The sequence below is a fragment of the Schistocerca nitens genome, chromosome 7, assembly GCF_023898315.1.
Source record: "Schistocerca nitens isolate TAMUIC-IGC-003100 chromosome 7, iqSchNite1.1, whole genome shotgun sequence".
Lineage (NCBI taxonomy): Eukaryota > Metazoa > Arthropoda > Insecta > Orthoptera > Acrididae > Schistocerca > Schistocerca nitens.
In genome coordinates, this window is record NC_064620.1 from 626,043,719 (window position 1) to 626,165,614 (window position 121,896).

Here is a 121,896-nt window from a genome sequence, read left to right on the forward strand (position 1 = left end):
TACCACGTACTTATACGTTTGTGACTATTACAGCGCCATCTATCACAAAGCGAAGAAAGGGGCCCAACTAAAACAGTCATATTTCTTTACGTACTACACGAGTATGTAACAAAAAATGGGGGTTCCTATTTTAAAAAAACTCAGTCGATATCTGTTTGACCTATGGCAGCGCCATCTATCGGGCCAACCATAGCGCCATCTGGTTTCCCCCTTCAAGCTAGACGAGTTTCGTTCTTTGTAGTTTTTTCGTTTGATGCTTATTTCGTGAGATATTTGGCCCGGTCACTATCAATAGACCACCCTGCATACACGTGCGCACGCGCAACGCATGGCACCACTCTAGCGGTCGACGTCGAAGCCAGTGTCTATACCCTCGCCATCAGCGACGTACTGCTTCCCGCGGAGTGTGTCCTTCATTGGACCAAACAGACGGCACTGGGAAGGTGAGAGACCGGGGCTGTGGGGTGGACTAGGAGGAACAGTCCAGTGGACAGCTCTCGGGTGCGAAGACCTGTGTGACGCCTTCCGTTGTCATGGGGAAGGAGAAGTTCGTTTGCGTTTTTGTGGCGACCAACATGCTGAAGACGTTCCTTCAATTTCCTAAGGGTAGCATAATACATGAGGGAGGACATAATACAGAATAACCCCATCAGAGTCCCACGAAATCGCCGCCATGACTTTGCGGGCGAAAAGTGCGGCTTTGAACTTTTCCTTCGGAGGAGAGGTGTTGAGGCGTCATTCCGTGGACTGCCGTTTCCGGTTTGAAGTGATGAACCCGTGTTTCATCTGCTGTGACGATCTTCGACAAAAAATAGTCACGATCGGCCCTGTGATTCCTCGCAGACGATCCTTCCTCGCTCGTTACGGTCTCGCGTTAGGCGGCGAGGAATGCAGCGGGCACGCGCGTTCGAGTACCCCAACTGGTGGACGAGTGTGTGAGCACTGACCAACACAGACCTCCAGTTGAGAAGCAACATGTTTGATGGTGACCCGTCGATCACATCGAATGAGAGGTTCTACACGTTCCAGCATTGGAAGAGTCACAGCGGTGTGCAATCGGTCGGCACGCAGTAGATGGGACAGGTTTGCGCAACCTTGTTTCGATGATGGCAGACCCCTCGCCCAACGACTCGCCGTGCTTTTGTTCACTGTCAGGTATCCGTAGACGTTCTGCAAGTACCTACGGATATCTGCGGTGCTCTGGTTTTCCGCCAAAAGAAACTCGACGACAGCTCTCTGCTTGGAACACACCTCCATCACAGTCGCCATTTTGAAGGCTGAGTATAACGCCGCCACGTATCGGAACTTCGTGATACTATAGCGGGAATATTTCCCAATGTTCCACAACAAATCCGTTCGTAGGTGCTTGGTAGCATTCATGCTTTTCAGTCGTTGGAACTGGGTTCCATTACAGGTCACAGCACTAATTTAACTTGAAGTGGTGCTAGATGAAAATATTTACACCAAGCAGTGAACCATACTACATTTTAATAAATGTAGCTATAAACATTATAACAAAAGTTGTGTTACTATACATACGGCGTGGATATAAGAGAAACTACCAAGTGTGAAAGTCTACAGTAAAAGAACCAAAACCGTTCCAGGGAACCTGGGTTCTCAAATGAGACTTTGTGAGTTAAGTGCATAATATATGACTGTAATCCGTCACTAGTTTCATCTACATCTACATCGATACTCTGCAAATCACACCTAAGTGCATAGTAGAGGGTCGGTAGATAGTAATAGTCATTCTATTGTTCCAATCTCGAACAGTGCGCGGAAAAAACGAACACCTATATCTTTCCGCGCGAGCTCTGATTTCCCTTATTTTATCGTGGTGATTGTTTTTCCCTATGTAGGGATATTTTCGCATTAGGAGGAGAAAGATGTGACTGAAATTTCGTGAGAAGATTTCACTGCTACGAAAAACGCCTTTGGCTTCATGATGTCCATCACAAACCCCGTATCATGTCAGTGACACTCTCACCCATATTTCGTGATAATACAAAACGAGCTGCCCATCTTTGAACTCTTTCGATGTACTCCATCAGTCCTATGTGGTTAGCATCCCACACCGCGCAGCAGTATTCTAGAAGAGGACGGAAAAGCGTAGTGTAGGCAGTCTCCTTAGTGCATCTGCTACATTTTCTAAGTGTCCTGGCAATAAAATGCAGTCTTTCGTTAGCCTTCCCCACAACATTTTCTATGTGTTCGTTCAAATTTAAGTTGTTCGTAATTGTAATACCTAGGTATTTAGTTGAATTTGCGGTTTTTAGATTTGACTGATTTATCGTGTAACCGAAGTTTAACAGATTCCTTTTAGCACCCATGCGGATGACCTTACACTTTTCGTTATTTAATTGCCAATTTTTCAACCATACAGATATCATTTCTAAGTCGTTTTGCGATTTGATCTTCTAATAACTTTACTAGACGATAAACAACAGCATGATCTGCAGACAACCTAAAACGGCTGCTCACATTGTTTCCCAAATTTTTTTATAGATGAGTGCCTACCTTGGCGAATGCCAGAAATCGCTTTTGTTTCACTCTATGTGTTTCCGTGAATTACTACGAACTGTGACCTACCTGACAGGAAATCACGAATCCAGTCACACAACTGAGACGATATTCCGTGAGCAAGCAATTTCACTACAAGCCGCTTGTGTGGTACAGTGTCAAAAATCTAGGAATATGGAACCAATTTAAAATCGCTTGGCCATAGCACAACACTTCGTGTGTCTAAAGACCTGGTTGTGTTCCACAAGAACGATGTATTCTAAATCCATGTTGGTTGTGCGCTAATAGACCGTTTTCTTAAAGGTGGTTCATATTGTTCGAACACAATATATGTTCCAAAATCCTGCTGCTTATCAACATTAATGATATGGGCCTGTAATTTAGTGGATTACTCCCACTTCCTTTCATGAATATTGGTCTGACCTGAGCAACTTTCCAATATTTGGATGTGGATCTTTCGTGAAGCGAACTCTTGTATATGATTGTTAAGTAGGAAGCATACTCCGAAAGGAACCTAATTGGTATACAGTCTGGGCCAGAAGACTTGCTTTTATAATGTGATTTATGGTGCTTCATTACACCGAGGATATCTACTTTTAAGATACTCTTGTTGGCAGCTGTTCTTGATTTGAATTCTGGAATGTTTACTTCGTCTTCTGCGGCGATGGAATTTCGGAAGGCTGTTTTTGGTAACACTGCTTTGGCAGCACTGTCGTCGATAATATTTCCATTGCTATCGCGCAGAGAAGGCATTGATTGTGTCTTGCCGCTAGTATACTTTACGTACGACGAGAATCTCTTTGGATTTTCCACCAGGTTTCGAAACAGAGCTTCGTTGTGGAAACTATTATAACCCTGTCGCATTGATGTCCTCGCTAGATTTCGAGCTTCTGTAAAAGATGTCCAGTTTTGTAGATTTTGCGGTGCTTTTTCGTTGTTTCTGGGCCAGTGTTCTGACCCGTTTTGTGTACCAATGGGGGTCAGCTACATCATTTGTTAATTTATTTGGTATGAATCTATTAATTGCCATCGATACTATTTCTTTGAACTGAAGCCACATCTGGCCTACACTTAACATGTTAATTTGGAAGGAGTGGAGATTATCTCTCAGGAATGCACCAGGTGAATTCTGTCTGCTTTTTTGAATAGGTGTATTTTTCGTTCGTTTTTTGGAGGATTTGTGGGTTACAAAATTCAATCTCGCTACGAATCTCAGTATGGAATATTGTCATAGTTGGAACAAATATGTTTAAAATCTAAACTTTTCTATTAAGTCTCCACCTAATTGGGCGCAAAGCCACCCTCTGCCTGTCTCATCGCGTACAACATTGGGGTGTGTGTTATATTCACGGTGGGGCACGGGCACATTCTGCTGGCTCTGTTAGACGACGGCTAACGTTCCGATATGTTTCCAGCATGGACAGTTTGACCACAGGCTTTACCTTGGCCTCGAGGGTCACCTGATCATAAGCCTCTGGATCCCTCTGTCTGGGCTAATCTCAAAAAGTGTACAGCCCTCCCTTTGATGACGTTGAAGATCTGGAGCAGCGAATTCCACAGCCTTTTTAATATTTCCGAGATGATCCGGAGTTGTCTGAAAGAATTCGTAAGTCACTGCAGAAACGAGAGCAGTGTTGCCTCCAAATGTGATGACGACGCGTTCTTCAGAAGATGCGATTCTACACCAAACTGTAATGTCATGAAGTAGCAGTGTATGTAAGCCTTGGGTTGCATTTAATCCCAGTCGCACGGCGACTGAATCGAAAAGTTTACCTTTCAAATACCTCCATGTTACTAAATGGCTAACTCGGTTCATAGTTCGTGGGTCACAGTGCACGATCCCAGGTGGGGGTAGCCTATTTAACGTCTTCCATGCTTAGAAAAAAAAAATAATATCAGTAGTTCATATAATTACTGAGCGGACTTAAAAATTTAAAATGCTGTCATGGTCTTCTCATTAAGGGCTGTACTCCTACGTTCAACGCCGAAGACAATAGTGCAGGTTCTATAGTTAGAAACTGTGCATATGCCACGAGACAGAGTAACATCGGCGCGCGCATTTTACCCAGATTATGGACATCCAGCGTTTGAGAATGGGAGCACGTAGTGACATGCAACAAACTTTATACCTAATTTCAAACCTTTACGAAACTTTTTATAAGTAACAAACCCACAAAATGATGAAAGGAAAAAAGTTTATGGCTTCCTACATTTTCGCTGTTCGTGCAGTAATACTGCATGGCGCTTTAATTTAATATTTCTTTACTAGTAACTTTATTCGCCACATATTTTGCAGACAGTATTCCACATATACCACTGAAGGTACTTCCAAAACTATATCATTGTAAGACACACAGCTCAGGAGATATGGCGTTATAAACGTAAGATGCGGGAAAAGCTAGCATTTGCTTTAAATGAAGCTCAAGTTACCCACACTACACCCATCAGGTGTTTGGCGAAACACCGGATGGGCACTTAGCGACGTCAGCAAACTTTAAACACGATTTCAAACTTTCCCGAAACACACAGGCACCTGATGTCAAACCTTTTGTAAACTTGTGCTCGCTTTCATGTTTAATGCCAAATATTTAACATATTAGTGCATTTGTAAAGTAATCATCTACATCTACATAAATATTCCACGAGCCACCGTATGGTGGGTGGAGGAGGGTATCTTGTATTACTGCTAGTCATTTCGTTTTTTGCTCCACTCGCAGAAAGAGCGAGAGAAGAACGACCGTCTATACGCCTCGGTACGAGCCCCGATCCCTCTTACTTTCGTGGTCCTTGCTTGAAATGTACATTGGCGGCAGTAGAATCGTTCTACAGTCAGTTTCAAATGCCGGTTCTCTACATTTTTTCCCAATAGTGTTCCGTGAAGAAAACGTCGTCCCCCTTGATTTCACGAAGCATATCAGTAATGCTAGCGTGTCGATCGAACGTTCCGATAACGGATCTAGCAGCACGCCTCTGAATTACTTCGTTGTCTTGCTTCAATCCGACCAAATGGGGCTTCCACACAGCGACCAAAAGTCAAGAATGGTTCGGGCTAATGTTCTATAGTTGGTATCCATTACACATGAACCACACTATCCCGAAACTCTCTTAATAAACCGAAGTCGATCATTTGCTTTCCCTTCTACCGTCCCCACGTCAGCGTTCGACTTCATATCCGTTTGGAGAGTCACCCCTAGACACTTGATCGACGTGACTACGTCAAATAAACAAAATGACTCTGAGCACTGTGGGACGTAACAACTGAGGACTTAGAACTACTTAAACCTAACTAACCTAAGGACATCACACACATCCATGCCCGAGGCAGGATTCGAACCTGCGACCGTAGTAGCGGCGCGGTTCCAGACTGAAGCGCCTAGAACCGCTCGGCCACAGCGGCCAGCGTGACTGTGTCAAGCAGTATACTAATAATGATGTATTAGAAAAAAAATGATTCAAATGGCTCTGAGCACTATGGGACTCAACTGCTGAGGTCATTAGTCCCCTAGAACTTAGAACTAGTTAAACCTAACTAACCTAAGGACATCACAAACATCCATGCCCGAGGCAGGATTCGAACCTGCGACCGTAGTGGTCTTGCGGTTCCAGACTGCAGCGCCTTTAACCGCACGGCCACTTCGGCCGGCTGATGTATTAGACCATTACAGGTTTGTTTCAGGTGTCCGTCTGCGTTAGGTCACACTTTTCTAAATGTAGAGCAACCTGCCATTCACCACAAGGACCGTAAATTTTGTCTCAGTCACCGTCTGTCCTCCTACAGGGACAAAACGACTACACGTCCCAGCAGTACACCACAGCAAACAGCCGCAGACTGCTGCTAACCCTGTCCGTGACATCATTTACAAGTGGGAATCTGTTTTATACATGGCAATTTGATTCTTTGTACAATGTGGGATTTACTGGTTTATACAAGGAGAGCTTTTTTCTTTTAACCTACAACTGTCGTGAAGTGGAAACCACAGTCAAAATCAAAAGTGAAGTGTTTTATTTGCCAAATTTAGCTATTTCTCTAAACAGTCGGAGCGGCGACTTAGGAAGATGTGTCGTAGCGTGGTCACCAACTTTGCAATACCCTCGTCACAGAAGGCCCTCGCCTGTGCTTTCCGCCACCTCTACGCTGGCCTGCAGCTCGCTGTCTGTGCCAGGACGCTACGCCCATTGCCCGCGGTTCGTGTGAGCGAAGAGGTGGAAACCGGAGGGAGCAGAGTCCGGTGTGTGTGGTGGGTGGTCAGACACTTCCCACCGAAAACGCTGCACGAGCGTCTCTGTTGCATCTGCAGAGCGCGGCCGAGGATTGCCACGGCGGAGGAACCGAACGTCAGTTACGTGGCGTGGGGGGCACGGAATCGGGTGCAACCCTGCCGCGCGAAGAAATGGAATGACGGCACTTGGCGCGGGACGCTCGCTGTGCGCTCAGAGCGGGAAAGGGCGACGTGGCGCGACGGACGGGCATACCGGAGGCACTGCGCAACACGTCTGACAGAAGCTGCACCGCAGTTTTGCTGTGCTTTTTAATTTCGCGACCGATCGGAAGTCGAAAGAAAAAAAAAATAGCGCTCGTAACTGGGAGAATAGTTGCGAGTTCGCACCGATTTCAGCGTGACAGAGACAGTCACAGAAAATTGCTCACGGGCTTCCCTGGCGCCCCTATCAGCTTGCCCCGCCAACGGTCACTATGTCGCCCAGGGCTCAAACAGAGTTTTGCAGCCGTGTGTGGGAAACGTGCTGCTATTGAGAGCCGAGTCGGCCGCTCTGCTGCGGACACAGGGGAGCAGCCGACGCGCGCGTAGGGCGATCCCCCCCTCCCCCAGACCTTTCACTGCTGGGGCGAGCACACCGCCACTTTCGCCGCTCGCGCGTTGCGCCACGTCACACGTCGGCCAGCCGACAGAGTGCGGCGCAACGGAGGCCCCTGTCGCAGCGCTCGGCCTAGGAGCGAACTCCCGCCTGGCAGCGCCCGGTCCAGGGTGCTTTTGACACCCTATAACGGAGTGTGCGCTGGCAGACTAAAACTGTGTGGTACTCGAACAGGGGACCCGTACCCTTCGCGGGCAACAGCTACCGACTGACCTACCCCAGCACGACTCCCGACCCACCAGCACAGCTTTACTTCCACCAGTACCAGTACCTCGTCTGCTACATTCCAAACTTCAGAGAAGTTATTCTACGAAACTTGCGGGAGTAGCACTTCGCAGATTCACCTGCATATCTTGTCGGTACATCGGTTGGTTGATACGGGGGAGGAAACCGAACAGCGAGACCGTCGGTACCTTCGGATTACGGAGGGAAGTCGGCTGTGCCCTTTCAAAGGAACCTTCCCGGTATTTCCTTGAGGCCATTTAGGGAAATCGCGGGAAACGTAAATCAGGATGGCCGGATGCGAGTCCAGTGTTTTAGTACGTTGCTTTGCGACATTTTAAACGAGCACCTCGACTCCGCAGCTGTCTTCACGCACGGCTCGAAACAGGGTCGGTTCAAATGGCTCTGAGCACTATGGGACTTAACATCTATGGTCATCAGTCCCCTAGAACTTAGAACTACTTAAACCTAACTAACCTAAGGACATCACACACATCCATGCCCGAGGCAGGATTCGAACCTGTGACCGTAGCAGTGGCGCGGCTCCGGACTGAAGCGCCTAGAACCGCTCGGCCACAACGGCCGGCATAGGGCATACTGCTGTGACGGACAGCTTGTTGCTCCGGCGAGGGGATCCTCCAGTATGTGGTGCTTATGACATACAGATCACTGCGCGCCACGTTTTAGTAGACTCTGTTTTCTAGCCAGATTTGTCGACAGATCTGCCCTCTCTTTTACTGAAACGAATGTGTTTAGCGTTTTAAGATTTTGTGATGTGTTCATAGGTCGCTGGTTCACTCATGTTTCTTTTAAGGTGTCAGTCAGTGACATTTTCCTGTGCTTTTCTTTTAGCTCTTCCATGGTTTTACTTCTCTTTTAATCCCAGTCTTTCATGCTTCTCCTGTGAGGTAGAGTGATTCTGTGGATCAGACTGAGTGGTGTGGTAGTGAGTGAGTAACTGTCATTTTACAGATTTCCTTCTCACTGTGTCGCAGAAATTTTACACGATTTTCCCACATTCGTCTCTTTCAGTACATGTAAGGGTGCTGATAACCTCGTGGTTGGCCGGCCGCGGTGGTCTCGCGGTTAAGGCGCTCTGTCCGGAACCGCGCGACCGCTACGGTCGCAGGTTCGAATCCTGCCTCGGGCACGGATGTGTGTGATGTCCTTAGGTTAGTTAGGTTTAAGTAGTTCTAAGTTCTAGGGGACTGATGACCACAGATGTTAAGTCCCATAGTGCTCAGAGCCATTTTTGAACCTCGTGGTTGGGCGCCCGTAAGCTCCTCACACACACACACACACACACACACACACACACACACACACACACACACGCCAGAATGATTCTTTCACTCTGCAGCTTAGTGTCCGCCAACAATAATCTTCCTTCACCTTACTGTTTGCGAAAAACATTCACGGTGTGTTTATCACGTCAAACCTGGGTACATTGTCGAGCTTTCGGCGAAACCCTCTGGCGTCTTCGTCAGTGAGAACCGAGCGTCGTGCCGCCGTTCCGGTGACCGTTCACTGCCCGAGCCACACTGCCAGCACTCTCCGCCGCCGCCGGCGCCTGCGTCCCACGCACCGCTGACACCGCACCGCTGTCCCAGTTACAGGTATTCTCGCACATTCTAATTTCCGTTGCATATTTAGCGTTCCGCACCTCAGGCTCGTATAAATGGTACCTTCAAAGGATTACTTTGTTGTCCGTCCGCATGTCCGTCTCTTAAGGCCCCTTTTCCTCAAGAGCGGGTACACGTATCGAGATGAAACGTGCGTCAAATACTCAGCTCTACGGTCCCTTCGCGTTGTAAAAAATTTAAGCTCCTATGTCAACGCAGTCAAAAGATATGGCCATTTACGTCACATGTTTTCATACTCGCGAACACACCCATCAAAACCCTCAGATGAACTACCCATATACATTAGAAACTTTGTACGCAACTCTGAGAGAGTGAGTCCTATTCGCATTTGTCCGGTTTTTTTACTAACGGAATCCCAGTGTGAAGAGGTGTGGGACAAGATCTTAGTTTCATGAGACATTTTTTGGCATTATGTATTTAAAATAAGCAGCAGCAATTAGTATGTGCTAGCAGAACATAAACCGGGACAGCGGCTGCAGTCTCAGCACTGCGTGGAAGCGGGCCCCGAGCTGACGACACACAGCGAGAGGCGCCGGGACGTCCACGTTGCTAGGAGACCATGGTGGCCTCAAGCCGGTCAGCCACATCTGGCCTCTAAGGCCTCACCGTAACTGCAGCCACAACAGTCGCTTGTTCCTGGCGAACGTGACGGAGCATTCGGTGGGAAGCTCCAAACTGTACTCACATTTGGCGGAACCAGTAGAGCGAGAATAATTTACACGAAGATGTCGTCCCGAGAAACTTCCATCTCTTACTGACATCATTCCAGTGGCCCACTACGCCCTTTCATGCTATTTCGTTTTCTCAGAGCCCACACAGCAAATCAGTATCCTAAACATCGGTTTGCTGCATAATTCTTGAACATATTTTTAGTTCGAAAATAATAGTGTTCCCAAGGACCGAAAAGCTTATGTCCACTAATGAGCACAGTTTTAGAAAGCTTCACTGGTGCGAAACTCAGCTTGCCCTTTCCTCACATGTTACACTGCGAACTACAGATCGAGGCCAACAGACACATTCCATATTTTCTGATTTCCAGAAAGCGTTTGAGACATCGCCCAGTTGCATGCTGCGAACGACAATACGAGCAAACGGAAGAAGGAGGGAAAGAAGATGGGGTTTAACGTCCAATCGACGTAGAGGACATTAGAAACGGAGCACAAGCTCTGATGATGTCAAGGATGGGGAACGAAAGTGGCCGCGCCCTTCCAAAGGAACCATCCCGGCATTTCTCTGGAGCGATTTAGGGAAATCACGGAAAACCTGAATGTGGATGGCCGGTCGCGGGTTCGAACCGTCGTCCTCCCGAAGGCTAGTCCCGTGTGCTAACCACTGCGCCACCTCGCTCGGTCCTGAGCGTGCAGTGTATTGACGACGCGTGTTCGTCCGACAGAATATTATCGTCAGGAATGCTCCAGGGAAGCCTCACGGGACCGCCGTTATTTTCTTTATACAAGAATGATCTGGTGCACAGCGTGGGCGGCAGTATGCCGGTGTTTGCTGATGATGCTGTGGTGCATCGGAAGGTGTCGTCGTCGAGTGACTGCAGAAAAATACGAGCTGAATTGCTTAAAATTTCTAGCCGGTGTGATGAATGGCAGCTGTCTCTAAATGCAGAAAAATGTAAGAATATGCGAATGAGTAGCGGAAACAAAGCAGTAATATTCGGATTCAGCATCAGTAGTGTCCTGGTTGATACAGTCACGTGGGCGTGACCTTACATGTGAGCACTGTGGTAGGGAAGGAGAATGGTCGACTTCGGTTAATTAGGAGAACTGTGGGGAAAGTGTGGTTTATCTGCAAAGGAGACCTCATATATGGCGCCGGTGCAACATATTCTTGAGTACTGTTCGAGTATTTGGGGCCCCCTCTTGGTCTGAACAACACACAACTATCACGGAGATGCTTCGGAAACTCAAATGGAAGTCCCTCGAGGGAAGGCGACGTTCTTTTGGAGAAGCGCTGTTGAGAGAACTGAAAGCGGCATCTGCCTGTCTCGGCCCCGATCGGCACGTGTCGGTTCTGCTCGGCCCTTCTCGGTACATCGCGACGTCGCTCTTTAACAGTGCGGTGCAGCACTTTCCGGTCGGAACGACATTACTCAGTTCGGCGCAGTCGATACATCAGCGCTGTGTATTTATTATTTTTGCTCTGCTACTTCGAGCTCTTCGAGGTGGAGCCTCTTTAATCTCAAACTAACAAACGGAATTACATACAGATGGTGTTTCCGTGCCTCTCTCTCTCTGCTGCCGTCTTCTGCCTGCTGAAGCCTGCGACTTTCTCCGTTTCTTTATTCCGGAGGTCCGGTGTTCGGCCTCCGGGTCTTCGCCTTTCTCCGGGACTCCATTCGGGTACTTTCGTTCTCGTTCGTGGTATAAAAAAAGTTCACAAGTCAGGTGGCTGTTTGCACGAAGGGAAGCAGTGTAGCGATCTACCGTCACAAGCCTTTAAGGGGACACGCTCGTGAACGGGCTGTATTTTTAGCATTATCTTCACCCTCATAGTGCAACTGATCTGTGGATGAGAGGTAGCTCGAAATTCTTACACACAATTAGGGTCATTAGTCAAAGCATTTCCCAAAAAAATCATCGAGATATTTATTATATTTTGGTACTGCCAACAAAATTTATAATTATATAAAAAACGGAACACTACTTCACTCCGGTGCCATTTTCTTTGGAACCACTGAGTGCACAGCTTGGAAAATGAGTCCGAGTACAGACAGCATTCACATACGTGTTTTATGCCTCCACTTTTCTTCCCTGATGCTGATCTGTGAAAAAGACAAGTAATCTATTGTACTACATTAGAAATATTTAAAAATGTAGCTCAAATATCACTGGCATCATCATCATATTAGATATATTTTTTTCAGAAAATAGTAGGTAAGGGTGGTAGAGGAGGTCATTCCAAATATCTGTACCAATTTTTGTGAGTTTAACTTCAGTCATTTAGTAGAAAGGCGTACCTGAAAGATGAAAATTCAAGTTTTCGGTAAATCGCAAAAGATGATTTACAGGTTTATTAACTTACCACTATGCTCGTTTAGATCATTCCAGCTGCATACTCCACTTGTCCTCCTGTTTCCTTATCCTCCATACTCTTTCCCTTTATTCTTTTCTTTATCCTTGACTCCCTGGTAGCAGCTTCTGCAGCTGTCTCTGCTTCGGCTACCCGCCGCTTATCAGTAGCAATTAGACCTGAAGCCATATTCCTTCCCGTCCGGATGTTCAGTTTCTTCATGACATTGGTGTAATGGATGCAAAATAACATTCAATGTTGGTGCAATTTCAAGGATCAATCTTCAGTAATGTCAACCCAACAAATACAATTTTGGGTATTCTCTCCCATATACAGCTGCTGAAGCTTTCATTTGCATTCTGAGAGAGACCATGCATACATTTCCTAAGTAGATTTTTATTTGCAGATCCCTATATATAGGCCTAATTGCCTCCATTACAGCAAGTGGTAAGGAATGCTTGTGGGTACATGGTATGCCTGTGGCGTTCTTCAACCAGTACTTGCACCATGAATCTTCCTCTTTTCGACACAAACCATGCTGAGGGGTTTCATCTGTTGACACTTTGTGAAACCATGTTGCCCAAACAGCTCTCTCACGTTCTCTAAATCTTCTTCATTTCTCTTTATTGCCAGTCCATAACATTACATAAAAGAATCAATTTCACTTTTTGTAAGACGACCTGGACCACCTATGTGTTTTCCGTCTGACAGTTTTCTTCCACTGAAGTCTTTACATAATTTTCTCAGCCGAGCTCCCATTCTTTTTTGTACATGCCCAACACATTCAAGTTTTCTATCAGTGTGTCCCTATATGGTCTGTCATTAACAGCAGTAGCGTGTCCTTTACAGTCTCCATCCCTAAGGTAACCTACATACCTCACACCACGACTGACCTCTGATCTTCTAAAAACGTTTAGAACTCCTTTCGTTTCCATGTTTACACTTGGGCCATCAAAGTTCTTTACACAAACATGGGTGCCAATATATTTATTTGAACAACCCTGGCAGTGGTTTGTTAGACATTCATAATCTAGTATCTTCCCAGTTTCAATAAATGTGGCAATTACAGCCCCATTCAGGGAAGTATGACCTCTCTTATGCCAAGATCCATCAAATGTTGCTACAATGTCTGTATTCTCAGACAAGGCTACTGCTTTTTCTGCTGCTCTTTTCATTGAATGTTCACTTACATCACATAAAGCATTATGTATTAATTTATTCTATCTCTCAAAGCTCAGTGGAGGTGGAGGCAAATCCATCACTGCGCAAAAATCTGGGCAGTTCTCCTTCCCCTTCGAATATATCGCATTGCAAAAGCAAGCTGAATATTTACACTATAATGTCGACTATCAGTTACTGGCGATGTCATAGTTTGGCTGTGCATCTTATATGACATACAGGCAATCACTAACCGACTTGAAAGACCCTTCCTGACTGAAATGTCATCAGAAACGTCAATACTACCTTCACAACTGCAGTACTTATATTTCACAGCACTCTTCAAAAGTCTTGACAGCATATTTAGGTTCACAATGACATTTCCGTCGTTATTGCTCCTCACAATGCTACTAGGTTTGTTCTTATTACATTCAGAAAGCGAATGTTTACGTCTGTAGACACAGTTTCCGCGGACGACTTTTGAAGCAATTAATGTGTATTATTCGGTTGTGTTTGGAACTGGTTGCCGCGAAATTTTCTTTTGGGGCTAAATTTGTTTACTCTCGGTATTTGTAGCACAGGAAACACACACACAGAAACAAAACAACGCACAATAACTACAAAACCAGACGTGTATGAAATTCCGAAATCATATATTCTCATATCTTTGTTTACATTCGAACCATAGCCTTCTAGACATGCCAGTACATTGGTTCCGGGAGTCAGTGTCTTCTAGAATACGTGTTAACGATCCGTAACTAAGTGAGGAAGAACAAAATAATGCATCACGTATTCTGACGCACTTCAAACTGATAGATGGGCCTGGCCCCTGTGCAACATTACATTCAACCTCAATTTTAGAGCGAATGGAAAATGATAATGCCCATAAAGTACACATTTTTGAAATCAGCATGAAATGCTATTTTCTATAGAGCAAGACAATTTTTTCAAATTTTAGATCATTTTCACGAGCATGTCCCCTTAAACATGAATGTGAATGACAGTAGAGAAGGAGGAAAATTACCAGTACCAATTATGCAGCCGCGTAACCGACGGGTATCGCAAATTTTGCAACAGCACGACATTACAACACCATGCAGAAAGAGTTTAAAGATACAGTTGACAATGAAAGAGCAAAAAATTACAACGATCGACAGACGATACGTACCGAATTCATTGTTGTGTACATCAAGAAGCACCTTGTGGCAAAATCGCTGGCATGGAGCACCTGATGAAATTTTATTGCATTTAGAGGCAGAGACAAACTAAAACATCATTGTATACATTACTGCATTACATTACTACATACATTATGGTTTATAAATTAAACCAGTCAAAGAATAAAATAGGTATATTAACAAACATTGCTAATTTTTGGGCACCCATTGCACAGTTAAATTACCAGCGTCCAGTGCACTTTGTGTAGCATTTACTAGATCTTCCATAGTACACACAGCTGGAGGTAATGTGCATTGTAGCAGATGTGACGATGTCTGCACAGCAGCTACAGTCACACTTGAGAGAGTCCTCCTGGAAGCTTCGATCTTGTGACACAGAAACGCAGGCGATTAAATGATTTCCGTGTGGACCATTTCTCTGTATGGCCTGGGGGAAGAGCTTCTTGTGGATTTAGCCACTCCTCCAGATGCTGGCATCTGACCTGCCATCTCTTCTCCCTGTGTCGGTGTGGAGTGTCAGCGAGTGCGTGTGTGCTGCGAAGAAAGCTCTTTCTAGACAGAGGTCTTTGCTGTGCCGTTTGATGGCCATGTAGTGGGTGGGCTTTGGATGTTAATGCCTTTTTCATTTCATTTTGTGCTGCTGAATCCCGTCGGATGTCCGGAGTGGCTATGCCGTACAAGAAGAACGGTACTTTCACGCGTATGGCTGTCAGACAGCCCGTGACGATACGACATAAGAGCAACATCAGCTTTCCTGGTATGTGTGGATCTGCACTATACTGGGCAAGCGTACTCAGCTGCAGAGTAGCAAAGGGCTAATGCGGATGTCCGCACTGTATTTGGGTGTGCTCCCCATGTTGTTCCTGTCAGCTTCCCAACAACATTGTTCCTGGCAGCCGCTTTTTGCTTTGTTTTTAAACAGTGCTCCTTGTAAGTGAGAACACGGTCCAGAGTGCCCTGAGGTATTTTGGTGTCTTGCACAGTTCTAGAGATATTCCTGCCCAATGTATCTGTAAGGTTCTGCTAGCCTGTTTGTTTCTAAGGTGAAAAGCACAGGTCTGAGTTTTACATGGATTTGGTTTCAGCTGATTGTCCCTGTAATAGACACACAATTTTTTCAAAGCATTCTGCTGCGTACTCTCAATGGTATGTCCTTGAGCTGGGATTACACGTCATCTGCATATGTGAAGCTTTGTGTTCCTTCTGGTAACGGCTGGTCGTTAGTGTATATATTGAACAGAGTGGGTGCCTGATGAAATTGGTGGAATGAATAGTAAATTTTCGGAAGTCGCACGCGTTAGTACTCCGTCAGTTGCAACTGTTTTCGATGGGATTGAACGACGAGTGTGAAGACTTTATGTACTGCTGTAAAGTACGCTGCTTAAGTCAAGGGGCATGCCTGGAACGAATTTTCGATTTAAAAATCCTTCTATTGAATTTCTGAACGAAAACCGAAAGCAGGACCAAAAAGCAGAACACGCGGAATGGATTACAGACCTCGCTAAGTACAGTTGGCTGCACACTGCCGGCTTCAGACGTTGCAAGATGAGAAACAACTCATTTCTGATTTGATGACGATGCATTTAAAAGGAAAATTGCTTTGTGGAAGGGACGAATTCTGACACAAAACGTCATCCGTTTCCTTGCACTCACCAGCGTTAAGGAAAAGGCGAATGTTGGCGAATTCTTTGCGGCCTTGAAAGAATTACAAGGATTGATTTCTAAACGTTTTGAGGACACAGACAGTCCTATAACTGTTCTTGAGTTGTCCATAAAATTCTTCTGGGTTTGAGGCCGCATTGTCAACTATAAAATTCGGACGTTTCGGTGACTGTTGCAAGACGCTTCCTCAGGGAAGGCTAACAGCAGTTAGCAGTACACCATGAAGAAGGCGTATTGCAACAGCCGCCGAAACGTCGGAATTTTATAGTTGACAATGCGGCCTCAAACGCAGAAGAATTTTATTGATTGTGAAAACGGCCGCGGAAGCTTACATTTACAGGTTTCCGAGCTGTTTCCGAGATCATTTGCCGTTTCAGCTGAAAGCGCACCTGTACATGTGCTGATGGAACTGAATGATCCGCAGTGTACCTCCCACAGTTGTTCTGCGGTAAAACTGTACAGGAATTCTACAGTGTTCTCCGGAGAAACAGTTCCCATATCTCCATAATGAGGTTGCAAACGCGATGCAATATTTCGACCTGCGTGAAAGGTTTTTTCGAGTGTTCAAATGGTTCAAATGGCTCTGAGCACTATGGGACTTAACTTCCGAGGTCATCAGTCCCCTAGAACTTAGAAATACTTAAACTTAACTAACCTAAGGACATCACACACATCTATGCCCTAGGCAGGATTCGAACCTGCGACCGTAGCGGTCGCGCGGTTCCAGTCTGTAGCGCCTAGAACCGCTCGGCCACTCCGGCCGGCCTTTTCGAGTGTGAAAGTAAGTCAGTCGCGATTACGTGGCAACGTTAATGACGAAAATGCCGCGCGGGATTAGCCGTGCGGTCTCGGTCGCTGCAGTCATGGACTGTGCGGCTGTTCCCGGCGGAGGTTCGCGTCCTCCCTCGGGTATGGGTGTGTGTGTCTGTCCTGAGGATAATTTAGGTTAAGTAGTGTGTAAGCTTAGGGACTGATGAGCTTAGCAGTTAAGTCCCATAGGATTTCACACACATTTGAACATTTTTTGAATGACGAAAATGAGCGAATTTTGTCCTCATCTACATTTACATCTACATCTACATTTATACTCCGCAAGCCACCCAACGGTGTGTGGCGGAGGGCACTTTACGTGCCACTGTCATTACCTCCCTTTTCTGTTCCAGTCGCGTATGGTTTGCGGGAAGAACGACTGTCTGAAAGCCTCCGTGCGCGCTCGAATCTCTCTAATTTTACATTCGTGATCTCCTCGGGAGGTATAAGTAGGGGGAAGCAATATATTCGATACCTCATCCAGAAACGCACCCTCTCGAAACCTGGACAGCAAGCTACACCGCGATGCAGAGCGCCTTTCTTGCAGAGTCTGCAACTCGAGTTTGCTAAACATCTCCGTAACGCTATCACGCTTACCAAATAACCCTGTGACCTGTCCATATGCCGACGGTTTGTACAAGATAAACATTTTATTATGTCTTCAGCGTGTCAGAAATAATTAAATAATACTAAAAATTTGTTTTGTTTTTGATGTGTGTTGTTAGTTAGTTAGTTAGCTGTTCCATCGATTAATTCCACTGTAACCGTTACGATGTAGAACGTGTCGGGAGCGTAAGAAGTGCGCACATGGATCAAGTATTTTTTCTTTTTTTAAGCTTAAAAATTTTTATTACCTACCTCATCCCTTAAAAGGCATAAAATGCATGTATTATACCTACAGATTTATTTATTCCTATTCAAGAGTTCACCTATGATATAGAAGGAGCTGTCAAGGAGATATGAGTTCAGTTTATTTTTGAAACTATTACTGCTGCCTGTCGGACATTTTATTTCAGCTGATAATTTATCGAAAAGTTTTATAGCAGCACATTTTACCCTTTCTGTGCCAAGATAGGTTAAGTAGAGGATAGTGTAAGTCTTTCTTTCTTCTTGTATTATAATGATGAACGTCACTGTTATTTTTAAACTGGTCCATGTTGTCGAGAACAAATATCATTACTGAGTAAATGTGCTCGTTGTAAGAATCCTTAACCTTCTACACAGATGCCTACAAGATGTGCGACTATGAGCCCTACCACTTTCTTGTGAGCAGTGGATACTTTTTTGCCTAAGTGTTGAGGTACCCCAAAATATTATTCCGTATGACATCAGAGTGTGAAATTATACAAAGTATATTAGCATACTAATTCTCAAAATTGGCAATTATTCTGGTTGCGCAAGTTGCATAACCTAGTCGCTTTAAGAGATCCAAAATATGAAGTTTGCAATTAAGATTCTCATCTACACGTACACACAAAAACTTTGTATGCTCTACCCTGGCTACTGACTTCTATTGACGTGTTATATTTATTGAAGGACCCTACTCCTGAACTTTAAGAAAACAATACATCCCGAGCAAGCCCACACCCAGAAAACCAATTAACTTTTCCAAAGACATTAATTGTATTATTTTGCACAGAGCATAACTTAATCATAGCTAACACTTGGTTCAAGAATCATGAAAGAAGGTTGTATACATGGAAGAACCCTGGAGATACTGACAGGTTTCAGATAGATTACATAATGGTAAGACAGAGATTTAGGAACCAGCTTTTAAACTGTAAGACATTTCCAGGGGCAGAAGTTGACTCTGACCACAATCTATTGGTTATGAACTATAGATTAAAACTGAAGAAACTGAAAAAAGGTGAGAGTTTCAGGGAGAACATAAGGGACCAATTGACAGGAATGGGGGAAAGAAATACAGTAGAAGAAGAATGGGTAGCTTTGAGGAAGGAAATAGTGAAAGCAGCAGAGGATCAAGTAGGTAAAAAGACGAGGGCTAGTAGAAATCCTTGGGTAACATAAGAGATACTGAATTTAATTGATGAAAGGAGAAAATACAAAAATGCAGTAAGTGAAGCAGGCGAAAAGGAATACAAACGTCTCAAAAATAAGACCGACAGGAAGTGCAAAACAGCTAAGCAGGGATGGCTAGAGGACAAATGTAAGGATGTAGAGGCTTATCTCACGAAGGGTAAGATAGATACTGCCTACAGGAAAATTAAAGAGACCTTTGGAGAAAAGAGAACCACTTGCATGAATATCAAGAGCTCAGATGGAAACCCAGTTATAAACAAAGAAGGGAAAGCAGAAAGGTGGAAGAGGTATATAGAGGGTCTATACAAGGGTGATGTACTTGAGGACAATATTATGGAAATGGAAGAAGATGTAGATGAAGATGAAATGGGAGATACGATACTGCGTGAATAGTTTGACAGAGCACTGAAAGACGTTGAGTCGAAACAAGGCCCCGGGAGTAGACAACATTCCATTAGAACTACTGACAGCCTTGGGAGAGCCAGTCCTGACAAAACTCTGCCATCTGGTGAGCAAGATGTATGAGACAGGCGAAATTCCCTCAGACTTCAAGAAAGCAGGTGTTGACAGATGTGAAAATTACCAAACTATCAGTTTAATAAGTCATAGCTGCAAAACACTAACGCAAATTCTTTACAGACGAATGGAAAAACTGGTAGAAGCCGACCTCGGGGAAGATCAGTTTGGATTCCGTAGAGATGTTGGAACACGTAAGGCAATACTGAACGTACGACTTATCTTAGAAGCTAGATTAAGGAAAGGCAAACCTACGTTTCTAGCATTTGTAGACTTAGAGAAAGCTTTTGACAATGTTAACTGGAAATCTCTCTTCCAAATTCTGAAGGGGTCAGGGGTAAAATACAGGGACATGAAAGGGAAGCAGTGGTTGGGAAGGGAGTGAGACAGGGTTGTAGCCTCTCCCCGATGCTATTCAATCTGTATATTGAGCAAGCAGTAAAGGAAACAAAAGAAAAGTTCGGAGTAGGTATTAAAATCCATGGAGAAGAAATAAAAACTTTGAGGTTCGCCGATGACATTGTAATTCTGTCAGAGACAGCAAAGGACTTGGAAGAGCAGTTGAACGGAATGGACAGTGTCTTAAAAGGAGGCTATAAGATGAACATCAACAAAAGCAAAACGAGAATAATGCAATGTAGTCGAATTAAGTCGGGTGATGCTGAGGGAATTACATTAGGAAATGAGACACTTAAAGTAGTAAAGGAGTTTTGCTATTTGGGGAGCAAAATAACTGATGATTGTCGAAGTAGAGAGGATATAAAATGTAGACTGGCAATGGCAAGGAAAGCGTTTCTGAAGAAGAGAAATTTGTTAACATCGAGTATAGATTTAAGTGTGAGGAAGTCATTTCTGAAGTATTTGTATGGAGTGAAGCCATGTATGGAAGTGAAACGTGGACGATAAATACACTCCTGGAAATTGAAATAAGAACACCGTGAATTCATTGTCCCAGGAAGGGGAAACTTTATTGACACATTCCTGGGGTCAGATACATCACATGATCACACTGACAGAACCACAGGCACATAGACACAGGCAACAGAGCATGCACAATGTCGGCACTAGTACAGTGTATATCCACCTTTCGCAGCAATGCAGGCTGCTATTCTCCCATGGAGACGATCGTAGAGATGCTGGATGTAGTCCTGTGGAACGGCTTGCCATGCCATTTCCACCTGGCGCCTCAGTTGGACCAGCGTTCGTGCTGGACGTGCAGACCGCGTGAGACGACGCTTCATCCAGTCCCAAACATGCTCAATGGGGGACAGATCCGGAGATCTTGCTGGCCAGGGTAGTTGACTTACACCTTCTAGAGCACGTTGGGTGGCACGGGATACATGCGGACGTGCATTGTCCTGTTGGAACAGCAAGTTCCCTTGCCGGTCTAGGAATGGTAGAACGATGGGTTCGATGACAGTTTGGATGTACCGTGCACTATTCAGTGTCCCCTCGACGATCACCAGTGGTGTACGGCCAGTGTAGGAGATCGCTCCCCACACCATGATGCCGGGTGTTGGCCCTGTGTGCCTCGGTCGTATGCAGTCCTGATCGTGGCGCTCACCTGCACGGCGCCAAACACGCATACGACCATCATTGGCACCAAGGCAGAAGCGACTCTCATCGCGGAAGACGACACGTCTCCATTCGTCCCTCTATTCACGCCTGTCGCGACACCACTGGAGGCGGGCTGCACGATGTTGGGGCGTGAGCGGAAGACGGCCTAACGGTGTGCGGGACCGTAGCCCAGCTTCATGGAGACGGTTGCGAATGGTCCTCGCCGATACCCCAGGAGCAACAGTGTGCCTAATTTGCTGGGAAGTGGCGGTGCGGTCCCCTACGGCACTGCGTAGGATCCTACGGTCTTGGCGTGCATCCGTGCGTCGCTGCGGTCCGGTCCCAGGTCGACGAGCACGTGCACCTTCCGCCGACCACTGGCGACAACATCGATGTACTGTGGAGACCTCACGCCCCACGTGTTGAGCAATTCGGCGGTACGTCCACCCGGCCTCCCGCATGCCCACTATACGCCCTCGCTCAAAGTCCGTCAACTGCACACACGGTTCACGTCCACGCTGTCGCGGCATGCTACCAGTGTTAAAGACTGCGATGGAGCTCCGTATGCCACGGCAAACTGGCTGACACTGACGGCGGCGGTGCACAAATGCTGCACAGCTAGCGCCACTCGACGGCCAACACCGCGGTTCCTGGTGTGTCCGCTGTGCCGTGAGTGTGATCATTGCTTGTACAGCCCTCTCGCAGGGTCCGGAGCAAGTATGGTGGGTCTGACACACCGGTGTCAATGTGTTCTTTTTTCCATTTCCAGGAGTGTAGTTTGGACAAGAAGAGAATAGAAGCTTTTGAGATGTGGTGCTACAGAAGAATGCTGAAGATTAGATGGGTGGGTCACATAACTAATGAGGAGGTATTGAGTAGAATTGGGGAGAAGAGGAGCTTGTGGCTCAACTTGACTAGAAGAAGGGATCAGTTGGTAGGACATGTTCTGAGGCATCAAGGGATCACCAATTTAGTATTGGAGGGCAGCGTGGAGGGTAAAAATCGTAGAGGGAGACCAAGAGATGAATACACTCAGCAGATTCAGAAGGATGTAGGTTGCGGTAGGTACTGGGAGATGAAGCAGCTTGCACAGGAAAGAGTAGCATGGAGAGCTGCATCAAACCAGTCTCAGGACTGAAGACCACAACAACAACAATTTAGAAATATGAAATACGAAACCAAGCCACATGCAGGCCGTTCATTGCTCCTTGTGCGACAGCACTGCGATACGTTTTAAGCCGCCCCCCCTCCCCCCCTTACGTCTCCGGCTCAGACGGCTCATCGTGGTAGTGGGGTGGACAGAGCTCTAAAATTACGCCAGCGAGGCTACCGCAACCTGTCGTCCTAAGTACGCGCGCGCTACGGTAGTTTTCCTTGTGGTCTGGATCATTTCAGATCGCAACCGCTTTAGCTGTTTGTTAGGTGTCTCGCATTCCTATCAGGCGTTACCTCGTAACGATCGCTCTCTTTGCGTATACGATCAGTGTCTTCCTAGATTTTCCAAGAAACCGGAAGTGGTGGACCATCTACAAAGTGATTGAGGATAAAGAAGGGCCATGTAACCTACGGAACATTTTTGTTCCACATAGTTATCCTCCTGTCTTTTGCTTAAAAATAACACGATTTATAGCAAAATTGAAATTGTCAATATTTACGTTATGTTTTACTTGAAACTTGATTTGTAACTTGAACGAGAGGGATGTTGTAATAAGAATGAAAGAAAATATACAGATTTATTATATAGAGCTAGAAAACGCAATTTCCTCAAAAAAGGTAAAATTAGATACGGACGCAAAACAAAAACATATCAAACATCGCTTCAACAGGAACCTCTGTGGAATGGTCCACATTTTGCATTTCAATCAAGTCGTGGCAGGCATCCGTGCATCTTTATATTTGTTCGGAAGTGAAGAAGTGCGGCCAACTTTGCACTCATTTTTCACGTATTCAAACCAGTCTTCAACACTCGATTCAGAGATGGTGCTCCACTGCGATTTGTGATAGACATCTTTGACAAAAATTCCCCCCCCTCCCCCCTTTTTCGACAAGCGGTTTCAGTTTTTTCAGTGTAAGTTGACAAAAAACGACGCCGTTGAACAAATATATTTACTAACGTGCCAATAAATCAAATCCACTTATATTTTCGCTAAAACGACAGTATTCTAACTTTTAATGAATTTTGTTGTTATGACTGCGCGTGACGAAGCAGTGGTGCAAATAAACAGATAAGCTCGAATCTACTTGGTTTATAACCAGCGGCAGTAGACGCTTCCTGCCTGGTACGGTACGACTGCTGCACACGTGCCAGCATGTCAGCGGAGATGTCACAGCGTGCTGCAGTAATGCGGCGTTGCATATTATCGGGTGTAGTTGGTTTGCCCTTGTACACAGCGTCTTTGATTTTTCCCCACAGAAAAAAAGTCTACAAGTGTCAAATTCGGAGAACGAGCCGGCCAAGGTACATGTCCTCTGCGTCCGGTCGAACGATTTGGAAACAATTCGTGAAGATCGGCTGTAGTTCTTTGTGCACTGTGAGCTGGGTAGCCATCATGTTGGTACCACAGGTTCCTCCTAGTGTGCAGAGGAACGTCTTGTAGCACCCGTGGTAGATGGTCTGTCAGGAGGCTGCACTGTTCCGTCTATGAAAAACGGGCCTGTAAGCTGATGGTACAATCTCACGCCACACGTTTACACTTCGTGGACGCTGACGTTCCACCTCGTGAAGCCTGTGGGGTTCGTCAACATACCAATAGTGCATGTTCCGGACCTTACCTCCACTGTTGGTAAATGTGGCTTCATCACTAAACAAGATACGTGACACATCTGGAGTAGCCTGTCTTAATTCACATGCACAAAAGTTAACACGATTCTCATAAACGTTTCCATGCAGCTCGTCGTGGAGACCGATGGGACAGGGATGTAACCTGTGTCGACGGACAATGCGTAGGACACTTGGGCCTGTTCTTTCTACACCCTCCATACACCATGAGCATGTGGGCTTTCTCTGCGTTGGTAAATCCCATCATCTACTCACGACCTACGGCTTGGACTGTCATAGCAAGTCATAATGTACTCAAGGAACACGCAAGCACGCTGTAAGCAAACGTAACAACATCGTACCTAGCAATTACGCTGGATGAGCGGCTCAAACAAGTATCGGTGTGGAAGCTTTGGACAATACGATACCTTGTAAATGACTCGCACTCAACTCCTGCAACAACAACCACTGACATTCTAATTTACCCTATTTTTAGTTTGTTAATGTCAATAGGCCATGTTTCATTTAGAAAAGAGAAGGTGAATTTTCTGTGCAAACGTACAAAGTATTATTACAATCTGTTTAATGGTTAAAAACAGGAGCCCCTGACTACCAATCCACACTGAAATTCGCACTCAATAGCATTCTTCATTTCCGCTTTATTTGCGGTGCAAGTTATAGGTGATTCATCTTGTATGTAGTTTTTCCTTGATTCTTACCTAAAGAAAGGTCTAGGACATAATACATATATAATATTAATATTTAAGTTTATCGACAGTATGATTATTAACTTTTTACACACGCTAATCGGAAAATACGTTTTGATCCAGGCTGAAATTGGTACGCTTTATGATTTTCAAGTACCATGGAAATCTACGGACTGAGGAATCCACAATGTTCCATAAGTAGTTTAAGGTCGTAATTTTTTCACCTTTTTTCAAGGGGTCTCCTATTTAGATTAGATTAGTACTTGTTCCATAGATCATGAATACGACATCTCGTAATGACGTGGAAAGTGTCAGGCTAATAAAAGGTGTCTATACAAGATATAACATGACACAAAATATTACATGACACTTAATATTTTTAATTTTTTTTGGGTGGGGGGTGGAGAAATTACCCACTTACTATATCCAAAAATGCATCTAATGAGTAGAAGGAGTTGCCATTCAGAAATTCTTTTAATTTCCTTTTAAATGCTATATGGCTATCTGTCAGACTTTTGATGCTATTAGGTAAGTGACCAAAGACCGAAGCTGTCGAGTGTGAATTCTCACGAAGTCCAGTCTCGCTGTTGCCTGCGTTATATCAGTGCGACATGCTTGTGGCTAACATACCCCAGATAGTGGGATGATGGGATTCCGAGCGGATTTCTGATGTCAAATTGACGTCAAATTAATTATCGGAATTAATTAATTCATCAAGTAATTACTCCATCCCCGTATTACATCACGGGTTTTCCCGAGCCAGCACGCGTCCCTTCCCCCATCACCTTCTCTCCGCCCCTGGAAATGGCGGCAAATTGAAATTTTGGCGGGAAATTCAAATTTTTTGACGGGGAATGTCAAATCTTGTGTGTTCACCTTGAGGTTCGGAGACGCATCTGGTCTAGTTCACAACACCACCACGAGAGGGCGCTGTTGGCCCTCTTCCTCCCCCACTCCCCACTCGCCACTCCCACTCCACTTCCTTGTAAGATGTCACTGGTTCTTTGTATGCATTTTCGGCTGCCGACGATCGTTATATAGGACTGGTGAACATATCATAATTTCTGAACCATAATGAGGCTTGAACTTCATAAACAGGCTGGAGTCATACACCTCCAGAAATCTATGTAGCGTTTGTGTTGCGAAGAATCGATGATTTCTTTGCTGTGCGAGGTAATTGTTTTATCACCTTAGAGTTTGTCACCATAGTTTACAAGCGAGAAACATGGAGTGAGGATGTATGTCATGCACTGAAAATATATTTGTTACATTGGAATATTAACAACTCCCATTCCAGCACCTAATAGGTTGGAAACCGCACAGCTCAAGCATCACTGTACGTTTAACTGCAGAGCTGTGCAGCCATTGGAATGCGTTTATGTTCCACGATCACTTCTCTCTTTCATTTATCTTCTTGGTCCAGAAGCCAGACACCAGAACAATGCTTCAGAATTGTTTGCACAAGTGTTTTACATAAAAATGTCTCAAACTCCTTTTCTAAGTCACTGACACAGGTTTTTGAGGTTCCCTGTGTGTGCACATTTACTTGACAGTTGTCCTGTATACAGAGTTAGTGCAGCATAGTGTGTTATTTTCACGTGTCGAACACCACTGCTATGCATTTGTCTGCTTCCTCATAAGATGCATTTTCCATTCCCAGCGATCATTTTATAGGACTGTTGCGACACAGCATAATTTATGAACCGTAATCCGATGCCAGCACTGGGCACTATACACCTCTGGAAAGTATATTGTACATGTATGACAATGATACCGTTTTTTTTCTTTGGCGCAGAAAGAAGTACTTTTATCATCTTAAAGTTTTTCACCGTAGTGAGAGAGATGGAAAACTTGCAGGATAGGTATATGTCAGATGTTGGAAATACATATGCTGCATTAGAGTATTAAGAGGCTTGCACTCCAAATGACTAATATTTCTGTTCCGGTGTAACATCAAATGCCGGCACGTCGGCCCGGAACGTTGCAGCAGAGAAGGCTGTGAGACGACATCGGCCAATAGAACACTGAGTAGGACGTCACCGCGACAGGAGCGGCACCTGTATGAAGAGAACAGAAGCCACGCTCCAGCTGGCCTCAGCGGACTAGAAGAGTCGCACCAGAAGACGAGCTCTGATATAAACTCTATAGCAGTGACTTATCCACTTGAGTGATCTGCTTGCAGGGACATTGTATACATCAAAGGACATTTATTATTTGCATGTCGGCAATGGCTTGCGACCTCTCTTTGTATAAAGGCAAAGTTAAGTATTGTCAATTTAACTTATTGTAATAAACTCCAGTAATATGACTTCCTTGAATATTGCCTAGCTGTCAGAGAAAATAGCTTCCTAGGCACCCTAAATAGACGAGTCGGCAGGATCCCACAATTTCAGAAACCACAGGGCTTGGACATTGTGGCATGTTTAAGTGCAGAACCGAGTAGCCTTAGAAATGTGTGTGTTTATGTTTTACGGTCATTTCTCTCTTGCCAATACCTCCTTGCTTCTGACTCCATACACTAGAACAATACTTCAGAATTGATAGCACAGTTGATTTACATAAAATGCTTCAAACGCAATTCACCCTTCTAGTCAGTTGCAAATTAAATTGATGATAGTGTTACAGGGAGGGTTGGTCAAAGACAATGCGTGGAGATATTCCAGTATCCAGCTTTATCCTATGAATGCGAGATTGCTCTGTGATTTCCATCTACATGGGAAAAGACGATAATTGTAAACGTAAATTATGCTCTATGATCGAAGTGCTAGAAATGTGCAGCTAACATAAGTGCATCAGTATAGACGCTGTCTGATATACTTTGGTGTATATATTCCAGAATTAATCATGAATCTAAGTACTGCACAGTCAGGTATCTCTACATTTGCAGTCTAGTATACGGTACACTCAGAGTAGTGGGGGCATGGTTTAACGATGATACAGAAATTGGGAAGCATGCTGACATGTCATTGGCCGGCGTTCAAATTACAGAAAAAATTGTAAAATTGATTGAACTATCAACTGTGGTGCTTACGACAGTACATCGTCACATACCAACGATGTGTTTTCCATACCATCCGTCCACTGGTACACTGTTGATTACCACGTAAAGATGAGTGACACCACTTGTTTGAGATGAAGGGAGTCTTGGCCAGCAGTGAAGCAGTGACTGTGTAAGTGGGTGCAGTATAAAGTATCAATGTTGTTGGTCTATTCAAAATGTAACACATCGCCGCGTAGAGTGGCTGCGCGGTTTGAGGCGTCATGTCGCGGACTGCGTGGCCCCTCCAGCCGGAGGTTCGGGTCCTCCCTAGGGCATGGGTCTGTGTGCTGTTGTTAGCATAGGTTAGGTTAAGTAGTGTGTAAGTCTAGGGACACACACGTTTTGTAACACATCACTGTGAAAGATGAGATTAAATGTAGACGTCATCACTTTCGGGGGGCTGTTTGAAAATGCTCCACAATATCGTAAACTCTTCCAGTTTCCATATGTTGTGGTGTCTTCCACAAATTTTTGCAATAAGAAACACCACCTCTTTCTTTTATTTGAACCACCCGGTGTGTTGTGGGAGCAACAAAGAAAGCGGGATATCGCATGTTGTCAACTAACAGAGCCAATAGATCAAAACATGTTAATGATGGTTGAGCACTTGAAGTCGTGGTGGTATAAAAAAAATTTTAAAAAAGGTACTGTACAGGGCTGCAGTCATACACTGTTTTTCTGCTCTAACACATCCGAAGCAGTGTATCAAACTACTTATGAAACAACACAAGAACCATCTCTTGTGACTGATAGTCTATGGAGTATGTGCGGACTGACATCTTAATAGATAGACTACATTTACATTATATACTTACTTCACAAGCCATTGTACGATGTGTGGTGGACACATAGAGCGACGGGAAAAGACTATGTATATGTCTTCCTATGAGTGCTAATTTCTCGTATCTTATCTTCGTGATCCTTACGTGAAAAGAATGCTGGCAGTAGTCAGCTTCAAATGTCAGTTCTCAAAAGAGTTCCATGAAAAGAATGTTGTCTTTCCTCCAGGGATTCCCATTCGAGTTCTCGAATCATCCAACCACTAATTTGGCGGTAGCCAGTAGGAATGCTTCTATAGGGAAGTATTCAGAGGGAAACCTAGGTTTGCAGACTCGTACACTTTTGGGACGTGGTGGTCAGTAGACATATTTTATTATTGCCCACTGTGTCAGCCTTTCCAGGATATTTCGAAAACAAACAATATGCTTCCCCTCGTTCCCTGAGTTTTAACATCCTGGTTTTTACCCCCAGCGTCATTTACGTGCCCAGTCCTTCTGAGGAGATATGTGACAACTATTCCGACTCTGGAATCATTAACAGCTGTCGAGCAAGGCGAGCAGTGGGCTGTTGGCCGGGAGCTGTGATGCACGGGTGGAGGTTCACAGCCCGGCGACAGCTGTTCACATGCGGTCCGGTGGCGAAGTTGTCACGAGAGTGGGGAGTTGGGCAACACGAAGTTGTGGATTAGCCTTGCCTCCGGCGACCGGCGGGTTGTCCGTTGCCTGGCTCTTCAGGTACACAATACACTCGGTAGATGGCATTGGACTAGAGTTGGCTGGTGAGTTTTCTTTTTCGTCTCGAGACATCATGTTTGTGGTGTCACAGCCAGACACCACACGTGCTAGGTGGTAGCTTAAATCGGCCGCGGTCCTGTAGTACATGTCGGACCCGCGTGTCGCCACTGTGTGATCGCAAACCTAGCGCCACCACAAGGCAGGTCTCGAGAGACTGACTCGAACTCAGCCCAGTTGTACGGACGACAGAGCTAGCGACTAGACGTACGAAGCCTTTCTCTCTCATTAGCCGAGAGACCGAATAGCCTTCAGCTAAGTTAATGGCTACGAACTAGCAAGGCGCCATTAGCCTTACAGTGATTGTAATTAAAGTCTCCTTTGTGCGATGTACCACAATGATTGATTAAAGATAAGTATTATACCAGCTACGTACTTTTCTTCATAGCATTAATTACGTATCCTGTTCCAGTACTTCACGCCCGTCTGCGTTAGTCTAGCGTGCCTTTTAAGCCACCTCTATCTACAAGGTGTTGGCCCAGCTGCCGACACATCAATGTTCATGTAAGATAATGAACACTACATTTGTAAAAAATATTGTACTATATATTTCTCTTGTTTCTGTTGTCTAGGATGCGACTTGTGACTCATAAACAGGTATAAGTGTGTTATGTTCTCAAATGATGTTGTGTAACTGGGTAACCTCTTTTGATGCAAGTCAATTGTCAGGATGAGCATTACTGAAAAGGGCATTTGATTCTAAAGCATTATGTCAGGGTGAAAAACACTAAATAAATTACTTTTTCTCTCTTAACAACAAGTGGGCAAGGTGGGTTCTTCCTTGGCTCAGGTATGAGGTAGAATGAAACAGCATTTTTACATAAGATAACTTTTATTGAAAGATTTATCGAAAGATTTGTACAATGGTTTCCTTACTGGATTGTTCTGGCTGTGAGAGCGGCAGCTGTGTCGTTTGCAAAGCCTTCTGCCTGCGTGAGCGGCGGCGTCTGATTACGTGTGGCGGTGTTTATCTCGTGTCACTGTTTCGCCCACTTGACTGGAGACGCGCATCGTGAGGTGGCCCATTTAATTATTGAGAACGAAGTCGTGGAACGGATGGTGATACCTTGGATGTGGCGTCCCAGTGTTTCTCTTCCCTATGGGGCCGCGTGTGTCAGTGTTGTGCGTCGGCCAGCGGAGCGGCACGACGGGGGAAGGCCAGTGTCCCGGACTCGAACAACGGACTCCAGCTTGCCACTCTTCAGCTGTCAGATCTTCATCACCAGCTCACAGGTGACTGATTTTTACGTACCCGGGTGACTCGTGAGGACGGGAAGGAGACGGCCTCACATCAGCAGTCTTCAAATATCTTCTAACTTCTGTCTTCTGGCGGCGAGGCTGCTGCTTGCTATTCCATTACAACGGCGGACTTGGTGCTACTGTGTACGATGTAGTCCCTTCCTGCATGACGGTCTTCAGCACCGACTGAACTCGAACCGAAACTGAACTGAAAACTACTGTCGGGCCCACTGCGTCTTGCATATTTATTCAGTTCAGTTCACTGGAGGTGAACGACTTCACGGTCATTGCCTCTTCTGTCATGTTGAAAAGCTTCTCGAAGAATCTTCTTAACGTCGGTCATTGGCTCTTGGAATGTAGACGAGGGCCTTTGCTCACATGTGACAACTGAGAAACACGTGGGCCGGTCGGGCGATGCCCTGACGGCTGAATCGACAGCTTCCGCTTATGTGGGGAGCACGATGGCTTCTCCTGAATGTGCCGACTTCACGGTCGTTGCCTGTGCTGTTCTGCCCGCTGTTTGCCAGTGTGTAACTCTTCTAAACTAAACTAAGTTTTTCATTTATTTTCTAATTTCTACTTCACTTCACATTGATTTCACTAATTTATTTAGCTATCTTAAGTACCACTCAACAGTTGCTACAGGCCCAGCAGCCCACGACAGACTGAGTGCTTTTCCCACAAATTTCCAGATGGGTGAGGAGGAGGGGGAGAGGGAGGGGAGGGGAGGGGAGAGGGAGGGGAAGATTAGGGGAGGGGAACAGAAGTGGGGAGTGAGATGGAGGGGAGGTGTGGTTTGGGAAGGGACACGTGCCGGCTGTGGAAAAGTCATGACATTGTCAGGGGTGCGGGTAATTAATTGATCAGTTAATTAATTTCATATAAAAAAGAGCTCTGAATCCCATCATTCCACTACTACTCGAGTTAACCAAGTGAAGGTGTAATCCAAACCACATGTTGCTTCTACGGACTCCAAGAGTGCTGGGTCGAAATGGAGACAGAAAAATGCGTGCCACGACCGAGATGCGACACCGCAACTTGACGATTTCCAGGCACGCACTTTGCCACTAGACCAGCAGGCCTGGCAGGTGTTTATGTAGTACATCACAAGTTTTCATGAGCGAGTTTGCGAGTATCAAAATATGTGACATATATGGCCATATCTTTTGACTGCAACGACTTTGAAGCTTAAATTGTTTGCAGTGCCAAGAGACCAAGGACCTTAGTATCTGGGATCAATTTCAACTTGGTACCGCTACCCATTCCCGGGAGAAAGGGATCTTGGCAGACGAACAGACAGACTGACCAACAACAAATGGGAAAAAAATTGATGACATAATTGAAAATTAACAGTTTTCAGACTTTTTTCCTTGCCTTGTACTGTGTGATCTTTCGGACACGTCCGAGAGAAGAGACACCACGCCGTCATATAACTGATTGCATTGACTTAGAAGCTTAAATTTTTCTCACTGGCAGGGGACTTTGGACAGTATGAGGCATAACTCTCAACTTAAGACCCCTTGTTCGCAGGAGAGAGGAAAAAGTATCACCACACGCCGCTTGTAAGCTGCCCATGCTCGCCGGTCAGCTGGGCAGACAGGCAGCCGCGCTGCACCTCAGCAGAGCGGGCAGGCTGCTCTACTGCCGCCCAGGCCAGGCTGTGCCACGGGAGTCTCTCTCGCCCGCCCATCCTCCCACTGTGCAGTCCATTCCGTATGCTTTCACTGTAGTGTTTACGCCTTGCAACGTGCTGTTCAGAAGAGATCTCCATCCCAGATTCCCCAGACATGAATATTATTGAGCATATCTGGGATGCCTTGCAACGTGCTGTTCAGAAGAGATCTCCATCCCAGATTCCCCAGACATGAACATTATTGAGCATATCTGGGATGCCTTGCAACGTGCTGTTCAGAAGAGATCTCCATCCCAGATTCCCCAGACATGAACATTATTGAGCATATCTGGGATGCCTTGCAACGTGCTGTTCAGAAGAGATCTCCATCCCAGATTCCCCAGACATGAACATTATTGAGCATATCTGGGATGCCTTGCAACGTGCTGTTCAGAAGAGATCTCCATCCCAGATTCCCCAGACATGAACATTATTGAGCATATCTGGGATGCCTTGCAACGTGCTGTTCAGAAGAGATCTCCATCCCAGATTCCCCAGACATGAACATTATTGAGCATATCTGGGATGCCTTGCAACGTGCTGTTCAGAAGAGATCTCCATCCCAGATTCCCCAGACATGAACATTATTGAGCATATCTGGGATGCCTTGCAACGTGCTGTTCAGAAGAGATCTCCATCCCAGATTCCCCAGACATGAACATTATTGAGCATATCTGGGATGCCTTGCAACGTGCTGTTCAGAAGAGATCTCCATCCCAGATTCCCCAGACATGAACATTATTGAGCATATCTGGGATGCCTTGCAACGTGCTGTTCAGAAGAGATCTCCATCCCAGATTCCCCAGACATGAACATTATTGAGCATATCTGGGATGCCTTGCAACGTGCTGTTCAGAAGAGATCTCCATCCCAGATTCCCCAGACATGAACATTATTGAGCATATCTGGGATGCCTTGCAACGTGCTGTTCAGAAGAGATCTCCATCCCAGATTCCCCAGACATGAACATTATTGAGCATATCTGGGATGCCTTGCAACGTGCTGTTCAGAAGAGATCTCCATCCCAGATTCCCCAGACATGAACATTATTGAGCATATCTGGGATGCCTTGCAACGTGCTGTTCAGAAGAGATCTCCATCCCAGATTCCCCAGACATGAATATTATTGAGCATATCTGGGATGCCTTGCAACGTGCTGTTCAGAAGAGATCTCCATCCCAGATTCCCCAGACATGAACATTATTGAGCATATCTGGGATGCCTTGCAACGTGCTGTTCAGAAGAGATCTCCATCCCAGATTCCCCAGACATGAACATTATTGAGCATATCTGGGATGCCTTGCAATGTGCTGTTCAGAAGAGATCTCCATCCCAGATTCCCCAGACATGAACATTATTGAGCATATCTGGGATGCCTTGCAACGTGCTGTTCAGAAGAGATCTCCATCCCAGATTCCCCAGACATGAACATTATTGAGCATATCTGGGATGCCTTGCAACGTGCTGTTCAGAAGAGATCTCCATCCCAGATTCCCCAGACATGAACATTATTGAGCATATCTGGGATGCCTTGCAACGTGCTGTTCAGAAGAGATCTCCATCCCAGATTCCCCAGACATGAACATTATTGAGCATATCTGGGATGCCTTGCAACGTGCTGTTCAGAAGAGATCTCCATCCCAGATTCCCCAGACATGAACATTATTGAGCATATCTGGGATGCCTTGCAACGTGCTGTTCAGAAGAGATCTCCATCCCAGATTCCCCAGACATGAACATTATTGAGCATATCTGGGATGCCTTGCAACGTGCTGTTCAGAAGAGATCTCCATCCCAGATTCCCCAGACATGAACATTATTGAGCATATCTGGGATGCCTTGCAACGTGCTGTTCAGAAGAGATCTCCATCCCAGATTCCCCAGACATGAACATTATTGAGCATATCTGGGATGCCTTGCAACGTGCTGTTCAGAAGAGATGTCCATCCCAGATTCCCCAGACATGAACATTATTGAGCATATCTGGGATGCCTTGCAACGTGCTGTTCAGAAGAGATCTCCATCCCAGATTCCCCAGACATGAACATTATTGAGCATATCTGGGATGCCTTGCAACGTGCTGTTCAGAAGAGATCTCCATCCCAGATTCCCCAGACATGAACATTATTGAGCATATCTGGGATGCCTTGCAACGTGCTGTTCAGAAGAGATCTCCATCCCAGATTCCCCAGACATGAACATTATTGAGCATATCTGGGATGCCTTGCAACGTGCTGTTCAGAAGAGATCTCCATCCCAGATTCCCCAGACATGAACATTATTGAGCATATCTGGGATGCCTTGCAACGTGCTGTTCAGAAGAGATCTCCATCCTCTCGCAGTCTTACGGATTTATCGAGAGCCCTGGGCGAATCGTGGTGTCAGTTCCCTCCAGCTCTACTCCAGACATTATTCGGATTCGTGGCACGTCGTGTTGCAGCACTTCTACGTCTTCGCGGGGGCCCTACACGGTATTAGGCAGCTGTACCAGGTTCTTTGGTTCATCAGTGTACAGCAATATGAACCTAAATGGGTTCCGTTTATTGCTTTATGCGCAGCGTCGTCCGCGCCATAGGCGACGAGTGAAACCCGCGGTCGCGTGACGGCCAGGGCAGCGAGCAGCCGGGGTGGGGGTAGCGCCGTGTCGCGTGTCGCGTGACGTAGGCCGTGTCGCGTTGGCGGGGAGAGCGGCGCGCCGCTCTGCCAGCGGAGAAAGTGGTGGCGCGGCGCGACTTTCTCCGGCGGCCGGCCGCTCGCTCGCTGTCCATTTCGAGTTGGGCGGCAGGCGCGTCTGAGCGCTAGCCGGGAGAGGTGTGTCGCCGTCGCCGCCGCCGCCGCCACGGTGAGTCCGCCTCGCACGCTCCTCTGCTTCGGCCGCGCTTTGATATCGACACCTCGGTAAGTACCGCCAGCACACCTTCTCCGCTCGGTACTTTGTCGGTCCGTTCCATTTCTGGCCCATAGACAGCCAGAAAAACTTAAAAATATATGTATTGCTTACTCCTACACAGAGATTTGGTTATACCGCAGTCGTTGGACTGTTAAATGTTCTTCACTGCAGTCTCTTTTTGAGTCATCAGTCTTTTGTCTTGCTTGATGCGGCCCAGCCCGAATTCCTCTCTTGCACCAACCTCTTCATCTCGGAGTAGCTCTCGCAGCCCGAGTCTTCACTTACTCGTTTGATGTATTCAGATCTCAGTCTTGGCCCACAGTTTTTGTCCTGTACAGGTCCCTCTAGTATCAACGCAGTTATTCCCTGATGTCTTAACAAATCTCCTATCGTTCTGTCCCTTTCTTCGCCTTTTCTGAGAAGAACCAACCCCCTAATTTCTTTTCGTATCAGCCCAAGTAGTTTCAGCGTCCTTCTACTGTGTCCGTCCCAGGAGGAATGGTCAATATTCAGGAATGTGATACAAACGATCGTTCAGTGCTTACCACAAGAGGAATGAGCAGTTCTTCATCTTCGGTACCGTGAAAGAAATCTTTCCATTTGGAAGTTCTTTGCTTTGCATGTTTTGACGGGTGGTAGTATGCATCAAAATAAGTAGTTCAGTAGAAAAAAGTGTTTCACAGTAGCACTATATGCAGTATAGAGCACATGTTTTCTGCATTTTTTCCTTGTTTTGGTCCATATTACCTCCTCCAAAAACATGGAAAGCAAAGAGCTTGCAGTAGAAGAGACACTTTTCACAGTATCGAAGATGAGCAAGAGCTCATAGCTCTTAAAGGTATGCGTTTTAGAGCCCATGTTTACTGGACGTTTTGCTTCCTGACATGTCCCTGAAAACTGACCACTCCTCCTCGGAGACGCTGTACAACAACTCTTCGATTCTCTCCATGTTTTATTTTAACACTATATTGTCCTCCAGGCGGATTTTATCAGAAATTTATTCCTTATACGAAGATCTCTGTTTGATAGTAGTAGCCAGGAAAGGCCTTTTTGTTTGTGGTAGTCTTTTTTTCTATTGTATTATTTTCCTTCTAAGGTACCACAATTAGTTCACTTCGTCTACTTCCTGGTAGTTAATTTCGGTGATAAGATTATCGGTAATCTCATTTCTGCACCTCCTCATCGTTTTCGTTTTCTTTCGAATTACTTTCAATCCTGCACTTCTTCCCCACTTTCACTGAAGATAGGAGTGTCGTCAGAGAATCTTATCACTGACATCCATTCACCCTGGATTTTAATCGCTCACTGCGTATTCTCTGTATAGATATTTTAACAGTAAGGTCGGAAGAGTGTAGCCCTGTCTTACACCGTTTACAATCCGAACAGTTGTTGGTCTTGCATTCTTATTATTCCCTCTCGGTTCTTGTACATAATGTACATTACCCGTCTTTACCTACAGCTTCCTCCTATTTTTCACATACTTTCGGACATCATTTTACATGCTCGAACGCTTTTTTTATGTTGACGAAATGAACGGGTCTTGATTTTTCTTGTCTCGCTTCCACGATCAATCGCAACGTCTGTAGCGCCTGTCTCATGGCTTTACCTTTCGCAGAGCAAAGCTGATCCTCATTTGATCGATGTTCAACTTTATTTTAGAGGTCTGTCTGGCAGAAATGTAATGTAAATTCTTACCAGAACTCCGCTGACATTTGTTTCACTTTCTGTAAGGTATGTAGATCTACAAAATGTAGAATTACAAGTCTCAGTTAATTTTCTGACCAGAATCGTTGCCATTGTGCCATCTAATCTCGCTGACGTATCTAATAACACAAACATCGCTCTTCTGTCAGATTTAATCAGAGAAGATGGCGTACAGTTACTTCGTGGGCTCCTCACGGTGGCAGCATGTTATCGAAACGCGTCGTGCGAAAAAAAATATTATCAAACCGTAACCGAAGCAGCGCAGGGTGCTGTTTATAAAATTCGTAATACTGTCGCCACCTCATCCACTCGGATATAACCGAGATATATGTAAGTATAGTGCGAAGTTGTCTGAGTAAACTATGCAGCGGACAGCCTAGCGATAGACACGTCTCTGTCTGCAGTGGAGTCGAAACGGAAGTTTCTCTTCCACCTGGAAGTCTCCCCACACGTGTTAATTAGTTATTCTGCGGGCGTAGACAGGTTGCTGTGCAGCCACTAGGCACAATACTGTCCCCTAGTAAGGTCGATACCGTGTGTGCTCACGTTGCGTGCCCTGTACGGGTAATGTTCACAGAGGGCAGCCGAGAGCTTTAGGTCTCAGAGAGAAGCCAGAGCTGACGAGTCTAAGATAAGGAGTTAAGCAGTGTTCGGATGCGAGTATTTGTGGCGGCACGGCGTCCTGATTGCGCACGCATGCGAGGCACGAGCCGTGTTGTGTCTGTAAACTGCTTCTCGCATCGACGCTCACGGCGCCAGCTTGAAAAGCTGACGTTCTGGCAGTGGATTTGCTCCCGGACGGTCGCGGCAAGTCGCTGGCGTGCGATGCCTCGACAGAAAGCCGAGAGGTGCTGGTCTGTGCGCGCTGCCACGTTCCTAGCTGTGGCTGCCGCTGCGCGCGCGTCACGCGGGCAACAGCACAGAGGGCTACAGTGGCGTGTAAAGATACGAGCTTTAGTTGTTCAGGTCAACAACAAACTAAAAGCCGCTTTCGAACATTAGCTCGTTATGTAGAGGAAATTAGTTCTGTCGACCTAGACTGTCTTATACAGCATATTCTGACGTAACGTCTTACCTCCCAGAGGTTCTAAAAGTGCTTTTCTGCACCACATACAAGGTACGTTCAAACACCAACCGCGTTTTTTTTATGAGACGAGAAACATTGCTACAAGACTGCAGATAGTAGTACCGAATCCGCTACAGCCTCCCAGGATAAGTCACAGTTATTGTTGTGTGGGTGAAAGGTGGAACACTGACGGTGTCGGTCTGATTTGAGGCCACAGACTCTACGTGCAAGTGCGGAAAGCTTTTAGGTGGCGTATGAAACTAGCGAGCTTACGAAGGCGACGGTCTGGGTTCGGCGCAGGAATGGCTTCCTTCCAGTTCGAAAGTAAACCGAAGAAGACACGCGACCAGAAGGGCGGCTTATGTCGCCAGTTGGCTCCGACGCTCACGTTCAGCAGGGGCAGCACCTGGCACGCGCCAACTCCGTGTCTCTGCCGATCCGTGTTTTATGAGTGCCTCAAAAGGAAAACTGCGCGTACACTGATTGTCGCTCTTTTCTTGACTGATGGGAAGAGAGATCAGCCGGTCACGATGACAAAACATTCGCTCCACGCAACATCACCGAGGGTTCTGTGCCACAAAACAGGAGAGCGCAGCATCCCCCCCCCCACCCAAAAAAAAAAAAAATCCCGTCGGTCCCTACCCGCCTGCACAGCCTGCCCTCAACCCGACAGACAGACATCCCTCTCTGCCATCACTTCTTGTTTGCAATCAGCAGCGCTGTAAGAATGCCGTTCCATTGCCGTTCGCGAGATTAAGAAGAATTCGTCACAGCATTTGCAGAACATTCCAAAAGAAGTAACGGATAAGACTGAATAGGATTAAATGGGATAGATCCCAGTACAGATTTTGTCGCAAACTGGTCAAAAGCTATCTCTGAATCTCAGCCCAGACAGAGTGCGAATTCATAAATATTGGTCCGCTCTACAACTTCGTTTACGAATTACTAACCGTACATTTCGCGATACCACTTCAAAAGGCAGCACCTCTGTCTCCTTCACTGAAATGTAACATTTTGTTTGCACTTGGTGGTATTTCCACATAACGTCCTAAGAAGAGGAGTCGGATAACTCTACAGTTTGTTTTCTATTACCTTTCTTGTGAAGCATTGTCCCAGTTTCTACCATTTGGTTTGTTCCTCAAATATTTTGTGATTAGTTTTGCAAGTTACTTTTGCGCAACTATTCCTCAAACTTTAACCATTTCTATTAAAGCCGGCCGGAGTGGCCGTGCGGTTCTAGGCGCTACAGTCTGGAACCGAGTGACCGCTACGGTCGGAGGTTCGAATCCTGCCTCGGGCATGGATGTGTGTGATGTCCTTAGGTTAGTTAGGTTTAAGTAGTTCTAAGTTCTAGGGGACTGGTGACCTTCAGAAGTTAAGTCCCACAGTGCTCAGAGCCATTTGTACCAAAAAAGGGCAGAATTCAGTGGAAGTACTGCAGGCTGTCCTGTAGAGTATAAACCAATTGAACAAATTCACTTCCCACAGGCAGCGCACCTATATTTATATAACTTCGGATATTATGTACTATATAATTACATTAAACTAATAAGAGAGTATCGGAACCTATTGAAAACGAAGGGTTAGAAAAAATTAATGGGATTTGAATCACCAACACATCTTACGTTTCCTACGAAACTGTGACGCTACTCATTACCTTGAAAAGACCGCGCTTATGTCGTGCTCATACCTATCCTCTTACCATCCCTTGAAAGCCTTCATGGTAGCAACGTTACTAACTAAAATTTAATTATAAGAAATTGTACCAACAACAACGCATTTTTGATGGATCCTCAGTGTGCCGCTTCCTTCAAAAGGCATACTCTCATAACACCAAGTTACAATAATTCTTTCATCACGAATATCAGGTTTCTCGTCATTTCATTACAACGAATCACGCAATTAACGACGGGTTTTCGAGAGATCCTCAATTTGCTGGTGCTCAGGAACGGCACATATATCGGGGTGATCAAAAAGTCAGTATAAATTTGAAAACTGAATAAATCACGGAACAGTGTAGATGGAGACGTACAAATTGACACACATGCTTGGAATGACATGGGGTTTTATTAGAACCAAAAAAATACAAAAGTTCCAAAATGTCCTACAGATGGCGCTTCATCTGATCAAAATAGCAATAATCAGCATAACAAAGTAAGACAAAGCAAAGATGATGTTCTTTACAGTAAATGCTCAATATGTCCACCATCATTCCTCAACAATAGCTGTAGTCGAGGAATAACGTTGTGAACAGCACTGTAAAGCATGTCCGGAGTTATGGTGAGGCACTGAGGCCGGATGTTGTGTTTCAGCATCCCTAGAGATGTCGGTCGATCACGATACACTTGCGACTTCAGGTAACCCCGAAGCCAATAATCGCACGGACTGAGGTCTGGGGGGACCTGGGAGGCCAAGCATGACGAAATTGGCGGCTGAGCACACGATCATCACCAAACGACGCGCGCAAGAGATCTTTCACGCGTCTAGCAATATGGGGTGGAGCGCCATCCTGCATAAACATCGTACGTTCCAGCAGGTGTTTATCAGCCAGGCTGTGGATGGTGCGATACTGTAACATATCGGCGTACCTCCCACCCGTCACGGCAGCAGTTACTGACGTTTTGCTGTCCAGCGCCATCTGTCGGACATTTTGTGAACTTTGTTTCTTTTTGGTTCTAATAAAACCCCATGTCATTCCAAGCATGTGTGTCAATTTTTACCTCTATATCTACATTATTCCGTAGTTTATTAAGTTTTCAAATTTGTACTGACTTTTTGATCACCCTGTACATACGGGCTTCAACTGAAAGCCGACGGGGCGCCTCGCGGGACTCTGCAGTGAAGGGCTAATGGCGTGCTTGTGACGTAGGTGGCGTTCTGCCATCTCATTGGTCAACGCTCAAACGCACGTTCAGAACACCTGACACGCTAGATATAGCTCTGCACGCCCGGAAAGACTCCGCAGCATCCGTTTTCCACTCTGTGACGTCAGCAACTCGGCACGCTCAACGCCCGGACGCCCGGTCGGTGTGGCAGCGGCAGGGCTGCCAGTCGCCGCCGTTGTGTCGAACCGAGCCGACACTTTCCCACTCGCCAATACTTCCTCATAGTTCCACACACCGTTCCCGCTCGGAAAGCCAGTTTCGAGTGTGTTTCGGAACGAGGTGCTATGCGCGTGGAAATGGCAGGGAATTCATGCCCTGGTTTACAAACCGTACCGTCGGTGTTGGATTGGCCGACAGCCGGAGCACAAAGCGCCACGAAGAAACCACTTCCCGCCACATGATTGCCGTTCTTGTGCACAATTAGATCTGGCAAAAAATAACTTAACTCTAATAAATAACCTGTTACTGAGCATTCAAAGTTAGCGAAATAACCGGTTATCGATTCAGCGCACTGTTTCAGTAACTGACAATACTGCGTGTCATCTGTTTACCAATGAATGTGCTTACAAATCGTTTAGGAACAGTGAATGTGTTCAGTAATTATTTGTATCTTTCTGCTACCAGTCACAGTTACCTATTTTATATTTACTTTAACGCACTGCAACGCATTTCTAGTATGTTTTTCTCATCATCAGGCATTTATCCCTGCAGCTGTTACTTAAAGATAAGATGTTTAAGTCTAAATTAAACTAGAACTGTTGTGATCACTACTGGCGGAGTGGCTATTGAGTCCCAGAAGTTTTTAAGCAGACACTGGTTGTGAAGTTCAGAGGAAATCATAAAAACTGGGACACAATAGCCATTCCAGGAGCAGAACAAGCGATCGATCCAGCTCTACGTTAATTTAGACTCAGACATTTTATCTTTAAGTAACATCTGTATGCATAAACGCCTGACGATGGGCAACACATCGTCGAAACGTGACGCAATGTGATACATTAAACATAGAATAATCATTTGTATTTTCTATTGCCTGTCACAATTATTTATTTTAATTCGGTCTCGCACTATCTGGCCATGGATATTCGTATTCCCACAGAAATAACTAATGGCATAACTGGTATTTTCAAAGACGCAGATATAGCACACGCTACTGATAACCGGAATTCCGGATAACTGGAGTCCATTCCTCTTTCGTTTCTCAAAGACACTACAAGGATGCTTTTCGTTTTCTTTTGCTACCGACGGTGTGCCGAGATTCCAGAATGCCAAACAGCAGAACTTAAGATCCCAATTTTGCCTGCATAACCTATGCTTGAAAGAACGCTTTCACTTTCAATAGTGCACAGAAGTTTTCCGTAGAATCTACTTTTAAAACCAATTTTCTGAAGTTGCTGAGACAACTATATTTCATATCAGTTCGTGAGCCCCACCTTGTATGAAATACTGATAACCTCTAAAACACTACTCAAAGGTTCTCTAGACCTAGTCACCTCACGATTGATACATATATTCAGCTCAGATTGGCAGTATGGCACACTTCAGCAGACATTGGTGGCAGTTACTAATAACCGCAGTGACCGCAACATGTTCTGTGACTGTTACACCGATAAAAAAAAGAAAGTACCCGCATTCGGAATAACTTATACTGCTGGCGCATTTGGCAGTACAAGAAGTTATTTCAATTTCTTACGTCGAATATCTTTTATACCGATGTATTGTAACATTCTGTCAAGAATTTTGTTCAGAATTATGTGCACTGAAATGTACATACAAGGATGTATAATAAATTCATGATTATTATTTCACGTCGTTCATATTTGAATATGTTTCTCTCGATCCCCAAAACTATCCTCATCGCAACGATTATACATATTCCAAGTACTGTCATTATTTAAAACTATGAAAGTGCGGAAGTTTCGGGCAGGACCCCTCATTCAAAGATAATAACTAAACTAATGTCGGCGCGATCACGATCGTCCGCAGCACATTACAAAAGGCGAGACGTGGTTCTCTGTCCGGTGCGGCGGACAGGGCAGCCTAATCACCGAATATCCGCTCGTCGGAAGAGCTCGTCGATCTGCTTTCTTCGATACGATCACGGATATTCATGTATAAAAAAATGAGGTAAGGGCCGAACGCACCACTGTAAAGGCGCACACTGGTAAGGAGCACAGTGCCCCAATAAAGCTGACCGTTGAGTGTTCCCAGATGGGGGGGGGGGGGGTTGTCAGGTGCTGTTCTCGCTACTCAGATGAGGGCAGATTCACTCTGCGTAGTGATTCTGGGGGTGCGCTCATGTGGCGAGACCTGGGAACATGTAATGAGCCCAGTAACATTGTCGTCAATGATCGTTTTGATGGTCCAGGTGTTACGGCGTGGGGAGGCACAATGTTACACGGTAGTACTGAATTACAAAGCTTTGAACACAGTACACTGGACGGTCAACGTTATTGCGACCCTGTAACCCTACCCCGTGCGCGTCTTTTTAGGGGGTTGCTCGCAGTCTAGAGTCCGCAGCTATTTGTGGGAATGGGCGACCGCATCCAACAGCGTAGTTGAAGGAACTCTCGGAACTACAGTAAAGGATATTCGGCAAATGGACCGTCCTGCTCGTCTTTGTCCCGAATTCAGTTCCACGGAGCACGTGCGGGGCGCGGTGGGGAGACGAATGCAGCAGATTCCCGTGCGCCGACCGCCGACCGCGGCAACTGCTCGCGGCCAGTGTAGGAGCTCTGTCGTCCGTCGTGATGAGATACGCTATTCGTGTCCCGCCTTTTTTAATATCCAGGGGACCATCATAAATCACACGGTTCCGTTTTATCGGAGGATTACGAAACTGAAACTGGAATCTGCCTAGCCAAAGCATCTTGAAAGTTGTCGATCTTTTAATAAAATTAGTAGTAATTAAAAAGTAATATTGTATATCAGAATCGTTTGACTTCCTGCCTTAAAAATAATATCAAAAGTATGATATATCTCTCATATCAGGTATTGCAGGATTAATTGACGGAGTGGCCGAGCGGTTCTAGGCGCTACAGTCTGAAACCGTGAGACCACTACGGTCGCAGGTTCGAATCCTGCCTCGGGCACGGACGTGTGTGATGTCCTTGGGTTAGTTAGGTTTAAGTACTTCTAGGTTCTAGAGGACTGATGACCTCAGAAGTTAAGTCCCATAGTGCTCAGAGCCATTTGAGCCAATTGACGGAATCGGTCAACGACAAGACCTTTCACGTCATTGCGTATGAGTTAGGAGTTAAAGGATATTGGTGCCAGTTACTAACAACCGCAGTAACCGCTACATGTTCTGTGGCTGTTACACCGATAAAAAAAAAGAAAGTACCCGCATTCGGAATATGTGCTGCGAATACATAGAAAGAAAGATCCTTTATAATTTAGCTACAATATAGCACGTCAGCAACTGGAAGCAGTTAATTCTATAAATTATCTGGAAGTACGCATTAGGAGTGATTTAAAATGGAATGATCATGTAAAGTTGATCGTCGGTAAAGCAGGTGCCAGACTGAGATTCCTTGGAAGAATCATAAGGAAATGCAATCCGAAAACAAAGGAAGTAGGTTACAGTACACTTGTTCGTCCACTGCTTGACTATTGCTCACCAGTGTGGGAGGTTCTAGGCGCTCAGTCAGGAACCGCGCGACTGCTACGGTCGCAGGTTCGAATCCTGCCTCGGGCATGGATGTGTGTGATGTCCTTAGGTTAGTTAGGTTTAAGTAGTTCTAAGTTCTAGGGGACTTATGACCACAAATGTTGAGTCCCATAGTGCTCAGAGCCATTTTTGAACCAGTGTGGGATGCGTACCAGAAAGGGTTGATAGAAGAGATTGCGAAGATTCAACGGAGAGCAGTGCGCTTCGTTACAGGATCATTTAGTAATCGCGAAAGCGTCACGGAGATGATAGATAAACTCCAGTGGAAGACTCTACAAGAGAGACGCTCAGTAGGTCGGTCCGGATTTTTGTTGAAGTTTCGAGAACGTACCTTCACCGAGGAGTCAAGCAGTATATTGCTCCCTGCTACGTATATCTCTCGAAAAGACCATGGGGATAAAATCAGAGAGATTAGAGCCCACACAGAGGCATACCGACAATCTCTCTTTCCACGAACAATACGAGACTGGAATAGAAGGGAGGACCGATAGAGGTACTCAGGGTAACCTCCGCCACACACCGTGAGGTGCCGTGCGGAGCATGGATGTAATTTAGATGTAGACTGGTTCTCACTTCCAGCACATGTCAATGAAGCGGTGGTCATTTCTGTATAGGGGTCAGATACGCAAAAGTGGGTAAAAGGTTCGATATCGAACAGGGACGGCTGGTTGCGAGCAGTTTTACGTGTCGGCGGAAATGTGGGTTTAGATTATGACCGAACGAGGCAGAGTCCGTGGCTTCGAGTCGTGGCAGCGATCCGATCTGTAGAATTTATCGGCACCACAGTTACAGGGGACACTGCTGTACGAGCGGGTGGGTGACGGGAAGGTTGTTCTCCAGCGCATCAGTCAGTCGGATAGGACGGTCGAATACTGTCGTAGATACGGAGGAGGAATATGTTTTCCGGCGGTGTGTACGCTCTCCATAACGGGAGAGCCCTCGGGCAAATTACCGCCCTTGCCGTCGCCAGTAAAGCGCCTCCAGAAGGCCGGTGGACCTGCTCAGTATGCCGGAGGCGAGGCGCGTGGGCGGCGCGTGCCCGGCCTCTGAGCAGCTGGTGGCTGCCGGCGCCCGCGTCCTCCAGCCGGCCGCCAGGCGGGGGCGGGCCGGGGGGCGCCAGCGCCGGCATGATGCCTTGCGAACCGTGGGTGGAGGGTATCAGACGGATGCCGTATTCCTTGACTTCCGGAAAGCGTGTGACTCGGTGCCCCACTGCAGACTCCTAACTAAGGTACGAGCGTGTGGGAGTGGTTCCCAAGTATGTGAGTGGCTCGAAGACTTCTTAAGCAATAGAACCCAGTACGTTGTCCTCGATGGTGACTGTTCATCGGAGGTGAGGGTATCATCTGCAGTGCCCCAGGGAACTGTGGTAGGTCCGCTGTTGTTTTCTATCTACATAAATGATCTTTTGGATAGGGTGGATAGCAATGAGCGGCTGTTTGCTGATGATGCTGTGGTGAACCGGAAGGTGTCCTTGGACAGGATTTGTGATTGGTGTACAGAATGGCAGCTATCTCTAAATATAGATAAATTTAAATTAATGCAGATGAGTAGGAAAAGGAGTCCCGTAATGTTTGAATACTCCATTAGTAGTGTAGCGCTTGACACAGTCACGTCGATTAAATATTTGGGCGTAGCATTGCAGAGCGATATGAAGTGGGACAAGCATGTAATGGCAGTTGTGGGAAAGGCGGATAGTCGTCTTCGCTTCGTTGGTAGAATTTTAGGAAGATGTGGTTCATCTGTAAAGGACACCGCTTATAAAACACTAATACGACCTATTCTTGAGTACTGCTCGAGTGTTTGGGATCCCTGTCAGGTCGGATTGAGGGACGACATAGAAGCAATTCAGAGGCGGGCTGCTAGATTTGTTACTGGTAGGTTTGACAATCACGCGAGTGTTACGGAAATGCTTCAGGAACTCGGGTGGGAGTCTCTAGAGGAAAGGACGCGTTCTTTTCGTGAATCGCTACTGAGGAAATTTAGAGAACCAGCATTTGAGGCTGACTGCAGTACAATTTTACTGCCGCCAACTTACATTTCGCGGAAAGACGACAAAGATAAGATAAGACAGATTAGGGCTCGTACAGAGGCATATTGGCAGTCATTTTTCCCTCGTTCTGTTTGGGAGTGGAGCAGGGAGAGAAGGTGGTAGTTGTGGTACGAGTTACCCTCCGCCATGCACCGTGGATTGCGGAGTATGTATGTAGATGCAGATGTAGCACATTAGCACGGCGGCGGCTGCCGGTGCACGCTGGTCAGCGACAACACTACGACCACCTACCTAACGCATAACAGCGGCGAATTGAAACAATGAGCCCTCGGTAGGTCGCCGGAGCAAACTGGCACACACCTGCACACACAAGTCGAATTCTGGGGAAGGGGGCGAGAAGCTCTCACGCCACGTTCGGTCAATTCCCATATGTGCTCGATTGGGTTCAGATCCGGCGAGTTGGGGGACCGGCGCTTCAGCTGGAACTCTCCACTTTGTCCCTCGAGCCACTCCGTCACACTCCTGGCCTTCTCACACGGTGCATTATCTTGTTCAAAAATACCACTGCCGTCGGCAAACCTGATCCTCACGAACGGCACGTACGTGGTCTGCAACCGGTGTACGATACACCTTGGCCGTCGTGGTGTCTTGCACGAGTCCGCTCGTCCCACGGATGGCCACGTAAATGTTCCCCAGAGCGTAGCGCAGCCGCCGACATCTCGACTCCGTCCTGCAGTACAGGTGTCAAGCAGTGGTTCCCCCGCAAGGCGACGGATTCGCACCCTCCCATCGACACGATGAGGAAGGTATCGGGATTCCTCAGGCTCTGCGACTGCGGCGATGGTCACGTGCCCGCTTCAATCGTAGTTGCCGATGTCGTGGTGTTAACGTGGGCGCGTGCGTGGGTCGTCGGGTGCGGAGGCCCATCGGTAGCAGTGCTCGCTGCACTGTGTCTTCAGGTACGCGTGCACTCTGCCCACCATTACATTCTGATAACGCAGTTCGCCGCGTGTCGTGTTTTGCCAGCCTGCGTCTCGACGTGGTTTCACCTGGGTTTCGCCACATATTGAAGACACTCACCACAGCTCTCCTCCAACACCCGACAAGTCGTGCAGTTTCCGAAATGCTCGGTGCCGAGCCTGCGTGCCATCACTACCCGCCTTCCCTGCTCTGCAGGCGCACAGCTCGCTCGCTGATGCTACGTGCACCGTGCGCGTGTCTGGCTAGCAGGCATTCCTCGCCAGCTGAAGCTGCTGTTGCCCGGACGGCTTCATATCGATAGTAGGTCGGTGGTCGTAGCTTCCTGGCTGATCAGTCTCTCTGTAGGAAGACCTACCTACTTTAACAGCTGCTCAGTTAAATACGACTTCTTACTATATGAATGTCAGATTTGAGTCCTATGACGGGCAAACTATGCGCTTCTCTCTAGCGGAGAATTTTCCGCGATTTTTGCGACAGATTTCAGATATCCGCACCTTTCATTATCTGTGGAGTACATAGTGGTATCCGTTTCGAAAAAGTCTGGATTTCTTCATAAGGAAGAATCTTCCGTGAAGCAGACGGCAGTTCACGGATAACTGCCGCCTCTCACGTACGGTCGCGACATTCACAGCTGTCGACGAGGTTTTCGTCTGACATCCGGAACGGTTCAAATGGCTCTGACCACTATGGGACTTAACATCTGAGGTCATCACTCCCCTAGACTTAGAACTACTTAAACCTAACTAAGCCGGCCGAAGTGGCCGTGCGGTTAAAGGCGCTGCAGTCTGGAACCGCAAGACCGCTACGGTCGCAGGTTCGAATCCTGCCTCGGGCATGGATGTTTGTAATGTCCTTAGGTTAGTTAGGTTTAACTAGGTCTAAGTTCTAGGGGACTAATGACCTCAAAAGTTGAGTTCCATAGTGCTCAGAGCCATTTGAACCATTTGAACCAAACCTAACTAACCTAAGGACAGCACACACATCCGTGCCCAACGCAGGATTCGAACCTGCGACCGTAGCAGCAGCGCGGTTCCGGACTGAAGCGCCTAGAACCGCTCGGCCACAGCGGCCGGCCAGCCGGAACGACTCTTTCCCCAACCTCCACTGGTTTGCAGGAGTAATACACTACTGGCCACTAAAATTGCTACACCAAGAAGAAATGCAGATGATAAACGGGTATTCATTGGACAAATATATTATACTAGAACTGACATGTGATTACATTTTGACGCAATTTGGGTGCATACCTCCTGAGAAATCAGTACCCAGAACAACCACCTCTGGCCGTAATAACGGCCTTGATACGCCTGGGCATTCAGTCAAACAGAGCTTGGATGGCGTGTACAGGTACAGCTGCCCATGAGCTTCAACACGATACCACAGTTCATCGAGAGTAGTGACTGGCGTATTGTGACGAGCCAGTTGCTCGGCCACCATTGACCAGATGTTTTCAATTGGTGATAGATCTGGAGAATGTACTGGCCAGGGCCCGTACAGGACCCGCAACATGCGATCGTGCATTATGCTGCTGAAATGTAGGGTTTCGCATGGATCGAATGAAGGGTAGAGCCACGGGTCGTAACACATCTGAAATTTAACGTCCAAAGTGCCGTCAATGCGATCAAGAGACGTCTAACCAATGGCACCCCATACCATCACGCTGTGTGATACGCCAGTATGGCGATGACGAATACACGCTTCCAATGGGCGTTCACCGCGATTTCGCCAAGCACGGATGCGACCATCATGATGCTGTAAATGGAACCTGGATTCATCCGCAAAAATGACGTTTTGCCATTCATGCACCAAGGTTCGTCGTTGAGTACTCAATCACAGGCGCTCCTGTCTGTGACGCAGCGTCAAGGGTAACCGCAGCCATGGTCTCCGAGCTGATGGTCCATGCTGCTGCAAACGTCGGTGAACTGTTCGTGCAGATGGTTGTTGTCTTGCAAACGTCCCCATCTCTTGACTCAAGGATCGAAACGTGGTTGCACGATCCGTTACAGCCATGCGGATAAGATGCCTGTCATCTCGACTGCTAGTGATACGAGGCCGTTGGGATCCAGCACGGCGTTCCGTATTACCCTCCTGAACCCACCGCTTTCATATTCTGCTAACAGTCATTGCATCTCAACCAACGCGAGCAGCAATGTCGGGATACGATAAATCGCAATCGCGATAGGCTACAATCCGACCTTTATCAAAGTCGGAAACGTGATGGTACGCATTTCTCCTCCTTACACGAGGCATCACAACAACGTTTCACCAGGCAACGCCGGTCAACTGCTGTTTGTGTATGAGAAATCGGTTGGAAACTTTCCCCATGTCAGCACGTTGTTCCTGTCGATCAAATTTCGCGTCTGTAGCACGTCATCTTACTGGTGTAGGAATGTTAATGGCCATAGTGTATATTTGTGGTACACAAAAATTAGCTTTCAGTATTTGTCTTTAAAGTTTACGTTGAAATTTTTGATGTATGTTTAATGCTAATTAATTTGTTTTGGGAGTGGATAACATATCATCTCCACGGCCTACTGTTCTAAACTAGGTCATTGTGATGCAGAAAATAAATAAATAAACAGGCTGCAACGACACTAGCATCCTTATCGGAGAGAATGTCAGCCATAAGATTAATGTTTCGTTTTAATCATTTCCTTCTTAATTTACGAAATAGTTTTTTTACATCTGTTTTTTACATCAAGAGTCGTAAATGATCCTGAAATAAATGTAAAAGGTGTCGAATCGCACTGACTGAAACAAATTAGCTACAGCTTTCCCTATTTATGAGTAAATAATTTCGAATTTTCCGTATACTTGCTCGAACATTACTCCGCATGAGAGCAAGAATATAGAAAGACTATGTTTCCTGCATGAGAATGATATACACGGTTGCCCAATTAAACTTTTCGCCGCAAATATCTATGGAACAATAAGAGGTATTGGAAAACAACTTTAAGGGTATGAATGTGTGGGAGGGGCTCATAAAAGTACGTTTTAGAAGATCTCATAGTATTTAACACGAACTCATGCTTTTTTTAAATAGACGTCCCGTGTTATTTCTAACGCAGCCAATAAACATGAAAAATCACGAAAATTAAGGCTCTGAATGCATCCCGAGAAATAGCAAAGGGAAGTTGACATTTGAAATAAACGAAACGCGGCACTATTGCACATCCCAAGATGCTCGTATTCGCGATGTGATTGACGTACGCAGTTTTACTGTCACTGTTATCATGAGGGCCGAAAGTAATAATACGGTGTCCTGCCACAAACAGTACATAACGGTTTCCCTCTTGCGTGTTTTATTTATGTACGCACACACTACGGAACAATACCGGTCAGTATACGACGACCCGTTGCAATACGACCCATGATGGAACGGACAGCAGTCGGCGATGTGTGCGGCATGACGCCACTACGAAGCGTGCTGATCTGTGTTGACGTACGTACAGGTAAATGGCGCTGGTGTACTGCAGACTGTGTTGTAAACGTGATGTTAATTGACCCATCCGTCCTAGACGTTCGTCACGGTTTTCACAAGTGAATGAGCGGCTGATATGTTAGTCGCCGGCCGTGGTGGCCAAGCGGTTAAAGGCGCTACAGTCTGGAACCGCGCGGCCGCTACGGTCGCAGGTTCGAATCCTGCCTTGGGCATGGATGTGTGTGATGTTCTTAGGTTAGTTAGGTTTAAGTAGTTCTAAGTTCTAGGGGACTGATGACCTTAGAAGTTAAGTCCCATAGTGCTCAGAGCCATTTGAACCATTTTGTTATTAGTCTACGGAGGATGTCACCAGAACGGCACGCGAGCGGCGCCAGTGCGAGCCCAGCGTTCCGCAGAACATCGACCGACCCGCCTCCACGAATACTCGTAGAAGGTCTCGCGCGACAGAACGCATCTCTGCACGAACGCGGATTCGGAGCAAAAGAGTAACACATGAGGCAGCAGAAGTACCTTTTCTGGCGGCCGCTGCAATAAACCCACATGCGAGTTCTCGTGAAATGGAGACACTGGTGGGAATCCTTCGAACAACCGTGCTGCCCATTCTTCACAGGCGTAAATACCGCCCGTGCCAAGCGTCGTTACATCGAGGGCCTCGTGGTAAAGACTTTCAGATTCGCCTGGAACATTGTCTGTGGATCCTGCGAGGAAGCTAAGATTCTATGCGTACGATACTGGCTCTGAGCACTATGGGACTTAACTTCTGAGGTCATCAGCCCCTAGAACTTAGAACTACTTCAACCTAACTAACCTAAGGAGATCACTCACATCCATGCCCGAGACAGAATTCGAACCTGCGACCGTAGTGGTCACGCGGTTCCAAACTGAAGTGCCTAGAACCGCACGGCCACACCAGCCGCCTGCGTACGGTACTGTTTATCGATGAAGCCACGTTTGCAAACCGTGGGATCGCCATCTTACACAACATGCACTACAGATCGCCGTTAAGACCCACATTGGTTTTGCCAAGTATAACATCAACGTCAGTGCAGTATGAATGTATGGTGTGGATTTGTACTACACCACATCACTGGCCTGTACTTCATTGGTGGCGAGAGTACATGCCCGAGGCAGGATTCGAACCTGCGGCCGTAGCAGGAGCCCGGTTCCGGACTAAAGCGCCTGCAACCGCTCGGCCACAGCGGCTGGCTCATTTGGACAGTTTCAGAAAAATTGTACGATTCATTCGAGAGAAGAGCTTCACAAGCAAGCAGTTATTCGCTTTCGCGTTGATCGATAGAGTTGTTGGGTCCTCCGGATGGATATCGTGCCAAATTACGTCCAGTTGGCGTGTTTGGAGCGTTACGCGCAGGGTCCTCCAGTTCTACCGACCAAACATTCTCAGTTGTGGAGAGATCCGGCGACCTAGCCGGCCGAGGTAGGGTTTGGCAAGCTCGGAGACAAGCACTAGGAACTCGCTGTATGCGGGTGGGCATTATCTTGTTGAAATGTAAGCTCGGGGTGGCCTGCCATCGAGGGCAAGAAAACGGGACGTAGAACACCGTCGACGTACCGCCGTGCTGTAAGGGTGCCGTAGATGACAACCAAAGGGGTCCCGCTATGAAATGAAGTGGCACTCCGGACCAGCAGTCCTGGTTGTATGGCGGGCGACAGTCGGCGTCTCCAGAGGCGTCTTCGGCGTGAAATCTCACCGACTGGAGTAGAGGTGTCTTCAGTGATGAGTCCCCGCTTCGCATTGAGCCCCGGTGACACTGAGAGACGTGGTGGTGTGATCCCAGCCTGACAGCCACGCACTGTACGGGCCGACAGCCAGCAGTGGTGGCTGCGGCGCCGTAGTGGGGTCGCTCAGGTTGTCACCCGCGGCAGCCTTACAGCACAGCCGTACGTCGACGATATTGCACGCCCCGTTTTGTTGCCCTGTATGACAAGCCACCTGGGCTTATATTTCAGCAAGGTAATGCCCGCCTGCACACGACGAGAGTTTGTACTGCTCGTGTTCGTGCTCGCTAAACTCTAACTTGGTCAGCAAAGTCGCCGTTTCTCTCCCCAGTTGAGAATATCTGGAGCAGTATGTGCAACGCACTCCGATTTCGACCGTCTATCACGCCAGTCGGACACTGTTTGTGACGATGCCCCCCAGGAAGACATCCAACGGGTCTGTCAATCAATGCGAAGCGGAATAACTGGTTGTATGAGGGCCACAGGTGGACCTAAGCGCCACTGCTTCAATTGTGAAGCACTTTCTCTTGACTAAAGCATCCAATTTTCCTGAGACTGTACTCATTTGGTTGCCTGCATATGTACATCACATCTATCGATTTCCCTCACTTTCGGATAATTCCTTCGTGGTGCGTAGTTTTTTTTTTGTCTCAGACTGTATTTGGTAGATTAAATAATTTACGTATTGCAGTCCATACAAGTTTGCTACTTTCCACAGACAGTGCTTTGGTTGGAAATGTAGCGAATGAAACTTCACGTTACGTGTAGATCTACGATGTCTTTCAGCAAAAGATCGAGTGTTGTACTGTTTAATAAACTTTTTTTACTTAAAGGAAAACGTAATTCTGCAATAAATGATTGCGGATTAGAAGAAAATCGTAAATAAACAGCTGTATATTGTACCCTTGCATACGTAGAAGGCTCCTTTGTTATTCCCGCTATTTGCTGGACTACATACGCTCTGTTTTGTAAAAACTATGTTACAAGTCAATATAAATGACACTCTTCCCACTGAACCGGTTTTGTGTACAAAAGTGTAGCTTGTATGTATGTTGTATGGTAACCGGGGAGCTAGAAACGACGGAGAGGCTCCGTCCCCGCCGCAGCCGCAGCCGCAGTGGTCCGCAACCCCACGACGACTACCGCAGTCCATTTCAGCCCTCCGCCGCCCCACACTGAACCCAGGGTTATTGTGCGGTTCGGCCCCCGGTAGACTGCCCCCCCCCCCCCCCTGAATCTGCTCTGTAGGAATCAACATGGATTCCGGAAACAGCGATCGTGTGAGACCCAACTCGCTTTATTTGTTCATGAGACCCAGAAAATATTAGATACAGGCTCCCAGGTAGATGCTATTTTCCTTGACTTCCAGAAGGCGTTCGATACAGCTCCGCACTGTCGCCTGATAAACAAAGTAAGAGCCTACGGAATATCAGACCAGCTGTGTGGCTGGATTGAAGAGTGTTTAGCAAACAGAACACAGCATGTTGTTATCAATGGAGAGACGTCTACAGACGTTAAAGTAACATCTGGCGTGCCACAGGGGAGTGTTATGGGACCATTGCTTTTCACAATATATATAAATGACCTAGTAGATAGTGTCAGAAGTTCCATGCGGCTTTTCGCGGATGATGCTGTAGTATACAGAGAAGTTGTAGCATTAGAAAATTGCAGCGAAATGCAGAAATATAGGTACTTGTTGCAGGGAGTGGCAACTGACCCTTAACATAGACAAATGTAATGTATTGCGAATACATAGAACGAAGGATCCTTTATTGTATGATTATATGATAGCGGAACAAACAATGGTAGCAGTTACTTCTGTAAAATATCTGTGAGTATGCGTACGGAATGATTTGAAGTGGAGTGATCATATGAAATTAATTGTTGGTAAGGCGGGTACCAGGTTGAGATTCATTGGGAGAGAGCTTAGAAAATGTAGTCCATCAACAAAGGAGGTGGCTTACAAAACACTCGTTCGACCTATACTTGAGTATTGCTCATCAGTGTGGGATCCGTACCAGATCGGGTTGACGGAGGAGATAGAGAAGATCCAAAGAAGAGCGGCGCGTTTCGTCACAGGGTTATTTGGTAAGCGTGATAGCGTTACGGAGATGTTTAGCAAACTCAAGTGGCAGACTCTGCAAGAGAGGCGCTCTGCATCGTTGTGTAGCTTGCTGTCCAGGTTTCGAGAGGGTGCGTTCTGGATGAGGTATCGAATATATTGCTGCCCCCTACTTATACCTCCCGAGGAGATCACGAATGTAAAATTAGAGAGATTCGAGCGCGCACAGAGGCTTTAGACAGTCGTAGTTCCCGCGAACCATACGCGACCGGAACAGGAAAGGGAGGTAATAACAGTGGCACGTTAAGTGCCCTCCGCCACACACCGATGGGTGGCTTGCGGAGTATAAATGTAGATGTAGATGTAGATGTAGATGTAGATGTAGATGTAGATGTAGGTAACGTCTCACTCCAGAGGAGTGTAACCCCTATGTGTGCATAGTAGAGTAATGGTAGTGTACGCGTACGTGGAAAACTTGTTTGCGCAGCAATCGCCGACATAGCGTAGCTGAGGAGGAATAAGTGGAACCAACCTGCATTCGCCGAGGCAGATGGAAAACCGCCTAAAAGCCATCCACAGACTGGCCGGTTCAGCGGACCTCGACATAAGACCGCCATGCAGATTCGTGCCCGGAACCAGGCGCTCCTTCCCGCTCCGGAAAGCCGTGCGTCAGACCGCTCGGGCTAAAGTGTAGCTTACTGTCCACTTGGAATGCTGGTGCCGCTGTGTATAACAAAAAGAAGGAGCAATGTCGTGACTGTATGTGTTACACTCTGGCATTACTGACCTCAATACGAAGCTATAGGGGGGACGCAGAAGCGCGCGCGCTCGGGTTTCACATTACTTTGGGTAACTACGAATCATTTCGCTATTGTTGCCATTGAGATATCGTAGGCGATCCCTGCGAGATGGCGTGAAGCTGCTCGGAACACGGCCAGTAACTGCTGGCGCTCCACCTGAGAACCCGCAGTGTCGCGGCGAGCAACGCGAGAGAGGTGGCATGGGTCGCCCTGGACTGCGACGGCGCCAGAGACCTTGTCGCAGTACTCTCTGGTGTCGCTCCGGTCAAACAGGGGCACCCCACATGCGCGCGCACATCTGAGGAGGAAGCACACAAGGATGTTTTTTATTTATTCGTTCTACTTCGCCGGAGTGCGTAACACACACGCTCTCTCGTGTGCAAAAATTGCTTGCAAACTATTAAATACGGAAGCGTCTACTCGTTTGACTGCTTTAATGTTTACATGTGTTGCAATGTGTTTTTTTTTTCTGTGGCAGTATAGCGCACATACAACAAACATGTTTTACAGGACGCTGAGCATTCGTCGTAAATAAAAGAACAGGATTCATCAAATGTATTGTAAATTGCGAATCTGGTCAGTCATCGGCTGTAGAATGGAATGACGCCAACGAAGGTTTGTGCGCGACCGGGACTCGAACCCGGATTCCCCGCTTACCGCGAGCGGCCGCCTCACCACTCGGCCCACCCGGCCCAACACCACTCACCGCCAGACACAGGCTTCCGTGTGTATTCGCACGTCCATTATGTACATTCCCGTTCTGGAGAGACATTTTACTTGGAAGTCGCTTGCCCATTGTCGGCGGATAAATGCCAGGGTGGCCGAGCGGTTCTAGGCGCTACAGTCAGGTACCGCACGACCGCCACAGGTTCGAATCCTGCCTCGGGCATGGATGTGTGTGATGTCCTTAGGTTAGTTAGGTTTAAGTAGTTCTAAGTTCCAGGGGACTGATGACCTCACAAGTTAAGGCCCATAGTGATCAGAGCCATCTGAACCATTTAGTAGTGCCCGTGTTATTCTGAATTACGATGCAGACTAATTCCGAATAGCACAGGCACTACAGTGATGGCAGCCGACATGGGGCGGTTAAATACGACGCTGCAATGCACATCTGTGTGTGTGTGTTTTTTTGATTGTTTGTGCGCCCGCCTTCGCGCTATGAACAGCCCACCGCCGTTTGGGTAGAACACTAATGCCCGCAGCTACTGCACTGGGAAGAAAAACGACGACCCGTTTTACTCTTTAGTACAGCTGGGCTACATCACATACCAGCGTGACTACGGTGTTTTAGGCGGTCTGCCACGCTCGTTGAGGCAAATGCTGCCCTAGTCCCCAATTTCCGCTTCGGGATACGCGATACACAAACAGTTAAAACTACGACCACAGAGAACGAAGTTTACACGATTCGCTGGCAGCCGTGAGTAACGGACACATGTTGCTTCCGTGGGGAAATTGGTAGAGCGTTAGATCTTCATACTTAGGGTTCTGCGTTCAAACCCCAATGATGGTAATTTTTTTACTGCATTATGCGTGAACGTGTCAGTGGGACAAGGTATTCATGACATTGAAGAGGGCTGTTCGCAGTTAACGGCAGTGTTCTCTTGCAAGTCTGCTTTCGGTTCGTTTGTTTGAAAGTAGTGAACCTATAGATTACATTTGTAGTTTCACAGAATATACAATCAGAACGCAAGAATAAAGCAACAACTGCATCATACATGAGGAAATAATAGTAATAATAATAGTAGTGAACAAAATGATAAGGTCAATAATAAGTACATAACTTTAAATTAAGGAAGCGAAAGCGGACTGGGAAGACAACATTTTATAAACTCCGAAAAGTACTTGTAGATGTCTGAAAACGTTCTCCCACATACAGTTTCACGCGTAAACAGTTTAAAGAAATTGTCACCAGTGGGTTTCGAAAACGCTCTACCTCGTCACCCAAGCGAGATCAACAATACGATCAGAAACAGATACGCTTTTCCTGTGCTCCGTAGCTCTGGTGCTGCTTTTAATTGCCGTTTGCGTATGCTCTACCGGACGACAGCGCACAGTACGAACCAAGTCGGTGTTTCGGTTGATACTCTATCAACATAGAACGTTTGGTACCGATCTGAGTGTGTGGCATCTGGGTGTTTGTGTCTGGGTGCAGCGGATCCAGGACTAGACGGGATTAACGCTCAGTGAAGGAAGACGCACGGACTTCAGGTAACTGCAGAATCAGGCCACAAAGTTTTCACTGTTGACGTTTGATGGAAATCGACGTCTATGTCTACAGAAGCTCACCCGACAAAATGTAGTCAGTCCCTCGCAAGAACATGCCAGTCGCGTTGCAGCGCTGCTGGCCATGTAGAGCAGCTGTAAAATACTGGTCCGGCGCGTTGCCCTCCACCGATGAGGCGGCTCACCTCTCTTCGTGTGTGTGTGTGTGTGTGTGTGTGTGTGTGTGTGTGTGTGTGTGTGTGTGCTGGTCGGCTTATGGAGGGGACGCAGTAAGACGGTAAGACGGGTGGAAGAAGAGGCGTCGGCAGAAAGCAGCTGTCGTGTTTAGGCGTTCACGTGAACCCACCGTCAATTAATTTACCTGATGTGTTTGTGTATCGGCGTGGGCTGTCCACGATCCCTGCAAGGAATAGTGCAGCACTCGCAGCCGTGCTAACCAGCATCTCGTGAGTAACTGCTTCAAACCCGACAGCTCTGTCTGTCTGAACAGTTTCCGAGCGAACATAGCGGACGCAAGTGTGACAGCGAGCGCACAGTGGCGGACGAGACGCGCCTGCTGGGGAGCAGCGGCTCGCAGCTTCGCCTCCCGCCAAACGATCCGAGGCGGCGTCTGTGCCGGAGGCCTAACGCGCCATCTAATCTTCACGTCCGCGAATGATAAGAACTCACGACCGGTAAACAGTGCCAGGCTTCTCGTGAACCTAACACGGAAAGAGTGCCAATAACGATGTCCGAAAAGTCAAACTCCTCACCAGGGTCGGTACACACAAAGCGGCTACGCGTAACAGGTATTCACTCGTGCGTAGTACTATTTACGACTGAGCTTTCAGTGGCTGAGCGAGAGCGACACATTCGCCTGCCCCCTTTCCTCCCTCCCTCCCACCCTCACCTCCAGTGGCGCCTTTCTCTCCTGTCTTGAGCCGCACTTAGAATCATCCGCTGGCGAGAATATTGAAGTGCGGACGGTTTAGTTCAGGAATGGGGGTGATTCTGAAAAGTTTTCTGGGTGTCTTCCGTGCTGTGATTGGGGTCACTCATTCAGGCCAAATGGCTCTGAGCACTATGGGACTTGACTGCTGAGGTCATCAGCCCCCTAGAACTTAGAACTAATTAAACCCAACTAACCTAAGGACATCACACACATCCATGCCCGAGGCACGATTCGAACCTGCGACCGTAGCGGTCGCGCGGTTCCAGACTGTGACGCCTAGAACCGCTCGGCCACTCCGGCCGGCCATTCAGGCCACCGTGAACGTGGAACCACGATGTTTATCCCAAAATTCTCAGCAACCGAGTCCTTCCCTCTACCTGCATTTCACTCCTGTCTTCGAAGACTTAAATGCACAGCAAATGTGTAGGACCGTTCGGTTCAAAATGGTTCAAATGGCTCTGAGCACTATGGGACTCAACTTCTGAGGTCATTAGTCCCCTAGAACTTAGAACTAGTTAAACCTAACTAACCTAAGGACATCACAAACATCCATACCCGAGGCAGGATTCGAACCTGCGACCGTAGCGGTCTTGCGGTTGCAGACTGCAGCGCCTTTAACCGCACGGCCACTTCGGCCGGCCAGGACCGTTCGGAACAGACAGAGGAACGTAGCAGTGAGCACCTGTGCGGCTTGCTAGCTGTTCGGGCTCTGACCACCGCCGAGTCGCTTCGAGTGGGTACGGCGATGCGTGCACCATCGTCGAGGCCATTTCCCATACGCGTGCTGAGTGACGCAGACCTGACAGCTCCGTACGCCTGTGCAGTGGCTCCCTCACCTTACTCCTACGGTCCCCACGTCACATACGGTACTCGGTGCTCAGTGCACGCGCAGTCGCAAGGTCAGTGTCGCCTTTCCTTTAAACCTTCGCAGTTAGGTTCCCGAGCTACCCTCTTAAACTTCAGAATAGCTATACCGACCTGATATGTTAAATCCGTTTTCTGCTGTCGTGCCTTCTTGATAAGTCTCCCAAACGAGGGACTAACATTCGGGAATTGGTCCATGTAGCATCTACCGCGCGATTTCCTTTCACCGAAGTTTATCGCGACACTTCTGCGTGTCCCTTTACCTTCCCCACTGCTTATTTCACGTGTTCATACCATTTCACACAATTTCTTGACTTATCGCTATCTACTGGGTGCTCTGCGAGAACTAGTCTGTAGTAGCAGCTGCCAAAATATTAACGAAGTCGAATAAAACCTCTGTCCAATTTTTATCGTTTACAGAGATGCTTTTAGAGAGTAAACCGAAACAAAGCGGTGAAGACAAATTGTTAAGGTCAACGTTGATTTTCATAAATTACACTTCTGACTTCAGTGCCACTTACGAGCTGTCGTTAAAACATCACCTGCAGTTCTTCTCAGCTCATCATGGGGTTCTTTCACGAGGCCAGCACTATTAATAATCCTAACGATCAGTCGGTGTCTTGTGTCCACTTTTTCGTTATAGTCTTTGCGTGTCAAACATCCCCGCAGACAAAAATCTGAACGAGTTAAGTACACAGGCCCTTACGGCCAAGAAACCTGATCGTCTCTGTCGATCCATCTCCACGGGAATGTTAGGCTTATCTGGTGTGTAACATGACGACTAGAATGTGCAGGGGCCCCGTCGTACTGCACTGTAGCGAAACGCACCGCTTGCAATAATACTGGAAGCTCACATCCTAGAAATTTTAATTAACAGGGCACAAAGACGACAACTGATAAATAAACCCATACGAAATGAAGTATAACCACGCGAAATGAAAACTTATCTGTATAAAGAACTCTACGCAACTGTAAGCAATAAAAATTGGATACCTCTTATACGGAGTGTTGTATTCGAATTGCTCAATAACACCACCTCCTACAACGTTTACCGTTCCTCCTGCAAGACTCTGTTGTATACGAGGATGTGCTCAAAACTAATGTCTCCAGTTTTTCATGTGGAGATTTCTAACGCTTTTAAAATAACCTACATGTTATTAACATTCAACATCTTCGTTTGTCATTTCTACATATTTTTCATCACGGTCACCCTGGCGACAAACAAATTTCTCTCAACGAGAGCAGTTTTCTGATACCGCCGCTGCAGAATGTTTGACATTGTCAACAGAACCAGACCCTCACCTCCGCTTGCACCCCTTCAAGTCCTCGAAGGTGTTCTTTAAGTGTTGCAAACAGATCAAAAAGCGGATGAGGCCAAGTTGGGACTGTATGGGGGCTGATCGATGGCAGTAGAGATGCAAGGCGTCGGACTGCTGCAGATGTCGCAGGGCTGGTGTGTTGTGAGGCATTGTCATGCTGAAGGAGGTGGCGGCCCGTGTGCGGATGAAGTTTCCAGTTCCTAACTGGATTACAGCACTTTATTTGTCAAGCACGGACACGATTACCTTACAGACGGGCAAGTTACACGCCACAATTCCGAGCCCTGTGACGCTACAGGACTACAGATATGTAGTCATGAAGAATAAAGATGTAGATGATTAGTAGCGTTTGGTTTATTTAAAAAATTTTGAGGGTTTTCACATAAAAAATTAGAAGAGATTAGTTTTCAGCGGCTTTCCGTGCATACAATGTGACCCAGACGTCAACCAAAAATCTTGCAGTCGGATGCTGCGAGCTTTCTCTCGGTGTTACGAAGATCGAGCTGTATTTACCCACATTTAAAGAGAGCAACCTTGCAAGACATACTTAGGATCACGGAGCGACTATATTTTCCGTTAGACAACAGCAGCGCGGTGACCCCGTCCGGTAAAACTTGTACGTGCTTTGAGGACATTTAAAACGGCGCAGCCGACTTTACTTTCGTTTCTCCCTGTGTTCGCAGTATAACGTACTGGTTTGTACGTGTCCCAGATCCGACGAATCCATCGCTTGTCTGCGTACATATTCCGTATTACTGCATCTCAGTCGGTGTCGGAGTACTTTCTGCACTCCCGAAAGACGGGGTCTGCGTTCACGCCTGCATCTGCTGTCTGCAACGTGGTACGAGTGACGCTTTCCTGAGTCGTTAATGACTGTTCGAGAGAAGCTTTTTTCTGCATGAACGACGTAATGTTTGAGCTTAGGCTACTAGAGAGTTTGCAAACAGAGGTAACGTGGCTGCCCAACGATGGCAAGGTGATTAGGAGCGACCGTGGACGGGGGAGGGGCAGCCGGCGTCTTTTGAGGGAGACCGAGGGCTGCAGCGTGTGGGGGAGGCTGGCAGCGGGGCGGGCCGCGAACCCACGCCGCTCCAGCTCCAGGGCCGCCGGAACGCATCTAGAAGGGGGGGAGGGGGGGGGGGGAATCCCGGCTCCCGCCTCCCGCCCGAGGCGGCGACGCATGGAAATCTGGGCGGTCGGAGAAGTGTCTCAAAGTGGCGACGTGATTCGCAAAGTGGGTGCGCGAGGGCCGCTCGAACCTCGTGGAGTGGAGTTGTGTGACAGCTGGACGTACAGTGGACACTGGAGCGGCAGAGCAGAGCAGAATGCTGGCTGGGGCCCGTGGCCACTGGCGAACACCGCGTGCCCTTCCTGCCGCCGGGAATCCCTCCGGTGGCGGCAGAAAGACGAACGTGGCGGTGAGCGCGGCCGGAGTCTGTCCGAAACCTGTGTGCCGGGCGGGGGGGGGGGGGGGGGGGGGGCGGAGAAAGCGGCCACCGGCGCTGCAGGCGCGGCGCTCTCTTCGTCGCGGCCTCCTGCTTCGCGAAAGTGAAAACTCTATGGGCGGGCAGAACGAGGCGTACACGGTTTCCGGTGTAGTCGCTGTCACCGCCGAGTAACATAGCTCGCTGGAACTTGCAGCTTATAAAGAAAGAACTGCTTCAGTATCGTATCGTATAATATAGTGTAGAAGGTAAGAGAAAGAAATATGCAATGAGACGATCAGAAATTACACTTTTATTCAAAAATAATAATTGCACTAAAGGCACCGCGATTTATGACGGTCCCCTTGAGAATTCAGAAACCAGGACATTGGTCTTAATGGGTTGTGTGATCACCGCGGGCGGACAGCACTGCTGTTCCACTGCTCCACCAGTGCGGTCTACAGCTGCTGGATGGTCGTTTGTGCCTGTGAACGTGTTCCGATACGTCGCCCCGATGTGTCCCACACGTGCTCCATAGGGTTTAAGTCGGGGTAACGAAGAATGCCCGCCGGCCGAAGTGGCCGTGTGGTTAAAGGCGCTGCAGTCTGGAACCGCAAGACCGCTACGGTCGCAGGTTCGAATCCTGCCTCGGGCATGGCTGTTTGTGATGTCCTTAGGTTAGTTAGGTTTAACTAGTTCTAAGTTCTAGGGGACTAATGACCTCAGCAGTTGAGTCCCATAGTGCTCAGAGCCATTTGAACCATTTTTTTGAAGAATGCCCGGCCACATGGGACAGTGCAGGTGGAGGGTGCCTTCCAGCGAGAGGATATTCGGTGACTGGTCCGACCTGCTTTTTGTTGTTGTTGTCTTAAGTCCTGAGACTGTTTTGATCCAGCTCTCCATGCTACTCTGCCCTTTGCAAGCTTCTTCATCTCCCAGTACCTACTACAATCTACATCCTTCTGAATCTGCTTAGTGTATTCATCTCTTGGTCTCCCACTACGATTTTTACCATCCACGGTCCCCTCCAAAGCTAAATTTGTGATCCCTTGATGCCTCAGAACATGTCCTACCAACCGGTCCCTTCTTCTAGTCAAGTCGTGCCACAAACTCCTCTTCTCCCCAATTCTATTCAATACCTCCTCATTAGTTACGTGATCTACCCATCTCATCTTCAGCATTCTTCTGTAGCACCACATTTCAAAAGCTTCTATTCTCTTCTTGCCTAAACTATTTATCGTTCATGGTTCAAATGGCTCTGAGCACTATGGGACTCAACTGCTGAGGTCATTAGTTCCCTAGAACTTAGAACTAGTTAAACCTAACTAACCTAAGGACATCACACACATCCATGCCCGAGGCAGGATTCGAACCTGCGACCGTAGCGGTCTCGCGGTTCCAGACTGCAGCGCCAGAACCGCGCGGCCACTTCGGCTGGCTATCGTTCATGCTTCACTTCCATACATGGCTACACTCCATACAAATACTTTCAGAAACGACTTCGTGACACTTAAATCTATACTCGATGTTAATAAATTTCTCTTCTTCAGAAACGCTTTCCTTGCCATTCCCAGTCTACATTTTATATCCTCTCTACTTCGACCATCATCAGTTATTTTGCTCCTCAAATAGCAAAACTCCTTTATTACTTTAAGTGTCTCATTTCCTAAACTAATTCCCTCAGCATCACCCGACTTAATTCGACTACATTCCATTATCCTCGTTTTGCTTTTGTTGATGTTCATCTTATATCCTCCTTTCAAGACAATGTCCATTCCGTTCAACTGCTCTTCCAAGTCCTTTGCTGTCTCTGACAGAATTACAATGTTATCGGGGAACCTCAAAGTTTTTATTTCTTCCCCATGGATTTTAATACCTACTCCGAATTTTTCTTTTGTTTCCTTCACTACTTACTCAATATACAGATTGAGTAACATCGGGGCACGCTACAGCCCTGTCTCACTCCCTTCCCAACCACTGCTTCTCTTTCATGACCCTCGACCCTTATAACTGCCCTCTGGTTTCTGTACAAATTGTAAATAGCCTTTCGCTCCCTGTATTTTACCCCTGCCACCTTCAGAATTCGAAAGAGAGAAAGCTTTTGACAATGTTGACTGGAATACTCAATTGCTAGAAACGTAGGTTTGCCTTTCCTTAATCTATTTTCTAAGATAAGCCGTAGGGTCAGTATTGCCTCACGTGTTCCAACATTTCTGCGCAATCCAAACTGATCTTCGCCGAGGTCGGCTTCTACCAGTTTTTCCATTCGTCTGTAAAGAATTCGCGTTAGCATTTTGCAACTGTGACTTATTAAACTGATAGTTGCTTGTTACCCCGGCTTAAATGCGATCGAGCTCTTGTGGGACGCTTCGGGAAGACGTCGTGTAACACACGTGCGTCAGTCACCGTACAGCAGCTGTCAGCCGCGGTGGCGGAGCAACGTGACGCGCTGCCAGGGAAACTCTTCACCAACCTTCCGGCCAGCACGGGAGCGGGCGCTGCCACCTACCACGATAGCACACCCTCTCCACATCCGTGTCGCGCCTTTTGTAATGCTCCATCGTAAATCGCAGTGCCTTCGTTGTAGTTATTGTCTTTGGAGAAATCTGTATTTCCTTTCCTTCTGTGGTGTCACCAACAGACACCACGCTAGGTGGTAGCCTTTAAATCGGCCGCGGTCCGTTAGTATACGTCGCACCCGCGTGTCGCCACTGTCAGTGATTGCAGACCGAGCGCCGCCACACGGCAGGTCTAGTCTCCCTAGCACTCGCCCCAGTTGTACAGCCGACTTTGCTAGCGATGGTTCACTGACTAAACACGCTCTCATTCGCAGAGACGACAGTTTAGCATAGCCTTCCGCTACGTCATTTGCTACGACCTAGCAAGGCGCCATATTGAGTTACTAACAGATAATATTGTGAATCATGTACCCTCAAGAGCAAAGTTCGTCATTAATGGATTAAAGTTAAGTATCAAACTAATTACGTCTGCTTTCTGAATTCTAATTCCTTGTCATGTTCCAGACCTCACATCAATATAGTCCTTCCCTCCTCACACCAGCCTGCGTGAGCTAAAACGCGTGCATTTCGGCCTCCTCTCGTAACACAGTGTTGGCTCTTCTGCCAACTATAGCACCTTCCGTTCCGTATTTCTTTCACTTACCTTCGGGACTGTGCTGTAGCAGTTCTGCCCCTGTATCGCCGAAGTGCGTTAGTTGGTAGCGACACGTCGTGCGAAAGTTAGATTCCTCCTTCAGTTTTGCACACCAGTGTAAAGTAGTAGGCTGTCAAATTTTGCCTACGCACTGGATCTTGGAACAGCTCCTACTCTGTTTTTGCATCACACTGTGGCCAAGTGCTCCGTCTTGATGAAAGACAACTGATTTTGTTCCTTTGCAATCCAGTGGACTGCTCACCCTTTTTCTTGATTCGAGGAGACCTGTTCTTTGTTCGGAAGGTAACAGACCGTGCCCACGAAGTTGACGACCCCCTCCCCCGACCGCCTCGGCTTTTAGTCTGTACACGGGCTCTGCCTGGCTGCGCCCGCCACATCCCCTGTGGTTCCACAGTCACGTGTTACGCTCCTGTCCCAGCCGCAGTGAGAAGTAGGCGTACCGAGTTCAGTCGCATTCGCTTTGCACCGTCCACACACTGAGTAGAAACACGGTCCCGCGTGTGCTCGGTTGGGTCAGCTGCTCGTGCCGCGTGTCTCGCAGCGGGGCAGCTTGCGAGCTGCGCCAGCTGAACTGGACCGCGTGGAACCCGCGCGCCGGCTGCTACAGCGGCCACCCTCACTGCTTCACGCGCTCCTTTACGAGAATGCTGCGACGGTCGCCAAATTTCCGCCTCACGTGGTACCATACACGGAGAGCCAAAATAGGACGAGAAAGAAAACAAAGTCTGCACGATTCACGACACGTGGCGCACACGGCTGCGCTCCCTCACCTTACATTGGAGACTGTGGCATCTGGAACGACATCTGGCCACAGAGTTGTACAGCAGAATAAACGTCGCCAAATCCTGAAAAAGCGGATCCCGTATTAGGCGATGAAAACGCTATGGTGAAGAAGAAAGATTTGCTTTTGGTGACTACTCAACAACTGACACACTAATGTTGTCTTCGTTAATTATTCGTATAAAATGTACCGTGTACTTACCTCTCACTGACGGGTCCTGGCATCTGTATCATGTCAGCTCTTTCATAAACTTTAACCGTTTACTTTCCAGTGTTCCTGTTGCCGGCCGGAGTGGCCGAGCCGAGCCGTCCTAGACGCTACAGTCTGGAACCGCGTGACCGCTACGGTCGCAGGTTCGAATCCTGCCTCGGGCATGGATGTGTGTGATGTCCTTAGGTTAGTTAGGTTTAAGTAGTTCTAAGTTCTAGGGGACTGATGACCTCAGCAGTTACGTCCCATAGTGCTCAGAGAGATTTGAACCAGTGTTCCTCTTTCTGCTTGGAGCTCACACCATTTGTACGGAACATCTTTAATAAAAGTATCGCCATTTACTAATTCGGCAAAACCATCCATTTACTTACTGTTCAAAATGGAGGAAGGTACTTGTTATAAACCTTCCCGTTGGTCGTTATGAAAAAGTAAAGAATTTTATGTAGGCAATACTCCTTTAAAATGACACGTGCGCAACACTGCTACCAGGTGGTTATAATAAACTTGGAGCTACTCACAGAGGTCCAGCATCGGCTGTAATTATCGTATCGCAGCGAAAACCTGGTAGATTTTTTTTGCAGCATTAATTCGTTCCGTATTAACGCATTAGAACATCTGCCAAGTTTCGTTGCGATGAGATAATAACAAACAGTACGGGTTGGACTGCCTTTTTTTTTGGGGGGGGGGGGGCGGGGTGGGGTGGGGGGGGGAGACTACACAGCGAGATCATCGGTCTCATTGGATTCGGCAAGGATGGGGAAGGAAGTCGGCCGTGCCCTTTCAAAAGGAATCATTCTGGCATTTGCCTACAGCGATTTAGGGAAATCACGGAAAACCTAAATCAGGACGGCCGGACGAGAGATTGAACCGTCGGCCTCCAATGCGGCACCCCGCTCGGTCGAACAAACAGTACGCACTGGACCTTTGTCAGTCGCTGCGCTTTCATTATATCCACCAGGTACTCCAGACAGGAGCTGGTAACGTTAAGCTCACATCTGGCTTACGTCAGCTAGCCCTGACATGAGAAAATAAACCTTCCTTAGGATCAGCGAGATGTGTGTGCGCCGCAATAATCAGTTATGCATGTGAATCTAATGCAGCGAGAAATGCAACTATTACCGTTTTTATTTTATTATTTTTATTTGCATTTTCTAATTACACTACACGATACTTATTTTATTTAACAGGAAGCACGTTCATAATTCCGAGTTATCGTGTACATAAACTGCTCTTACGGCGGGTGCTGTCGCCGTCGAGACGGCAGAAGTGTTTGGTGTTTCAAACGCCACCGTATAGAAAATTTATATCGCACACACGGGAAGCGGGGAAACATCATCCGATAACTCGCAATACGGACGAGAGTGTGTTAACTCGTCGTGGCGGATGGTTACTGAAGAGAACTGTGACAAAATAAGACGACAACAGGTGCAAAAGCCACTGTAAAACTGAAGGTCGAAGTTGCGAACCCTGTCAGCAACAGAAAAACTTAAGCTGGAATCACAGGGTAAGCTGCAATTCCCAAACCGCAAATCGGCGATGCAAACGCCCGTGACAGGAAAATGTGGTGCCGAAGCCACGAAACCCGGACTCAGTGGAGCAACGGAAGCAAGTCTTCGAGTCGGACGAGTCCTGTAGCGCACTGTTTCCAACTTGTGGCCGAGTGTACGCAGCAAGAGTGAAACACGGCAGGGGTTCGGTGCTGATTTGGCAGCAATACCGTGGTATGCTTACTCTGCCAAGGGTTATGTGACCATTTCGGCTGATCAGGTCCATCCCGTGGTACAACGCGTGTCCCACAATGTTGACGCTGCGTGCCTGTTCACTTAACTCGCAGCGACCGGCACTGGATTTGTAAGCACGAGGATAAATTGTCGCATCTGCCCTGGCCACTATGGACACCAAATCTCAGTATTAGACGGGCCTTTGTGGTCTTCCTTGGAGAGAAGCGTGCGTGACCGCTGCCCACTTCCATCCTCGCCGCTTCAGCTGTCCACGATTTTGCAGAAAGACTGCTGTAAGATTCCCCTGGAAACCGAACAGGAGATGCGTTTAGTCACTGCGAGACGACTGGAAGCTGTTTTGTTACACCGTTTTAGACACGATCAAGTTTTCGGCATTTCCATGTTTCTGTCCGTCCCCGGTAGAATAGCAGTATGCTGCAGAGAGTAGAACCTTGCCTCTCGCGCGTAACTTGTTCGATCGAGTTTAGAAAGTAGGGGGGACGTGGTGGCAGAACTGCAGCCCTGAGGGCGGGTGACGAGTCTCACCTGGCTGGTAGAAGCGTCGCTACCGAAATGGGAGGTCGCGGGCGCGGCTCCCTGTGACCTGCCGGGGAGTTTCACATCGACGCACACTCGGCCGCAGAGCGAAGGGCTGGCTCCGGAAGCAGCAACGGCGACGGCTGGCGCCCTCCACTGAAGAACTACCGCGGGCCTCTTATCCCACGCTCCCCCGCCGACCCTCAGATGTCTATGGTTCAAATGACTCTGAGCACTATGAGACTTAACTTCTGAGGTCATCAGTCCCCTAGAACTTAGAACTACTTAAACCTAACTAACCTTAGCACATCACACACATCCACGTCCGAGGCAGGATTCGAACCTGCGACCGTAGCGGTCGACGCTTACGCAGCATCTGCGTGTGTGTTCAGCCAAGGATTTGTCGCGGTGTTTTCACGTTTTTGCCTAACCTCTGTACCTTTACATCTACTTTCATACTCCGCAAACCCACCATAGGGTACCGTATATCATCGCTATACAGCTAGTGTTCCTGTTCCACTCGTAAGTGCAGCCACTGTACGACTGTCTATCTGCTTCCACACAAGCCCCGATTCGTCTCGTCTTCCGTAATACTCGCGTGCTGATCGAACCTATGGGCAACAAATGTAGCTGCGCGTGACTGAATTGTTTCGGTATCTTCCTTTAGTTAGAGAGGGTGGAAATCCAAAACACTCGTATAGTACTCGATAATGGGTTTCAGAAGTGTTGTGTACGCAATCTCTTTTGTGTAAGATTTACGAGTTCCTATAATTGCCCCATTGCCCTAATGTCGACCATTCGCGTCCACTAGTACAGTCTTTACATGCTCATTGCATTTCACTGCGCCTACATGTTCAATCGAGACGATTGTATGGAGCCGCACACCACTAACACTGAATGGCAGCATCAGTGTGTTCTGCTTGCCGGTCGCGTGGCAGGAAGTGCGAGCGCCACTGCTGGCCCGTACGTGCAGAAGGGAGGTGCTTCCGGAAGGGGCGCGGCCTGCCGAGGCGTCCGTTGCCGTCGCACTCCGCGGCCGTGGGGACAGGCGTGCGGCCCTCGACCTGAGGCGTGTCGTCCGACTGGCGGGCCACAGTAGCAGGTGTGTTCTCGCCAATGGAGTGGACTCAGTTCCAGTACTGCACTCAAGAGCCAAGCAAATCAGCACACGTGCCTCATATCGTGTAGGACGTCCGTGAGCGCGCAGAAGTGCCGCAACACGACGTGACACGGACTCGACTACTGTCTGATGTAGTGCTGCAGGGAACTGACGCCACGAGTGCTGCAGGGATGTCCATAAATCCGTAAGAGTACCAGGGCTTCGAGACCTCTTCTGAACAGCACGTTGCATGGCATCCCAGATACGCTCAGTAATGTTCACGTCTGGGGACTCTGGTGGCCAGCGTAATTGTTTAAACTGGGAAGAGTGTTGCTAGAGCCACTCTGTAGCAATTCTGGACGTGTGGGCTGTCACATTGTCCTGCTGGAATTGCCGAAGTCCGTGGGAATGCAGAATGGACACGAATTGATGCAGGTGATCAGACAGGATGCTTATGTGCGTGTCACCTGTCAGAGCCGTACCTAGACGTATGAGGGGTCCCATATGAGTCCAACTGCATACGTCCCACACCAGTACAGAGCCGCCGGCCGCGGTGGTCTAGCGGTTCTAGGCGCTCAGTCCGGAGCCGCGCGACTGCTACGGTCGCAGGTTCGAATCCTGCCTCGGGCATGGATGTGTGTGATGTCTTTCGGTTAGTTAGGTTTAAGTAGTTCTAAGTTCTAGGGGACTGATGACCATAGATGTTAAGTCCCATAGTGCTCAGAGCCATTACAGAGCCTCCAACAGCTTGAACAGTCCCCTGCTGACATACATGTTCCCTGCATGCCCGTACACGTCCGTCCGCTGGATACAATTTCAAAAGAGACTTCTCCGACCAGGCAACACGTTTCCAGTCATCAACACTCCAATGTCAGTATAGACGGGAAGAGGCGAGGCCTAAAGCTTTGTGTCGTGCAGCCATCAAGGGTACACGAGTGGGTCTTCAGCTCCGAAAGCTGCTTCGAACGCTGACACTTGTTGATGGCCCAGCATTCAAATCTGCAGCAGTTTGCGGAAGAGTTGCACTTCTGTCACGTCAAACGATTCTCTTCAGTCGTCGTTCGTGCCGTTCCTGCAAGATCTTTTTCCGGCCTGACCGATGTCCGAGATTTGATGTTTTAACGGATTCCCGATATCCACGGTCCGCTCGCGAAACGATCGTACGGCAAAATCCTCGCTTTATCGCTACCTCTGAGTTGCTGTCTCTCATCGCTCGTGCGCCGACCATAACACCACGTTCGAACCGACTTAAGTCTTGATAACCTGCCATTGTAGCGGCAGTAACCGATCTAAAACCTGCGCCAGTCAGTTGTTGTCTTATGTAGCCGTTGGCGACCGCAGCGTCGTAACCTGCCTGTTTACATATCTCTGTACACTACTGGCCATTAAAATTGCTACACCTCGAAGATGACGTGCTACAGACGCGAAATTTAACCGACAGGATGAAGATGCTGTGATATGCAAATGATTAGCTTTTCAGAGCATTCACACAAGGTTGGCGCCGGTGGCGAGACCTACAACGTGCTCACATCAGGAAAGTTTCCAACCGATTTCTCATACACAAACAGCAGTTGACCGGCGTTGCCTCGTGAAACGTTGTTGTGATGCCTCGTGTAAGGAGGAGAAATGGGTACCATCACGTTTCTGACTTTGATAAAGGTCGGATTGTAGCCTATCGCGATTGCGGTTTATCGTACGGCAACATTGCTGCTCGAGTTGTGGATATCCAACCACTGTTAGCAGAATATGGAAGCGGTGTGTTCAGGAGGGTAATACGGAACGTCGTGCTGGATCCCAACGGCCTCGTATCATTAGCAGTCGAGATGAGAGGCATCTTACCCGCATGGCTGTAACTGATCGTGCACCCACGTCTCGATCCCTGAGTGAACAGATGGGAACGTTTGCAAGACAATAAGCATCTGCACGAACGGTTCGACGACGTTTGCAGCAGCATGGACTATGACTTCGGAGACCGTAGCTGCGGTTAGCCTTGACGCTGTATCACAGACAGGAGCGCCTGCGATGGTGTACTCAACGACGAACCTGGGTGCACGAATGGCAAAACGTCATTTTTGCGAATGAATCCAGGTTCTGTTTACGGCATCGGTCGCATTCCTGTTTGGCGACATCGCGGTGAACGCAGATTGGAAGCGTGTATTCGTCATCGCCTTATTGGCGTATCACCCGGCGTGATGATATGGGATTCCATTGGTTACACGTCTCGGTCACCTCTTGATCGCATTGACGGCACTTTGAACAGTGGTCGTTACATTTCAGATGTGTTACGACCCGTGGCACTACCCTTCATTCGATCCCTGCGAAACCCTACATTTCAGCAGCATAGTGCACGACCGCATGTTGCAGGTCCTGTACGGGCCTTTCTGGATACAGAAAATGTTCGACTGCTGCCCTGGCAAGCACATTCTCCAGATCTCTCACCAATTGAAAACGTCTGGTTGATGGTGGCCAAACAATACGCGTCACAATACGCCAGTCACTACTCTTGATGAAGTGTGGTATCTTGTGGGGGCTGCATGGGCAGCTGTACCTGTACACGCCATCCAAGCTCTGTTTGACTGAATGCCCAGGCGTATCAAGACCGTTATTACGGCCAGAGGTGGTTGTTCTCGGTACTGGTTTCTCAGGATCCATGCTCCCAAATTGTGCGAAAATGTAATCACATGTCAGTCCTAGTATAATATATTTGTCCAGTGAATACCCGTTTATCATCCGCATTTCTTCTTGGTGTAGCAACTTGAATGGCCAGTAGTGTATTTGAATACGCGTGCCTATGCGAGTTTCTATTTACATTGTCGCTGCGTAAGCAATGGGGGTCAGCGGTTCGTGAGGTTTATCGCATTTTAGCAGAACTAAACCGACCAGGATGTGACGACTCGGCGACTGAGGAGTGCGCCCTCCAGCAGAGGCCGCAGATGGGCGCACGCGGCCAGTTCGAGGTGTCCGGTGGACCTGGACCGCAGCCGGGCAGTGCGAGGTGAGACGGCGGCCAGCGCGAGTCCGAGTCGCTCGGCTCAGGCGGTGTCGCACTGCCGCGGGAGGCGGCGACGCGTGCTGGACGGCTTCCAGCAACGAGCGGTTGGAGACGTGCGTCACCCCTCCGCCAGCGTCGGCTCTCTCTCGTCACGTATGAAAATAACGGCAACGAGGGTTCGGCGCCGCGTCCACGACAAGTTCTGTGGAGGGGAAGCACAAAGGAGGATCGGGAAAGGAAATCTGCTGTGACCTTCCGAAGGAAGCGTCGCGGCACATGCGTTAAGCGGTTTAGGGATACCGCAGAAGATCCGTACCCGGGCGGCCCCGTGGCCGAGCGGCTGCGACAGCCGCCCCGCTCCCCGGCTGGTGGCCCGCCGCGGCCCGGCAGTGCTGCCCACGTGCCGGAGTCTGGCCGACCGCACTGCCGCTGCCTCGAGGCTGCGGGCGGGGTGGTCGCCAGAGGCCGCAGCGGCGTGCACTGACCCGCCCCGCGGAAAGCGCCCCTGCAAAATCTTGCCCGCCCCCCTTATCGATCGACAGTCCGCGGTTCCCGACGCGAGCATTCGGCGGCGGCTGGCGGCTGGCGCCGTGCTGGGGGGCGCTGCGGGCTCGCAGCTTTGCGCTCCACGCTGGTGGGCCTATGTTCTCAGACGGGCGCGACGGACGCGTTGCATTTTTCCGTTCACTGTCGTCTTTTATCCTCGACGCGAAGAGAAGGGGGCGTGAGCTGCCGAGGGTAACGCATCTGCTCTTCACCAACAAGGATTTAAAAATATGTAGTGATTCAAAAAAACCGTTGAAAGTTATTGACATACATAAATCGTGTAAGTTAAAATAGTGACGAGTTTCTCGAATTCATGTAAGAGCCTTTTTCATGGTTATATAAAATAAAACCGATGTCGTCCACTGATGTAATGTTGGTGTACGAATTTAACACGGTCAGAGAACAAGAGTGAGTCGGAAGTAAGATTTAAGGAATAAGGGAGCAGTAGCAGCTGATGACACTTCCGGGACAGTCGTTCGAAAAGGATGTGTGGTCGGTATCGTGCGGATTAGGAGACAAACCTAGCTGCTGCAGACAGTCCCGACATGAGGAAGAAGGGGTGTATTCTGTTCCCTCTACAAGGTTGCCCTGACCGCAGGGTGGATATTATCTTCAGATAGAGCGACGTGGCTAAAGTTGCGTTGTGCCAGCATGTTGATCGTGTGAGGGGAATGTGCTAGCACAGTAGGAGGGCTAGTAGCGACGGATTAAACGATTCGGTGGGCGGTGTCACGTTTGCTGTAGGTAAAGGAGAGGGGTGAAAATAAGTTCGCACAGTAAAAAAATGGTTCAAATGGCTCTGAGCATTATGGGGCTTAACATCTGTGGTCATCAGTCCCCTAGAACTTAGAACTATTTAATCCTAGCTAACCTAAGGACATCACACACATCCATGCCCGAAGCAGGATTCGAACCTGCCACCGTAGCGGTCACGCGGTTCCACACTGAAGCGCCTAGAACCGCACGGCCACACCGGCCGGCGTTCGCACAGTATTCGACGGGAGAACAGTAGCTAGCTACAGCAGGAGACGCGAAGCCTGCGACGTTCCACAGTTTCCAGGAACGATAGAATTTAGGTGGAGCGAAAATCAGAAGGAAAAAAGGAAGATTTGGTTTAACGTCCACTCGACATCGAGGTCATTAGAGACAGACCACAAGCTCGGACTGTGTCAACGACAGTGAAGGAAATCGGCCGTGCTCTTTCAAAGCAAGAATCCAGGCATTTGCCTGGACCAATTTAGGGAAATCACGAGAACCTAAATCTGCACGGCCGGACAACGGTTTGAACCGTCGTCCTCGCGAATGCGATTCCACTGTGCTTACCACGGCGCCACCTCGTTCGGTGAACAAAAATCCAGGTACCACTGGTGTAAGAGAGAACATGCCCGATGAAAGGTACGGCATGTGTGCAACTACCTCGCTCGTGCACTTAGTAGTGTGACTAGTTTTTTAGACTGGGGCAGGACCGGTTTAAAGCACGAGTGACACAAGCCACCGCTTCGGGCGCCGAGTTGCCAGAGGAGCCACATACTGTAGCATTTCTATACGGGACGTATCACAATAGCGGCCGCTCGTGGCGCCAAGCTGAAGGCGGCACACAACTGCAACATTTTTAGACTGCGCATATCGCAATTACTAGGGAAAACTCCCGTGATAGTATAGGAAATAAAAGGGAATGGGAAGGGAGGCCGACCAAATTGACAAGTTGCTTGTGTGGAAAAAATTTTTTGCAAATCGGTCCTGTTAAGCAAAAAAGTATAGTCATATCTTCGCAGGAGATATTCCGACACCACTTGTGTAGGAATTGTGTTTCCATTTAACTGGCTGTTAGTTGCTACCCACAATTACATTACCACCAGCAGAAAACCCGCAGACAAGACAAAGATAATACAATATGAAGATAATACAATACGAAGATCATAAAATACGAAGATAATGCAATTCGAAGAAAAGATTTGAGTAAATATAAATAATACTTGTATCTTTTAAAAATTTATGTACTTGTTACGATAACTTCGAATTATGAACGTGAATCCTGTAAAATAAAAAAGTAAATCCATAAGGATTTGTCATATTTTGCGTACGAAAACGACAAATTGAACTTGTAGATCATGTCACGACAGAAAATGAAACCCGTTGAAAAGAATGTTTGTACCTGACGTATGTTACAAGCTGCAATTTTTGGCAGAGAGCGGAAGTTACGTTATATGTTCAAAATGAACACCAGTCGTTACTAAAAAATGCCATTGCATTTCACAACAGATTGAACTATGGCTGTCAATGTATGTGTAATCTTATCAATCTACTCACAGTCTGCGTAGCGCGTCATTTGAATGGTAGTGAAGAAGGCTTCATCTCGTTCCATGTAAAATATTTCATCCCTACACAGCGTTTGCAGGAGGGCAAAATCCTCGTCTGAAGCATTTCAAGATACAGCTGACGAAATATGGGACTCTCAGAGAAGAAAGGACCAGTCAAACCAACCCAGGGGAGACTGTGTCGCAGATTGAGCCCCCTGCAGGCTCACTGCCTTGTCCACATGAGCGTGAAGATTACCAGGCGCCCAACAGACACAAATGTGACAGTTCTCAGTTCTTTTAAGTTTGAATTGCACCTCTCGAAATCACGCAAATTTCCCTACACATTCCTCTTCCTAGAAAACTGTGTCGCCAAACCATGCACAGTATTCAATCTTTTGATTTGAGTCATTTGCATTCATCGCGTCTAACAGTCATGGAATGTACAATTCTACTTTGTACATTTAATAATGTGTCTTTCACTTGACTGACAAAATCCCTTTCGAATGCTCCTGCATTCACTGATTTTCATAATGATTACACGAAACATTGTCACAATCCAGTACTCAACACAGGCTGTCACTGCCCTGCTTGTGATCGACCACATCTTGTGTTCCAGCATTGTTAGCTGTAGCGGGTGGACTATGTGCTTTGTTGGTGTTGCGCATTTTAGCGATTTTGCTCGAGATAAACTTACGTTGCAGTGTTCTGATTCGGCGCGCCAGTGTAGAAGTGTGCACAGAATCAGCCAAGTGGAAAATCCGTGTAATACACACGTTTATTTATAAACAAAAGACAACTTAGAAGTTTTCCCTTGTGTGAGACCGCTTGTACAACATTGTGTTCGATTTAAAGGTCTATATTCGTATATTTTACTGCTCACGTTATGGTCAATTGTAGGCTTAAAGTAAATTATGCTCTTTTAAATTTTTAAGAACAGTACGCCTCTATCCTCGTTCAAAACAATGTGTGTCTAATTTCATTGCACAATTACTTGAAAAATAGGTTAGTTTCAGAATTTTCGGGCTTACAAAACTATATTTTTGTAAGTTAGTGGTACGAGTATATTGGATATGTAATTTAATTCGTAGCAAGTTTACAGTTCTGCCAAAGTATACATCACTCCTGAATTTAATTGAATGTCAGCACGAGTAAACGTGCGTTTTTGCGTTTTTACGGAAGCTGCCGTTGTCCTTTGTATAATCTACGAGCAATTTGTAGCAAACCGGGGTTTGTGATTTAGTTACTGTAGCAGATTTTCCATCTAATGTTGTGTGTTACATGTAGTTTTCCCCTAAGAGGAGCATGCCTATATATTAACTGAATTTATCGTAAATTAATCCTGTTTTGGAGTTAACTAATAACTATAATTAACTTCAAAACATATTAGGAAACTAGTAATTTTTACCACAGGTTTTTGTGTTGCCTTAATAAAAATCTCGTTTTATGTATCTGCTTCAATCTTTACAGGTAATTTGCAACTTTTTAGCTCTCCACATTCAAAGATAATGATCAGGTTTGATTTAAAGTTATTTGTTCACTGCCTTGTTATACATTGCACCAGCCAAAATGCAGCCTCACTGCGCGGTTCTCAGACACGAGTTGAGTTGGTTGACGTTCGTAAGCAGCTGGAAATCGCCCCAGACTACTGTCAAACAGTTGACAGCTGCTGTGAATCGTTGTGTTGGAAGAGCTCCCTAGAGTGGGCTACCTGTGATACCTGTACCAAAGGTACCTCACGTACTATCCACTCCAGTGGACCCTGTCTCCTCTGCAGAAAGAACAGGATCTGTCATTACCCGTCCACTTGACTACGAGTGGTCTGTCAATGGTAGATCTATGCGTCCTGTACAGGTTGGACAAGGACCATGAAAGACTCAGGGTGTTGTATAGATCCCCCTAATCAACAAGTCTGAGGTGTTGTCTTTCACTGAAACTGAAACTGACCCAGTGGGACTCACTTCACCTGTTTTGGGGCAACCCGTTTTGTCCGGTGTCAGGAGGAAGCAGGGCCTATTAACCGTCAGCAGTTCAAACGAGCGGCAAATGAAGAGAATGGCAGCAAGGGACAGGAAAGGAATCCAGGGGCACTCAGTGTGTATGCCTGGGAGCCTCATTCGGCATGCTGAAGTGGCTGTTCTGGCAGCCATTGAGGGAACAGCGTGCAACCAACTGCAGATCGTATCGTACGTTGGAACAAATGGTGTCTGTCAGCTGGGTTCCGAGATCAGTCCGGGGTCATTGCAGTGACTGGCAAAGGAGGTCGATAAGATCGGCCTTGTACGTGGAGTTTCAGTGAAGCTCACAATTTGCAGCATTGTCCCCGGAACTGATCGTGGCCCTTTGGTTCTGAGTCGAGTGAAAGGACTGAACCAGAGACTTTGAAGGTTCTGTGACAAGCTAGGCTGCGACTTCCTGGAATTGCTCCATAGTGTTGAGAACTATAGGGTCGCCCTAAATAGGTGAGATGTGCACTACACATCAGAGGTAGCTGACTGTGTGTGGGGTGCACACAATGGTTTTTAGTGTAGGTGACTCTCCATCCAATCCAGATAACGATAGCTGTAGAAAATCCAAGAGTATCAGTATCACAAAATCCAAAGAAATTCTGGATATATGTAAAGGCTGTTACTGACACCAAAATTAGTGTCTAGCCCTTGGTGAATGAGATAGGAAGTGAAATTGAGGGTACCAAACCAAAAGCTGAAATACTTAACTCCGTTTTTCAAATGTTCCTTTACAAAGGAAAACCCAGGGGAATTGCCCCAATTTAATCCTGGTACCACTGAAAAGATGAATTAAATAAGTATTAGTGTTAGTGGCGTTAAGAAACAGCTGAAATCGATAAAATTGAACAAAGCTTCACACCACAGTGGAATCACTATCAGATTCAATACTGAATTTGTGGCTGAGTTAGCCCCTCTTCTCATATAATATATTGTAGATCCCTCGAACAAAAAGCCGTGCCCCGTTATTGGAAGAAGACACAGGTCACACCCATCTACAAGGAGAGTGGTGAAAGTGATCCACAAAACTACTGTCCAATATCCTTGACATCGATTTGTTGTAGAATCTTAGAACATATTCTGTGCTCAAACATAATGAGGTATCTTGATCTAGAACTTTTCTCACATGACATACTGAAAGCTTTGGACCGAGGCAAACAGATGGATGCAGTGTTTCTTGAATTCTGAAAAGCATTTGACTCAGTAGGTCTACCACACCTACTCTTATTGTCAAAAGTACGATCATATGTGGTATCAAGTGAAATTTGTGACTGCATTGAGGATTTTTTTTGGTAGCGAGGCTGTACTATGTTATTTTAGATCGAGAGTCGGCGTCAGATGTAGAAACAACTTCGGGTGTGTCCCAGGGAAGTGTTTTGAGACCCTTGCTGTTCATGTTGTATATTAATGACCTTTCAGACAATATTAATAATAAAATCAGGCTTTTTGCAGATATTCAGTTATCTACAATGAAGTACTATCTGAGAAAAGCTACATAAATATTCAGTCAAATCTTGATAAGATTTCAACATGATGAAGAGATTGCTCTAAATGTTCAGAAATCTAAAAGTTTGCATCTCACAAAAAGAAAGATCATACTATCGTATGACTGTAAAAAAAAAAATCAATGAGTCACTTTTGGAGTTGGTCAACTGATACAAATACCTGGGTGTAAGACTTTGTAGGGATATAAATTGGAATGATCACATAGGTTCAGTCGCGAGTAAAGTAGGTGGTAGGCTTCGGTTTGTCGCTAGAATGCTGGGGAAGTGCAATTAGCCTACAAAAGAGTTTGCTCCCAAATCACTTCTGTGACTGATCCTAGTACACTGCTCAAGTGTGTGGGACCCTTGCCAGATAGGACTAGCAGATGATACAGAACATAACAGAGAAGGTAGCATGAATGGTCACAGGTTTGTTTAATCCGTGGGAGAGTGTCATAGAGATACTGAAGGAATATAAAGTGGGAGACTCTTGAAGACAGATGTCCTGAGAAAGTCTTTTAACAAAGTTTCAAGATACAGCTTTAAATGATTTCTCTAGGGACATACTACAACCCCGTACATATTGCTCACACAGGTACCATGAGGATAAGATTAGGATAATTTACTGCATGCACTGAGGCATTCAAACAGTCATTCTTCCCACCATCCATATGTGAATGGAACTTGAAGAAACCCTAACAACAGGTACAATGGGACATACCCTCTGCCATGCACCTCATCATGGTTTGCAGAGTGTAGATGTAGGTGTAGATCCTTAGCAGTTCTGTTGCCTTCAAACGTACCACAAATAGGAGCAGTTGTGCAAGACATCGGTTGGCTCCATTTCTAAACATTTGTGGCACTGCCATTGTACCACATGAGCGTTATTGTACATCAAGCTCTACTTCAGTGGAGTCTTGCATGCCTCAAATGATAGCCTCACCTCTGCCACTGTTGCCACTCGACTGTTTTCCGGCGTGCTGGTTTGGTGTGCCATCCCCCCCACCCACAATTGCACATTGCAAATTGTCTGTATGACCTACCTGAGACCAATTTAGGATAAACACATGTCATTATTTGTTAGGCTTGTGGGTACTGGTTCTACCTGTCAGTGTGTAACCTGATTTGTTTCACACAGCTGAAGGTTCCCCTCCCAGGTGGGATTTATGGAAGTCATCAGGGCACTAAAGAGTAGTAATTCTGCCGCTATGATGGTGTGTCTAGCAGAATATTTAAAATCTCGTGCTGCCTTGATAGGATTACCTTCAAGCTCTCTTTGTAATTAATCAGCGGATTAGGCTGTATTTTATGACAGACTTAAATATCCTGACCTCTCCAAAAGTGGAGATAAACAAACCACCTCTACTTACAGACATATCATTCCTGCCATTCTGTTCAAAAATGTTTGAGAATGTGACCTACGATAAAATACTGACTCATTTAACTGCGATGAAGTTGTTAACTGCCTCTCATTTTGGCTTTCACAAATGATTCTCAAAACACAATGGAATGAAAGATCTCAGAATTAGTGTCCTGGTAGTATATTCTGTGACCTTGCTAAAGTGCTCGAATCTGTGGGTCAAAAAATTCTACTTAGTAAACTAAAGCATTATAGCATTAATAGCGCTGCTCTTCCACAGATGGAAACATTAACAGCATTCCTTGTGCACTGATGGAATATTGCCTCCATAACAGGAAGAAGAGGCTCTCATTAATAGACTGTATGTGCATGTGAAAATAGCCTCAGAGTGGGAGAACATAACATACTGTGTGCCACTGCGATTGGTATGAGGCTCACTCTCATTTCTGACCTTGATTGACTCTAAAGGACAATTCAAAAACTACAATGTTTGCTGGCGACAGAACTGCACTAACAAAGGGTTGAAACTCAGCCCTAGCAGACACAGATCATGTGACAGCTGAACAGGGCTGCTAGGGGTTCACAACTAACAGTTTTAAGCCTTAACCCCAGAAAGGCTCATCTCATGTATTTACAAACAATCAATAATGATCTTTTAGCACCACAAGTGGACAGTAATGGTCATATGCTGAATGAAGCACTGTGTGTAAAATTCCTTGGGGTCCATCTGGATAACAAGTCAAAATGGAGTTGAGACACAGATAAACTAATCGCTAGGCTGAGTTCAGCGAGTTATGCCCTTATCGATGTTCTTACCTAAAGACAAGTGTGTTGGCAGATTTGGCATGTTTTAATTCCTGTTTTGCTCATGGAATTATCTTCTAGAGCAATGCACTTAAAATAAACAGTTTGTTGAGCAGAAGTGAGCAGTAAGAATGTTGTGCAAAGATAACTGTACATGTTGCAGAAGCTTTTTGGAAAATCTCAGAACTCTAATCCTCACTTTTCAATACATTTAGTGCTTAATGGTTTTTGTTGCTGATAATAAAAATTAGTTTCAACTGAACTGTGATACATGGAGTTACGTACTCTGGAGGCAAGGGATTGAACAAAGTCCCAAGAATTTGAAGTCCTTATCAGTTAAGGAATAAAATTAAAAGCATACCTCATTAGCTAGTCTTTTTTACAAATTATCTGAATTTACAGACTGAAAGATTCTGTTAGTTGTGTGTGTGTGCACATGCGTGCGTGTGTGCATGTGTGCGTGTGTGTGTGTCTGAGGTGGCCGGGGGGGGGGGGGTGAGTTCGTGTTAGGAATGCTGAACAGTGTGGTTATTGGCACACATATGAAATTAATGGAGGTAAATGTTGTTAAAAACAGAGAAAATGCAAGAAAATAGGCACAAACAAAATCTGAGATAAAATCAAACTCACCCTCCCCCATTCTCACCCACTCTCACCAGCTTGATCACATTGTGAAAGATTGCATTAAAATTGTTCAGGTGTTTTAAAACTGTTAAGTAACTCTAAGTAAGACAAAAGGAACACTGAAATAGATTTACAGCAATATGTGGCTGGCTGATCTATTACAAAAAACACAGATGGTCTGGCCACCCTGGGTTCACATTGAAAACATCATCCTAAAATTTTAGGAAGCAAGTTAGACAATTCACAAAAACTTAAAAGTCACACCACATTCATTTGATTGTCAATTAAAATAGAGCACAAATCTATCATCAAATGAGCTGTCGCCGTTAGGTCTGAAACTAAAACACAGTCTAGTAAAATGGGGCCAACCCGATCTCTACACGAAAACCACCACACATTGGAGGGTCCTCTCACTGGAGCAAGAAGCCGTGCATCATAGGGCTGTGGCCTATGTGGAGTAAGGAGGACCTCATTCCACCCACGTGACTAGGAGGAGATACACTACAGTCTCACTGTGTAAAATTCCTTCCGGCCACTTTATTCTCATCGACGTGTGATCCTGCACCTCGACAGTGAGGCGATAGTGTGCAGGGGGAGGCATACTGAATTACATGAGAATCGTAATGTGCCTCCTTGGCTTATGAACCTACCCTTTCAATACCATTAATACCCTTGTGTCCTGGAACCTAGCAGAAAGACATCTCCTTTCCCCTCCTCTGTAGATGGAAGAGGGCATCCTGAAAATTCTGTACCACTTTATCTGCTGAGTACAAGCATTCTTGAGAGTGAAGGGCACTCAGGAAGTCATAACAGATAGGGAATTTTGTACTGAAAACAAGGGCAGAAGCATTATAGAAAGTGAAGGGCACTGAGGGAGACATAACCGACAAAGAATTTAGTACTCGAAACACATCTCATCTGCTCCAGTGCCTGCAAGACTGCATATAATTCAGTATTAGAGGCAGTAAAGTCTTGAGACAGTTGGATTCCTGATGACATGATCAAGGAAAACAGCAGAGCAACCAATGGAGTCTCCCTCTTTAGATGGCTCAACCATAAATACAGCTACAGAGTTGTGGTGCTCAGTTAAAATGTCATAAAATAATGTATTAAAACACATGCAGGAGTCAGCCTCTCCCCTATTGCACTAAATCTTAAATTACTCTGGACTTCTGCAGTACCAGCGTGCCAGGTGGTTAAAACCCTGGATTTATGGTTGTACTTACTCCACACCAGGTGACTTTAAAGCTGTATGACAAATTTTGTTTTGAAGGTAAGACCACTTCAGCTGTAAGACCTTCATTTATAGGCATAACTGGTTTTTCAGCATTTCAGCTGCACCACTAGGTGCAATAAAATCAAGTCATGTTCCAGTCAAGAAAAGAGAATGGGATGACCCAGTGTTCATAGTCGGCACTTTATTTGCTAAGCAGTGGATGTCAAAAAAAATTGATGAATATGAATGCAGAGTTATCACATCCTCTTATCTGAATTGGAGCATTACTTCATTTTATTGCACTGGTAGTGCAGCTGAAAATTCTGTACTCTTCATTCGCATAAATAAATTACTTAAAGCTGAAGCAAGCTTCTCTTCAAATTGATATGTCCAGGCTGTGGCTGCCCTGACTACAAAGCCTGTTCTATGACAAATAATGTACTATAAATAGGACTCAGTGTTAATAGCTGTAAAAAACGTTTGTTTAGAAAAATACTGTTGTTGTCAAGTAAATATTCAGGTACTAATAGCAAATAAACACCAGTTGTATCATAACACTGAAGAGGCATTAACCTTTTTAAAGTGGCAACTTCCTTACTGTTTTAGTAAATTGATGCACCAGTCACAGATTAGGGCTTAGGCCTGTTCCAACTGGCCAACTGGTACTAACAAGGCAGTATCAGGAGTGGTCTATGATCGCGGGACATGTGAACAGCGTGTTGCCAATTCTTTCCAGCCCTTAGTGCCAGTGCACGAATCCTGATGATGTCACTGCTTCGTTATTTGAGCATCTCCTGATTTGGCCTTTCACTGGATAAGTGGACTTCGTTCCAGATCATGCTACCTCCAGAAAAAAATCTCAGTAGGTATCAGGAGTCAAATCCATATACTTCCACACTGACAGCTATGACACTAAATATTCGGCTATGGTGGCTGTCCTTACCGATTTACATGATTAAATTTAATTGCCATAAACATGAATAGTATTCATCAGTTTAGCGACAGCTTATTGTTAATACAGTATACACTTTCAGTTTCTATGATGTTTTTGTCATGTGTTAATATGTAGTTTGACTCACTCCACTCACTGCAGTGTCTCCTTCTGGATTGGTCGTACATAACATGAATGAATATGTGAATGAATGAATGAACGGAACACAATATATAAAAGTATGTCTGAGTTCACAGACGTGAAACTTTGTTGCAGATGGGCCACGGAGACTGTGGTGTGAAAGCTGAGGAGGAAGACGAGGTGCTTCTGCCAGCAGCGCTGCAGGAGGAAGCGGCACGCGAGCTCCGCGAGGACGGGTCAGTGCGCACCCACGGCCTGCGGCAGATGCGCTCCTGGCTTCGCACTCACCCGGCCATCCGCAACTGCCGTACTGATGCTCCCTTCCTGTTGCGCTTCTTGCGCACCAAGAAGTTCAGTGTGCCGCTCGCGCAGGACATGCTCGAGCGCTACCTCACTGTGCGCCAGCTCTATCCCCACTGGTTCCGTGGGCTCGACGTCGACGACCCCGACCTGTCCGATGTACTCGACAGTGGGTGAGTGTAGTGGACTTCTCTCTGGTATCACCAAAAGTCATTGTATTGGGCTGCTGTGGCCTGTAACAAACAGTAGGGTGGCGATGTGTGATGTGGAGGCTGCCATTTGAGCTTTACTAATGAAAGCTGTGTCAGTCACCGGAATTTGTCTGGCACCTCCAGACTGTGTGCCAACATCTCACTTTCCATCTCTTTTGTTAAACTGGGACATTAAACTTTTTGGCCGTACCTGCCCGGTAGCTTTGCTTGTTAGCGTACCACTTCCAGGATTTGGGCAGCTGCACCGGCCCTAGGTCGAATCTGCCTGGCAGAGGACCGGTGTGCTGGCCAGCCTGCATGTGGTTTTTAGGTGGTTATCCACATCTGACTAGGTGAAGGCCAAGCTGATATCCAAGTACTGAGCTTCAGTTACACGATTTTCAAAGATTTGGAAAATGTTTACACACTCCTACATGTATTCCTCCCAGGGGTGGGGGTAATGGGGTGTTAACAGGAAGGGCACCTGGCCATGCATTAATTAACAATGCCAAATCCAATATTAACCGTGCTGATCCCATGTAAATGTGAGACAAAAGCAAAGGAAAAACCAGAGAAAAGAAGTTTAAACTTAGTGATTGTCCTGGTGCTATTTAATAGGGTTTTAGACTGGAAAGCACAAGACCAATGCCAGACCAAACATTTCAGAAGATGAAGGGGTCATGTTTGAGGCAATACAGATGCTTCACTCAGAAACAAATGTTACAGCAATTGAGATGAATAATGTTATAATATTGAGGCTTCAAGAGAGCCTGCAAATGATCACCTCCATTGCTCAGGGAACTGTCCAAACACAACACAAGTTTTGTAGAACTTTTCACAAAAGATGAAGGCTGATGGACCCAATCCTCCACACTACTCAACCACAGGAGAAATGCCAACCTGTATGGCATCCTCTGAGGAACCAATATGTGGTAATCACGAGGTGATAATTATGGACTGTAAGGCAGGCAATCCAACACCTGCCATTCAAAAGAACACAGAGCATCCTGTATTGCTTTAGTATTGTGCAACCTCATATTATCATGAAGCAAAATCACAACTTTTTTATTGATATGCCCTAGATATTGAAGAACAAGTCGACTTATCCAGCTACAGAAAATGGTTGAGGGTCCACCTCTAGAGAGCAGGAAAGCTGGTGCTGATTGAGAAGATCCTTTTTGCTTATGTTTCTACCTTCACAATACACGATGGTAACCCATTTTTTTCCCCTATTCTCTTCTCACTTGCTTGTCCCTTTTATCTTGTTTGTAGTTGTGGTCTTCAGTCCTGAGACTGGTTTGATGCAGCTCTCCATGCTACTCTATCCTGTGCAAGCTTCTTCATCTCCAAGTACCTACTGCAACCTACATCCTTCTGAATCTGCTTAGTGTATTCATCCCTTGGTCTCCCTCTATGATTTTTATCCTCCACGCACCCCTCCAATACTAAATTGGTGACCTTTTGATGCCTCAGACCATGTCCTACCAACCGATCCCTTCTTCTAGTCAAGTTGTGCCACAAACTTCTCTTCTCACCAATTCTGTTCAGTACCTCCAGACACTTAAATCAATACTTGATGTTAACAAATCTCTCTTCTTCACATACACTTTCCTTGCCATAGTCAGTGTACATTTTGTATCCCCTATGCTTCGACCATCATCAGTTATTTTGATCTCCAAATAGCAAACCTCATTTACTACTTTAAGTGTCTCATTTCCTAATCTGATTCCCTCTGCATCACTTGATTTAATTTGACTACATGCCATTATCCTCATTTTGCTTTAGTTGATGTTCATCTTATATCCTCCATTCAAGACACTGTCCATTCTGTTCAGCTGCTCTTCCAGATCCTTTGCTGTCTCTGACAGAATTAAAATATCATCGGCAAACCTCAAAAAGCCTTTACTTCTTCGTCATGGATTTTAATTCCTACTCCAAATTTTTCTTTTGCTTTCTTTACTGCTTGCTCAATACCAGATTGAATAACATCTGGGATAGACTACCCCCTTCTCAACCACTGCTTCCCTTTCATGCCCCTTGACTCTTATAACTGCCATCTGGTTTCTGTACAAAGTGTAAATAGCCTTTCGCTCCATGTATTTGACCCGCCACCTTCAGAATTTGAAAGGGAATGTTCTAGTCAATGCTGTCAAAAGCTTTCTTTAAGTCTACAAATGCTAGAAATATCAACATTTTCAAAAGCTGTCTTTACTACAAATGCTAGAAATGTAGATTTGCCTTACCTTAATCTATCTTCTAAGCTAAGTCATAGGGTCAGTATAGCCTCGCGTGTTCCAACATTTTTATGGAATCCAAACTCATCTTCCCTGAGGTCTGCTTCCAACAGTTTTTCCATTCAACTGTAAAGAATTTGCATTAGTATTTTGCAGCCGTGACTTGTTGTTGTTGTTGTGGTCTTCAGTCCTGAGACTGGTTTGATGCAGCTCTCCATGCTACTCTATCCTGTGCAAGCTTCTTCATCTCCCAGTACCTACTGCAACCTACATCCTTCTGAATCTGCTTAGTGTATTGATCTCTTGGTCTCCCTCTACGATTTTTACCCTCCACGCTGCCCTCCAATGCTAAATTTGTGATCCCTTGATGCCTCAAAACATGTCCTACCAACCGATCCCTTCTTCTAGTCAAGTTGTGCCACAAACTTCTCTTCTCCCCAATCCTATTCAATACCTCCTCATTAGTTACGTGATCTACCCACCTTATCTTCAGCATTCTTCTGTAGCACCACATTTCGAAAGCTTCTATTCTCTTCTTGTCCAAACTAGTTATTGTCCATGTCTCACTTCCATACATGGCTACACTCCATACAAATACTTTCAGAAACGACTTCCTGACACCTAAATCTATACTCGATGTTAACAAATTTCTCTTCTTGAGAAACGCTTTCCTTGCCATTGCCAGTCTACATTTTATATCCTCTCTACTTCGACCATCATCGGTTATTTTACTCCCTAAATAGCAAAACTCCTTTACTACTTTAAGTGTCTCATTTCCTAATCTAATTCCCTCAGCATCACCCGACTTAATTTGACTACATTCCATTATCCTCGTTTTGCTTTTGTTGATGTTCATCTTATATCCTCCTTTCAAGACACTGTCTATTCCGTTCAACTGCTCTTCCAAGTCCTTTGCTGTCTCTGACAGAATTACAATGTCATCGGCGAACCTCAAAGTTTTTACTTCTTCTCCATGGATTTTAATACCTACTCCGAATTTTTCTTTTGTTTCCTTTACTGCTTGCTCAATATACAGATTGAATAACATCGGGGAGAGGCTACAACCCTGTCTCACTCCTTTCCCAACCACTGCTTCCCTTTCATGCCCCTCGACTCTTATAACTGCCATTTGGTTTCTGTACAAATTGTAAATAGCCTTTCGCTCCCTGTATTTTACCCCTGCCACCTTCAGAATTTGAAAGAGAGTATTCCAGTCAACATTGTCAAAAGCTTTCTCTAAGTCTACAAATGCTAGAAACGTAGGTTTGCCTTTTCTTAATCTTTCTTCCAAGATAAGTCGTAAGGTCAGTATTGCCTCACGTGTTCCAACATCTCTACGGAATCCAAACTGATCTTCCCCGAGGTCGGCTTCTACCAGTTTTTCCATTCGTCTGTAAAGAATTCGCGTTAGTATTTTGCAGCTGTGACTTATTAAACTGATAGTTCGGTAATTTTCACATCTGTCAACACCTGCTTTCTTTGGGATTGGAATTATTATATTCTTCTTGAAGTCTGAGGGTATTTCGCCTGTCTCATACATCGTGCTCACTAGATGGTAGAGTTTTGTCATGACTGGCTCTCCCGAGGCCATCAGTAGTTCTAGTGGAATGTTGTCTACTCCCGGGGCCTTATCAAACTGATATTTTGGTAATTTTCACACCTGTCAACACCTGCTTTCTTTGGGATCGGAATTATTATATTCTTCTTGAAGTCTGAGGGAATTTCCCTTGTCTCATACATCTTGCTCACCAGATGGTAGAGTTTTGTCAGGACTAGCTCTCCCAAGGCTGTCAGTAGTTCTAATGGAATGTTGTCTACTCCCGGGGCCTTGTTTCGACTTAGGTCTTTCAGTGCTCTGCCAAACTCTTCACGCAGTATCATATCTCCCATTTCATCTTCACGTATGTCCTCTTTCACTTCTATAATATTACCATCAAGTACATTGCCTCTATATACTCCTTCCACATTTCTGCTTTCTCTTCTTTGCTTAGAACCGGTTTTCCACATGAGCTCTTGATATTCATACAGGCAGTTCTCTTTTCTCCAAAGTTCTCTTTAATTTTGCTGTAGGCAGCATCTATCCTTCCCCTGATGATATTTGCCTCTACATCCTTACATTTGTCCTCCAGCCATCACTGCTTAGCCATTTTGCACTTTCTGTTGATCTCATTTTTGAGATGTTTGTATTCCTTTTTGCCTGTTTCATTTACAGCATTATTATATTTTCTCCTTTCATCAATTAAATTCAATATCTCTTCTGTTACCCAAGGATGTCTACTAGCTCTCGTCTTTCTGTCTACTTGATCCTTTGCTGCCTTCACTATTTCATCTCTCAAAGCTACCTGTTATTTTTGTACTGTATTTCCTTCCCTCGTTCTTGTCAATCACTCCCCAATGCTCTCCCTGAAACTCTCTACAACCTCTGGTTCCTTCAGTTTATCCAATACCCATCTCCTTAAAATCCCACCTTTTTGCAGTTTCTTCAGTTTTAATCTGCAGTTTGTAACCAATAGCTTATGGGTAGAGTCCATATCTGCTCCTGGAAATGTCTTACAATTTAAAACCTGGTTCGAAAATCTGTCTTACCATTATATAATCTATCTGAAACCTTCCAGTGTCTCCAGGCCTCTTCCACATGTACAACTGTCTTTCATGATTCTTAAACCAAGTGTTGGTTATGATTAAGTTATGCTCTGTGCAAAATTCTACCAGGTGGCTTCTTCTTTCATTCCTTACCCCCACTCCATATTCACTTTCTATTTTTCCTTCTCTTCCTTTTCTTACTATCGAATTCCAGTCCCCCACGACTATTAAATTTTCATCTCCCTTTACTAGCTGAATAATTTCTTTTATCACATCATACATTTCTTCAGTCTCTTCATCATCTGATCTAGTTGGCATATAAACTTGTACTACTGTGGTAGGCATGGGCTTCGTGTCTATCAGGCTACAACAATGTGTTCACTGTGCTGTTCATAGTAGCTTACCCAAGCTTCTATTTTTTTTTATTCATTACTGAACCTACTCCTGCATTACCCCTATTTGATTTTGTATTCATAACCCTGAATTCACCTGACCAGAAGTCTTGTTATTCCTGCCACCGAACTTCACTAATTCTCGCTATGCGTAACTCTAACCTATCCATTTCCCTTTTTAAATTTTCTATCCAACCTGCCGTATTAATAGGCCTGACATTCCTCACTCCGATTCGTAGAATGTTACTCCTGCCACCGAACTTCACTAATTCTCGCTATGCCTAACTTTAACCTATCCATTTCCCTTTTTAAATTTTCTATCCAACCTGCCGGATTAATACATCTCACATTCCTCGCTCCTATCCATAGAATGTCAGTCTTATTTCTCCTGACAACAACATCCTCCTGAGTAGTCGCACCTGGTGATCCAAATGGGGCACTATTTTACCTACAGAATATTGTACCAAGAGGACGCCACCATCATTTAAACATACAGTAAAGCTGCATGCCCTTGGGAAAAATTATGGCTTCAGCTTCCCCTTGCTTTCAACTGTTCACATTACCAGCACAGCAAGGCTGTTTTGGTTAGTGTTACAAGGCCATATCAGTCAATCATCCAGACCATTGCCCCTGCAACTACTGAAAAGGCTGCTGCCCCTCTTCCGGAACCACACATTTGTCTGACCTCTCAACAGATACCCCTCTGTCACTGAGGCATGCAAGCCTTCCCACCAACGGCAAGATCCATTGTTCATGGGGGTCTTTCATCTCATTTTACTTAAATTCTATTGTTCAGTTCATCTTCTTTTGTGCTCAGTCTTCCACTGGCATATGAACCTTGCCTCTACAGTACTGCAACAGGATCATACTGTGGCCTCCCTCCGCACATTCCCCGAGATTTCACTCACATCCAGCCCCTTGCTACCTTCCTCAACTTCGTCATCAGCGCACTACATGCCCACTGTGTTGCATGTTCAGGGAATAGACACTGGTTTGCTGTTCTGTCTTTGTGTCAGTTAACAAGTTTATATGTGATTTTACTTGTTTCATAAAATTAAGAACACTGTAAACCTTTTGTGCAGATTAAGAGAAATACATATAGTAAGCCAGTTATATGATGAGACAACGCTTGTTTTACCTAAATGGAGTATCAGACCCAGATTTTTCAATTGAATGAGTGGAAAATATCAAGGAGAAAAGATCTGTGGTTCAATATATAAAACATGTAGAAATACACTCCTGGAAATTGAAATAAGAACACCGTGAATTCATTGTCCCAGGAAGGGGAAACTTTATTGACACATTCCTGGGGTCAGATACATCACATGATCACACTGACAGAACCACAGGCACATAGACACAGGCAACAGAGCATGCACAATGTCGACACTAGTACAGTGTATATCCACCTTTCGCAGCAATGCAGGCTGCTGTTCTCCCATGGAGACGATCGTAGAGATGCTGGATGTAGTCCTGTGGAACGGCTTGCCATGCCATTTCCACCCGGCGCCTCAGTTGGACCAGCGTTCGTGCTGGACGTGCAGACCGCGTGAGACGACGCTTCATCCAGTCCCAAACATGCTCAATGGGGGACAGATCCGGAGATCTTGCTGGCCAGGGTAGTTGACTTACACCTTCTAGAGCACGTTGGGTGGCACGGGATACATGCGGACGTGCATTGTCCTGTTGGAACAGCAAGTTCCCTTGCCGGTCTAGGAATGGTAGAACGATGGGTTCGATGACGGTTTGGATGTACCGTGCACTATTCAGTGTCCCCTCGACGATCACCAGTGGTGTACGGCCAGTGTAGGAGATCGCTCCCCACACCATGATGCCAGGTGTTGGCCCTGTGTGCCTCGGTCGTATGCAGTCCTGATTGTGGCGCTCACCTGCACGGCGCCAAACACGCATACGACCATCATTGGCACCAAGGCAGAAGCGACTCTCATCGCTGAAGACGACACGTCTCCATTCGTCCCTCCATTCACGCCTGTCGCGACACCACTGGAGGCGGGCTGCACGATGCTGGGGCATGAGCGGAAGACGGCCTAACGGTGTGCGGGACCGTAGCCCAGCTTCATGGAGATGGTTGCGAATGGTCCTCGCCGATACCCCAGGAGCAACAGTGTCCCTAATTTGCTGGGAAGTGGCGGTGCGGTCCCCTACGGCACTGCGTAGGATCCTACGGTCTTGGCGTGCATCCGTGCGTCGCTGCGGTCCGGTCCCAGGTCGACGGGCACGTGCACCTTCCGCCGACCACTGGCGACAACATCGATGTACTGTGGAGACCTCACGCCCCACGTGTTGAGCAATTCGGCGGTACGTCCACCCGGCCTCCCGCATGCCCACTATACGCCCTCGCTCAAAGTCCGTCAACTGCACATACGGTGCACGTCCACGCTGTCGCGGCATGCTACCAGTGTTAAAGACTGCGATGGAGCTCCGTATGCTACGGCAAACTGGCTGACACTGACGGCGGCGGTGCACAAATGCTGCGCAGCTAGCGCCATTCGACGGCCAACACCGCGGTTCCTGGTGTGTCCGCTGTGCCGTGCGTGTGATCATTGCTTGTACAGCCCTCTCGCAGTGTCCGGAGCAAGTATGGTGGGTCTGACACACCGGTGTCAATGTGTTCTTTTTTCCATTTCCAGGAGTGTATGTAGTAATATCATAAAAACTCTTCAAAGAGTTAGCCAAAGATACATAAGCCACCCATGCAGGATGTCCCATTGCGGATGGATATCATGTTCCCACAGAAAGAGACTCTGTCATTGTGGACAAATACCTTCAGCTTATTGCTAGTAACCTATCTCCAATATAAAAGACACTAACAATTCCCTCTATTGATGCTCTACAGTTCCTGATCCTTTACCACTTGACACCTTACACAACACTGTCAGTGCCACCTCCCTCTACACTAAGATCCCAAATTCCCCTGGCCTTGTCACTGCTGAAGAACACCTTACCCAATAGCTAACTGACTACAAATGTAGAACCTCCTTCCTGATCGCCATGACCATCTACTCTGTCAATCTAAAAAGTTTTAGAATGGATTAATAAAAAATACAGAGATGTTAAGGTGTGGTTTTAATGCTTCAGGTGTTCTACCTAGCCTCCCAAGCCTCCTACCACTTGAGTACAATGTATGGAACATTCATACAACCTTGTGAAACTGTGAGAGTCCTACTTTGAGATGTTGGCAACTCGAGCATCGCACTGGCTTGAATGTCAATACTTTGTTAGAACATTGACTCTTCATGTAAATTTCTGCATCTTGTGGTAGGTGTGTATCCATAACACTAAGTCTCATCACCTGTGATCATTTCTTCCAGAAAAGAATTGCCGACATTTTGCATAAATTTTTTTTTTTTTTTTTTTTTTTTTTTTTTTTTTTTTGAGTCAAGGTGTTTGGGACAGACTTTGCACACATTTTTCTCTTCTTCAAAACATTCTGGAGAAAGTGTTAAACACTTGATTTAGAGATGTTGTTGCGTGGTAATTTGTGACAGAACAACATTGACTTACTACGGTCACATTTCCACTACTTACTACTGAACTCACTAGTTGAATAGACATTAGTTATTTACATTTGTTAGCACAAGCTGCCACCATAGTTAATGCATTGTTGTTGCCTGTACACAAAGAATAAAATCAGGCTCAGAGCTTTTTGGATAGATAGTACATATCCTCACCCACAATTACTTCACCTTCAATGAATCACCTACAAAAGTATTCACAGTATGCTCATGGGCTCCCAAAAATCACCATCCTATGGCAACCTTTTAATGTGCCATCTACAGGAATTCTTCACAGCCACGCAAAATACCTGGTACAGATTCATTGATGACATCTTCATGATCAGGACAAGGAGTGGGTACACTTTATCCATATCCTTCCAGAACTTCAATGCCTATTTGCTCCCCTGTCCTCCTCAGCCCAACGAGCCACCTTCCTTGATACTGACTTCCACCTCATCAGTACCTCCATCATACCACACCTTCCATTTTGACGGCTGCCATTCAATCCCTTCCGTGCTGTCTAGCATACTGTCTGCAGCAATGAGCAGTCCCTCTCCAAACGTGCAGAAGGTCTCACAGGGACTTTCACAGACCAAAATTGCGTCTCCTACCGTGTACAGAAATATATCTCCTGGACCTTGTCTCCCCAGTTACCTAACATCCCCATCATACCCACTGTCCAGCCACAAAGCAACATCCCTTCATGACTCTGTACCACCCAGGGCTTGAGCAACTGAACCACATTCTCTGCCAGTGTTTCAAGTGCCTCTCGTTGTGTCCTGAAATGAGAAATGTGCTCTCCACTATCATTTCCATCACTCCCACAGTGGTATTCTGTTACCTACCCAACCTATGTAGTGGCCTTATCCATCTCTACTCCACCTCTGCTCCTAACCCCTTGCCCTATGGTTCACATCCTCAAAAAAACCTAAAATCAAGACCTCTCCCATGCATCCTCTCACTATGCCTTGTTGGCAGTCCTGTCACAGGCATTTCCTGTGCCACCAAAGGCAAAGGCACCTGTGAACGCAGCCATAATGTCTTCCAACTTACCTGCAACCACTGTGTGGCATGCTTTGTGGGCACAACCACTGACAAGCATCTGTTCACACGAATAGCCATTGCCAAACTGTCGTTAAGAGGCATCTGGTGCACTCAGTTGCTGAGCATGCGCGATAGTGAACAATAGTTCAGTAAATGCAACTAGTGAGTTTATAAATACAACTTTTCCCGTGGAATAGAAGTAGTTTTATGGAAAAAAATTTTTTTTGGTTTGTTTCTAAAATTAATTTTGCTACCTGGAAAATCTGTGGGGTGGTGATCAAAACTTCTGTAAGCAAGCTGAGATGTCAGACTCTTTACAAAAGTGTCTCTATTATCATTGTTGATGCATTGCACATATTATTTTTATGGCATACTTCCATGCAAGGGAAACTTACTTTTGAAATGCTGAGTCTATGATTAGGCAGTTTCCTTATAATTAATCTTGCAACTCTTCAAGTACTGTTCAAAAAACACAAGTTTCTTATTTAATTACTACTCATTGCTGTCAGAGATCAGACAGAGTGATCACAGAATCTCTCGAATTATATTTGAACATTTTCCAGGTACTTGATTCCTCTGCCAGAACGTGACGAACATGGCCGACAAGTCCTCCTGTCCTGTGCAGGTATGTCTTGACCCCTTTGCATACTGTATCCTGTTCTATCTGTAGGTGTGTCAACTGTATTCAATGCTTATTATTTGCTTGTGATGACCACAAAAAAAGTAAAGATAAAGGAAACATAAATGTAATTTCCATTGTTATTGAATTTAAGCACTTAAAGTATTGTGAGAATTACTTTCTGAAATAAATTATGTGCCTGCCTTCCTTACTCACTATGCAGTAGTCTGTATTAACTGTAGTACTGCCTGTTGGTTTCAGGTCGATTTGACGCTTACAAGTACTCTTCAGGACACATGGCTCGCTGTCATAGCCTGGTGGTTGAGGCACTTATGGATGAACCGGAAAATCAGATTCGAGGATATACCTACCTGAATGATGAATCCGGTCTTCTCATGGGCCACATCAGCTTATGGTCATTCACAGACATCAGAAGCATGCTACGGTGCATACAGGTACACTAAATCTGAAGCAACTTCAGACAAACATGGTGCATACATGACACAATCATAACCCTAGTATTACTATTTGTTGGGGTGGGATAGTGGTGACTTGTAAGCTTAACTCTGGAAAGCCTGGAGAAATTTTATGGGCTTGGTATGTGGAAAATATGCTGGTGGAGAGGAGGAGGTGGTAAGGTTCCCAGTAGCATTGTTAGGAGGGGGAGGAGTTGTTAAGGGGATAACATGCGAAACTGATCAAAAGTGGTTTATATTATAGTTAAAATTACTTATTAGTTGTCACAATATTAACAGTCTGTTGTTACCAAATGTTACTAAAAAATTTCAGTTTATTTGTAGTTTCCAAGTAATGTGGTCTTCATTCATAAGTCATTATGAGGCATTTTTGGCAGCCAAGAAACTGACACCAGCTAAAGCAGGTAAAACGGTGTTCTCCCATGTTGACAGCATGCTTGTTATTGTAAAACCCATAGAAATGATTGGAGTGGTCTCAACTAATCTTGGTACATGTATTAGTCACTATCTGGAAAAAATAGTTCTGCATGACTCCTAGGACAGCAACATAAAAGTGGGTGTGTACAGCAACAGAAAAGTGAGTGTCATGTAACAATAATTGTGGAATACCTGGAGAAATATCAGCCAAACTTAGTATACATGTCATTTACTACCCAGCAAAAGATATTCTTGGGTTATAACACCTCCAGCATCTCTGGGAGTATAATGGGTGAGTAAGTAGGTGACTGTAAAAATAATTCAAAATGAACAATGTTAGTATCAGATCCATAGCCTATGATGTTGCTAAGCTGGCTGGTGACAGGCACGATTTCATGCCACCCCTGAGGGCATGAACATACATGTATGCATATACATACATACACAAATACACCCACATTTATGGGCAGCACTGTAATTTGTAAACTGTACAGGATATTTCAAACTTAGAGAAGGCATCTCTAGTAAAACTTGTCTGATGATTTAATTTTAATTTTTCACAATAATATACACAATTCATCACAGACATGACCAAAGAAATCTGACGCCTTAAACTACATTTCTGAATGTGCAGGGGAACAAGAAAGAAAGATTTTGTTCCCATGTAGTGACAAATATTGAACTTTGGTGGGACTGCACAATTAGTCTTATATCTACTAAGATGTCACTCAAACTCTGTTGACAGCACAGTTCTATTACATAGGTGAAGTTCTCAGAGCTTATTTGACCTGTGATCAAAGTTGCTCAACAGCACCATTAAAGCTGTCTCTCTGTAAATTATACCTGTGATTCTAAATTTTTTTGTTTTATTTTTATACAAGCTTATTTTCAATGTGCACTGACTCCATTTCATTTTTACCTGACCCATGTATTCAATCAGTACAGTCACTAATAGAATTGTATTTATAAGGTATATATTGTACTGCAATGCCAGCACATGTTCTGACTACTTTGTGGTAAATTCCTTCCCTATGTTATATGATGAAGGAATAGAAACCACCAACTTCGTATGTGCTGAAGAATAAATTTTATTTCAGAACCGTAGAACACACACATGAAGAAATGAAATGTCGTGTGGCTAGGGCCTCTTGTCAGAGAGACCGTTCGCCTGGTGCAAGTCTTTTGAGTTGACGCCACTTTGGCGACTTGCGTGTCGAACACATGAAGTACAAATATGGGAGGAAACTGCGCAAAGACAAAGTTATCAAATAACATAGATCAAAGGGTCTGCAAGTCAAAACTCAAAGGTGCTCCCTTTGTGGTCAAAAGTCACTACAAATTGAAAGGCATTGAGCTGCAGACAAGCACAATGAAAACAATGGTAGATATATTCAGCTATAGGACCAAGTCCTTCATCAGACATAGAAAACTCACAAACATTTACACAAACCCAGCTCATACACATATGGCCACGGTCATCTCCAGGCACGAAGGTTTTTATTCCCTGTTGGATTTTCCATTGTTTGAGCTATGTGAAAATATGTCAGTGACAGAAAGACATAGTTGTTTACAGTACGTAGTGAATGTTCTAAAATTTCAGATTTCTGCTAGATATGGAAAAATGAAGAAAGGTAATCAGTTATCTGACTTGCAACACATTAGTTTTACTAAGAAAGAATATTGGGTTAAAAGATTACAGCTTAATGGTTGGAGAATTTACAGTCACCTGACTTACAGAGGATCAGCTTTATTAAGGAAGCATACTGTATAGAGCAATTAGTAAGAAAACTTACAGTGTGTATTGAAAAAATATCTGATTGTGTACAAAAAATTGCAATTTTGTTTCTAAACATGAAGCAATGCAATGGAAGTAGTGATTTAACATACACTATTTTCATTTAGTTTTATTTTCTTTGAGGTTTGCATGAACTGAAGTGTAATTAAAAGGTGTATCACTACATTTTTGTTCTCATGTGAATAATTTAGGGGTAAAGGAGACAACCCCCAAACAGCACACACACTCAGTGTGTCGCTACATTGTGCCAGCTGCAGTTGGGGAGAGGGAGGGAAGAGATGGTAGGTGGGAGTGAGGGTTGGGGAAGGGTGGCTGACAGCTCAAGAGGAAGATAGCAGGTGTGCAAGACAGGAATGTGTGAAGGATGTGCCCGGGACAGAAATGCGACACAGGGCACTGGAGCCAGTGAGTTCGTGCAGTGTACGATGATGAGGAGTGGAATGGCAGGGGCTGCAGGACAGAGGAAGGAGAGATTGTTTGCCAGATTGTGTGGGCGCAGTGGCTTAAAAGAGATAGAGGATAGGAGGACTACATCATCGAGTAAAACAGAAGTGATTTCTGGTATTCCCCAAGGTAGTGTTATAGGCCCTTTGCTGTTCCTTATCTATATAAACAATTTTGGAGACAATCTGTCCAGCCGTCTACAGTTGTTTGCAGATGACGCTGTCATTTATTGACTAATAAAGTCATCAGAAGATCAAAACAAACTGCAAAACGATTTAGAAAAGATATCTGAATGGTGCAAAAAGTGGCAATTGACCCTAAATAACGAAAAGTGTGAGGTCATCCACATGAGTGCTAAAAGGAATTCGTTAAACTTTGGTTACACAATAAATCAATCTAACCTAAAAGCCATAAATTCAACTGAATACCTAGGCATTACAATTACAAACAAGTTAACTTGGAAGGAACACATAGAAAATGTTGTGGGGAACCAAAGACTGGCAGGACACTTAGAAAATGTAACAGACCTACTAAGGAAACTACTTACACTACGCTTGTCCGTCCTCTTTTAGAATACTGCTGCATGGTGTGGGATCCTTACCAGATAGGACTGACGGAGTACATCAAAAAAGTTCAAAGAAAGGCAGCACGTTTTGTATTATCGCAAAATATGGGAGAGAGTGTCACAGAAATGATACAGGATTTGGGCTGGAAATCACTAAAAGAAAGGCATTTTTTGTTGCCATAGAATCTTCTCACGAAATTCCAATCACCAACCTTCTCCTCCGAATGCGAAAATATTTTGTTGACACTGACCTACGTAGGGAGGAACGATCACCATGATAAAATAATGGAAATCAGAGCTCGTACGGAGAGATATAGGTGTTCATTCTTTCCACACGCTATATGAGATTGGAATAATAGAGAATTGTGAAGGTGATTCGATCAACCCTCTGCCAGGCACTTGACTGTGATTTGCAGAGTATCCATGTAGATCTAGATGAACATGGTAACTCCCACTTACATAGTCCAGAAAAGCTGGTCCAGTTCTGCCACTGAGTGGTCAACTCTGCTTGTGGCCACAGTTTGGTGGTGGCCTTTCATTCTGGTGGTCAGGTGGTTGGTGCTCCTGCACACATATAATGTTGTGCATGAATTGTAGCATAGCTGGTATGTGAAATGGCTACTTTAACATGTGACCCCACCTCTGATGGAATAGGATAAGACTGTGACAGGACTATATTAGGATGTGCTGGGTGGGTGTTATACCCAGATCTTCCACGGTTGTACGACCATTGTGACAACGGGTGGGCAGTGGGAATGGCATAGGTATGGAGCAAGATATGAAGGTTGGGTGGATGGTGAAATACCACTTTAGGTTTGGTGGAAAGGATTGTGGGTAGGATATCCCTTATTTCCAGACACAGTGATACATAGTCATATGCTGCGTGGGGTATCTTGTCACGCTCTGCGCGGCACCCTCCATTGGCAGTTCGAGTCCACCCTTGGGCATGGGTGTGTGTGTTGTCCTTAGCATAAGTTTGCTTAAGTTAGACTAAGTAGTGCGTAAGCTTAGGGACTGATGGCCTAAGAAGTTTGGTCCCGTAAGACCTTATCACAGATTTCCAAAAAAATAGTCATAGGCCTGCCAATGGACATGGTTCACTTGCCCCAATCTGGGATGATATTGTGTAATAAGGGGAGTACAACATTGCAATTAGTACTTGGTGGTGATGGGAGGATTAGGGGTGTCTTCGGATATGGTGTGGGAAATATGCTTGTGGACTGGGTTTGGTGGATAATGCTTGTCTGCAAAGGCATTTAAGAGATCTTCAGCATACTGGGAAAGTCATGAAGATATCATCAATGAACCTGAATCAGACAATGAGTTTAGGATTTTGAGAAGCATAGAAAGGAGTCAGTCAGAAAGGCTCTTTTATGAAGTTGGGACCTGATGACAGAAGCATTTTTGTCTTGGTTACTGCAGTACTATTATGTTTCAAGAGATGTTGAGGAGGTCCCTACTGAGTGACTGCAAAAATCCTCCCTCATTTCACTATACATTTAACCATGAAAAACATAAACCTGTGAATATTCTTCTGGTATTTATTTCAGCCTTGAATACAATCAGTAAGTGATGGTGACAAATTAACCAGAACGCTCATGGTGTGGTGCAAGGATCCATTAAGTAAAAACTTAAGTTTTACTTATACTAGTGCAGTACTCTTCACATAATTTGTTGCTAAGGTTATACAACTGTACATAGCTACTTATCTTTCCAGAACTCAACCCCAATGAGGCATAAAGAGATGCATTTCCTTCATGTTCCACATTATGCCAACAAAGTTTTTGAGTTCTTCACTGCACTTATGAATGAGAAGTTAAGGTCCCGTGTTGTGGTAAGTGATAGACAATAATAGTAGTACAAACAGTAATAAAAAGAATAATAATAATAATAATAATAATAATGTATTCATGTAATCAGAATAAGTGATGATTAGTTAGTCCATCTGGTTACAGACACATTCTTACTTTTAGTAAGAATATCAAGTGCATGTATAATATGCAGAGTGATGAGGTAGCTTGTAAAAGCAAAGTGTGATTGAATTAATTAGTTACCAAAAACCAAAGATTGCACAGAAGCCTCTTCAATCTTAAGCATTCTTAATAAATATTTACATTATATAATTAAAGTCACTAACAAGTGCACTGTGAGACATATAAATACAACACAAAACATAAAGGTTGTGTGTCTTTGTATAAGATAACTAAGTCAGTTGTTTATTCAGGTGCTGAAGTCTTTAGATAGTTTCCTATAGGCAGAAGATAAGTCAATAAGAAAACAGCTCTTTCCCCTTTCTTTATTTAACACAGTAACAAATCTCCTAAATGCTTAAACAAGTACACTGAGCTCATTCTTAGTTTATGTGATGTTAACTTCATTTTAATATAATAGAGGGAAACATTCCACGTGGGAAAAATATATCTAAAAACAAAGATGATGTGACTTACCGAACTAAAGCGCTGGCAGGTCGATAGACACACAAACAAACACAAACACACACACAAAATTCAAGCTTTTGCAACAAACTGTTGCCTCATCAGGAAAGAGGAAAGGAAAGGGAAAGACGAAAGGATGTGGGTTTTAAGTGAGAGGGTAAGGAGTCATTCCAATCCCGGGAGCGGAAAGACTTATCTTAGGGGGAAAAAAGGACAGGTATACACTCGCACACACACACATATCCATCCACACATATACAGACACAAGCAGACATCTCACAAGCAGACATATTTAAATATGTCTGCTTGTGTCTGTATATGTGTGGATGGATATGCCTTTGCCTTCAGGAAAGACATCGAGCATGAATGGATGCAGGTGGTCAGCAATAATGTTTGTGTGCTGCACAGTTGTCACAGTACCTTTGATTACGCAACAGGTCTTATAGAAGCCCAAGTGAATGGCCGCCATAGTATAATACTGTTCCTACTAACCTATGTTCATGATGCAGTGCATATTTTGAGCAGCTGTTCACCTGGATGACAACATATCTGTACATGACTAGCAATCTGGTGTAAAAAGAAACAGGATTCATTCACCCTGGTGACATATTTCCATTTATACACAGTCAAGTCTCAGTGATCCAGTTCCCACTGCATTTGTCATTGACAATGTTGTTTGGCTGCATTGGAATATGTAGGGTTCATCTGCTGCAGAGTCCCACATTTGGCAATATGCACTAAATTGTGTTCTCTGATACACTTGTGCTCGAAGTGGCATTTTACTGCACCATCGGATCTGCCACAGATCACTGCTTATTCTTCTTTACAACACAGACAAGTCTCTGACCTCCATATTCTGTGATGAAGTGTGGACGTCTGACACCTTGTCACCAACTCATAGTTTCACTGTTCTTTCACCTGTTTCTGTAGATACTCGTGACTGTATCGAGCAAACAGCTGACCAGCTACACATGTCCGAGATGCTCATTCTCAGGCATTGTGCTATAGCAATCAGCTCTTTGTTTGAGTTGTTTATGTGAGGGGATTTTGCCATTTGTAATCCTAATCCTCACTAGAATGATTTTCCATTTGTCTCTGCCTTGCTAAAATACTTTCCTTGTGTAATGTGCCTGCAATGTCACCAGGCAGCTTTCAGCCTCACGGTGGCCTGTTGTCATAATGTTTTGGCTCATCAGTGTATGTCTTGAAGCACTGACACACCACCAAGAGTGGCCTCTTCATGCCAGCCCAATATTGTGCTACTCAACTAGAAACAATACCACAGCCACAATAATTACTGTTTTTTAAATAACTGAATGTTTCCAGGATGAGATTTTCACTCTGCAGTGGAGTGTGCGCTGATATGAAGCTTCCTGGCAGGTTAAAACTGTGCTGGACCGAGACTCAAACTCGGGACCTTTGCCTTTCGCGGGCAAGTGCTCTATCAACTCAGCTACCTAAGCATGACTCACAACCCATCCTCACAGCTTCAATTCTGCCAGTACCTCATCTCCTACCTTCCAAATTTCACAGAAGCTCTTCAGTGAACCTTGCAGAACTAGCACTTCTGGAAGAAAGGACATGGCTTAGCCACAGCCTAGGGGATGTTTCCAGAATGAGATTTTAACTCTGCAGTGGAGTGTGCGCTGATATGGATTTGTGAATTCCTTGATGGTTGCACTTTTGAAACTAAAATCCATTGATTGTGTACATAATGTCCACTGAAGTATGTGAACTGCATCTATATTTTGTTACTTATGAAGGGACACACTTTATTGTCACTATTGGAAAGTCATCACATTGCAATCATTAGTTTCCAGGCTTGATGATATATTCCTGTGATCTTTATTTCAACCATGACAGTATGTTTTTCTGTTCTTCTCTTTTTTTACTTAATTTTAAATAATGTTACTTATTGTTTGTGTTTTATTCAAAAAGAGTTTTTATTTTTTAATTGTTTAACGAATGAATTATGCTACTGCTGTCTGCATACTTCCAGTTGATGATGAGTTATAAAATCATACTATGGTGAAACTTGGTCAGGGTTGCCACAAGTTCTGGAAATCCGGGACTATCAGGAAATTTCAAGCATGTCAGGGAAATATCAGGGAAATTTGAAAAAAAAAAACTGGAAAAATCTTGTTTTTGTCTCAGTAGATGAAATGGTTTGTTTAGTGTGATGTCACGCATCGTTGCTGGCTGGGCGCAGTTGAGTACGTGCACCGCTTTCCTACTCCTTTATTCTTACTGCTTCTACCACTCCCCGCAGTTTGCAGCCAGTGCTGCCACCACTTCTTGCCACTAGCCTAGTAGCTGCCAGTGAGAGGCAGGGAGGCGAGTGGTTTGTTTGGATCTGATTCTCAGAGACTGTTTCTGGCTGGAGATGGTGGTCATGTGTGCATGAGATGTGCCTGAGTGATTGTGTGAACATGTGTGTGCTCTCATTTGCTGACAGAGGTTTTGGCTGAAAATGTAGTTGTGAGAGTGTGACTGTCTTTTTCTATGTGCCTGTCTGCGGCTCAGAAATCACCTTCATGGTGAGTTGCTGCCTATCCTCATTAGTATTGATTCTCAAATGATTTGCACAAGCATCTGTTGCACGGATTGATCATTGGGGTCTCATTTCATCAACATGGTGTCTGTGACATGTGAATAGCTGGCTACACAAGTGGACTTCCATGACGGGCCAGCCAATTTCAGTGGGTACCTCTTAACGAATCGGGCCTGCCGATCTGAAACCCACTGTTTTCCACTAATGTGCAAGCCTTGCCCTTTGGATATGGTCTCACTGATCTGTTTGTGTGTGGTGTAATGTGGCAAATTTTCACGGTTTATCTGTGGACCCAGGAACGCGGTGCTCCTCACCAGGCCAGATGCCATGGGCAATGGATTTCAGGAACTGCAACTGTCTCACCACAAGAACATTGTACAGTGTGGCATTTATTCTAGCATATTTTTGACACTTTGAAAGTAGTTTATCTATTAGGAAGTGTGGATGATAAAGAGAAAAAAATTGTGGCAGTTGCTGACAGTTTGCATGCTATGTACTCATATGTTTCTTGAAAGAGGAATCCCACAATACCAGTAAAATAATAGACATAACACATTGGGCAATCAGTGACAATAACGAACCTAGTAACACCAAAATGTTATTGGTGGTCACGTGCTTTGTTGGTTTACACAAGTCTTCCTTGCCTTACACACGTCTCTCAAGAGGCCTACTTTTTTTTTAAGGATAGTTCTGAAATCGGTGAAGCTATTTTAAAACTGTCTTGCGACTCCAAGGAAATGCATATTTTTTCATCAAATGTGTTTTGTTTTATTGAAATAAAATAACCTCTTTAAACAGCAGCTGTTTTAACACTAGTGTCCCAATGGCTACATTCATTAAACAGATATATATTTTGGCTTGCTTTCTCCATGTAAAAGCAGTTCATTACAAAAGATGTTAATGTTAGCACTCAAGATTTTTGCTCACACATTTAGAAATACAGAAGTCCTTCAATTTTTTTTTTTTCAATTTATGTCTTTATGTACCCTTGAGATCTCAAAATTTGCTAGGGAAAAATGCTAAAACTTGTCTGTAAATTAGGGAAATATCAGGGAATTTCACTTAGAGTAACTTGTGGCAACCCTGTTGTCTCACAGAGATAACAGTTTTGTAGTACTTGGGTATTTCACAAAAGCTATATCTCGTGTTATTACTAGAACCTCCCCTACAGCCCTCTTTAAACAGCAGCTGTTTTAACACTAGTGTCCCAATGGATACATTCATTAATGTTGTGTGTTATTACTAACACTTTTCTTTCTCTTTTGCAAAGTACAATACCAAGGCTAAAAATTGGCTTCAGAAAACTTTGTGTTTATCTTTATTTCAGAAATTAATTAATTCAATCATGTAAACTTAATGTATAGACTGCACCAAGAATAAACTACCGTTATACTCATTAATGCTATTTTTATTTATGTTAGTTAAAGTCAGCTAAGTAATTTTGAAAAAAAAGCAGCTATTTTGGGGAAAAAAGTACTGCATCTTTAGTTATAGTAAATAGCTTTTCTTATTTTTTAAATATCATATTGGTATCTTAATGTTTGCCTTGCTATTTTCCAAATAAAATGTTACCTACACCTCTTTTGGCCTGCTTAAAATTCTGTAATACTTGTGAAACAACTTTACAATGAATAGTACTACTTGCCATGAGTCAGCTACATGAATACACAACATGTTTTGTTGGAAATATAGCTTAGTGTAAGACTAAATTGTAGAGTTGTCTGTTAGTCATCTCCTTCTACTCCATTGACTAGCATCAATACAGAGATTATCAAGCAAAGGAATTAAGTTTTTGTTACACTGATTTTGATTATAATATGGTTCATATGAAATTTTTTATATAATATTGTGTCATAATATTAGTCTTTTCATAGGATTGTGCTTGGGTAAAACATAGATCATGGACTTCTGCATTTCTGACACTTCTCTTGGTGGTGGTATCTAGGAATATTCTTCTGTTGTGTAAAACTAGAGAAAATCTGTGCATGCATATTATATACTGCCACATTTCTTTTTATAAATATTTTAGTTAAAAAGAGTAATGACATAACCAATTATGAGATGTCAATTCAAATAAGTCTAATGTTAGACATTTATAATTAATTTCTAGTTTCACCCAAGTATCGATGACCTGAAAGAAACTGTGAACCCAAAAATACTGCCAAAAGAATATGGAGGTTTCATTCCAATGGCTGACATGATAGGTATGTGCCAGTTTGAATTATTTATTACAGTTAAAATCTGTTGTTGTGGCAGGATAGTAACTTACATCATTTTACTATATTTCACTCTCTAGTGTGTAATTTTTTTCTTGATTTTTTACTTAATTCACTGTTCTCACACATTTGTAATTTGCCAGCTAGTTCTGCTCTGTACTCTGTGCCCTGGGGTTTTGTCTAGGGTGCAGCTCCTGTCCAGAGTCTCTAACCTCATATGGTTGATAAGGATCTTGCACAAAGCTTTGCTGCTTTTATGTCTATCAGAGTTTTTCCACTTGTAATGGTCTCTTAAAAACAATATTAAAAATGGAACTAAAATCAAATAAAAACAAAAATATATAGAATGTTTTAGGGCAACTCCAACAAACTTTGAGGGATGACACAAAGACGATCATTTTTTGATAACCAACATACACGGTCTGGTCCACCACCAGCGGTGATGATGTGCACTACCACTTAGTCACCTGCTGTGTAGCTCTTAGTGAGGTTGTTATTCTGTGAAATCATACCACTTCTGTCATTCAGCTTGTGTTGTTGTAGTACTGTGTCCTCAGTGATATTCATCTTGCCAGTAGTGCATTCAGCTTGTACTGTTATAATACTGTACCTCAGAGGCATGCATCTTACTATAGTCCTGAATTCAGGTTTTCTAACTGTTCTGATATACATACATTTTGTGCACTTTGTATCAAGCATCATTACAAAAGCAGAAGTGTAGCAGAAACAAAGAGTTTATTTTATTTTTTTTAATTCTTTACTGGCTTCCAGTATGTCAAACATTCTGACAACATGACAGAAGTCAAGACACAGTAGTTACTCTGAATGCTGCCCACAGTAATCCTAATACTGGAACAGTAGACTTTGTAGTGAATGAAGAGCAACATTAGTTACCTGAACTCTTCCAAATTCTACCTGTTTAGTTCTTGCATTGCCTCAGAAACCAGATAAACTTTAGTAAACCATACTCCACTGCAATATGAAAGTAATGTTCCAGAACTACTGCCCCTCAGGCTGTGTACAAACTAAGCCATTATCTTTCTTTTTTTTTTTTTTTGTCATGGAAGAGCAAATTGTAAACAGTAAAAGATTGATGCTGACAAGAATACCATATTGATTGTTCATGGTTTTCAGCTTAAGGTGGCTCATATTATGGTTACAAATGCAAAGTTACTGATTTGTCTCTGTCAGAGTTTTAAGTTTTCTGAATAATTTTAGAGTCATACTTTGATAAGGCCAGTAGAATATCACACCTAAGTAGTTGTTGGGTCTATCATTGTTTCCAGGAATTAGGCCAATTGCCTGTTCCATCTTAAAAGGTCATTGTTGAGCCAATCTTACTTTGAGATATATTTCAACACTGGTTTTGTCAGTCATTCTTCTGGAATTCTATTCACACACTCTTTCACCAGTTTCTATGTTTCTCTATTGTTTTGTTGATCCCTTCAGCTTTAAGTTCTTCTATAACTTGTCAGTCAGTCCTAATCTGGTCCCAGTGTGTGCAACTTTTTGCTGCCCTTAGATATCTCATTACAGCAGATAGTTCTTTAAACTTTAGTTTTGTTTCATTTCCTAACTTTTTATTGTAAGGTTCTATTGTTAGTGCTCCATATATACTTAAATTCTTCAAGGTTGTTGTCTATATTGCTGTAAACTTGTTCAATTACTCTATTATTGATAAAAATGTTTGATACCATTACCTTCAAATTATTAATTGAGATTTCCATATTAGTTTTTGTCCAACAGGTGCAACTAATGAATGACACACTGTAATTTCATGTTGTAATCAAATGTTGTTGTGGTCTTCAGTCCTGAGACTGGTTTGATGCAGCTCTCCATGCTACTCTATCCTGTGCAAGCTTCTTCATCTCCCAGTACCTACTGCAACCTACATCCTTCTGAATCTGCTTAGTGTATTGATCTCTTGGTCTCCCTCTACGATTTTTACCCTCCACGCTGCCCTCCAATGCTAAATTTGTGATTCCTTGATGCCTCAAAACATGTCCTACCAACCGATCCCTTCTTCTAGTCAAGTTGTGCCACAAACTTCTCTTCTCCCCAATCCTATTCAATACCTCCTCATTAGTTACGTGATCTACCCACCTTATCTTCAGCATTCTTCTGTAGCACCACATTTCGAAAGCTTCTATTCTCTTCTTGTCCAAACTAGTTATCGTCCATGTCTCACTTCCATACATGGCTACACTCCATACAAATACTTTCAGAAACGACTTCCTGACACCTAAATCTATACTCGATGTTAACAAATTTCTCTTCTTGAGAAACGCTTTCCTTGCCATTGCCAGTCTACATTTTATATCCTCTCTACTTCGACCATCATCGGTTATTTTACTCCCTAAATAGCAAAACTCCTTTACTACTTTAAGTGTCTCATTTCCTAATCTAATTCCCTCAGCATCACCAGACTTAATTCGACCACATTCCATTATCCTTGTTTTGCTTTTGTTGATGTTCATCTTATATCCTCCTTTCAAGACACTGTCCATTCCGTTCAACTGCTCTTCCAAGTCCTTTGCTGTCTCTGACAGAATTACAATGTCATCGGCGAACCTCAAAGTTTTTACTTCTTCTCCATGAATTTTAATACCTACTCCGAATTTTTCTTTTGTTTCCTTTACTGCTTGCTCAATATACAGATTGAATAACATCGGGGAGAGGCTACAACCCTGTCTCACTCCTTTCCCAACCACTGCTTCCCTTTCATGCCCCTCGACTCTTATAACTGCCATCTGGTTTCTGTACAAATTGTAAATAGCCTTTCGCTCCCTGTATTTTACCCCTGCCACCTTCAGAATTTGAAAGAGAGTATTCCAGTCGACATTGTCAAAAGCTTTCTCTAAGTCTACAAATGCTAGAAACGTAGGTTTGCCTTTTCTTAATCTTTCTTCCAAGATAAGTCGTAAGGTCAGTATTGCCTCACGTGTTCCAACATTTCTACGGAATCCAAACTGATCTTCCCCGAGATCGGCTTCTACCAGTTTTTGCATTCGTCTGTAAAGAATTCGCGTTAGTATTTTGCAGCTGTGACTTATTAAACTGATAGTTCGGTAATTTTCACATCTGTCAACACCTGCTTTCTTTGGGATTGGAATTATTATATTCTTCTTGAAGTCTGAGGGTATTTCGCCTGTCTCATACATCGTGCTCACCAGATGGTAGAGTTTTGTCATGACTGGCTCTCCCGAGGCTATCAGTAGTTCTAATGGAATGTTGTCTACTCCCGGGGCCTTGTTTCGACTCAGGTCTTTCAGTGCTCTGTCAAACTCTTCACGCAGTATCTTATCTCCCATTTCGTCTTCATCTACATCCTCTTCCATTTCCATAATATTGTCCTCAAGTACATCGCCCTTGTATAAACCTTCTATATACTCCTTCCACCTTTCTGCCTTCCCTTCTTTGCTTAGAACTGGGTTGCCATCTGAGCTCTTGATATTCATACAAGTGGTTCTCTTCTCTCCAAATGTCTCTTTAATTTTCCTGTAGGCAGTATCTATCTTACCCCTAGTGAGACAAGCCTCTACATCCTTACATTTGTCCTCTAGCCATCCCTGCTTAGCCATTTTGCACTTCCTGTCGATTTCATTTTTGAGACGTTTGTATTCCTTTTTGCCTGCTTCATTTACTGCATTTTTATATTTTCTCCTTTCATCAATTAAATTCAATATTTCTTCTGTTAACCAAGAATTTCTATTAGCCCTCGTCTTTTTACCTACTTGATCCTCTGCTGCCTTCACTACTTCATCCCTCAAAGCTACCCATTCTTCTTCTACTGTATTTCTTTCCCCCATTCCTGTCAATTGTTCCCTTATGCTCTCCCTGAAACTCTCTACAACCTCTGGTTCTTTCAGTTTATCCAGGTCCCATCTCCTTAAATTCCCACCTTTTTGCAGTTTCTTCAGTTTCAATCTGCAGTTCATAACCAATAGATTGTGGTCAGAATCCACATCTGCCCCAGGAAATGTCTTACAATTTAAAACCTGGTTCCTAAATCTCTGTCTTACCATTATATAATCTATCTGAAACCTGTCAGTATCTCCAGGCTTCTTCCATGTATACAGCCTCCTTTCATGATTCTTGAACCAAGTGTTAGCTATGATTAAGCTATGCTCTGTGCAAAATTCTACAAGGCGGCTTCCTCTTTCATTCCTTCCCCCCAATCCATATTCACCTACTATGTTTCCTTCTCTCCCTTTTCCTACTGATGAATTCCAGTCACCCATGACTATTAAATTTTCGTCTCCCTTCACTACCTGAATAATTTCTTTTATCTCGTCATACATTTCATCTATTTCTTCATCATCTGCAGAGCTAGTTGGCATATAAACTTGTACTACTGTAGTAGGCATGGGCTTTGTGTCTATCTTGGCCACAATAATGCGTTCACTATGCTGTTTGTAGTAGCTAACCCGCACTCCTATTTTTTTATTCATTATTAAACCTACTCCTGCATTACCCCTATTTGATTTTGTATTTATAACCCTGTAATCACCTGACCAAAAGTCTTGTTCCTCTTGCCACCGAACTTCACTAATTCCCACTATATCTAACTTTAACCTATCCATTTCCCTTTTCAAATTTTCTAACCTACCTGCCCGATTAAGTGATCTGACATTCCACGCTCCGATCCGCAGAATGCCAGTTTTCTTTCTCCTGATAACGACGTCCTCTTGAGTAGTCCCCGCCCGGAGATCCGAATGGGGGACTATTTTACCTCCGGAATATTTTACCCAAGAGGACGCCATCATCATTTAATCATACAGTAGAGCTGCATGTCCTCGGGAAAAATTACGGCTGTAGTTTCCCCTTGCTTTCAGCCGTTCGCAGTACCAGCACAGCAAGGCCGTTTTGGTTAATGTTACAAGGCCAGATCAGTCAATCATCCAGACTGTTGCCCCTGCAACTACTGAAAAGGCTGCTGCCCCTCTTCAGGAACCACATGTTTGTCTGGCCTCTCAACAGATACCCCTCCGTTGTGGTTGCACCAACGGTACGGCCATCTGTATCGCTGAGGCACGCAAGCCTCCCCACCAACGGCAAGGTCCATGGTTCATGGGGGGGTGTAATCAAAAAAAAAAAAAAAAAAAAAAAAAAAAAAAAAAAAAAAAAAAAAAAAAAAAAAAAAAAAAACTGCAAAAAGACGGCAGTTTGTGCTTCCATAGTATGATATCTGTATTCCAGGATGTGCTCCTTGTTTCTATTTTCTTAAGATATTATTAGTGAATATGTTAAATAATTTCAGTGATAAATTGTACATTTTGTCAAACATGCTGATTTATAGGTATCATATCTGAAATTCTTGCACCTGTTTTAATCATACCTTAGCGTCTATGTACGTATCTGTCAGAATATTTTGATATGTTCAGCATAACCTCTTTTCTCTACTACCTGTCATAGTAGTTGCCTATTTACATCATCAAAGGCTTTTATATAAATTATAGAGGCTACATGCATTCCACATTAAAGTTACAGCTTTTCTGCATTAACTGTTTTATAATGAATACTTGTCTGTGCACTACCTTCAGTTCCTGAAACCATTCTGTTTTTCTAAAATGAATATTTCACTTATACCCTGTAGTCTCTTGCTAATCATTCTAGTGTATATATATTATAGGCCATGACTGTCAAACATACCCCACTAGAATTATCACAGTTATTCCATTTTACTTTTTTTTTTTAAAAAGTGATTACAATTGTATTCCTCCATACACTTATTATAAGCCCAGTCTTCCAGTTCATATTAAACACATGGAGGATCTTCATCTACATCTAAAACTATATGACTACTCTTCAATGGTGGCTCTAGGGCAGGGGCGGGCAGGAATCCTACACGTGTGCGATGCACTTGCACGTGTGCAGTTAACAGGTGTTCTGCGTGCACACAGGGGCAAGCTGGCCACCCGCTTCTCTCCACTCCCCACCATATCGTCTCTCCGCTTCTTCCTCTGTAATGCGTTTTGTTTCCTGGCCTGCATTATTGAATGAAGGAATAAGGTCAGTAGGAGTGCTTGAAAGAAATGGTTCAAATGGCTCTGAGCACTATGGGACTTAACATCTGAGGTCACCAGTCCCCTAGAACTTAGAACTACTTAAACCTAACTAAACTAAGGACATCACACACATCCATGCCCGAGGCAGGATTCGAACCTGCGACCGTAGCAGCAGCGCTGTTCCGGACTGAAGCGCCTAGAACCGCATGGCCACCGCAGCCGGCTGCTTGAAAGAATTGTGGCTTGAAAGAGTACCTATTACCTACGATACGTTTTATTTAATTATCACAGGTGGAGTTTACAATACGTTTAATGTCTGGAACAAAATTTCTACATACAGACAAATGCAAACAGTTACGTAAATTTTCACTACTGATGTTTGCTCTTAACCGAGACTTATTAATTTTCATAACAGAAAAAATCTCTCACAAACGTATGTCGAGCCAAACATTGACATTATCTTCGCGGCTTAACGATGGAGACGAGGAAACTCTTGCTGTGGAAAGTCGTGATAAAAATCTATTAAACGTCTTGCCAAAAGGAACTTGTCTCTCACATGAGAATTATGCTGTAAAATCTACAGTGCAGATCTATTAATTCCATTTGCAAACTGGGATGAATATCATCTAAAGAAACAGCAAATTGTCTCGAGAACTATTCAAAACCTTGAGATAAGTGTGATATATCCCCAAATCGCTTGAGAAATTCCTCTTTTATTGCACTAAGTATGGGAACATATTGAAATTTAATATAGTGGTGTTCAATATTAAACTTCCGCTGACCAGCAAGAATACTATCACATATTATACATTTAGAATTTTCACATTTTTGCACAAAGAAAAAATGATTCTCCCAGTCCTTTTTAAAAGATAGCAAAAGTCCACTTCTCCATTTCCTTGATTCACTCTGCATTTTCTGGTTCTTGAAATACAACGTTCACTACGTAGTGGTCGCTTCGCTTCAACGTCCGCAGCTTATCCTGGTACTACACTGCCGCAACCTGCTGGCTGTCGTCACTCTCCCATTTGACGATTGCATGTGAGCAGCGCACGTGCAGCACTGTGTGCTCATGAGCCGCCTGCAACGTTTGCCCGCCCCTGCTCTAGGGGAAAACTGAACATTGGCGATGAATCAAATTTGCGAGGCCCCTTTCACTTTCCAGTCAGAAAGAAAATGTTAAATGAGCTAAATTATACACTAATAATAATTATACACAAATTTTATTATTATAACATATAAGGATTATTGCAATGACAAAAAGTACATGTAACAGGTACCCATTAAAATAAATGAAACTTCCGGCTTTTCACCTCACTGAATTTTTTTAAAGATTATGTCATAGTTAATACCAGCTGCTATTTCTGCTTTAATTGATAGTACTGACAACACAGATAGTCTTTCTTGACACACCGTGGTTCTTAATGAATTTTAACTTTGAGAAACTTCTCTCAGCAAAAGCTGTACGGACCAGGTACTGTGAATATTATTCTGATTGTTTTGTAAAGATTTGGATATACTTCTTCCAAATTATTTTCTAATATGTGACGAATAAGTTGTTTTGCATCTTTGATTGTGTGCTGTAGGATGCATTTGAAAAGTTAGAGCTCCTCATAAAGTTTGAAAGGCTGTATATTGCTATTTTCACCTTCTCGAAGTATTGTACCTAAATCATAACAGTGTTTGCAAAGGTCATCCATGGATAACAATTTCAAATAATTCATATTGTAAAGAAAACCTAGTTGTTCAAAATATTCATTGAGCACTTTGAAACAACAAACAGTGTCAAGTATTATAGTGTCTGTCATTGCGTTAACTCTGCACTGTATTTCAGCAGATTGTGTAGCTTCATCAATTTGTTCATAATCAAACATTCGTTTTTTTCTGTGCTATTCTTTTTTTAAACTGAGATTCAATTTCATAACTACTTTTTTCTACAAACAATCAAGCTACTGCAGTGCCTGTTACAAATCCTGTCTTACGGAATTCTTGAATCCAGTCACGAAAAGAATGTAAAGTATCAATAGCAACTTTCAAGTTGACTTGAACAGATTACCACAGTTTACTTACATTGTTGACATGTAGTAAAATCTCATACCACACATGTATTGCAACAATAAACTCAAAAGTTAACATTTCCTTCAACACAGTCGCTAAGAGTTTCAGAATCATCAGTTCTATTTTTCAGGTCACTCACCCTTTCGATGGTATCATCAAATTGCAAAAATATCACTTTTACAGCTGCAATTCTACTTTCCCATTGTGTTTCAGACAGAGGTTTCGATGTCAATTTCAATTTAGTTCTAGTGCTTGCTTTATTTTGTAAAAAGCACAGAGGCTTTATTGATGAAGTCAAAAAGTATTTTAGCTGTTGTAGAAGTGTTAGCAGCATCTAGCAAAAGCATATTCCAACAATGGCATCTTCGTGGCGTGAACAAAGCTATTGGATTAATGTTGAGTATTCTTGTTCTAACACCTTTATTAATGCCAACCATATTGGCACCGTTATCATATCCCTGTCCTTGACAGTTTTGGATGTGTAGGTCATTATTTTCTAGTTCATTTAAAACTTCATTTGTTAAATACTCTCCCATTGTTTCTGGGATGGCAATAAACCCAACGAAATGTTCCTCTACCTCTCCAGTTGAGGATTTACAAAATCTTAATGTTATTGACATTTGTTCCACACAGCTCAAATCCCTGGTACAATCGAGCATGAAGGCATAATATTTTGCTTGTCTGCCTCTTTTTATAATTTCGTTGTTAACAGATTTGGACATTACCATAATTAATTGATTTTGTACGTCATGGCTCAGATAATGCTTACATAGTTGCTTTTCGTTAATGTGTTGCAAGTGCTCTTTTAGAGTTAGATCATATTTGGATAACAATTTAAATAGATCTATAAAATTTCCACTGTCATTTAGGTTAAGGGATTATCGATGCCCTCTATACATCAGATTGGGTGAAGCTAAGTATTTTATAATATTGCTCAATCTCCCAAACAAGTTATACCAACACCTTTGTGATTCCCTAATCAGTCACAACATCCTTCTTTTACCATCTGTGTCTGCAAATGTGAAAAAAAAGTCAACATGGAAAGCATTAAACTTTGTATTGAGATATGGAGAAGCTAACCATCTGCAACGTTACTTTTTGCCATTACTCAGTTTTCTAGTAAAATGTCTTTTATTGGCATCTTTGGGGTAGCTTTCATCAGGTTTCTCTAGGTTTTGTTGGGGACCATTTTGAATCTGTTACTGAAAATACCCACTTTCCCAGATCTAATTCTATAAATGACTCTCTTATACAAATGTTTTGTTCTTGATTATCACTTTTGAAGTCTTTATTCGGTGCACAATCTCAGATCACAGTAGTTTCACCCAACTCTGATGCTGTATCAGAAAGGGTAACAGATTCATTTGGCCCTGAAGCTCATTCTGTTTCAGAAACTAAAGTCACTTGGATAAGAGATTCATCGGAGGCCTCTGGAACAGTTAAACCTGCAGGTTTCTTAAGAAATTTCATTGTACTTGAATTCATAGCTTGGTTGGATATAATCGTCTCTGCTTTTCTTTTTCTTTTTGATGCGCTGGATTCCCATTTCCTCCCTTTGTCTCTGTCTCTAGAGGATCCTCCAGACATGATGATGTGAAAAACATTTTGTGCTTAGTACGCTGATAAGTACAGTAGGATACTTAAAGTACTCAGTGTCATAGTATAGAGAGAATAGGCTGTGTGATTATCATACATGGCAGAATATATATATTTTTTTATTCTGTCATGTATGATAGCAGCCAAATAAATATTCCAAGAAATGTTTTTGTGTACTGGCTTACCATAGCATGGTGTTCCTGTAGTATGTATGGCTGAAATTGGTACAACCACACCTTCAGAGATAAAAGACTTGTTCACTTCTAACAGTTTAATAACTTTAAATAAGAGCGAAGTGTCACTTGGTAGGATTGGTTTCAGAGAGCTGGCATTTCTGGCCAAGACAATGCTCTTGCCTGTATTGTCTCTTCCACAGAGCATTGTTGCATTTGCTTCTTGTTGGATCTAAGAGTCAATTCAGAAAATCTGTGCATACCAAGCGGGCTGTGAATATGTATGAAGACAGCTGCCTCTCTAAGTATATAATTTAATAAGTTATTTTACAAAATTTTTTTAGTCTGTATGAACGACTTTACAGCAGAACAGTCTCCCTCGAGTTCCATACATTACTGCCGTCAAGTGTGCATGTGCTGATTCGCAACAGGTATGTCCCTTGTGAATCGTGTAATGTAATAGGGCTACTAGGACCAGTCTGCAGTCCCAGACATGTACGCTTGGTGCACTGCCGCATAGGTGTACACCTTAGATAATGTTGCCAGGTGACCCTAGATAAATATTACTGCATTTGTACGGAAATAGAGACAAACAACTAAGTAGCTAAAATTTTATCAGCTTCAACAACTTTCTTGCGAGACCCCCATAAGCACGAGGCCAGCAGCAGTCGCTGATGCCTAACATTGCCCACTGCTACTCTGCAGTTCACACTCAGCTGGCTGGCAGAGGTTTCGTCGAACCACTTTCACTCTATTTTTCGACCATCCCACACTTAAAGAGCTCATGGGAAAAACAAACACTTGAAACATGAGAAATCAGAACACACACAAAAGATTTATTACAGTGATCATTTATTCCTATGTAGGTGGGAGTCAACAAAATATTTTCACATTTGAAGGAAAAAGCTGGAGATTAAAATTTCATGAAGAGTTCTCGCTATAATAAAAAACACCTTTGTTTTAATGACTGCCATCCCAACTCGTGTGTTATATCCATGATGCTTTCTCCCCTACTTCACAATAATACTTTTTTGATGTCCTCCACCCAGCATATATGTCAAGGAACCCACATTCCACAGCAGTACTTTAGCAGAGGACAAACAAGCATAGTGTAGGCAGTCTCTTTCATAGATCTGTTGCATCTTATAAGTTTTTTGCCAATAAGACGAACTCTTTTGTTTGCCTTCACTACAACATTATCTATGTGATCGTTTCAATTTAAGTTGTTCTTAATTGTAATTACTAGGTATTTAGCTGAATTGATAGCCTTTAAATGTGTGTGAGTTTTCATTTAACCAAAATTTAATGGTTTCCTTTTAATACTCATGTGGATGAAGTTACACTTTTCATTATCTATTTGCACCACACAGATATCCTGTCAACATCATTTGGCTATTGATTTTGATCTTCTGTTGACTTTACTAATGGTAGGTGGCAGCATCTGCAGACAATCTGAGATGGCTGCTCAGTTTGCCTCCTACATAATTTATGTAGATTAGAAACAACAAAGGGCCTATAACATATCATCAAGGAACATCAGATTTCATTTCTGTTTTACTTGATACCTTCTACTATGAATGGTGACCTTTTTAACACAAAAACATGAATCCAACAACAACAAAACAGTGCGCACACAAGTGCCTGCTGAAAGTAAAATGTGTCAGCTGCTTTGGATAAAGACTATGGAATACTTCATAATGGCAAACTGCTTCTGATGAGTGTTACGTCACAGCTGTTCACATTTTCATTTTGAGCAGTTTCCAGTGGACTCATGTGCATGCGCAGTTGAGTAGTGTATGAGCAGTACCTTCTCCTGCTTGTGGCTGCAGCAGTAGCAAGAGGCAGTGAAGCCACCCAGAAAATTTTTTTTGGCGCACCCAAGCTTCCAGATTCATGCATGCCTAGAGCAGTCTGGATTGTAGTGGGGAGGGGGTAGTGACCTGTGTTTATGTTTGTAAACAAAAAGGAAACAACAAAATTACCAGTTCCATCATCAAATGGGAACAAAATGGATTTCTGTGACTGGGAACTATCAAGTGAATTGTATAAATTCACATAATTATGGAAGGCTAAAATATGTTACTGATTTCAGTTGTCTGATATTCTTTCCATGTTTTTGGCAGTCAAGCATTAATCGCCTTGCACAACAATTAAGTTATTTTTGTCAGTTTGCTAAATAAATGTGGCTTTTATTAACCTTTTCCACAAATGCAGTCAGTTTGTAAGAAACAAAGTGTTTCATTCCACACTATTGGCCAGGTTCACTCAATTTCAAGTGCACACTTTCATCTTCTGGCACATATGGCATTATGCCATAATAAAGAACCAAACATGAGACAAAACAGTACTGGTACTCCAAGAAAATTTGCATCCTGAAAAGCACATTGAAAAGCTTAATATCAGGTTGTGGCCTACTTTTTTGTGAATCTGGATGTACGAGCGTGTCCTTTAAGCCGAATTATGCATTTTAGTATGGTTTACAAAATTCCTATGTTCTTGTAGTATCCTCTGATGTCCTATTTTTTTCGTGACATCTTGTAATATCTCTTAATGCTATGTGTGTATGAATGTACGAGCTTCTTATGACATCGCAGCTGCCCACATTTAGTAACACCTGTTTTCTGACACCTGCTAAACGAACCCATGTCTAAGTCGTTGCAGAAAAATATTGCAAATAGTTCTTTGAAAAGTGTTATTTTCAAAGGAAATTTCCTTTTGTGCAAGATGAATTATGTTACGTGTGAGAATGTATAATGAATTTCTTCAATCACAGACTCTCATTTAAAACTTAACACTTTGAGTACCAGCCTCTTAGAATAATTTCGAGCTGAGAAGACCAGAAATTGTCATTGTTTAAAATTTTATTGGCACATTTGTGTGATATATATAAAGTATAACAGACACTAAAAATACCAATATTATATATGAAACCTTAGCTTTTCTTGTGCTACAATATGTACATTAATTTAAACCATCAACTTTTCCAATTTGCGTGTTCACACTGCTTAAAAGTGATGTTGCTATTGGCAAACTACATCACATTCTATGCTGTGAATATCTGTTGTAACTGCCTGGTGAAATCAGTGAGATGAGCTATGATTGGCTTACAAAAGTGCATTGCAATCTCTGTTTCAGTACTTCGGAAACTAGCATGCTGTGTTTGGTGGAAATTGAATATATACATTCATAATAAGAAAATATGCAGCATATTGTAATATGAAAATATCCAGTGTATCATAATACGAAAATATTCAGCATACATGTTGCTGCATCTCAACGATTTTTCCAAAACACGTCTCTCCTCCCCCTCCCCCTTCCACCCCTTTCCCCATTGCTGAGTTTCATTTTATAGAGTGCCATAAAGTCTATGCTGGTGTATAAAAACGGGTCTGAAGGAATGTACAGTATTGCTTATCATGGAAAAAGTATATTTTCACCGTGGAAGAAATGTATTTTCATGTGGGAAAAAGTGCGTTTTTAAATGGGAGATCCGGAAAAAAATTTGGTCCCCTCCCCCCCCCCCCCCCTCTCCCCCACGTATACACCCTGAAAAAGCACCACTCATATCAGTTTTTAATTGTCCAGAGGCCAAAAACCACATAAAAAGCATAAATCAAAACCAAATCAGATTATTAACTTCCATGTGGCTGGCGCAAAACATGTTCAATATGCTGTCCACCATTTCTGCAACAATGTGAAATCAAGAAACAGCATGTTCCACAACTGATCGAAGTGTTTCTGGGGTCACATTCAGAATGTGTTGCACAATGTGAGCCTTCAGTGTAGCTAGGTTTACAGTTGGAACACTGAACATGACATCTTTGAGATAGCCCCACAGCCAGAAGCAGAAGGTTTTCGGGATGGCCAGGCTGTAGGGAAATGGCGGCTGATAATTCTAGCTTTTCCAAAATGGCAGTTCAGCAGCTGGTTAACTGGATTTTCAATGTGCAGAGGTGTGCCATCTTGCATGAAAATGATCTCATCCACACATCCAAACTGCTGGAGAGCTGGAATGACATGGTTGCATAAAAGAGACTCATAGTGCTTACCAGTGATGTACAGGTAACAGGACCGGATTCACCTGTCTGAAAAAATATGGCTCTGTAACAAATAATGCCATAAACCTGCACAACACAGTGACCTTTTCAGGATGAAGTGGTATTGGTTGATTTGTGTGTGGATTCATTGCCCATATTCAACAATTCTGTGTATTGACACATCCTGTCAGATGGAAGTGAGCTTCATCTGCCCACAAAATCTTCCACAGCCAATCATTGTCCACTTCCATGTGAGCAAGAAATTTTAAAGTAAAGGTCTCTCTTGCTGGCAGAAAGCAACTTGTGCTCATGGGTATGTCCAATGTTCAGGCAATTCTCCATGCACTACACATTTTCACACCTCCACTTATCTCCTCCTGCATTGCTGTGGCCACTGCTTCCACTGGCGTCGAATCAATTTGTTTCCTCCTTCTACCAGGTTGCACACCAAAAGAACACATCTTTTCGAATTTTCGAATCATTTTCTCCAGACCCACGACAGTCATCGGACCAAAGCTTGTTTTCAAATCCTTCAGGGTCCGGAACTTCTGCAGAGTGACTTGTGCACAGTCATCATTCTTGTAATACAGCTTTACAAGCAGATCACAATCCTGCATTGAGACAGCCATCGCAAACATCACAGATGCGAAAGGAGGAAAAGCCATGTACCTGGCATGTTTATACCAACTTCAGTGGGTCATGCACATGACAGGTGTTCTCATTTACGTATTCTGGCACATACAGCACCATCTATTATTCAATTTTCACACTATTTGTTTCTTCTGTCATTGGTTTTCCCCCTTCTCCGATAATATTCCATTGCAATTTGACGTCATTCTGATCAGAGGTGTCATTTCTAGTGTTTTGAAAGTTTAACTTTAATTATAATCATCCTGTATTTCAGAAGAAGGCCATCTCCCTGAAAGCTTATGTGTTTATTAGTCCTTTTACTGCGCCTGTCTATAGCTCAACATATCTGCTATATGGTGAATAGCAATCTATTCTTTTCATAATATTCTAAGTGAGAAAGTTATTTTTCATATTCTATATGGGACAAATTCTGTTTCAGCAAACTTCAAAAATGTTCTCAGAAAGAAGAGAGATGTTCTTAAATCACTAGATGATATGGAGATAGACCTGAATTATAAAACGTCATACATTACCGATTTAGAAGATGAACTAAGTGGTGTTGCAGGAAGCTTCCGAAAACTTGAGGTGGACTAGAATTACTGCTGTATTGTGTAATATATTTTACATCAAAATTAAATCAGTTTTATATAAATGTGACTGTTGTATGGCGTTTCTAAATGTCTTACCAATTTTACATGATAAGAGCAGGATACAGTAGTCATTTTTGGTGGTTTCTTTTCCATGTGAATTCTTGCAGTATTAGAAATATTTGTGTATCGTAGTGACCTTGGGAAACTGTTCTCCCAGTCTGATCTCTTCTGTGTTTTGATATGTTTTGTATTGTTCTTAGAACATGGTTGAACTTTTATAGTCCTATGACATTTCACAGTTTTACATATTTATCAGTTCACTGACAACTACTTTAACAATCATGAGTTATTGTACCTGTAGATCATTAAATGAAATAGCTCCAATATCATTTTGAGAAACAGTTTTTATTTGTTTTGAACTTGCTATTACTATACCAAAACATCAGAGAGGATTCAATTTCTTTGATCTACTGGATGCTTTAAAAATAACAGATCAAAATTATTTTACCAAGAAATAACAGCAGTTCCAATAACAGTAATAAGCACAAAGTCCAGAGAAAGATATATAAAATAAAGATAGATTAATTCATTATTTACAACTCCTGCTTTGCTTTAGCATTACCCAATTTGAAATAAATATATACATGCATTGTATAGCAGGTGCTTCATACTTGAATCTTATTATAAGAAAACACCTGATGTGGAATGAACACAGGTTATGTTTTTATTTATGTCTTTAAAGACACTTGAGATTTCTGCTTAGTGTTGTTCTGTTTATATGATAAAGTAACTGAGTTGAGTTGTGTGAATTATGTCTGACTGTATGTAATTATAATTTATTCATCATTATCAGTAAATGAAATTTCTATTATTTTTCTAGTGTATTTTGTTTGTTATAATGTTTGTCAAAACTTTTGTATATAC

The 121,896-nt window shown here is 44.6% G+C and overlaps 1 protein-coding gene across 2 annotated transcripts; it reads left to right on the forward strand.

Moving 5' to 3' along the window:
• Positions 1–34,955: 34,955 nt before the first annotated feature.
• Positions 34,956–121,222, forward strand: LOC126195429 (clavesin-2). Of its 2 annotated transcripts, none has more exons than XM_049934040.1 (7): positions 34,956–35,087; positions 84,239–84,576; positions 94,929–94,990; positions 95,246–95,439; positions 100,399–100,515; positions 105,778–105,871; positions 120,822–121,222. In XM_049934040.1, the coding sequence occupies exons 2-7, from the start codon at positions 84,239–84,241 to the stop codon at positions 120,974–120,976; spliced, it is 960 nt and encodes a 319-aa protein (XP_049789997.1). In that variant the 5' UTR covers positions 34,956–35,087; the 3' UTR covers positions 120,977–121,222. The 2 variants fall into 2 exon arrangements, with proteins under 2 accessions (XP_049789997.1, XP_049789998.1); XM_049934041.1 differs by having other exon boundaries at positions 34,982–35,031.
• The last annotated feature ends 674 nt before the right edge of the window (positions 121,223–121,896 follow it).

Bases quoted from the DNA above. Each gene is read 5' to 3' on its own strand.
- LOC126195429 (XM_049934040.1), top strand. From the start codon at position 84,239: ATGGGCCACGGAGACTGTGGTGTGAAAGCTGAGGAGGAAGACGAGGTG. The intron at 94,991-95,245 runs GTATGTCTTGAC...TGTTGGTTTCAG, and splicing joins AGTCCTCCTGTCCTGTGCAG to GTCGATTTGACGCTTACAAG. The intron at 95,440-100,398 runs GTACACTAAATC...TTATCTTTCCAG, and splicing joins GCATGCTACGGTGCATACAG to AACTCAACCCCAATGAGGCA.